At 32.7% G+C, this 124,496-nt stretch overlaps 3 protein-coding genes and 2 long non-coding RNA genes across 7 annotated transcripts; 4 read left to right on the plus strand and 1 right to left on the minus strand.

The window, feature by feature from the left end:
- Window positions 1-464: 464 nt before the first annotated feature.
- Window positions 465-6,935, minus strand: LOC127737347 (uncharacterized). Its single transcript, XM_052247966.1, has 3 exons — window positions 6,601-6,935; window positions 4,807-5,181; window positions 465-952 (listed from the first exon to the last, which is right to left on the minus strand). The coding sequence occupies exons 1-3, from the start codon at window positions 6,926-6,928 to the stop codon at window positions 771-773; spliced, it is 885 nt and encodes a 294-aa protein (XP_052103926.1). The 5' UTR covers window positions 6,929-6,935; the 3' UTR covers window positions 465-770.
- A 1,854-nt stretch (window positions 6,936-8,789) lies between these two features.
- Window positions 8,790-43,904, plus strand: LOC127737349 (RNA transcription, translation and transport factor protein-like). The gene is made up of 7 exons (XM_052247968.1): window positions 8,790-8,941; window positions 17,201-17,425; window positions 21,862-21,951; window positions 28,459-28,547; window positions 29,029-29,097; window positions 36,976-37,030; window positions 38,518-43,904. Exons 1-7 carry the CDS (start codon window positions 8,881-8,883, stop codon window positions 38,673-38,675), a joined length of 747 nt encoding a protein of 248 aa, XP_052103928.1. The 5' UTR covers window positions 8,790-8,880; the 3' UTR covers window positions 38,676-43,904.
- Window positions 13,885-14,975, plus strand: LOC127737361 (uncharacterized). 3 transcript variants are annotated; one of them, XR_007999439.1, is made up of 4 exons: window positions 13,885-14,218; window positions 14,349-14,413; window positions 14,479-14,738; window positions 14,869-14,975. It is a non-coding gene; the product is annotated as an uncharacterized LOC127737361 (long non-coding RNA). The 3 variants fall into 3 exon arrangements; XR_007999440.1 differs by lacking the exon at window positions 14,869-14,975 and adding an exon at window positions 14,804-14,852; XR_007999438.1 differs by lacking the exon at window positions 14,869-14,975 and having other exon boundaries at window positions 14,479-14,779.
- Window positions 43,905-47,382: 3,478 nt separating the features above from the next.
- LOC127737333 (nidogen-2-like) lies at window positions 47,383-108,087 on the plus strand. Its single transcript, XM_052247935.1, has 26 exons — window positions 47,383-47,756; window positions 56,966-57,105; window positions 65,098-65,239; window positions 68,675-68,889; window positions 70,984-71,078; window positions 71,576-71,728; window positions 75,012-75,248; window positions 75,755-75,952; window positions 76,212-76,430; window positions 77,475-77,597; window positions 89,932-90,054; window positions 91,583-91,714; window positions 93,655-93,792; window positions 95,401-95,514; window positions 97,050-97,271; window positions 97,931-98,080; window positions 98,881-99,009; window positions 99,480-99,602; window positions 100,085-100,195; window positions 101,225-101,347; window positions 101,978-102,149; window positions 102,810-102,967; window positions 103,754-103,877; window positions 104,907-105,028; window positions 105,484-105,625; window positions 106,172-108,087. Exons 1-25 carry the CDS (start codon window positions 47,553-47,555, stop codon window positions 105,621-105,623), a joined length of 3,807 nt encoding a protein of 1,268 aa, XP_052103895.1. The 5' UTR covers window positions 47,383-47,552; the 3' UTR covers window positions 105,624-105,625; window positions 106,172-108,087.
- A 2,198-nt stretch (window positions 108,088-110,285) lies between these two features.
- Window positions 110,286-117,172, plus strand: LOC127737360 (uncharacterized). Its single transcript, XR_007999437.1, has 3 exons — window positions 110,286-110,577; window positions 114,041-114,199; window positions 116,577-117,172. It is a non-coding gene; the product is annotated as an uncharacterized LOC127737360 (long non-coding RNA).
- The last annotated feature ends 7,324 nt before the right edge of the window (window positions 117,173-124,496 follow it).

The raw sequence follows: 124,496 nt of genomic DNA on the forward strand, positions 1-124,496 counted from the left end.
AAAATATCGTGATATTGAACATAGAGATAACATTTATTCTGTGGAAAATAATTACAAAAATCAACATTCACTTTCGAAGATGAAATTTAGCATTTGACTATCGGAGAAAACTAAAGAAATATTAACCAAACCATGTTTAATTTTCAAGATCTAAGTTCAAATATTGGTTTTTAAAACTTTGAGCTAAAACCTTTTTTGAAATCAATTAGTTTCTGATAAAAATGCCGCATTGTTTTGACTGAAATTAACAGTTTTCTACTAGTACTCTGTAGACATTAGACTGATTGGCTACCCCCCTACCCCCCCCCCCCCCCCCCCCCCCCCCCATTAAGACTAGTATATATATATATACATTACAGATATATCACAACTATTTTAGTCATGTACTACGATAAGCATTTTTCACATTTAAGAAAAATCTTTAATCTTTAAAACTACAACGTTACTTGCTTTCCTGTCATATTCTTAAAACTCGTGTTCTTTTTATTAGCGCGTATGAGACAAATTTTAGTACGCATTGTCGCATGTTTTACCCTCGATCGAATATCTGGGATGCAGTATCGTTGACGAAGATCTTACATCTATTTTTGTTCCTAATCAATAGAAACGAAGGGAACCAATAGTTCTGGAAGTTAAATAGATATAACAATACCATTGTAAAATGAATAACGTGTAATAAAAACTGAACAAAGGTTTTCTACAGAGAAACAAACAGGTGAGTAGAAAAGGTGCGAGAGACATAGAATATACCAAAATCTTGAAATCCAACATTAAAAATCCCAAAATGCATCCCTTTCTATTTGTGTAATGATTGACTCATCATAAGATCTAGGAGAATCTGGAGGAGCCTCGATATCAATGACTAGTTCTATAGTATCATCATCATCATCAGTGTCTGTAAATATCCGAGTATTAGGTATCCATCCCCAAGTAGGCTTCTGTTGACGTGGTGCTGAAAAAAAAATAGGGTATTTAAGAGTTTCTGATTTATTATAACACCTGTGGTGTAAAAATCTCTAAGACCCAAATTTATTTCAGAAACAGTGATAGCAATTCAAATACTGGCGTTCTTATAAAAAAAGAAGATGTGGTATGATTGCCAATGAGACAACTCTTCACAAGAGACCAAATGACACAGAAATTAACAACTATAGGTCACCGTACGGCCTTCAACAATGAGCAAAGCCCATACCGCACAGTCAGCTATAAAAGGCCCCGAAATGACAATGTAAAACAATTCAAACGAGAAAACTAACGGCCTAATCTATGTACAAAAAATGAACGAAAAACAAATATGTAACACATAAACAAACGACAACCACTGAATTACAGGCTCCTGACTTGGGACAGGCACATACATACAGAATGTGGCGGGGTTAAACATGTTAGCGGGATCCCAACCCTCCCCCTAACCTGGGACAGTGGTGTAACAGTACAACATAAGAACGAACTATAAAAATCAGTTGAAAGAGGCTTAACTCATCAGATGGATAAAAATACAAATACTACAAATACAAGTGGAGGTGGCCGGATACTTGTACATCCAAACAACAAAAAGACACTAAGTACAGATCTGAGAGTACTCGCAGATACTGACAGCTAGTTCAAAGCCACTTACAACTAATAAAAAAAAATCATGCATCTAAGACTAAATTATCAATCCGTACACATCCAACATCCAATGGATTTAGTGTAAAGACGTCATAAACAGTCAGAGAAAAACATGACCTTGTGCAATGCCAAGATACGGGTATCGACAGATTGTAGATCCATGAATGTGTATATGTATATAACAATAATATTTAGTTTGCTTTTAATTTACTGATAACAAAATCAATATTAGTACCAATAAAAACAATATTTAATGATCTAATTACAGTGTTGAATTGGTAACCTTCAAAAACCATCCAAAAAGGGAAAATTAACAATAGGGAACGAAAAATCGTCTTGATGAATTAATACATATGCCAATTAATTTCTTATTCATCGGAAAATATCGATGAGGCCGTATTACCGTTTTCTAACCTTTGCATGACGTCATAGGCGAATGTTGTGCAAAGTACACCTAACTCGTCGTTAGATCCAAAAATTGCATACACGTTACAACTTAACTGATCCAACAATATCCTATGGTATTTATTGTTAATGGATGCAGGTATACAAGCCTTATTCTTGATAGTAGGACCAACAGAAACAGAAAGTGTGTCTCGTTATCTCTGTAATCAAATACAAAATACGTTTATACATTGCAATTGATGCATACACTGCAATGGATGTCACCAAACTAAAGATCTGCCAGCCATCAGTACCTTATTTCCTATTATGAAATTTGATGTAAATTGAATAAATGTCGTCAGCAGAAAAAGAAGATACATGGAAACATTTAAAACTCATAAGACGAATAGAAATTGACAACACTGTGCAAAAAAGAAGAAGAAAAACGAAAAACGACAAAAAGATAAAGATGTCCACAAAACACTACATAGAAAACAAAAGGCTGAACAACAATAACTCCACCAAAAACCGGGGTCAACTCAGGTGCTCTGGAAGGAAGGTCATGAGCAAAACAAAATTATATGGCTGTGTTTCATTCAGTACCTCGGAGCTGAATGGAGGCATAGGATACAACAACAATGTTGTATCCTTACAATCATTTAACTTTGTTGGTGTGAACTAAAATGATAAAAAGGAAAGAAAAGAAGAAAGAACATACGCTTGAGTCTAGTATCAAATATACTGTTTGTATGATCCTAATAATTTTTTTTTATATAATTCCAGTCAACAATTGCTTTATCCCTTATATCCACAGATGGATCGAGCTTAGAATGTGCGTTTTGTCTGGGACTCTAGGACTATTATCTAACATAATAGTCAGTCAAAGTATTTGTCAACACAAAAACGACTGAATTATTTAAAACTTGTGTCGATGATTGACTCGATATGTCGATATCTGCACACATTTGTATTGGTTCCATTTGTCGTTAACTGCTTAGATTTTGCAATATTATCATTAGGCAAAATCGCGAATCATTCCATTAAACAAGATTATCCATATATGCGGGGGATGTTATTACAGATGTCGGTCGTTTCTTTATTTTGTATTTATAAAAAAACTGTCGGTAATTAACGACATAAAACGTATTTTAAAATTGTTTCCATCAATATATATATATGTGTTAGATGTCCTTGTTTAATACCTACGAGAAGGTAACACCTCTCGAAACGAAAGCTGATTTTTATCAGCTATAGTTAGAGGAGGGAATAGCCTATGAGTCTGCGCAATGCTGAGGCGGTGTTGTCGTAGAAGTGAAAAGTACAGGTTCCAGCCCCGCGAGTCGGGGAGGAAGTAAAGAATCAGATCTACTCTAACATTGTTAGGTCGATTTTTTAGGTACTTTATATACATATATGTATATAATTATATATATTGTTTGTGCTGTATTTATACCCCTCTACCAAAAAAAAAATGTTTTGCATGCACACGTATAAAAATTGCGGTTTTTATCCAACGCAATCATAGGTTTGAACGTTGTTTTCAATTCAGAATTGTATATATATAGGTTTGAACGTTGTTTTCAATTTAGACTTGTATATATATAGGTTTGAACGTTGTTTTCAATTTAGACTTGTATATATACAGGTCTAAATTGAAAACAACGTTCAAACCTATGATTGCGTTGGATAAAAACCGCAATTTTTATACGTGTGCATGTAAAACAAATTTCTTGGTAGAGGGGTCTAAATACAGCACAAACAACATTTTCCAAAAGACTAAAAAAGTGGAAAGTATATTTTAACAAATCGCATTTGACTAACAGGTCGAACAACTGATGTTCTTAAACCTTGCTGACTGCCATTGACGATTGCCAAATAAATTGATCACGAGATGTAACATGGATCTTAATTATTAATTTAATACCAAACAGAAAACAATAAACTTGCGGAAAAGATGGTATACCGCAAACATGAGGTGCAAAAATTTGTACACCATATCCGGATTTCGACAATTAATGTCTCTTCAGTGATGTTAGGGATCGAAACGGTATTTGGAAGGCCATATAATTTACCTCAATTTAGGATAGACTCTTGAATTTTGAAAGAGTCAAAATAGGATGAACGGATCATATAAACCCGAAGGCAAATATAATACAAGCCCAAACGAAAAAATATAAACAAGTCTAAATTGAAAACAACGTTCAAACCTACGATTGCGTTGGATAAAAACCGCAATTTTTATACGTGTGCATGCAAAACAAATTTCTTGGTAGAGGGGTCTAAATACAGCACAAACAACATTTTCCAAAAGACCAAAAAAGTGAAAAAGTATATTTTCACAAAACGCATTTGAAATAATGTAAATAAAATATAATGCATAACAAGAGAAAATTAATGATCTGCTGTATATACTACAAGTCTATTTTTTTAGTACTTCCATAACTTATTGTAGACCAACTGATATACATATATATATTGTGTCTATGTGTATTGTCCATGTCAAACTCTTTCAAGGCAGTAAATGTAAGATGAAAACAAACCCAGCATTGTCAGAAGCTCTGTCGTCTTAATTATAGTTATCACAGAAAACTGGTTTAAAGTAAGGGTTGATTGTATACATATATAGATAATGTTCATTACTATCTAAATTATTAACAAAAACAAGAAAGGACAATGGCCAACAACAACAAATCGAGATCAACAAGCCCAGCATAGCAATTTACGACTATATGTAACAATTAACTATACCTAAAAAAATTATCAACTAAGTTCAAGCATAATATAGCGATTATAATAGTTTAATGTCCTTACTTTTAACCGGAGATGTACAACGTTCTTCTTGGAAGAGATCCATTGGTGTGTTTGGTCTGGATTCCTCGGGTGATATGTTACTCTGGTCGTTGTCTTCAGGGATTAATATCTCTTTTGAATGACACCAAGTCGCTTCCTTCTTGTTCTTGTTTTCATTTTTCTTTTCTTCGGACCTTTCACCGTTTCGACGAGTGGCAGTTGGAAGAACTAATTTCATAAACGACATTTCTCTTGGAACAAGTTGTAGAGGCCTATTTGACTTTTTTTTCCTTTTATGAGTTGGTTTGTCTTTCTTTTTTTGTTTTTCTGTTGTCATTGTTTGCAGCAAGTGTTCCCATTCATCGTTATTTCCTGTCAAATCTTCGTCTGACTCTTCTGTAATGTATAGTACTAAAGTATTGGCGGATGTGTAGATTGGTAAATAGTACAAAAGAGCGTCTTTTCCCCCTGGGAATAAGTTTCAGAGACAAGTTTTGATAAAACTGTCAGAAATTCGTCCCCCTTTCCCCTTTCCATCTTCTCTCTCTCTATTCGAACAGAACAAAGGAAATTTTAAAGGTAATGTGTTTCTTTTATTCCAAGTAGTTTCCTGAGCAAAATCTCATTAAATATTACTGTATATTATCAAAACTCAACAGATCACAAAACAAATTTCTGTTGAGATCTGTATATATATTGTTCGCAATGACAATCACAACATAAGCTCTGAAAAGCTCCTTAAAACGACTATCATATAAAATTCATGCTGTTTCATGCATTACAAAAAATAAATGAAAGGGAATGAAAATATAATGAAAGCATAGCGTATTCGTTTTCGTAAGTAGTTTTTTTGTTTTGTGCTTTTTTATACCAATCTGATGAGTTAAGCCATTTTCAACTGGTTTTTATATAGTTTTTTTCTTATGTTGTGCTATTACACCAATGTCCCAGGTTAGGTGGGGGTTGGGCACCCGTAAACAAGTTTAACCTCGCTATATTATGTGCCTGTCCCAAGTCGGGAGCCTGTAATTCAGTGGTTGTCGTTTGTTGCTGTTTATCATATTTGATTTGTGTTTATTGTTTTGTACACTTTGTTCTTATGTTGTGCTGTTGCAACACTGTCCAAGGTTAGGGAAGGTTGGGCACCCGCAAACAAGTTTAAGCCCGCTTCGTTATGTAGGAGCCTGTAATTCAGCAATTGTCGTTTGTTGCTGCATATCATATTTGTTTTTCGTTTAATGTTTTGTGCAAAAATCAGGCCTTTAGTTTTCTCTTTTGAATTGTTTTACATTTGTCTTTTTGGGACCTTTTTAATATAGCTCGCTATGCGGATAGGTTTTGCTTATTGTTGAAGACCGTACGGTGACCTATAGTTGTTAACCTCTACGTCATTTTGGACTCTGGTAAAGAGTCATCTCATTGGCAATCGTATCACATCTTCTTGATTTTATACTGATTTCTGATCACCCATCGTCTAGCAATCACTGAAAAAATGCTTACAAAACTAAAACGCATATAAATAAGTTTTAAAGTAATGAAGCGCTTGAATTTAAAATCATCTATAAATAATAATGTAAAAAAATACAGTGCAAAAGGCCCGGAAGAAATTTATATGAGTTAATGTACTGTATATTTCCAAAATAAGGGGACGAAAAGTAACTGATGAATAAGCGTTAACTTGATAAAGAATTATGTGCACTTAGCAACTATCTCATGTATATGTCTCCTGATTTTATATTTTTTTATTGATGAAGAAAAGGGAAGAGATATAAGTTAGACTATACAAAGGGTAGATAGGTCATAGGAAATGCTCACCCTCTAAGTTTTCTTTGTCGAATGTTATTATACTTCCACCTGCAATGCTTAGGTTGACATCCTTTTGTTTTTCACAACCTCCTATTTTTCCTCCCAGAAAGTTATCTACTTTTTTCAAATTATCTTCCGTACGTTTTTGGAATCTTTCTGAACAAGCCCGACATTGAAAGTCTTTTCTCTGAAATTTCGGCGAGAAATCATTACACGTTCTGCAGTAAAAATGTCTTTTGCAATTCAAAGGTTTAACTTTAACATTCCTTTGTTTGCAGAAATCGCAGTTGCCACTTTCATAGGACGTCTGCATAATTGGAATACTGTGTGCAGCCATCTTGACAGTTGAAGGTTCTGTTAAATATCCATGGACACATGCTTTGTGACGTGATGCTGGAACGTCAAAGGCATTACACCGTGATAATCTTCACACAATTCTGTAAATTTTGATTACTATTCCTAATGACGATTAAAAAAATACTGCAAAGCCATTCACACTGAAGCTTCTGTGTCATATTTTTTTGTAGTATTGTCACTGACATACTATAACATATTGTACATGTATCAACAGAGACACGAAAACAGGTTACAGAGGGTTAGTTATAAGTGGTGAGTAGAGGAGCTCGCGGATTGAAATATAATTTGCGTCGGCATAGATAAGACTAAGAACACCGAGGCGGTTGCTTCATGGTAGAAACATACTAATTAATTTACTGATTAACTTCATGACATAAACTCATTACACTCAGATAAACTCCAGGACAGACACATACTAAATGATTTAATCTGGTAGTTGGCGAATCGGCACACAAGATAAGGTCTTCTCATTTGGTATTATAGATATAGCAGTATGACCCAGCGTCAAGTCGATCCTTTGCATGTAGAAAATGTATTATTGGGATAAAAATATTGATTGAATGTGAGACTTGCCAAAAATCTCGCAGAAAACCTTGATTAATACCATATATTCAGTATATTTTTTGGGGCTTCATACTAGTCCACTTATTTGCACCGCAGTTACAAATCAAGATCCGACAAGAGGTTGTCCTGACACACTTGGATTTTATTGTTAGAGTGAAGAAGAATTTTTCTACATACATTTGCATGATAGACTCTCGTTGGTTGCTATATTGGTTGTTTGGTCAACACTAAAATAACAGCCCCGTTACATACCACAGACAAACATTTCTGTGAAATTTGGTGGAGCGGTTCTTTAAAAGATTATTGAAATTAGCTATAAGAAAAACCTGATTTTCAAAATCTTGGTTATGTTTCCTATCCCGCGGCGATCTGACCCAGAGAATGGACTAGCTATCATTAATTGCGAGAACTCTTTCGAAAGGTACCTATTGACATTTTTTTGTTTTGATTTTTTAGGTTTTTTTTATTATGTTACACCTCTATCCTATGTTAAGGGAGGGTTGAGCTCTCATGCACAAACATGTCTAAACCCGTCACATTATTCATGTCCCTGTCCCAAGCCATGAGCCTTGGTTGTGGTTGTGTATTGTCTTGCTTTCGATTTTCTTATTTTAGCATAAATCTTGCTGCTTTCTGTTTTGAATTGTTTCACATGGTGCCATGCTCAGTCCTTTTAAAGCCTACCCTACTATACGGGATGGGTTTTGCATTTTCATTTTTGATGAATTTCGTATAATGTAGTTTACAGCCTCGTCCATTGGTCTCTTGTGGGTAGTTCATGCCACATCTCTTTATTTCTACATTTATTAACTACATATATGCACATGCTCCATTATCTGAGGTTCATGCTGGGACTATTAATTATACTATGTTAGAATACTAGTCCAAGGTTGATGCTAAGTGAAAATACAAGAACATTTTTTTACCTAGATTTTTTATATATTTGATGGGAATAATCGTCCAGTTAGACAGATTGGTTGTAATTTATTTTGGCCTCCTGTGAGACTCATGAAGCTTTCAGTGCTGTAACATAGCTGTCAAAATCAACCATTCTTAGCCCACCTTTATGATATTCGTCGATAAGTGTATCCTTTTTACTTTATAATTTTACCTTCCCAAATATATTTAAACAACATATTATTTTTTTTTTTATGTAATTGTCTGAAACAATTTTACAACCACTAATTGTGGTAATTAGGGTATGCTAACGGAACATCGATATCTTCCCATTAGGTTTGTCTTTAAGGGAAATAACTCATGCGCTTAACTGACTGGTTTACGATGAAAACTGACACCAGGCCATAAAGTGTGGAAACGTTGTCGCTGAAACTTTTCCTTTATTTTTTTTGATACCTGTTAGTTGAAATTATGTTCAAAAGAAAACTCTTAGCTTTAGATTACCCTCAACCAGAAACATTTAATACCGAAGGTAAGATTTTGCCCAGGGCTTAAGACAGTTTCTTTTTATGACTATGAGATGCTGCACCGAGGTGCCCGGTACGGCGGTAGTTTTCTTCGACTACTTCGGCTTCCTCCACCATAAATTTATTATTATAACAGACGTCGCGGTGTCCTTACACTCCCATGGTGTTGGGTTGGGGATTGTCCGTGGTGGTGGGCTGTATGAGTTCTAGGAAGGATTCGTATAGTAATTCTTACTATACAAATCCTTGGTCCTAGTCACTTCAGCACCTTGTCAAATCAGCACCCGGTAAGGCGGTATAGTCAATTCAGCACCTAGTCAAATATATGTTGAATATATATTGCAGTATTTTAGGCAAAAAGATTAAAAAAAAAGAAGGGGATGGCCAGAATTATTGTTTATTATCAAGTTCTTTTTGTTTCTTTGTGAATTTTCTTCAAGTTCAGGCAACTTTAATTTGATACACATGTCAACATTGGAAGTGAGACAAGGGTAAACCATTTGGTTGACTGATTCCATCTACAAAAGCTCATTGTTATACAGGAAAAAACGATTATTAACATATTTTTTATACCTTTAAGTATAATATGAAATCAAACAGAACTAGAAAAATCCAATTGCACGAGTTCGCTATCTATTTATATCTATATTTATGTTTATATCAGGTTGTATGACCGTCGGCAGTCTTTGGAGGTCACCTCAATGGTTAATTAGATGGCGTCTAGACTAAAATACACATGAAATGCTGATACATATTATCGAGTTCTTGCATCATAAATTGTTTATTTTAGACTTTTTATTATTTGGATATACGTTTTAATATGTTATAAATCAAATATGAAAATTTGAGTCAAATCCATAAACATGAATTTGAGAGCTAATGCCCCTTTAATTAATTAATTGAAAAGAAACCATTGAAATGAAAACATCAGTCATAGAAGTTTAAAAAAACTACAAACTGCTTAATAACATAAGATTATTTTTAACAATGTACTGAACAAAATAAAATCAAACCCCCAAATTTTTTAAAAATAATTAAAAAGGTGAAAAATACTATTTGGTGCTGAACTGACCAACTAAATGCTGAAATGACTTTAAATAGGTGCCGAAATAACCAGGTGCCGATTTAACTTGTACTCTGGGTTTAGAAGTAAGTGATAAATCTTCATTAATCCTTATAGAGTGTACATGTGTATACAGATTTCACTGTACCCTTGCAGCTCTCAAGGGGTGCTTCGAATCACGTAGGAATTTACTTACATACATACAAATGTACAATCTGTCTTGTGCAGTCAAAGATTTATATCTCACAGGATTCTGTGACTAGATCTAATATTCCAAATTTGGCTGAGAGGGCAGCCAAATCAGAAAATCACTTCAGATACTGAATACCAGCAGTCCAGCCCATGTCCATAGCAGGAACAAATACAGTTAACACAAAGAGTAATTTCTCCCTTGGTCATTTTGCTCTGATTTTATAACTTACCGTTTTTTTTTTTCAAGAATGAAAAATGTTCAGTTTTTGTGTGCATTTGGCATGGAATGAAGTCGGAAAAACAAACTTGCCATGCCATGTAAAAAAATATAAAACTGCCAAAAGACAAAGTTTGAAACATCAGTCTACAAAATACAACATAGATAACTAAAGACTGAGCAACAGGAACCCAACCAAATACCGGGGTAGATCTCGGGTGCTCCTGATGTTAATTTGGAGCATATCCGTCATCATCTGTGAAGCAAATCGTAATTATAGTTATCATTGTTGAAAAGGATATATTTAACGCCAATTGGTATATTTCTTCTGTAGGTTCTCTCTTGCAGACATTTTCCAATATGATAAGTTTTTAAATAAAGGTGGTATGGGAGTGTAAACGAAAAAAATAATAGAATTTGTTCATATTTTGCCAAAATGTAGTATATATTGTAATATGTTCTAAAATATATAAAAACTGAGCTTGTTTTCAAACTATAGGTTGTGAAAAAATGACGCATTTTGTATGGTTTAAACAGAGAAATAGCATTTTTATGTTAATAGAATAAAGTAAATGAAATGAAATGAAATGCAAGAAGATGGCTCTTATAAAATGCTTTCAGAAAATCTAAAAAAAATGTGGTCACCTTGCGTTTTGTCCTGCTATTTATTACATGAAATAGAAAAATTTTCTGTAGTTTTCTTTATAAATTATAATTTTTCTGAGTTTTCTCTCCTCAATAAGCTAAGTTAAATAAAAATGAAATCAAGCAAAAATAATCTACTTTTGTAAAAGTACAATGTATTAGTAATTATAGGATAAAATCACATAAATTTGTTCATTTAAATGAAGGTCCTCATTGGTCAATTTCATTCTGCATCCAATTTTTCTGACTTGATTGAAAATCTAGACCTATTGTGTTCTGCCAGAGGAGGGGCGACAGCCTTAGGTGCTGTGTGCAAAGATTTTTAGGTCACGTGGTATGATTTTAGCGTCCCTTGGCAATTTTGAATCGGGTAAAAGATCGATTTGTTCATGTTTTTATATCAAATATACTCTCTTGCACTCGAAGAAAATATAGAAAGTTTTGAAATAAAAAGATAAATCAATGATAGATTAGAAGAACACTTTATATGAAATATTTTCTTTATTTTTTTACCTTTTAAAGTAAATTTTATCAATAAAAAAATGCACTGTAATGGCCGGAAATTTTATTCGATCTCTGTGAAATCCTGAGGCACATAATTTTGTTGATTTTACAAATGTCAGCATGTGAAAATTATTCAAATTTATGTCAATCAAAGAACACTATTCGAACATTCTAAATCTTTTTAAGTCTCCTTAAGTCTCCAGTGGTTGCTTCGTAATAAGTCGCTAAAATATGATTTCCGGTAAGTAATATATCAAAAATATTTGTCAAATCCGAGAGTACATATGTTATTTTAGGCATATAAACTCTTATTTATTTTAATTATTTTGAAAACAAAATGAAAATTTTGTCTTACAAATAACCATGATGAAAAAATATAGTTTTTTTCATTATTCGATCGTGCATTATTAGGTCTTTCCACTTTTCCATGGAAAGACCTTTTGGTTTTGTTCTGAGATTTTATTTTTTTCTTCCGCCACATTTTGTTCTTGCGTAGTATTGTGGTTTTGCAAGATGTCGCTTAGATTTTTCGCATATGATATCGAACAGTTATTGCGCTTTTGGAACTGACCCTGTAAAACTGTACACTTTACGTTGTAAGAGTTATCTCCCCGAATACTGTTTTTCTTGTGTCCACTACTCCTTCGCAACTGTAAAAGATTACGACAAATTTATTTTACCAAAATGCTTCCTATATCTTCAAGATGATGAGTCGGTTTGCACCAAAGTTCTCCAGAGTCTCCATATGAGAGTTATTTCCCCTTATGCATTTGATATAAGTGATATGCATATAAACTCATAAACCGTAAGCCGTATAAACCTAGAGTCGCTTTATTGAAGGTCCTTGGGTCCCAACTTAGAAGATAAGGTCAAGGTCAAAGGTCAAGGTCATGTTCTTAATTTTGACATTCACTTCAAACTGCTTTTACTCAGAAAAAAGTTAGGGGTAAAATTGAAAAAAATGTGAGCAAAATGTTAGTCGCGACATTATTTATGTCGTGAATATTTGTCGAAATAATACGCGTAGTATTTTGGGGGTTTTCATGCCACTGAAATGGAAAAATCAACAAATTGACTAATTATAGCTTCAAACTTTACAGCTCTCATGATGCGTACATGCAATTTATCTTTGTAAATCATCCAATGCCCACAACTACCCATCTAGCCCCCCCCCCCCCCCCTTTTTTTTTAGGAATCCCATTTCTATTTTATTATAAAAATGCTAATCCTTCTTTTTTTATGAATAAATTTCTTTCTGAAATACAAATCTATTCCTGCAAAATAAAATATCTGCTCCAAATCATGTACATGTATTTCTGAAAATTAATCGATAAACGTTTTTTAAAGTACTATAACACCAGCATTATTTTTGTGTGCATGCAATGAATGAGTCGACCAGTGGTCAGCGATTGGACAATAGTTTACCTGTAAAAAAAATCGAAAAAATATATTTTCCGTTAGCAGTATAAATCATGTGCAGTCCGCTTAACGTTCCAATCTGGATTGCGAAATTAAAATCAATTACGTAGAATTCTCTCCAAAGTTCATAAATAGTAGTAAAATCCTAGAATCAAATGTCTAAACATGCATTAAAATGAAATCTGTGTTCCCGTAAATATGTGTACGAAAAAAGCATGCATGATCAGACTTCAATGACCTGTAAATGAAAGAAAATTAAATCCGTTTGCACATTCTTTATACATAGGTGTCAGTGTGGTCAGAACGACGTCTCTCTCTGCAACTGAATTAAATAAACTATCTTTCTGTGTATATCAATCAGCTTGGTGACGTCACAATCATGTCAACCATCCGGTGCAACGCCTGCTACCTAAAATAAAATAGGGGTTTCCCCCTTTTCAGAAAGAATTAATCACATAGGTTAAATACAAAAGATCCATGCAGGTCAGGTCGGGCCATTTTAAATACAAAATTGAATACAATGCACACACAATAAGATCAATAAGTAAAAAATAAGTCACAAATTCCGGGAAGCACTATAAAAAAAAAAGAACATTTATAAAGGAAGATGCAAGGATATTTTTGAAGGCCTGTTTAAATCCTTGCATGTTCCTACAAATATCATAACTTGAATATAGCTAAAATGTTGCACGGACCCGTTTTCGTGTGCTCCTAGAGCCTAGGTCTCAAGTGTTTGAACACGGGCACTAGGCTCTCAATGCCTTTTTCACATGTTCCTAGAGGCTAGGTCTCAAGTGTTTAAACACAAGCACTAGGCTCTCAATGCCTTTTTCACATGTTCCTAAAGGCTAGGTCTCGAGTGTTTAAACACGGGCACTAGGCTCTAAATGCCTTTTTCACGGGTTCCTAGAGGCTAGGTCTCAAGTGTTTAAACACGAGCACTAGGCTCTAAATGCCTTTTTCACGTGTTCCTAGAGGCTAGGTCTCAAGTGTTTAAACACGGGCACTAGGCTCTCAATGCCTTTTTCACGTGTTCCTAGAGGCTAGGTCTCGAGTGTTTAAACACGAGCACTAGGCTCTCAATGCCTTTTTCACGTGTTCCTAGAGGCTAGGTCTCGAGTGTTTAAACACGGGCACTAGGCTCTCAATGCCTTTTTCACGTGTTCCTAGAGGCTATGTCTCAAGTGTTTAAACACGAGCACTAGGCTCTAAATGCCTTTTTCACGTGTTCCTAGAGGCTAGGTCTCGAGTGTTTAAACACGGGCACTAGGCTCTCAATGCCTTTTTCAAGTGTTCCTAGAGGCTAGGTCTCAAGTGTTTAAACACGAGCACTAGGCTCTAAATGCCTTTTTCACGTGTTCCTACAGGCTAGGTCTCAAGTGTTTAAACACGAGCACTAGGCTCTAAATGCCTTTTTCACGTGTTCCTAGAGGCTAGGTCTCAAGTGTTTAAACACGAGCACTAGGCTCTAAATGTCTTGTTCACGTGTTCCTAGAGGCTAGGTCTCGAGTGTTTAAACACGGGCACTAGGCTCTCAATGCCTTTTTCACGTGTTCCTAGAGGCTAGGTCTCGAGTGTTTAAACACGAGCACTAGGCTCTCAATGCCTTTTTCACGTGTTCCTAGAGGCTAGGTCTCGAGTGTTTAAACACGGGCACTAGGCTCTCAATGCCTTTTTCACGTGTTCCTAGAGGCTATGTCTCAAGTGTTTAAACACGAGCACTAGGCTCTAAATGCCTTTTTCACGTGTTCCTAGAGGCTAGGTCTCGAGTGTTTAAACACGGGCACTAGGCTCTCAATGCCTTTTTCAAGTGTTCCTAGAGGCTAGGTCTCAAGTGTTTAAACACGAGCACTAGGCTCTAAATGCCTTTTTCACGTGTTCCTACAGGCTAGGTCTCAAGTGTTTAAACACGAGCACTAGGCTCTAAATGCCTTTTTCACGTGTTCCTAGAGGCTAGGTCTCAAGTGTTTAAACACGAGCACTAGGCTCTAAATGTCTTGTTCACGTGTTCCTAGAGGCTAGGTCTCAAGTGTTTAAACATGAGCACTAGGCTCTAAATGCCTTTTTCACGTGTTCCTAGAGACTAGGTCTCAAGTGTTTAAACATGGGCACTAGGCTCTCAATGCCTTTTTCACGTGTTCCTAGTGGCTAGGTCTCGAGTGTTTAAACACCGGCACTAGGCTCTCAATGCCTTTTTCACGTGTTCCGTGTTTAAACACGGGCACTAGACTCTCAATTCCCTTTTTGCGTTGTCCTAGTGGATCGGCCCCATGTGTTTAACCAACCAACCAAACCACCTACCTACCAACCAACCAACCATTACATGCTTGTTGTGGTTCCTTGTGTTTAATACAGGTCCAAGATCTCATTTGTTTCGTGTTTGCTTGTTTCAAGCGACCCTATCTCACGGGTGTAATAAGTCAATCAATCAATCAATCAATCAATCAATCAATCAATCCATCAATTAATCAATCAATCAATCATGTTTCGGAGGGGAAAGACCGTTAACAATTGTTTTTAAAACAATTGATTTATATTTTGTGTATTGGATTGCTCAATTGCCTTCACTCTAGTGTTATCTCTGTTTTTTTTACTGACACGTGACGAAATAATGCAATATTTAAAATTAGTATTTTACAAAACTTTGTCCGGATTAAAAACTTAAAACCGACTGAATAAATTAAAATATGAGAATTCAGTGATTATCAATGTCGAAATTAGCCTTTGGTAATAAACATTCAGTTTGGGTATAATTTGTTTAGTATGTATGTACAAAGTATATGTATATTGTATAATCAGCCCTTCTGTATATTACTTGATTTTTTAAATGATTCAACAAATTTTGCTTGTCCAGGTGTCAATAACGGTAATGTCCACACCAAGAGTAGTTTGATATAAATGACACAATACCACCGCGACCGATTGATAATATAAGACAAATCTGTGTGCCGTGTGCAGAGTGTCGTCCCTCCTCTAGTGTTCTGCTATTTTACAATCCAAGATGGCAAAAGACACCCATATTACCTAAATAAGTTTTAGAATTTCACTTATGATAACTGAAATGCCTTAGCTTAAATTTCTACTTTTCACTTGAAAATATCATGGGGTACATTAAGACATAAGTTGTTAGGTCCCAATACTGGAAGTAACGTTGATGATATGTAGTATAATATACAATTATGGCCCGTTGAAAAGGTGAACATCCAAAATTGTCAACTCTAAAAGGATATTTCCCTGAGGGCACAGCCAGAAGTGAAATAACTTTTTAGGGTTGATAATTTGGATATTCATCGATTCTTAGGGGCCACAATTGTTTTATTATACCGAACTAACATTGGAAGGGTATTTTGAACCATTTAAAAAATATTGCCTCACGGTAGTAAAAGATTATCAAAAAACTTACGTTAGAAAATTATTTTGTGTCTAAGAATTTCTGGTAGGTACAACAAAGGTAGACTCTTTCTGTAGAATGTTGATGGCCCTGAAAAGGACCGTTTACGAGAGATATCCTCGGCACTTAGATAAATTTCCAAGCCTTGTTTGATCTTGTTCCCTCATTACTTGATGGCCTTCTTTACCTGGCCGTTGCCATTTTATTTACAGGCGTCAATGACGTCATTTTTTATGGGAGGTAACAACTGCAAAAACCAAGGTGCTGAAAAGGTTATTCACTGGTGAATAATATGGTTATACACCGCTGAGTGTTAATTATGGCACCCTCAATGGAGTTGGGGTGACGTATTGTTATTCTACGTTTCTTTTTATCTTATTTTTTTCTTCCACTTTTTTTGTCCAGCTTATATCTCAGAATTTTATGAACCAATGTTAATGGAACTATACAATATTGTTAACCAGCATTTGCAGATTTGCAATCGGTGTATGGCATTTTCAAGATGCCGCCATTACCATAGAAACAGCAAAAATTTCTAAATGCTCCAAACTCAATAAAACTTTACAAAAATGATAATTAGCATGTGTAGATGTGCTCTTTGACTTTGGAATTTTCAAAATGGCTGCCGTTACCCTGGCAATTTGGGGAAGGGTGCCATCTGTTATTGCTAGCAATTACAAATCTAGTTTTTAATGTTATTCATTCTTCCTTGCATTTAAATAAAAATTAACTGAATTATTCCATGTCACGTGATAATGTATTAACCAATAGGATTGTTTATAATATATGTAAGGTATAATAAAAATATATCACTTATAAGTTCTTTTTTTCAGATGAGAATTACTTTAGAAATTTTATTGTTTGGTTGGAAGACCAGAAAATCCGACATTATAAAATTGAGGAAAGGACGGGGCTACGTAACATGCCCAGTAGTGATTGGACAAAACATTTTCAGAAGTATTTAGAGGATTTAGGATGTCCTTATCAACAGTCCCAAAGATCTTTATTAATTGATTGGATATTAGGATATTCAGTCAGATTAGAATATGGGGATAATGGTAAGATATTTGGATATTCAGTCAGATTAGAATATGGGGATAATAATAAGATATTTGGATATTCATTGAGATTAGAATATTGGGATAATGGTACATGTAAGTTATTGGGATGTTAAGTGGATTAGAATATGGGGATAATAGTAAGATATTTGGATATTCATTGAGATGAGAATATTGGGATAATGGGATAATGGTATGATATAATATTAGGATATTCATTGAGATTAGAATAGTGGGATAATGGTAAGATATGAGAATATTCATTGAGATGAGAATATTGGGATTATGGTAAGATAATAGGATATTCAGTGAGATTAGAATATTAGAATATTAGAATATTGGGATAATGGTACAAAAATGTTTGATAATAAGATATTCAGTCAGATTAGAATATTAAGATTATGGTAAGATATTAGGATATTCAGTGAGATAAGATTATTAAGGTAATGGTAATATTTGAATAATGGTAAAATATAAGAATATTAAGTGAGATTAGAATATTTGAATAATGGTAAAATATAAGCATATTAAGTGAGATTAGAATATTTGAATAATGGTAAAATATACGAATATTCAGTGAGATTAAAATATTGGAATAATAGTAAGATATTTAGATATTCAGTCAGATTAGAATATGGGGATAATGGTAACTTATAAGAATATTCAGTCAGATTAGAATATTAAGATAATGGTAAGATATAAGGATATTCAGTCAGATTAGAATATTAGAATATGGTAAGATGTTAAGTCAGATTAGAATATTGGGATAATGGTAAGATATGAGGATATTCAATCAGATTAGAATATGGGGTAATGGTAAGATATAAGGATATTCAGTCTGATTAGAATATTTGGATAATGGTAAGATATTAGGATATTCATATGAATCTTATTAACCACGTACCCCTGGCATTGACCTAAAATCACCATTTTTTGTTCCCTGCGGGACATGTTGAGGGGGACAAAGAAATACCAGGAGTCTTCTTAGCACTCTCATGTGTACAATTCTTGCCTGATTTTCATAAAACGTATGTCATAGGTTTATATCAGTAATGTCTTGGACAAGTTTGAAAATCAGTGCTAATCAATTATTTTTAAAAGAGTTACGCCCCTAGGAAATATTAATTATTTTGAAAATTTCATTGTTAGTGCTGTCAATTGTACAATTTTTGCCAGAGTTTTATTAAATTTATATCAAAGGTTAATATCAGGAATGTCTTGGACAAGTTCGAAAATCAGTGCTGATCAAATATTCATAAAAGAGATATATGCCCCTTGGAAATATTAATTATGTGGAAAATTCCATTGTAAGAGCTCTCATGTGTACAATTTTTGCCAGATTTTTATCAAATTTATATCAAAGGTTTATATAAGCAATGGCTCTGACAAGTTTGAAAATCTGTGCTGGTCAAATATTTTTAAAAGAGTTATGCCTCTTGGAAATATTATTAATATTGGAAATTGCATTGTATTTGCTTTCAAGCCTTCATTTCTTTTAAGATATTTTTTAAAGAACAAAAAATTAAAAGTTGTTTTTATACGACCACAAAAAAATTTTTGTGGTCGTATATTGGTATGACGTTGGCGTCGTCTTTGTCGTCGTCCGAAGACACATTGGTTTTCGCACTCTAACTTTAGTTTAAGTGAATGGATCTCTATGAAATTTTACCACAAGGTTCAATACCACAAATGGAAGGTTGGGATTGATTTTGGGGGTTATGGTACCAACCGTAAAGGAATTAGGGGCCAAAAATAAGCATTTTTGTAACTTCCAGACATAACTTGTGTGTTAGTGTATGGATCTCTCTGACATTGTACCACAAGGTTCCATATCACAAAAGGAATGCTGGGATTGATTTTGGGGGTAATTGCCTCAAAATTTTAGGAATTAGGGGCCAAAAAAGGGGCAAAAAACAAGCATTTTTCTAGTTTCATGACAATAACTTGTGTGTAAGTGTATGGATCTTTCTGAAATTGTACTACAAGGTTCCATATCACAAAGGGAAAGCTGGAATTGAGTTTGGGGGTAATTGCCGAAACGTTTAGGAATTGGGGGCCAAAAAGGGGCCAAAAATAAGTATTTTTCTAGTGTCCAGACAATAACTTGTGTTCAAGTGTATGGATCTTTCTGAAATTGTACTGCAAGGTACCATACCACAAAGGGAAGGCTGGGACTGATGATGGGGGTAATTGCCTCAATATTTTAGGAATTAAGGGCCAAAAAGGGGCAAAAAACAAGCATTTTTCTAGTTTCAGGACAATAACTTGTGTGTAAGTGTATGGACCTTTCTGAAATTGTACTACAAGGTTCCATATCACAAAGGGAAAGCTGGGTTTGAGTTTAGGGGTAATTGCCCTAAACGTTTAGGAATTTGGGGCCAAAAAGGGGCCAAAAAACACATTTTTCTAGTTTCCAGACAATAACTTGTGTTCAAGTGTATGGATCTCTCTGAAATTGTACTGCAAGGTACCATACCACAAAGGGAAGGCTGGGATTGAGTTTGGGGGTGATGAATCATAAGGGGGTTCAAAAAATTTGGGGGGGGGGATTTTTTTTTTTTCCTTTTTTTTCTTTTTTTCCTTTTTTTTTTCTTTTAAAATTTTCCATTTTAAGTTGGTTATTTCTGATTTATATTTAAAAGCAAATAATAATGATATGGTAGGAGATACACACCAAACAGGATGTGTAAATTATTATATAATAAGTATTGTGCAATAGCAAGAAATTTTCAATTGCACAGTATTGCACAATAGCAAGAAATCTTCAATTGCACAGTATTGCGCAATAGCAAGAAATCTTCAATTGCACAGTATTGCGCAATAGCAAGAAATATCCAATAGCACAATATTGCGCAATAGCAAGAAATTGTCAATTGTACAGTATTGCGCAATAGCAAGAAATATTTAATTGCACAGTATTGTGCAAAAGAAGATACTTCGTATAAATTGCTTATTTCTTGACCAATTTCAATGGGGTTTTATTCTTGAATTCTTGGGGTTCTTTAATATGCTGAATCTAACCGTGTATTTAGTTTTTGGATTTTGGGCCCCGTTTTTAAATTGGTCCACATTGAGGTCCAAAGGGTCCAAAATTAAACTTTGTTTGATTTCATCAAAAATTGAATTATTGGGGTTCTTTGATATGCCGAATCTAACCGTGTATTTAGATTCTTAATTTTTGGTTCCGTTTTCAAATTGGTCTACATTAAGGTCCAAAGGGTCCAAAATTAAACTTAGTTTGATTTTAACAAAAATTGAATTCTTAGGGTTCTTTGATATGCTGAATCTAAACATGTATTTAGATTTTTGATTATGGGCCCAGTTTTCAAGTTGGTCCAAATCGGGGTCCAAAATTAAACTTTGTTTGATTTCAACAAAAATTGAATATATGGGGTTCTTTGATATGCTGAATCTAACCATGTATTTAGATTTTTGATTTTTGGGCCCCGTTATCGACTTTGTCCACATTGAGGTCAAAAGGGTCCAAAATTAAACTTTGTTTGATTTCATCAAAAATTGAATTCTAGGGGTTCTTTGATATGCTGAATCTAACCATGTATTTAGATTTTGGATATTGGACCATAATAGGTGAATGTCCAATTTAAAATTTTTAAGTTCTTAGACCACATTCATTCTGTGTCAGAAACCTATGCTGTGTCAAATATTTAATCACAATCCAAATGCAAAGCTGTATCAGGCTTGAATGTTGTGTCCATACTTGCCCCAACTGTTCAGGGTTCGACCTATGCGGTCGTATCAAGCTGCGCCCTGCGGAGCATTTATTAGTTATTGCTCTTGGATATATAAATATGTGATATGTGCAATGCTGGGGACATTGGAACTCTGTTCTTTTATACTCATTATATACATAGTTTTTGGACAAATTAGATATGAGCAACATTGCTCAAATTTAAATATTAATGACAAGATCTCAAAATGAGGCTATTTTGACAGCTATGTGATTGATTGATTGATTTGTGGTTGCTTGACAGTTTTTCACTAATTTCAAGAAGTTTGAAGCCCTTATGCAAACATGCAAGACAAAATTAAAAAATATAAATACTGATGTCTGACAGATTAATGTCATATGATCATCTGAAGTATGTTATTTGGTAGATTTATGAAACTTTTTTATTTTCAAACTCAAGGGGCCAAAAAAGTGACCTTATCATACCTTCTCCTTTGCCCATCATAATGTCTATATAAGGTAAATAGGAATCGGATTTTAGAAAATTGTCATTTCATGAAACTGCTTCTTATTATTCAGTCAGAATTTCTTTATTTTTTTCAACTACAACATGCATTCATTTAAAAAAATAGATACAAGTATTAAAGCTAATCTTACCTGAAGTATTTTAAAGAGAAAAGAACTTCATTATATCTTGATGAAAAATGTAATTTCTGGAACACCAAAATGTGTGTCATATTTTTTTTAGTTGACCAGTATAAAACAGTTACACCAGAGAAAGTTACACAGAGTAAAGCACCCCCTGGTGTCTCTTCAAATCCATTAGATAATTTAGATTGTAAGTATTATTGTGTTTTATAGGAATTATTATTTATTATTGAAGACTGATTGACAAACCTCTTCATAAGATCATTTTGAAGACAGTGTTGAACAACAGTTAACATGGTCAATAGTACATGACTACATATATTATAGTCTTGTTTTACAGGGGTTCCATAAACAACAAGTATAGGGTTCTTTGACATCACTTTATTACATATACAAGTAAACGTAGGAAAATAACCCTGCAATAATAATAGCATATAATTATAACATTTATCAGTATCACAGTCTTATACTAGAAAATATATATAAATATGTAAATACACATGTACTGGTGTAATTAACAATGTTACAAGATCGTATGTAATGTTCTATTCCATATACAATAAACTATACTCAGTATCAAGAATGCAGTGACATTCATGATATGCAATAATCTTGCAATTATATATTACTAAATACAAATACATGGATTCGGTAAGTCGTATCAAATAGTATACCATTATAATCAACCAAGCATATTATAAACAAGTTGAATGTATCGTACTTCATTAACGAGTGTCATTCCTAAAACTTTTACCATACAAAGGTTACTATTTATTCACTACAATTATTCTTAAGATCGTATGCACTACTGCAGTATTCAATGTCTATGATCTAACTAAAATTAACAGATGTATAATAACATTATAATATGACCCTTACCAATCTGTGGAACCAGGTAATATATCTAACATCTACAGTACAAACAGTATCATTATGGTAGTAAAAGGAACATCATAATCTATGTGTCCTGAAAATAATACACAACCATAAATACTAGGATCCAGGAAAATAATGAATCCGTAATTCAAAATACAATATATTAAAGACTGTTATAATAAAATCAAGCTATTACAAAAAATAACCATATATGGCAATATTAACGCATTTGTCAATGTGATGTCATAGATCCATAACTGCAAGGTCAAGGTCACTTTCAAAATCATTCGTAAATCTCCTTTTCTACATTCATTCTTCTGATTCAAATCATATATTCTCAGATTAATACAAAAAACTATCTTACTACTGTCATATCTAAGGTCTATGGGCATACTTACCTATAAACGGGCAGAATTGTATAGCATGCACTGCATACGCCTTTCATACACCACAAAGAACATAAAATCTACTAACCAGATATAAAGAATGTAATTTCCAATAACCACAGAGATTCTAAAGTATAGAAACATTAGTGAGTACTAACGTGCACTAAATATAATGTCTCTATATATAAGTTTCATCACTATGTAAAGTTTAACTAAGAAGTATATATTAAATATATATGTCTCCAAATTTTAAGAATGGACCACCATTACTAATTTTCCAAAATCTGAGGTGTGTCCAGAATGACCAATAAGAACTGACGATAAAGGTAAACAAGGTGTGACAATTAATTTACTAATGAGTTGGACAGGTAGATACAATTACAACTTTGCTCAATGAATTATGACTGACTAGAACTTTCATACAATTTAAAGTGTGAAGAGATAATAGACTATAAATCAAAAGATCAAATATTCAAAGAGAAGTAATAAAGTATAATATCTGGCATGTAATAAAATGTAAAATACTAATAAATGAAATATGTAAAAATATACTCTGTCACAATAGTTCTGTTCTGTTCTGTTCTGTTCAGGTATGTACCTCCGTTTATATTCGGAGCACTCCACTTATCTGATGAGCAATTTTTAAAAATATTTACTTAACTGAAAAAGCGGATATCTTTATATTTACAGTATGATAAAATATAATTCAAAAATAAAATTAGTTAAGGTGAATTGAATAAGGGTTTAAAATGTCTTTGGTGCGTTAAATAATGATAAAATGAAATTAAAAACCAATTGTTCAGAGAACAATTGAAGGGGTTTCCACTTCTTACGATTCATTTTGATATGAAAATATTAAAATACGGTTTAAAATGTCATATAAATTGTCAAATGATACCTAAATGAACGCTGATTCCCAAAATATATGGTTTCTAAACAATTTTGTTGAAATAAGGGAGATAATTTGTTACTTCCGGTCTGAAAAATGTCACTTCCGGTATTATTTGATATTTTACTTGGCACTGATTCCAAAAATATATGGTTCTATATACTTTTACATCATATAAGTACTAAACAAAGCTACTTCTGGTTTACACAAAGTCATTTCCGGTTGGATTTTCAAGGTCATGTAAATTGCAACCTAATGAAAAAAGTCCCATGGCTTTATCGTGTTTAAATATGAAGTTAAAGCAAAGGTCAAAATCTAGAATGTCAAATTCAACTTTGACCTTGAGCTCAATTTCAAGGTCATAAACCAAGGACCTTTAATCAAATTACCCTAGGTATTATACTTGGTAAATGAGTTATACCACCGTACATGTAATTTTAATATAAAAAGGGAGAAAACTCCTCTTTACAGTCAACATACTCTTGCAATTAAAATCTACGTGTTACGACATGTCGCAACTAACAATTTAGTAAAAATAATTTGTCTATATCTTATACAGTTTTTGAAAATAAGTGAAAATAAGCCAAAATCAAAATTTAGAATATGACCTTGACCTTTGATCTTGACTTAATTTTCTTTTTGGACCAAGGACCTCAAATCCAAAGACCCTAGGTCTCTATCACTTATGGTTTACCAGTTAGAAATGCATATCACTTATATCAAATGCAAAAGTGGGAATAACTCTCATATTGAGTCTCCGGATAGCTTTGGTTCAAATGGTCATACTAATCCTGAAGACGTAACGAGCAATTTGGTAAAATAAATTTGTCGTAAACTTTTACGGTTGTGAAGAAGTAGTGGCCACAAGAAAAACAGTGTTTGGGGAGATAACTCTTACAATGTAAAGTGTTCGGTTAAGCAGTGTTAGTTTCAAAAACGTATAAACTGTAAGATATCGTATTCCAAATATATAAGCGACATCTTATAAAACAAAAACACAACGCAAGAAAAAAATTAGGTGGAAGAAGAAAAAAAAAATAATAATCAGAACAAAATCAATAGGTCTTTCCACGGAAAAGTGGAAAGACCTAATAAAATAGATTGGCAATTGACGCTAGACCAAAATTGTAAACTCAAACACCTAATGGGGACCCACGCTACTTTTAGCGGGAAACAATCCTACCAGGTCATGTTAATTTATATCATTAAAAAAACGAATAAATCAAATAAAATTTGAGTTCAACATGAGTTTTTTGTAGTGCTCAATAAAAAATACAAATGTTTTTGGTGTAAGTGGAGTGCGACACTTTGAAAAATCAAAATATTGTTCTCTTCTGTGCAGTGAAGTCAGTCCGCCATTGCCTCGTTTTATTTTAACAATTATTTTTTTACATGCAAATAACAGACCTATTTGAGCTGTTGTCTTCATTTTGCTTCTATTCTCTGTTGTCTTGTCATCAGCTGTCAATTGTTAGCTAACTCATAACTTATAACACTGATTCGTTTATTTATATATGTTAACTCATACAAATACAAATACAAAATCTTTTATTGCCAATACTGATGCCCAATATTAAGCAGAACAATTAAGTTAAATTTCATACAACTGATTACATATTGATTACATTGATTATTATAACAATTATTTTTATACGCCCGTTTACGGGACGTATTATGGTATACTGTTGACCGTCCGTCCGTCCGTCTGTCCATCGTCAACATTAACTCAAAAAAGCTTTAACCAATATGCATGAAACTTTGGTGAATTGTTTATATCTACTGACGTGAGCTCCATTTCGTTTTTTATAAATTTCAGATTTACCATTTTCGAGTTTTGGGGTTTTATTCATTAAAAAAGGGGGGATTTTCCAGTTTTCCGACAATAACGCTTTCACCAACTTGCAAGAAATTTTGGTGAACTGTTTATATCTATTGACATGAGCTCCCTTTTGGATTTTTATAAATTTTAGATTTAACATTTCCGAGTTACTGGATTTTATTCATAAAAAAAGGGGGATTTTCCAGCTTTCGGACAATAATTAAAAAATGCTTTCAGCAGTTCTCATGAAACTTTGGTGAATTGTTTATATCTGTTGATGTAAGCTCCCTTTAGAATTTTATAAATTTTAGATTTTACATTTCTGAGTTATGGGGTTTTATTCATTAAAAAAAGGGGGGATTTTCCAGTTTTTGGACAATAACTCAAAAATGCTTTCAGCACTTCTCATGAAACTTTGGTGAATTATTTATAGCTATTGATGTAATCTCCCTATTGATTTTCATAAATTTCAAATATGACATTGAGAAGAAATTGAACTTTATTTGTTTATAGTCGGACAACAGATTTACTAAGTATTGCGCAACAGCACAGTGTATTGCACAACAGCAAGAAATCTTTAATTGAATATAAATTCAATTCATATAACCAATTTCAAGTTCTTTGACTACATTTATTCAGCCGTTGTCGTCATTTTGCTTCTATTCTCTATTGTCTTGTCATCAGCTGTCAATTGTTAGCTAACTCATAACTTATAACACTGATTCGTTTGTTTAAATATGTCAACTCATTCAAATACAAATACAAAATCTTTTATTGTCAATTATGACGCCCAATATTGAGCAGAACAATTAAGTTAAATTTCATACAAGTAATTACATATTGATTACATTGATTATTATAACAATTAAACAAAATCAAATCTTTCCGTACAGAACAATTTCTGCAGATATAATATAAAGTTGTTATATAATATCGTAATGATGGACAAACTACCGGTGACTAAACTGTATCTATATCTTACAGAGAATTAAATTTCTCTATATTAGTACACAATAATAAACTTACTTTTTTAATGATAATATTATCTTCAGATGACATTAACCATATTAATTTTGATTTATTTGGGAGGCTTTCAAAGTTTTTGTTAACCTTATTTAAGTAATTTATATAATCAGATCTTTTATTTTCTAAAACAGGACACTGAAGAAGAAAGTGAATTTCATCTTCAACTTCAGTGTTGAATAATTTACATATTCTATCCTCAACTCGAATCCCTGCATATCTGCCTCTTTCTATTTCCAATTTATGTGCACTGGCTCTAAACTTAGTGTGCAGTAGGTAGTCTTTCATCCTCATTTAAAATTAAGTATTTTTCAATACTCATAAGTATATATAGTACTTAAAACAAATCTTTTCCTTTGAACCATCAAGCCAAATAGGTGTGAAGTTTCAAACTTTATTCTAAAGTCCCTGTAGAATAACTATCATGGTTACTGTTGCCTTACATTTTGTAAATAAAATATCATTTTTGGTCATTTACTCTGCGATTATTTACAGTTTTGGGACCAAATGTTGGTGATTTGGTCCTACTATCTTTAAACCTCATTTCATGTATCAAGAACTATTTTAAAATTATAAAACCTTACAATATTTTAGCTTGGTTATTAATACATCAAATTTAACCCTAACTCTCAGAGTGGAAGGTATAATGGAATGACCACCTGTCCTTTCAAATGACCATAACTCTCCTAGTATTATTTAGCTTTTTTATAGAAGAATGATTTAAATATTTGGTCTGGAATTTTTTTTATGTTTATTTTTATGAATATCTTTTCAATATTTATTTCATCCAAGAAAAATATACCGGTAGTACAATGGTGAACAAGATAGAACAAAACACTTTATTCTGTACAATGGTGAACAAGATAGAACAAAACACCTTATTCAGTAAAATGGTGAACAAGATAGAACAAAACACCTTATTCAGTAAAATGGTGAACAAGATAGAACAAAACACCTTATTCAGTACAATGGTGAACAAGATAGAACAAAACACCTTATTCAGTACAATGGTGAACAAGATAGAATAATATAGTACAAAGGCGAACAAGATAGAACAATATAAAACAATGGTGAACAAGAGAGAACAATACATGTATAAAACAATGGTGAACAAGATAGAATAATATAGTACAATGGCGAACAAGATAGAACAATATAAAACAATGGTGAACAAGATAGAACAATATAAAACAATGGTAAACAAGATAGAACAATAAAGTACAATGGTGAACAAGATAGAATAATATAGTACAATGGCGAACAAGATAGAACAATATAGTACAATGGCAAACAAGATAGAAGAATATAGTACAATGGCAAACAAGATAGAACAAATCTCATTATTCAGTCAATTGTTGTGTTGAATACATAAGGAGATGTGGTATGATTGTCAATGAAACAAAGAGTCCAAATGAAGCAGATTTAAGCAATTATAGATCACTGTATGGCCTTCAACAATGAGTTAAATCCCATATTCTATAGTCAGCATTTAGTATATATATATTTGACATAATTCTTTATATACATTGTACATCTCTATCATCTGACAATCAGTAGAATATCACAAAGTTTATCCAAAGTTCAGGTTATTTTCAGGATTAAATACAGATAAAAATTCAGGTGAATTCGCGCAAACGTAATACCTGTCAAATTTTAAATTCGCACAAATTTAGGTCGACCTATACATGAATATTTTTTCTTCAGTTGATGATCCAGACTTCAAGGCCGGTATACAGTCACTATCTATGATTTTAAAAGTACCTCCGTATCAAGATCATTTAGAACAACTTAAGGTTGGTATGTTTGGTTTCGCATCAAAAAAGTTTTAACATTATACATTGCTATTTTGTTTACTTGCAAGTCTTATTATTTAATGGCAGACACTACACAATAGTATGATATTGTTGATATAAGTACAGATAGTAAGGTCTTCTGTCTGTGAGCTCCTTAAAGATGCTCAGAAACTTGTGTTGAGATATCTTTGATTCATTTTACTTTGAATATCTCGAAAAAAAAATTGTGGAATGTGTTTCTGTTTAAAATAATCAATGATTGTGATAAAGATGGAATTGATTAAGATAGAACCAGACATATTTGATGTTACAAAACCATAATATTGGGTTTTGTGAAGAATTGAGTACAATATTATACATAGAAAAGATTAGCTGCTTTTTGTTCCATGTTTGATTTAAAAAAAAATCCATTTTGTTTTAAAACAAATGGACAAAATTGTACTATATCAAAACTGCCATGATATTATTGATTTAATTTCAGGCTATTTGCTTAGTAGTCAAAGACCGGTTATCAAAAGAAGCATTAGAAAAAGCAGAAAAATATAAAGAGGTAATATTTTTTTTACAAAAATACGGCCAAATCCTCAATTTGTCCTGAAAAGTACCAGCATATGAATGTCCATTTCCAAACAGACTTGTTATCTAATACTGTGTAATATTTTTAGCAATTCCTGTTTTCCTTTTTAGCTCACCTGGTTTTAAAAGCAATGTGAGCTATTGCCATTACTGGCATCTGTCGTCATCCATTGTTTCAAACTTAAAAAAAATCTTCATCTCTGAAACCAAAATATCAATTTTAGCCAAACTTGAAAGGAATGATCCTTAGGGGATCTAGTAGAAAGTTTGTATCTTTAATTCTTGTGAGTCATCTAACAATTCCACCGTCTCTAAAACTGGAACAGAATGGTCAAATGCATTAATTGTCTTTATGTTTTAAAACATTGCACCAAAACTATCAGACTTAAACTGTAAAGAGCAAAAATTATCATCAATACAAGAGTTACAAAAATGTTCATATGATAAAAATAGATGGATGACCTTAAGAAGTTTTTGCTTATAAATGACAACTTTTGTCAATATTTTTCATGATTTTGGCAATTATCTTGAAAATTATAATAGATAGATGTATGAGGGGGGTAAAAGGTAGATAGTTTGGGGGCGGGATCAATGTACCATTATTTACACATCAGACCGTATTGGTTAACAGAAATTTGGATACGCAAAACCAGTTACTTCATATCTGAAAAAACAGGCAATATACGCCCTCAATCTTAGAATTCATTCATACATTTTTGTATTATTCAAAATTATTTGTCAATATGTGTTCTAAAAGGATCACCAGTCCTTCACCTTTCATTTGATACCTTAATTACTAAAATATATTACATAGTTTGATATTTACACCTATACGTAGGATGTACTACTTTCCAGTATGTTTTTTTTTGACCGGGCCTGATTTGGTGGTGTTACATCTTACAAAGTCTATCCAAATCATTTTTCAAAGAATTCCGCTCAAACTCGCGCTAGGGGCTGACTAAAACTTGCAGTGAGGTGAGAGTTTTTTTTATTAGCAATGTGTTGAAGGCCTCACTTTGACTTCAAAATGAAGAACAGCAATAAAAGGGCTTTCCTTTGCTTTGGATGTACTGATTTTGTGTCATGGATGGATACCCCATATCCTTTGTTTTTCTATAATAGAAGTTGTTGATCTTAAATTTAGATTTTGACAAGTTTTCTTCTTTTTATACGACCGCAAAATTTTTGCAGTCGTATATTGGTATCTCATCGTCGTCGTCGTCATCCAAAGACATTTGGTTTTCGGGATAATATCTTTAGTATTAGTAAATAGAAATCTATGAAATTTAAACATAAGGTTTATAACCACAAAAGGAAGCTTGGGATTGATTTTGGGGGTTATGGTCCCAACAGTTTAGGAATTAGAGGCCAAAAAAGGGGCCCAAATAAGCATTTTTCTTGTTTCATGACAATAACTTGTGGAACAGTGTATGGATCTTTCTGAAATTATACCACAAGTTTCCATATCACAGAGGGATGGTTAAGATTGGCTTTGGGGGGTTATGGCTCAAACTGTTTAGGAATTAGGGGCAAAAAAGTGAGAAAAAACAATGGTGTCCTGGTTAATGGACAATTACTTAAGTACAAGTTACAGTGTGAGGGAGGTAATTCAAACACAACTTTGAATTACCTCCCTTATACTGCTTTTAAATTATGTATTTAAAGAAATGTTGTATTGTCTTGAGGTGATTAGCTGTCAATTCATTTTTAGAAGTTACTATTTTAATAATTTTAAAAATGCTGATTAAGGTAAATTGATTTTAGCTATGATTATGTATTTCATTTTCTATTTTAAGACTTTTATTATGGTTGCAAACTCCATTGGAAATTTGAATTGAGATTATGTCCATGTGTCCATGTCTTGAGGGAAATTTTTTTTTTTGGGGGGTGGGGGGGAGGTCAATTCACAAAAGCAAAAAATTGAATATAAATTCAAATCATATAACCAATTCTAAGTTCTTTGAATACAATTATTCTGTGTCAGAAACCTATTATGTGTCAAATTCAGACCTATATCAAGCGCGAATATTGTGTCCATTTTTGCCCCAACTGTTCAGGGTTGGACTTCTGCGGTCGTATCCAGCTGCACTCAGTGAAGCAATTTATTCCCAACTATCTCAAAAACTATTATAATAGGTAGATTCGATTCGCTCCTGTATGTAACAAGGTATTTGATTTTAACGAAAGAAACCTCTGTATTACTGAAAAATTATTACACCAGGGTTTTCGATATCACAAACTAGTCAAAACATTTACTAAATTTTATCATCAGTACAAGGATATCATTCGTAAATATAAATCAACATGCAGACATCTTATACGTTCAAGTATTTCACATCCAATATTTTATGGTAATATTCTTTACAAAGCACAAAAATGTCAACATTCACCTCAAAAGCTCTCTTGTTGTGCATTGTTATAAAATGATCTTGAATTCAATATGAAATAAATGCTATAGCTTTACTTGTCCTTTCACACGCCCCACATTATTAGACCACTTGGCAGAAGCCAATTGAAGGAACATATATTCTATTATGAAATTATGCATCTTCTTATTTTATTTTTAATCACAGATACTTCCCATGGCATAAAGTTTCTTTTTAAATGTAATTAAGAGCATGCCATACATATTACTGTAATACAAAATTCTTCCTAGCTAAACCAAATAAAAACCAAACAACCTATCATAGGCACTGCAAGACAACAAATTACTTATACATATATTAATTATACCCCATGCAACAACGTTGCATAGGGTATAATGTTTTCCACCCATCTGTCCCTCCATAAGTCCTTCTGTCAGTCTTTCAGTCCTGTTCTTGTCATCACAACTCCTCTGAAACCACACAACAAAATTTCATGAAACTTTGTAGATAATAAGGACATACTATGTAGATGTGAATATCGACAGGAAATAATGATTCAATTTTTATACGCCCGTTTACGGGACGTATAATGGTATACCTCTGTCCGTCCGTCCGTCTGTCCGTCGTCAACATGTCGGACATTAACTCAAAAACACTTTAACCAATTTGCATAAAACTTTGGTGAATTGTTTATATCTATTGACGTGAGCTCCCTTTCGTTTTTTATAAATTTTAGATTTTACGTTTCCGAGTTATGGGGTTTTAATCATTAAACTAGAGGCTCTCAAGAGCCTGTGTCGCTCACCTGATTCTACTTTGGTTTTGGAAATCATGTTAAAATAGATTAAAATCATAACAGATACCCTAATAATGAGTGAGGCCAAATTTAATTTAATATTGGCTCTGTAATTTAATAAAAAATCCTGGTGGCCATCTTGAACAGTAAATCAGCAACAAAGTAGCAACACTTCATCAGCACCTCATAAGAAACATTTATGCCATGTTTGGTTTCATTCCATTCAGTGCACCTCTAGAAAAAGCATTTTGATGTATTTCCAATAGGGTCTTGTGTTAAAGGAAGTCCTCCCGCTGGCGGCCATCGTGGATGATGGATCAGCTTCAAAGTAACAACACTTAGTCAGCACCTCATAAGAAACATTCATGCTATGTTTGGTTTCAATCCATTTAGTTGTTCTCTAAAAGAAGACATTTATATGTATTGTCCATAGGGTCCTTTGTTAAACACTGTCCCCAGCTGGTGGCCATCTTGGATGATGGATGGGCTTCAAAGTAACAACACTTGGTCAGCACTTCATAAGGAACATTCATGCCATGTTTGGTTTCATTCCATTCAGTGGTTCTCTAAAAGAAGACATTCTTATGTATTTCCCATGGGGTCCTATGTTAAACTAAGTCCCCTGCTGGCGGCCATCTTGGATGATGGATCGGCTTCAAAGTAACAACACTTGGTCAGCACGTCATAAGGAACATTCATGCCATGTTTGGTTTCATTCCATTCAGTGGTTCTCTAAAAGAAGACATTTGTATGTATTTCCCATAGGGTCCTATGTTGAACTAAGTCCCCCGCTGGCGTCCATCTTGGATGATGGATCGGCTTCAAAGTAACAACACTTGGTCAGCACCTCATAAGGAACATTCATCCCATGTTTGGTTTCGTTCCATTCAGTGGTTCTCAAAAAGAAGACATTTGTAAATATTTCCCATAGGGTCCTATGTTAAACTAAGTCCCAAGCTGGCGGCCATCTTGGATGATGGATTGGCTTCAAAGTAATAACACTTGGTCAGCACCTCATAAGGAACATTCATGCCATGTTTGGTTTCATTCCATTCAGTGGTTCTCTAAAAGAAGACATTTGTATGTATTTCCCATAGGGTCCTATGTTAAACTAAGTCCCCCACTGGCGGCCATCTTGGATGATGGATCGGCTTCAAAGTAACAACACTTGGTCAGCACCTCATAAGGAACATTCATGCCATGTTTGGTTTCATTCCATTCAGTGGTTTCCTAAAAGAAGACATTTGTATGTATTTTCCATAGGGTCCTATGTTAAACTAAGTCCCCCGCTGGCAGCCATCTTGGATGATGGATCGGCTTCAAAGTAACAACACTTGGTCAGCACCTCATAAGGAACATTCATCCCATGTTTGGTTTCATTCCATTCAGTGGTTCTCTAAAAGAGGACATTTGTATGTATTTCCCATAGGGTCCTATGTTAAACTAAGTCCCCAGCAGGCAGCCATCTTGGATGATGGATCGGCTTCAAAGTAACAACACTTGGTCAGCACCTCATAAGGAACATTAAGGAACATTCATGCCATGTTTGGTTTCATTCCATTCGGTTGTTCTCTAAAAGAAGACATTTGTATGTATTTCCCATAGGATCTTATGTTTAACTAAGTCCCCCCTGGCGGCCATCTTGGATGATGGATTGGCTTCAAAGTAACAACACTTGGTAAACACCTCATAAGGAACATTCATGCCATGTTTGGTTTCATTCCATTCAGTGGTTTCCTAAAAGAAGACATTTGTATGTATTTTCCATAAGGTCCTATGTTAAACTAAGTCCCCCGCTGGCGGCAATCTTGGATGATGGATCGGCTTCAAAGTAACAACACTTGGTCAGCACCTCATAAGGAACACTCATGCCATGTTTGGTTTCATTCCATTCAGTGGTTCTCTAAAAGAAGACATTTGTATGTATTTCCCATAGGGTCCTATGTTAAACTAAGTCCCCCACTGGCGGCCATCTTGGATGATGGATCGGTTTCAAAGTAACAACACTTGGTCAGCACCTCATAAGGAACATTCATGCCATGTTTGGTTTCATTCCATTCAGTGGTTTTCTAAAAGAAGACATTTGTATGTATTTCCCATAGGGTCCAATGTTAAAATAAGTCCCCCGCTGGCAGCCATCTTGGATGATGGATCGGCTTCAAAGTAACAACATTTGGTCAGCACCTCATAAGGAACATTCATGCCATGTTTGGTTTCATTCCATTCAGTGGTTCTCTAAAAGAAGACATTTGTATGTATTTCCCATAGGATCTTATGTTTAACTAAGTCCCCCCTGGCAGCCATCTTGGATGATGGATCGGCTTCAAAGTAACAACACTTGGTTAGCACCTCATAAGGAACATTCATGCCATGTTTGGTTTCATTCCATTCATTCCATTCAGTGGTTCTCTAAAAGAAGACATTTGTATGTATTTCCCATAGGGTCCTATGTTAAACTAAGTCACCCGCTGGCGGCCATCTTGGATGATGGATCGGCTTCAAAGTAACAACACTTGGTCAGCCTCATAAGGAACATTCATGCTATGTTTGGTTCCATTCCATTCAGTGGTTCTCTAGAAGAAGTTCAAAATGTAAAAAGTTAACGAAGACGACGACGGACAACGACGGAAGAATGACGCCAAGTGATGAGAAAAGCTCACTTGGCCCTTCGGGCCAGGTGAGCTAAAAAGGGGGGATTTTCCAGTTTTCGGACAATAACTCAAGAATGCTTTCAGCAGTTTTTTTATGAAACTTTGGTGAATTGTTAATATCTATTGATGTAACCTCCTTTTAGAATTTTATAAATTTTACATTTTAAATTTCTGAGTTATTGGGTTTTATTCATTAAAAAAGGGGGGATTTTCCAGTTTTCGGACAATAACTCAAAAATGCTGTCAGCAATTCTCATGAAACTTTGGTGAATTGTTTATTTCTATTGATGTAAGCTCCCTTTTGATTTTCATAAATTTCTAATATGACATTTAGAATTAATTGAACTTATTTGTTTATAGTCTGACAACAGATTTACTAAGTATTGCGCAACAGCACAGTGTTTTGCACAACAGCAAGAAATCTTTAATTGAATATAAATTCAATTCATATAACCAATTTCAAATTCTTTGACCTCATTTATTCAGAAACCTATAATACATGTATGTCAAATATTTAATTACAATCCAAATTCAGACCTGTATCAAACTTGAATATTGTGTCCATTTTTGCCCCAACTGTTCAGGGTTGGACCTCTGCGGGCGTATCCAGCTGCGCTCAGCGAAGCAGTTTATTTTTCTTGGAGTTATCAGCCTTTTGAATTTAGAATTTTTCCTATAATATACTACTGCAAAAGTTTGTCATCATAAATCCTCTGAAACCAAACAACAGAATTTCATGAAACTTTGTAAATAATAAGTACATACTATGTAGATGTGCATATTGACAGGAAATTATGATTCATTGTTTTTTCTAGGAGTTATGCCTATTGAATTATAATTTTGCCCTAGATATTCTATTGCAACAATTTGTCAGTGCAACTCCTCTGAAACCATACAACAGATATTCTATTGCAACAGTTTGTCAGTGCAACTTCTCTGAAACCATACAACAGAATTTCATGAAACTTTGTAGTTAATAATGACATAATATGTAGATCTGTATATCCACAAGAAATTTTAATCAGTTGACTTTTGTAAGAGTTATGATTCCTTGAACTAAGGAATCTGGTGAGACTTTGTTTGCCCAGTGACAATGTGGGGGCATGGGGTATTTGAGCATGCTCAAACAAGTTTCTTTCGTTTATTTCTAAAAATATTTTTGAGGTTTGATTCCCAATGTCAAACAGAGCTTTCTTCTCTAGAAATTAAGTTTTTAACATAGGCATTATTAGTTACATAATTTGATTAACTTCTGTTTGTATACAACAATTACTATGGTTTAAATGATGTTAATTGCTTTGATGATCTACTGCTCCTAAAAGATCCCCTCCATGAGTTAATAATTTGCTTTGAGGATCTACTGCTCCTTAAAGATCCCCTCCATGAGTTAATAATTTGCTTTGAGGATCTACTGCTCCTTAAAGATCCCCTCCATGAGTTAATAATTTGCTTTGATGATCTACTGCTCCTAAAAGATCCCCTCCATGAGTTAATAATTTGCTTTGAGGATCTACTGCTCCTTAAAGATCCCCTCCATGAGCTAATAATTTGCTTTGAGGATCTACTGCTCCTTAAAGATCCCCTCCATGAGTTAATAATTTGCTTTGAGGATCTACTGCTCCTTAAAGATCCCCTCCATGAGTTAATAATTTGTAATTTGCTTTGAGGATCTACTGCTCCTTAAAGATCCCCTCCATGAGTTAATAATTTGCTTTGAGGATCTACTGCTCCTTAAAGATCCCCTCCATGAGTTAATAATTTGCTTTGAGGATCTACTGCTCCTTAAAGATCCCCTCCATGAGTTAATAATTTGTAATTTGCTTTGAGGATCTACTGCTCCTTAAAGATCCCCTCCATGAGTTAATAATTTGCTTTGAGGATCTACTGCTCCTTAAAGATCCCCTCCATGAGTTAATAATTTGCTTTGAGGATCTACTGCTCCTTAAAGATCCCCTTGATGGATTATTAATGTCCAATATAATTCATAAAGTCACAAAAAACCTTGAATTAATATATATATATATATAAATTTATTGCAGGATAATATAGAACATCTTGAATTAGAAAAAACATCATTAGGTTTTGATACAGGAGGTATGTATTACACAAATATTAAATCTACAGATAGTAACATTGTTTGATTTTAAACATATTTTATTCATTAAGATATGAAAAGGATTGAGCAACAGGCACAGCCTATAAAAGCTCTCTCCATATTATATGTACAAGGTATAATTCAATTATAACAACTGTATTTAAAATAATGTAATATAGTGGAACATGCATGCTACTTATGAGCACACACGAGCAAATATATGTTTACAGTGTTACTAATTGTAAAGTATATTTAAGTATATAGGCAATTACTCATCATTTATTCAAGTACCTTGAAACATGCAAATATCCTTAATAAGTCATTAGAAATATATATGTATGGCTTGAAAGAGACACTAAGCTTACTTAGTGGAATAAATGAATTAATGTTGAAGTGGAGGAGAAAAAAAATAAACAATAAAACTAAATAAAACAAAAATTTAGTAAATTTCAAACAAAACATTGAGTGTCACTGATATATTTCTGAACAGATTTAAAAATAGCAATATTCATATCATATGAAAATAATCTGTTTCCAAAAAGTAATAACTCAATATTTATGTCAACATTATCATCAATGGAGTAAATGGAATCAAGTAGGATCTGTCTTACATCATTGTACTTAGGGCAAATAAAAAAGAAATGTTGGTTATCCTCAACAGGGTGATTACAGTTTGCACAAAAAGTGTTCTCGATTAAGAACTGATTAAACAAATGAGATTTTAGGTTGCTAGCATTATTTCTGAGTTGACAATGACTTATATTAAGTTTCCTTATCCCATAGTTGAAAGGTTTAAATATATCATCAGTCCTATAAAACTTGTCCAGTCCACTTCTAAATATACTCAAACTTGGGGATTTTTGTAAACTCAAGTTATTTATGTTCTAAAGTTAGAGTACAATTTTGTCAATACTTCATGTAGCACTGGAGTGTTGACATAGAATATATATGAAAAGAAAAAAAATATATGAATACTGGTTGTTGATTGATAAAAAAGAAAGATTTGAAAAATTTTATTAACTTTTCATCAAGTTAAAACTTATATTGGGGTCATATTGAACCATATTCATAAAGCAAGTTGACTTGCAGAAAGATAGATCTCATAGATAAAATGAGACATTATTAGGGAAGCTAGACTACTGAATCTAAAAATATTTCTAATGCCTCAAATATTGAATTATAATATTAATCTTATACACAAGTTAACCTATACTAAAGTTAACCTAAGAAAGGCGAACAACAAGTGAGAAAAACTTATAATGTTTGAAATGCAATATGTTATGTGTAAACAAAAATGTCAGAAAAGTCACATTAAAGGATCACCGCAGTAACTAGAAGCAACAAAATTTCTTTAAAACCAGATATAAGTTTCTGACAACCTACAATTCTGTTAGTTTTTTGTTGGTATAAAAATTTAACAATATAAAAATTAACTTAAAATTGTTAATTGTGTATGCTTGGTTTTTAATTTATTTTATTTTTTCAGATTATATAATCAATGAAGCTGCAAAGATTTTACGTTTAATTCATATAAGAGATTTACGAGATCTACAGAACCAAATAAACCAGGCTATTGTAGCTGTGCAAGCTTTGATAGCTAATCCTAAAACAGACAGTAGACTTGGCAAAGTTGGCAGAATGTAAATTCCATCCAAGTATTGATAATGACACAAATAAATAAGTGCTATTTAACTTGTACTTCAGTTAGAAGAACAAGAACATTGATTTTTTTGCTTTAATGAAATGTTACAGACACAAAAAACTGTATTGAATATAGATTACTCAACATTAACACTGTTCAGTTGTATGGGCATAAATAACTTTATGATGACTTTTTATGTCTACAACCAAAAGTTTAAAGTGATAGAGTAAATTGAGGGGTATCAAATTCATCTGCTGAATAGATGTTTCCTAAATAAGCTCCGAGATCATTATTTTTGCTATCCATTAGTTATACTACATGTACACAACAAATGTTTAGGTCCCATACAGGACACTGTCCACTTCAAATTGATTAACTGGTCATGGCAATGTGAACCCCTCCAAAAAGACAAACAAGTAGGTACACTAAACATCAGAGGTAGATTTAGGTGTAGAAACATGAAACACATTTTTTCTAGAGGTTATTGATGTGTAAACTGGCCCATTAACTTACAAACTGAATGGAAGTCCAAAGGACTTTTATGTAAAGTTTGTTAGTCAGTGACCCAGTTATGGATAAACCAATAACCTCTAGAAAATTTGTGTTAATGTTGATCGGGTGTCTTTTTCTGAGCATCCCTTCTGGGCATCTTGCAAAAACACTTTTTGGGTTTAAAAATATTTTACCAAGTATCATTCAACATACAACAGAAAAATCTTAAACTTGAAATTTTAGGATTAAACTATCAAAAAATTAAGTGTCGTTAAGTGTATTTCAGAAAAATCCTTTTAAATCAAGGGCAGATAATTATATTGAATTTGATAGGACAATTTGTTTTTTTGTGACCCTCTATTTTAATTTAATATTTCGGAGGTATTTATGAAAAGCAATTCTTTAATTGAATTTTAACCAATTGTATCATTTAATGTTTCCTCAATAAGGAAAATTAAAATAAGTTTCCCCTATATAACCCATATAAAATAAATGGAATATTGTTAATTTCAATGGATTTTAGCAAAAAAACAAGGTCCTTGACTCCCAGGTTTATTTTGAAATGTGAAAGTACACTGACCTAGAAGTCTTTTACAAAATTTAAGAAAAATCTATTGTCGAACATTTAGACACCCCAGCTACATTAAATACTTATAATTCTCAAAACACTTCCGACAAAACTATGCAAGGTGAACACCTCCAAAAAACACATGAATAGGATTTTTCAAAACCATGGGCATTATTCCTGCTAAATTGGCCTTCTTTTACTTTAGTGTACTATGTACTTTTGGTTAGGTTTTGTTTTATTTTAGGGTTCAGGATAATGTAATGGCTATAAATGGAGTCTGGGTTAGTTTAGTATAGCTCTATATTGGTATAGACCCCTTAAGTAAAAGAAGGCCACTAAATGGACACTACTAGTTTCCCCAAAGACTTAGTATAACATGTTGATATTTATGGGGTTTTAAGAAAACAGTATAGTTTAGGTTTAATTTTTTACAACATGTATTTGTTTTTGTTGTTACACATGTACTTAAATTTAAATGTCTAAACATGTCCATAGTAGTGCCAAATAAAACTTGTCTGATAATTATCTGGTACATATTTATTTCACAAGAGTATATGCAGAATCTACTTAGTAGTATTGATGTACTTCCTGACAGAAATCATTTATTTTAAGGTCCTGTTCAGATTGTCATAGTAATTTTATATGTTTGGTTGTGTTAGTCGTTTTCAAGTCAGGAATATGACAGTTGTTTTTTGTTTGTTTGATGTGTTTGAGCTTTTGATTTTGCCATTTGATAAGGGACTTTCTGTTTTGAATTTTCTTTGGAGTTTGGTATTTTTGTTATTTTACTTTTTTCATTATAAAATTAAAGGGGCATTAGCTCAATTCATGTTCACTGATATGACCAAAATTCTCATATTTCATTTATAACATACTAAAACTGTGATTCAAATGAGTTGAGTTATTGACTTGCAAGCCATTAATACATCAGTGATGTTTTTGAGGTTATTTTGATGAAATTGACTTTTATCATGTCAAAGAAGCAGACTATTGAATGGTTATGTTATATTAGTAACAGTTTTTTTCTAGAGGTGTCAGCTGGTCAATTAACTCACAAACTGGATTTGGACTATTTTAGTAAAGTTTGTGAGTCAGCAGCCCAGTTTATAAACCAAAACCTCTTGAAAAATGTGTTAAATCCTTACAATTCTCAACCTGAACATTTGTTCTTTTTATACGCCCGTTTACGGGACGCATTATGGTATACCGTTGACCGTCTGTCCGTCTGTCTGTCTGTCTGTCCGTCCGTCCGTCGTCAACATGTCGGACATTAACTCAAAAACGCTTTAACCAATATGCATGAAACTTTGGTGAATTGTTTATATCTATTGACACGAGCTCCCTTTCGTTTTTTATAAGTTTCAGATTTACCGTTTCCGAGTTTTGGGGTTTTATTCATTAAATTTGGATTTTCCAGTTTGTGGACAATAACTCAAAAACAATTTCACCAATTTGCAAGAAACTTTGGTGAATTGTTTATTTCTATCGACATGAGCTCCCTTTTGATTTTTATAAATTTTAGACCATACGTTTCCGATTTATGGGGTTTTATTCATTACAAAAAGGAGGATTTTCCAGTTTTCGGCCAATAACTCAAAAATGCTTTCAGCATTTTTTCTGAAACTTTGGTGAATTGTTTATATCTATTCAGTATTGATTGATGTAAGCTCCCTTTAGAATTTTATAAATTTTACATTTTACATTTCCGAGTTATGGGGTTTTATTCATTAAAATAGAGGGGATTTTCCAGTTTTAGGACAATAACTCAAAAACAATTTCACCAATTTGCAAGAAACTTTGGTGAATTGTTTATTTCTATCGACATGAGCTCCCTTTAGATTTTTTTTAAATTTTAGACTATACGTTTTCGATTTATGGGCTTTTATTCATTACAAAAAGGGGGATTTTCCAGTTTTCAGACAAAAACTCAAAAATGCTTTCAACATTTTTTATGAAACTTTGGTAAATTATTTATATCTATTGTTGTAAGCTCCCTTTTGATTTTTATAAATTTAAGATTTTACGTTTCTGAGTTATAAGATTTTATTCATAAAAAAAGGGTTGTTTTTCAAGTTTTTGGACAATATCCTTAAAGTGCTTGGAGCAGTTTTCATTAAACTTTGATGACTGGTTTATATCTATTAAGATAACCTCCCTTTAATTTTTTATAAATTTCTGATATAACATTGTTTCTTTCAATTTTGACTTTCTTAGAACCCCAGGATTCAATTCTCACATGAATATATCACAGTGAAATCCACATAGTGTTTACATATATAGGTTACAAAAACAGTTTCTTCAACATGGTCTATTGAAGTGAAATCCAAGGGGAAAAATCATAATGGACCAATCACATTCCAGAGTTCTTGAAAAGTGGTGGTCCGAAGGCAAAGGCAAAATATGGCAAAGGAACAACACAATTTTGGTATTTTGGAGTAGAAATAATTGTGAGGACCATCAGATTTTCTTCAAGGACCACTAGGGAAAAAAAGATTTCAAGTTTTTGAAGATATGCAAACCATATAAGAATTATTGTATGCAAACCATATAAGAATTATTGTAGGTATTCTACTCGATCTTAAAATAAAATCATTACCTTTTGTATTTCGATTATTTCATTTAAAAATATCAGAATGTATGGTAACAGAATTTTTCATTTCAATCAGGTACCGGGGTAAATAAAATGTAAGAAATATTTATGGAAAGCTTTTTTTTACCAATTTTACCATATACAAAATGTATATAAAGTTTCATGTACATGTATGCATATGATTTTAAAAGTAAATTTAACTAAATTAGGATAGGATAAAATTTATATATGGTAAAATATAAACAGAGAGAGCCCTGGGAATACACCTATGTTTTAATTACAGAATCACAACCAGTACATTAAATATGTTGCAGTGATGGCACAATGTTAATGTTGTTGACCTAAAATCTGTAAATGTAAAAAAAAAATTCAAATTCAAATATAAAATGGTGGAGGGTGAACAATTATTGTTTTGCACTAGAAACAGTGGTTGAATTATTATTTTTTTTTCTCTCATCAGTTTTATGCTAACATAACTTTTCTTTCTTGATGATTTGCTATAATAAATTGTGTTCTTTCTATGAGAGGCATGGTTGCCTTTTTAAATGCCTGTCTAAGATGGGAAGTATTATGGTATATTGTGTCTGTCTGTCCGTGGTCAACACTATGGACAATAACTCAAAAACACTCACCAATTTTCATGAAACTTTGGTGAATTGTTTATATCTATTGACGTAAGCTCCCTTTCGATTTTTTTAAATTTTACATTTTACCTTTCCAAGTTATGGGATTTTAATCATAAAAAATTAGGGATTTCAGTTTTCTGACTAAATGCTTTGAGCAATTTTCATGGAACTTTGGTGAATTGTCTATTTATATTGACATAAGTTCCCTTTTGATTATTTTTTAAATTTCTGATTTTACGTTTTGGAGTAATGGGACTTTATTCATAAAAAAGGGGTGATTTTCCAGTTTTCAGACAATAACTCAAAAACCCTATAAGCATTTTTCATGAAACTCTGGTGAGTTGTTCAAAATGTATATCTATTGAAATAAGCTCCCTTTTGTTTTTTATAAATTTCTATAGCGGAGTTATGGAACTTTATTCATTGAAAAAATCGATGAAATTCACAGTATTTCTAGTTGATCATATAAATTCATTAGTGATGTCACAATAACAAAAACAGAAGAATTGAATTTGATCAATGAAAGTCTGACAACAATCAAACCAAAAGTGATTTTCAAAAAAATTAACTTCCATAGTTGGAGAAAATATAAATAGGCCTAGAAATAGAGAATGACTATTATAACATCTCCTACTTTATACAGATTCTAATAGTTCACTATAGGTTATGAGTATTGATTATTACCTGTTATTTTACACATCTTTTTCCTTTGGTATTTATGTTTAGGATAGTTGTCTTATTTTACAATTGTTCCTTTATTTTATACAAATGTACTCATTATGGTCAACTGTTAATGTAAACTACGTACTCATTATGGTCAACTGTTAATGTAAACTACGTACTCATTATGGTCAACTGTTAATGTAAACTACGTACTCATTATGGTCAACTGTTAATGTAAACTATTTGTCATAGGTTGAATCCGTTTATGCAATAAATGGTTCAAAAAGGGAAATATTTGATTTTAATTTCTTCCTATTAAAACCTGAATGATATCAAAATTGTATAAAGTTGAACCTGAAACGTTGAAAACTTTATATATTATTGTCTATATCTTTGTCGCCTAACCTAGCCCCTGACCTCTTTCCCATGCTTCAATTATCACATTTATTAGGTAGATCTATTCCCCAGTAATTATGTTCAATAGGTCAATTTGGTATATTGATTAACTGTAACAAGTATGTGTCTATCTGACATATTCATATACAAATGAAAATTGTATGTCATCTGTTGCAAAAAGGGTTAGTACAACCTGACAGATCTGGTATGTCCCATGCCTGTGGACTGTCAGCATCAGAAGGTTCCATCAACTACCTGACACATCTCGTATGTCCCATACCTGTGGACTGTCAGCATCAGATGGTTCCATCCACAACCTGAAAGATCTCGTATGTCCCATGCCTGTGGACTGTCAGCATCAGATGGTTCCATCCACTACCTGACACATCTCGTATGTCCCATGCTTGTGGACTGTCAGCATTAAATGGTTCCATCCACTACCTGATACATCTCGTATGTCCCATGCTTGTGGACTGTCAGCATCAGATGGTTCCATCCACTACCTGACACATCTCGTATGTCCCATGATTGTGGACTGTCAGCATCAGATGGTTCCATCCACAACCTGACACATCTCGTATGTCCAATGCTTGTGGACTGTCAGCATCAGATGGTTCCATCCACAACCTGACACATCTCGTATGTCCCATGCTTGTGGACTGTCAGCATCAGATGGTTCCATCCACTACTTGACACATCTCATATGTCCCATGCCTGTAGACTGTTAGCATCAGATGGTTCCATCCACTACCTGACACATCTTATATGTCCAATACTTGTGGACTCTCAATATCAGATGATTCCATCCACAAAGTAGCCAGTGTATTGGTACTGGTATGATATAAATGATAAATTATTAGTGTAAGTTTTCAGTTCTTCACATATTATATAATTCTACTATTACTTATTTGTAGATATCGTATTGCCTGGGAACAGTATATCTAATCAATATATATGTTCCTGGTATTGCTTATCGTTTTTGCTATAAACAGTTTCTGTCTATCCGTTTCAGTTTTCGATCAAAAACAAGAAATACTTTAAACTAAATCGTCATTAAAGGGCAATAACTCCTATGAGGAATCGTCCAATGCTTTCTTGTATTGCTGATCATTTTGCTTTTTTTCAATTTCTCCCTTAAAAATTATAGTTTATGAGATAATAAGCAAAACAACGAAAATTACTTTAAAATGGCATTTAAGGGCAATGAATCTTGTAGGGAATTATCTGATAATTTTGATCAAAATAGGAAGTATGTACGTCCTGAGCATTTTTGGCTCTGTCAGATTTTCTCTATCTATTATTAGATATAAGACAATAAATTCATTTTACCCTTGTTCTATTTTTAGCTATGGAGGTCATGTTTGTTGATGGACAGGAATCAAAATAAAAAACACAAATTTTAAACTAGATACCATAAGTTTGGTGTCAGACCACCAATTCAAAATCTCTTATCTATTCAACCAAATTTTGCAATTTTCACAGCTTTCTAAATACTTTACCTTAACTTTGACTTCACATGAACCAGGTATATCCTGAATTGTACATGTATCACCTTTCTACGTGCCAATTTTCGACCAATGTTTAAAGTCTTGTAGCGAAATACTACAGCTCGGAAGCAAAATACTACTAAAATTAACCCCTGGTTTTCTGTAAATCTTAAATAAGTATACTATAGAGCACATTAATCCTCAATTTTTAATGCAAACTCAAAGACAAGTAAATTTTGGCTCAAAATGGTCTAAATATATTTCTCTTTCACCAAAAGGTTCATTTTTGCAAATTTGTTTGTTAGTTTAAGTAAACAATGACATCAACAGCACTATTTTTTGTCAGGGAAGGGCTACTTTTAAATACATTCTAAATTGAAGTGGGTGAATTGGTGGTCTGACACCTAAGGATCGTTTACTTACAATTTGGTGGAACTTGGTCTGGAAGATCCAAAGGGAACGTTATGTCGACGACGGACACTCTTTTTGCAATTTTCGCGTTATGTATCAACAACGACGAACTGACGCGAAATGGTCGCAATTAGCCACCATATAATACAATGTTCTTCAAAGATCTGACCCATTGTTATATTAGGCCCAAGTCTAAAGAATCCGACTTTTTTTCGTTATATTCACAGAACCGAGAGAATTATACGCCTATATATATATCTGGGTTATGTATGGTAGGTAAAATAATGACCAACAATGCTATATTCATATATTCGTCTGTTCGCCCTTCCGTTTCCTAAAATGTTTCGCACTTTCCTCCTGAACTACAAATCAGAATTTTCTGATATTTGCCATCAAGCTTCATGTGAACATGCTATACTGTGTGAAGCATTTTCTGATTTCAGATTCTTCGCTCATCCGCTTCCTGTATGCCAAATACAGTTTTACCTATATATTAGCGTCCTAGGGTAGTATATGTATGTGGTATCAAGCTTCATTCAAGTAAGCATGCTTATTCTGTATGATGAATTTTCCGCTTCACCGATTATGAACTCCTTGTTAGCCATGTACTTCTATTTCTTTATACACATGATGGCCATTTATAAAATGTAGGCAACGTTATTCTCCAGAACTTTCTTTAAAGTCTCATTTAACACCGGTATACTACTGTTGCCTTTATTTAACGACATTCATGTTAGCACCGTGTGATGCATTTTCAGATTCGTTGCTCATTCACAACCTGTCAGTTACCGAATACTATACATATTTTTTACACATTATGGCCATATAGTCTTATATTCCTGATGTTATTCAGTGTTATTTAGTGTTTCATGTTTTCATTTCAATAATAAAATATTTTTATTCTTTTTATTATGATTTTGAAAAGTCCCATGGCATGATATGAAATGCATTTTTAGAGAATAAAACATTAGAAAAAATCACAATTACATTACTAAATTATTTCAAGCTAAACAAGAAAATAAACATAATGGACAACCCAGCCCCACCCCCTTTACAAAAAAAAAGCATAGAAACGCCTCAATTGTAGAAGTTGTTTTATTTCATACGCCTTCTGTTCTGTGGATTGACAAAACGTCGGGTCGTTTTTGTAGCCTTGAATTCTTGCTCACTCGCGAAGAAACAGTGATCCAAGGCTATCGTTTTTGTAGTAACCAAAATGGCCTCACTCTTTCACCAGAGGGGAGAATGGCCGAACATCAGTATATCGACGAAAAACACATCTGTCGAAAGTATCAATTTCTTTTCAATTGTAACTTCTTGACAATCAGCTTTAAGAAATCATTTAAAACTGTCCCAAAAAACTGACTGACAGTTTCCGATTAATAGGAAGATAGCTTTAATGATCACTGTTCATCACATCTGGTTTTACGCACGCGGTCGTTCGCACATTTATTATCTTCAACCAATCAGATTCGAGATCTTGTCAAAATTACTTACTGATAAGTTATTTTCTAGTGGAGAAGATCTTGAATGTGTGTCAGATTAAGATAATGTCTATGTAGTTATTTAACACCGGATTAACTTAATTCTAGTGCCTCTCTTTTTAAAGGATTATAAAACACTTCACACAAAATTCATCGTAGACAATGTATATAGGAAACTTTGTGTTTGGATTTTTTTTAGTTTCATGTATTTTTGGATGTTCATTAGCTGTGCCCTTTAGTCTCTTCTTCCCATCGGGGGGCGACAGGGGAGACAAAGTTTTGCAGTCTGGAGACGATGTCAGTTCTGATGAGATTGCTTTACAAACGCCAATTGCTTACTATGACGACAGATATTCCAGTATTTTTGTAAGTTCATGTTTAATGTCTCTTACTTATATGATATGTAGAAAAATCTGTTTATTAGCAACTTCAGTTAACATAAAAAAAAATATTGATAATTATAATGAGAGAAAGAAGAAAAATGGTAATAACAGCTTTATTTAAAGTAAAGATGTCTAACTGATTGAAAACTGAAAGCGAAGACCTCAATTTAAGAAAAACAATGGCACATTTTGCAAAAGCTTTTTTATTTAGCTAATCTGGTTGAAAAATATTCGTGAAAGCATAAAGGCGTTTTCAGTAAACAATATTTTTCAATTTCAAACAATGTCATAAATGATTTTTTTTTAAATCTGTAAGAGTAATTATGTTTCAAACGAGGATATGAGCTTTAATTTAAAGTATGAGAAATATTTAAATAATGTTTAACACAAAATAATAAGCACAAGTGTCTTGTAACAGAAGTTGATTTTTCATTAAATGATTAATTCGTGTATTGTGGTTCAGAGAAATATGATAAGTGGTTATTATAACACAATGAATAGTAGTCATTCGTGAATTAATAGGAAAGTGATTGTAAATAGTTGGTGTGAGTTTTAACTATGGTGACAATTGTAAAAAAAAGGCAATCAAGTTCAATAAAAATCCCTCAGAAAAATACACATTTGGTAAATAGTATCAGTTAAATCCCGCTCCATGGTGTTAACATTACATCATACAGAATGTCAGAAGCCATAGTCTACTACTTAATACACTTAGAGCGGTTTTCATAGAGTACGTTCAATATAAGAACATTTTCTTATTTCACAGACACATAATACAACATTATATTATACGTCTCTGCCTGTACCTAACAGCGTATTTATATGGTAAATTAAAATGAAGTGTACTTACTATAAATTTGAAGATTTTGTAAAATTTTATGTTTACACGTTAAGATTGTGTATAAACTGTAAATGAATTTTGTTTACTTTCGAAGTAAGACGTATATTACATAAACTGGTAAGTTGTAAACCATATGGCATTTGATAACGTGTCGAAAATTGAAATAGTTTTGACATTTATCGTGCTGGAATGCAACCTTGGTTTTCGATGGTAACAAGTTTCCAGTCATAGCAGTGTCCAAAAATAAAATAAACAGCTGCGCCATGACCGCATGATACGCCCGTCGTCTTGTGTTTGAATTTTTATGCAATAATCATAAATAGTTTCTGGCATACGGCCTGACATGCGAAAAACCCCTTTTTAAAAAAAAAAAAAAAATCAATATCTCAAAAATAAAATTTTGAATCAAAACCTTAAAGTATACAGATCTTTAGATTAATATAGCTAAAAAGTGTGTAAAGTTTTAAGCAATAATCATAAACTGTTTTTGAGATACGGCGCGACATGTGAACCCCCCCCCCTTTTTAACAAAATACTCGATATCTCTAAAATAAAATTTTGAATCATCACCAAAAAGTATACATCACCAAAAAGGATACAGATCTTAAGATTAATATAACTAAGAAGTGTGTAAAGTTTTAAGCAATAATCATAAATTGTTTTTGAGATACGGTGCGACATGTGAAAAAAAACACACACCTGTTTTAGTTACTAAGTCCCGTATCTCAAAAAGTTTTAATCTTATTTTCACCAAAAAGTATACAGATCGTTTGACCATCATAAGAAACAACTATGTTAAGTTTCATGAAATTTGGATAAGTCGTTCTCAAGTTACGGTGCGACATGTTTACGCCGGACAGACAGACGGACAGACGACATTTGTATACCATAATACGTCCCGTCAAAATTTTGACGGGCGTATAAAAATGTGGATTTTTTTTTAATGTATAAATATGTCAACTGTGGAAAATGGGATATAGATATAGATACACGATCATAAAACCTTTAACCAGATGATCTCAAAAATGAGTACTGGGAAGATGAAGCTTGCGTCTCAAATATGCACACACAATGACCGTCACTAAAACTGATTAAGACGTTAACTATATTTTATTGAACCCTCACTATTTTAATGATTATGATTAACAGCATTCAGACCTGAAACTACTATAATACATGTGTCTCAGTTTAGACACCATTACTACACCTTTTGACCATGCTTGTCTTCTAATGCATATAGTCAGCTTCAAAGGGATTCAATTATTTCTGTAACAACGGGGTAACAACACCTTAACCAGTTGTCGCTTTAATTTCACCTCTATGTAAAAAAATGTGTAATAATTTTTAACGGCTAGCAAAACTGAAAAGATTTTCAGAAAAGAATTGGCGCGCTGTGACCCGTAATTATGCTTGACTTGGAATTTTGTAACGTTAAAGGCCTGTTGTTTATCTGATAGAAGAGCTGTTTCTTGTGTTTGCTACACCTGTTTTTCCTGTAGTACACATGTTTCCGACCATTAACGTCTCTCTCTATAAATCTAACTGTGAAAGTTATAGGAGGACTCAGCTACTACATACGCAACGCTAATACTATATCATACGGATACTGAGAAAAATAACACCTTTTTGCCCCCTTCCAACCTCCAAAGCAAACAAAATAACGACTAACAATTACGATGCATGCTTTGAATGGATAGTTTATATAACATCTTTCAGAAATTAAGAGAAGGCTGGGGTTCACAGCCCTCGTTTTCTTGATACATAACAAATAAAAAATTAACGTTTCAATCAATATTAAAACTGATAAAATATTGTCTTTATTCTTTTAAATTCATTGTTTTATTTAATATTTTAGTAAAAGCATAAGCTAATCATTTGATTCACAAGTTAAAACCCCTAAACTACCCTTGCACTATATTAGGAATGCATTATCCATGTAGACAATTAAATATGATAACGTAGTGCTCACACAAATAAACAGGAAAATGCTAAGCTATATCATAGATATAATAGCCATTATCATATCTATGACTATATACAGATTATCAGATTTTCTCCGTATCTACATGAGTATGTAAAATATCGGTTGATACTTATCTAAGGATTTACTTTAGTACGATCCTGCTATATATAAGATTCTTGATTAATGTAATTGTATATTTAGGGGATCGAAGCAATTGTTTATTTCAGAAACATATATACATGTCTCTGTTTACTTAGAAGGTCGATGTTTCTCTCCGGATACTCATACTTTCTCCACCATACGCCCCCTTTGATTGCCAAAATATAAAAATCTCATGCTACTCACGATTTACATGTGTATATGTTTTTTTAAAAATAGTCTCGCTACTCTCAGTGGTTTTTATTCAATTTCTGAAACTGCGCACACCCTTTCGAAAATCCTGATTCCGCCCCTGATCTTTGCAATTCAAGCTAACTGACTAGACTCAACCAAGAGTTATTAATTACAATAGGACTGTCATAAAAATCCTTAACTTAAATTCAGTCTTTTGCAGTATTCGGTACCAAGTTTAATTTTTCCTGGCTACAGTGAACGTCTCTCTGACCTGGGACTTATAATATATATCATGACCCAGGTCTGACTGAACCCTGAATTTAAGTTAAGGGTTTTTATACAGTTCATTATTTCATAGGGTGGTTTGCCATATGGAACTCTTACCTTCTACAAGGCTGTCAAGTTTTCATGAAGCAAATGCATGAGATTTGTAAAGATCAAAGAGAAAAAAACAATAAATCAAAGGAAAATGCCGCCAAATAAGCATGAAAATGCATGCGTCTCATGCAAATAGTTCTGCGTCTACCTCTTTCTGTAATTTTACGAGTCTAGTACAAGAAACGTCGGGTTCAGTCACCTTCCTTATCAAATAATTTGCATAAAATGGCTATGTATTTTCTCTTCACTGATTATCGTACAACGCGGTATTTTGAAACGTAAGAAGAAAGAATGGTAGGCTTTGGTACAGAGTATAATAGTCCCATGTTTAAACAATCATTTGAATTAATAGGACCACACTCTTAAAATATTTTTTTTTTAAAGATTATTTAATTGTACAGGCAGAGACATATACACGTATAATAAAAATAATTGTTTTTTATATGTATGTCTCTGATACACATTAGGGAGCTACCATCATTGACCATAGGATGAAAAATTTTGTCCTGCATTTTTTTTTAATTGTAATCTCTGTCCTGCCTTATTTTTCACTCTATTCGGTCATGCCTTTTTTTATGCCCACGTCGTAGCGGTGGGGGCATTAAGTTTTTCCCTTGTCCGTCTGTACATACGTACGTACGAACGTACGTCCCGAAATTGGTTTCCGTTCTCTAACTTGAGTTTGCCTCAACCAAATGTTATGAAACTTATACACAATGCTTATTACCACAAAACACAGATCAAGTTTGAATTTTGGTCGCGACACTTTTACCGTTCTAGAGTTATGCCCCTTTATAAATGGAAAAATTGCTAATTTTTTATTTTCTATTAAATATCAAGTAATTTTCAAAATTGGAGTGTATCTTCCTTTGTCCATGATTATAGTTGAATCAACTACAATCAATGCTCTATACAATGCAATGTTTGATTTTGACTTCCACTGATAAAACACAGACCAAGTTGAATTTGGGTAGTGTCACTTTAATCATTATTGAGTTATGCCCCTTTATAAATCGAAAGATTGCAAAATTTTTAGTTTCCATTCTGTAACTTAACTTTGCCCCAACCAAACATTATGAAACCTATACACAATATTCATTACCACAAAACTAAGATCAAGTACAAATTTTTTGTTTCCGTTTTCTAACTTTAGTTTGCCTCAACCAAATGTTATGAAACTTATACACAATGCTAATTACTACATAATACAGATTAAGTACGAAGTTTGGTGGTGACACTTTCACCATTCTAGAGTTATGCGTGTTTACAAATGGAAAAATTGCTGAATTTTTAGTTTCTGTTCTCTACTTAAGTTAGCCTCAACCAAATGTTATGAGACTTACACACAATGCTTATTACCACAAAACTCAGATCAAGTTCAAATTTGGGTAGCGTCACTTTTACCGTGTCTTCAGTTATGTCCCTTTATAACTATATGGTATGCAAGCGGGGGCATCATCTGTGTCCACATGTGTCCACTATCCTCATTTATTTAAAGTTTATCCTGACTTTACCTAAATTGTCATCCTGACTTTTTTTTGCAAGTGTCTCATCCTGCCTTTTTTTTTTACTCAAAACTCCTGTCCTGCCTATTTTTTTCAAATTTCATCCTAGCCCCCCTCCCCCCATAAAAATCAAATGGTAGCTCCCTTAGGACATTGTTCATTGGAATTGTTCAATGAAGATTATCGCTTTTAGGCATGTATTTCTTGGCATCAGCCAATTAAAAAGACACTTTCTTGATCGTTACTTTCTTGATCGTTATTAGATTTTAATAACATCATTTTCACATTCTGGTGATCTGGGTAAATTTTCAGTACTCATTAGATCTGTTCATCAACAGCTATGTATAGGTCATTTGGTCTTTGGTGGATAGTTCATACCACATCTTCTTATCTTTATATGAAAGGGCATCAGTATGTGGTATGTGGATTAATTGCCTGTTTAACAAGTCATTTGCATTGACACCATTGCTATGCTCAGATGACAGTTAGGTTAAATTTTTATAGTTCCTGATCAGTAACTTTAGAAGATGAAGAGGCTCCTAACAACAGATAAAGTATTTTAAAGAAAATAGTAACCAGATTTGTACAAAGAACCAAACAAATTAGTACATGCATATAAAATATAAATATATGAATAACTCTCCCTCCAACAAAAGAAGTCGCTGTAATTAATTTTAGTACTGTGAATATTTTACATTTCATACTGTGTTGTTTTTACCATATTTATTTGTTCTATCTTTTATTTGTTTGGAGACTTATCGTTTTTGTTCAGTTATTAGTCCCCTACCGACGAAGTCGAAGGGGACTTTAGGTTTGCACTCTGTCCGTCTCTCTGTCCGTACGTCTGTCCATCTGTCAGTCCGGCAACTCAGTTTTCCACACTTTTTTTCTTCGTTCTTAAAGGTATTGATTGGATACTTGGTATATAGTTTTGCCATGACAAGTTATAGATCAAGTTCGAATTTTGTTCTGTTCTGATGATTTAGTCCAGAGTTATGGACCATAACTCTAGACCATATATAATGTTAGAGTACTATTTATGTTAAACCATATTCCTGTACAAAGAGAGATAACTCATTTTTTAAAAGACATTCTTTGGTAAATTATTTGAAGAATTTTTTGGCAGGTTTGTTTGTTATTTTGTATAAACTAATTTTCTGAATGCTATATATATATAAAAAAAATTATGAAGTGAAATCCTTTAATTAGATAATAATCTATTTTTATTAATGTATATATTACATTACATTGTGTAGATAAAAATTGTTGACATTTTATAGATAAGTTACAAATCTAATTAGTTTGTGACAAATAAAAGAAAAAATATTTGGAACTATTAATTATATTAGATTATAATTTGAAAATAGATATACACTGTATTACATCATATCTAATTTTAGAGAACTATTAATCCTATCTAATGTTAAAGTGTTTTTCACACTTTTTTTCATCATGCTTAAAGATATTGATTGATAATTGGTATATAGTTTTATCATGACAAGTTATACAGATAAAGTTTCGGTCTGATAATTTTGTGCAAAGTTATGGTCCTTGGACTTAAAAAATTCACTCATTTAATCAGTTTTCCACACTGTTTTGAGTCATGCTTGAAGATATTGACTTGATATTTTCTTTATGTTTACACCATGACAAGTTATAGAACAAGTTAGCTTTTTGTTCCAGTATAATGAATTTTTACCGGGTAGGGGACTATGTATTGCCATGCAATACTCTCAGAATGCTTGTTATTTTTATTATTATTATTATTCCTCTTCCTCTGTGGTTTTGTTTGTGCATTGGGGTCTATTAGGGGTTCTTTGAGTGACCAAAAGAAAGGAGGGCTTTACTTTAGTACCCAATGGGATTTTTTGAAATTTTATTTTCAAATGATTATAACTTGAGAACAGTTAGTGATAGACACATGAGGTCTTCAGTAATGATCATGGACCATATGGCCTACTCCCAAGGTTTAAAGGTCAATGGTCACTTATGACCTTGATTTTTGACCTTAAACCTTATATTTCAAATTTTGTCGAGCTTGTGACAGCGAGACATAGGGATAGTGATCTGGCAACGGAGATGACGGTGGCGTTAACTCACTACTTAAAAGCTTGATATTTCAGAAGGTAGAAGACCTGGATGCTTTAAACTTTGTATATAGATGCCTTATGTTATGAAGTTTCCGTCTGTCAGAAGTCCATTGTCCTTGACCTCATTTTCATGGTTCAGTAACTACTTGAAAAAAAAGTTAAGATTTTTTGTAATCTTAATTTCTCTCTTATTATGAGTGAAAGGATAACTATATTTGGTATGTACGTACCTTGCAAGGTTCTCATGCCTGTCATACAGTTTTCACTTGACCTCAGCCTCATTTCATGGATCAGTGAACATGGTTAAGTTTTCGTGGTCAAGTCCATATCTCAGATACTATAAGTAATAGGTCTACTTTATTTGTTGTATGGAATGATTGTTAGTTGAACATGTCCAACTGGCAGGTGACATGTGACCTTGACCTCATTTTCATGGTTCAGTGGTTAAAGTTAAGTTTTTGTGTTTTTGTCTGTTTTTTCTAATACTGTATGCAGTAGGTAAACTATATTTGGTGTATGGAAATATTTTACAATGTACATGTCAGTCTGGCAGGTTTTATTTGACCTAGACCTCATTTTCACGGTCCATTGCTCAATATTAAGTTTTTGTGCTTTGGTCTGTTTTTCTTAAACTTTAAGTAATGGGTCAACTATATTTTGTGTATGGAATGATTGTAAAGTGTATATATCTGTCCGGCAGTTATCATCTGACTTAGACCTCATTTTCATGGTTCATTGGTCAATGTTAAGTTTTCCTGGTTAAGTTTGTTTCTTAGATACTATATTCAATAGGTCAACTATATTTAAAGCATGGAATGATCATAAGGTTCATAGTTCATTGGTCAATATAAAATTTCATGGTTTGGTTTCTTGTATACTTTACCATAAGCAATAGGTCAACCAAATTTGGTGTATGGAATGATTGTAAGGTGTACATGTATTTCTGGCTTAGTTTATCTGACTTTGACCTCATTTTCTTTGATCATGTTAAGTTTATGTGATACTTGTAGTAAACATTTATATTTAGGACTATCAACATAAAATCAATGGTTAGTAAAGCAGGCGAGATATTTTAGCTTGTGCACTCTTGTTACAAAAGTGTTTTAAAAAAGAATTGCAGAATCTAAAGAATTGAAAATGTTCTACATGATAAAACAAATCAAATGAAATATAAGGTTAGTCTCCAAAGGTCACCCCACCCCCTGCCATTTGAGAATGTTCTAATATCTTTTAAATGGTCGAGATCCCCACCCCTAAACCATATATATTCTGGTTTTTTATGTCAAGATGATTTGAATGATATACAAGGCTAGTCAGGACTTAGTCCACAGGGGTCATCCCACCCCCTGTCATTTGAAAATGTTCAAATATCTTGTAAGTGGTCGAGATCCCCACCCTAAACCGTATATATATTCTGGTTTGTAATGCCAAGATGATTTGAAAGATTTACAGGGTTAGTCCCAAGGGGTCATTCCCATCCACTGTTATTTGAGTATGTTCAAATATCTTGTAAGTGGTCGACATCTCCACCCCCAAACCATATATATTCTGGTTTGTTATGCCAAGAAGATTTGAATGATATAACAGGGTTAGTTCCAAGGGGGTAATTCCCACCCCAGATCATTTGAATAGGTTTAAATATCTTGTAATCCCTATACTATATATTTTCTGGTTTGACATGAAAAGATACATTAAATGAAATATAAAAGAAGTCCCCAGGGGTCATCCCCACCCCAATAATATGAGAATGTTCTTATTATCTTGTAAATGGTTAAAATCCCCACCCTAAACCATATAATTTCTGGAAGATGAATTGAATGAATAAAAGGGGGAGTCATTTGGGGTTTTCTCCTTATGGTGACTTTGTTTGGGAGACTTCAATATCCTGTTACAATCATTTCTTGTTGCTGACTGTTTCTAAACCATGGTAGATTTGCTGTCACTTTGACATTATATTGTATAGTTCCCAATTGAATTATATTTGTAAATTAAAAAAGATAAGAAATGGAAATTATTGACAATGAAAATATTGAAGTAGATTATCAGCACAAGGTTAATTTAAATTGTGATTTATATTTACAGGTTAATAATAATGGACATTTATCATTTGAATCAGAGCTTCCAGCTTATCAATCAACATTAATATTACCAATAGGATTTAAAGTATTAGCAGCATTCTTATCTGACATAGACACAACTTATGCAGGGACACTTTATTACAGGTAATAGAGTAAACTTAAAGGGGGTTGGGATATCTTGTCTACTATTTCACTTAAAGATAGCATACTCTGTATCCATTAGAACTCAAGAAATATGTAGATAATCAGGAAATGGGCTGATATTTTTTCACTTGGAAATACCATAATGATCATGATGGAGGATCTGAAAGGGGGGGGGGGGGGGGGGTCCTTGATTTCTGTATTCTTTATTTTTTTTAGGTCATTTTTTTCTATTCTTTATATTTTTTGCCCATTTTTCTCTGTTCTTTTTATTTTATCACCCCATTATTCTCTATTCTTTATATTTTGGCTTATTTTTCTCTATTCTGTATTTTTTTTGCCCTTTATTCTGCTCTTTTGTTCATTATTCTCATTTGGTAAACCCCATCCAGACCTTTATGTACATGTAATTTCTAATTATCCAATAGAAATATGGTTTGCCTTGCTCTCTGCACGTTAAGAACACTTGCAACAACTCTTTGAGGGGTCTTCTGAAAGGCAAAACGTCTGTCCCTATCCAATAATTCAAGTTTTCAGACCTTCATCCAGGACGACCCCTATTACAGGACCTAGTGGCTAACTGTTGTATTTATTGTAAATTTGTTTTTGTGTCCTGAACATGCATAACTATTTGCCACTAGACATTTAGCAATCAATCAATCAATTAGCTTTCAGTAACTTCGAGTACTCTAAGATATATGTGTAATGACCATAATTATTCAAAGTCCTAAGCAGGTAGGGCTTTTACAGTAGAGGATATTAGAAAATATGAATTTCTTGAATTAGTATGAACAGAACAGAAGTTCTGCATAAATTAGGCATCGACTGTGTGTGTGTATGTGTTTTTTTGTGGCTGGGGTGAAGGTTTAAGAATCAAAAGATGGATGGTCGATGTCTAGCCCAAAAGATAGTATTATTATATAGTAGTCTCAGTGTTTACGTGCCAATTTTTATGCCCCCTCCGCTACAGAGGGGGCATTAAGTTTTACCCTTGTCCGTCTGTACGTCTGTCCTCAACCAAATGTTATGAAACTTATACACAATGCTTATTACCACAAAACACAGATCGAGTTTGAATTTTGGTGGCGTCACTATAACCGTTCTAAAGTTATGCCCCTTTACAAATGGAAAAATTGATGAATTTTTCGTTTCTTTTTTCTAATTTTAGTTTGCCTCAACCAAATGTTATGAAACGTATACACAATGCTTATTACCACATACTTCAGTTCAAGTTCGAAATTGGGTGGCGTCACTTGTACCGTTCTTGAGTTATGCCCCTTTATAAACATAAAAACTGCTGAATTTTTCGTTTCCGTTCTCTAACTTAAGTTAGCCTCAACCAAATGTTATGAGACTTATACACAATACTTATTACCACAAAACTCAGATCAAGTACAAATTTGGGTAGCGTCACTTTTACTGTACTTCAGTTATGACCCTTTATAACTTTATATGATATGCAAGTGGGGGCATCATCTGTGTCCCATGGACACATTCCCCATTTATTTTAATGAAGGATCGTCAATATGTACTATCAATTAACGTATATATCAACTCAATCAGAAAGGAATATATAAGAAAATACCAAACAGGGTGTACTGCTTAATTAAAGGGCTAGGCTGATCTACGCTGGGCAATGCATATTGTAAATATTTTTTTTTTTAGATTTCTGATTGTATCACCAGTCATATGTAATTGTAAAATTATTCATATTTCGAACTTTTCTTCATGTATATTATCATGATAAAATAACCAGTAAATTTAATATTTATGTACACAAAATTTTGCAACTAAAATGCTGAAATCTGTTTTCCATCGGGGGGGGGGGGGGGGTCGTCCCCCAGACAGTTGATTGAATACCTAGCTACGCCCCTGTCTAGACGCATTCTCCGTTTCCATTCTCTATTCTTATTATGTCCAAGAATTAATGAAGTTGTAAAAGAGGGACGAAAGATACCAGAGGGACAGTCAAACTCATAGATCGAAAACAAACTGACAACGCCAGTAACTAATACTTTTGAAGATTTTCATTTGTAGTTGCCATTATTGACATCTGTCCATTGATGTTAACAGTTGTTAACTCTATGATTTATTGACAGAAAATACAGATAAGATAATGTAGCAATATTTTTCTGGAATCAATTATACGTTTGTTTTGAAAACAAAAATTTTTCCATTAAGACCCTCATTACATGATGATACCAGTATCTTTCTGAAGCATCACTTCTCTTGCATAATTGTGGTAATTATCATGTATATGAATACTCCCTCTAGTGATTATATAGCAGATACACGGTGTTGAAGAATACTATTCCTTTGATAATATACATGTACAAGTGCAATGTGTTGAAGGAAAAATAAAGTCTGCTAACACCTTGATTGTCTTGTGTAGGATGGTTACATAAGAAGCTTGTATAAAGCTTAAAGGAGCACTAGCTACGAGAAAAATAAAAAATATAAAATACGATTTTTTTTATTCAATCATTAATGAAAGTGAGATAGTGAAATAATATATCGCTTTTAGCAGCTAGTATGGTTCAATTTTGTCAAAATAAGCTAAGAAACTTTGAGGATGAATTATTCACTTGCAAGTGAATAATTCGACCTCATTGAATCAGTATTCTTGTGAACTTCAATTTAACCCCTTGGCTAGAGATGGATACCGCATGCATTGTGCGTTTTAAATTATTTAAAGGAAAAGAATGTCAACATTGAAAGTGAAACAAAGGTAAATAATTTGATTGACTGATTCGATCCACAAAAAATCATTCTTATACAGGTAAAAACGATGATAAACATATATTTTTATACGACCGCAAAAAATTTTGCGGTCGTATATTGGTATGACGTTGGCGGCGTCGTCGTTGTCGTCGTCGACGTCCGGCATCATCCGAAGACACATTGGTTTTCGCACTCTAACTTTAGTTTAAGTGAATGGATCTCTTTGAAATTTTACCATAAGGTTCAATACCACAAAAGGAAGGTTCCAACAGTTAAGGAATTAGGGGCCAAAAAGGGGCCAAAAATAAGCTTTATTGTAACTTCCAGACATAACTTGTGTGTTAGTATATGGATCTCTCTGACATTGTACCACAAGGTTCCATATCACACAGGGAATGCTGGGATTGATTTTGGGGGTAATTGCCTCAAAATATTAGGAATTAGGGGCCAAAAAAGGGGCACAAAACAATAATTTTTCTAGTTTCCAGACAATAACTTGTGTTCAAGTGTGTGGATCTCTCTGAAATTGTACTGCAAGGTACCATACCACAAAGTGAAGGCTGGGATTGAGTTTGGGGGTGATGAATCATAAGGGGGTTCAAAAAATTAGGGGGGGGAATTTTTTTTTTTTTTTTCCTTTTTTCTTTCTTGAAAAAATTTTCCATTTTAAGTTGGTTATTTCTGATTTATATTTAAAAGCAAATAATAATGATATGGTAGGAGATACACACCAAACAGGATGTGTAAATTATTATATAATAAGTATTGTGCAATAGCAAGAAATTTTCAATTGCACAGTATTGTACAATAGCAAGAAATCTTCAATTGCACAGAATTGCGCAATAGCAAGAAATCCTCAATTGCACAGTATTGCGCAATAGCAAGAAATATCCAATAGCACAATATTGCGCAATAGCAAGAAATTGTCAATTGTACAGTATTGCGCAATAGCAAGAAATATTCAATTGCACAGTATTGTGCAAAAGAAGATACTTCCTATAAATTGCTTATTTCTTGACCAATTTCAATGGGGTTTTATTCTTGAATTCTTGGGGTTCTTTAATATGCTGAATCTAACCGTGTATTAAGTTTTTGGATTTTGGAACCCGTTTTTAAATTGGTCCACATTGAGGTCCAAAGGGTCCAAAATTAAACTTTGTTTGATTTCATCTAAAATTGAATTATTGGGGTTCATTGATATGCCGAATCTAACCGTGTATTTAGATTCTTAATTTTTGGTTCCGTTTTCAAATTGGGTCTACATTAAGGTCCAAAGGGTCCAAAATTAAACTTAGTTTGATTTTAACAAAAAATGAATTCTTAGGGTTCTTTGATTTGCCGAATCTAAACATGTATTTAGATTTTTGATTATGGGCCCAGTTTTCAAGTTGGTCCAAATCAGGGTCCAAAATTAAACTTTGTTTGATTTCAACAAAAATTGAATATATGGGGTTCTTTGATATGCTGAATCTAACCATGTATTTAGATTTTTGATTTTTGGGCCCCATTATCAACTTTGTCCACATTGAGGTCAAAAGGGTCCAAATTAAACTTTGTTTGATTTCATCAAAAATTGAATTCTTGGGGTTCTTTGATATGCTGAATCTAACCATGTATTTAGATTTTGGATATTGGACCATAATAGGTGAATGTCCAATTTAAAATTTTTAAGTTCTTAGACCACATTCATTCTGTGTCAGAAACCTATGCTGTGTCAAATATTTATTCACAATCCAAATTCAGAGCTGTATCAAGCTTGAATGTTGTGTCCATACTTGCCCCAACTGTTCAGGGTTCGACCTCTGCGGTCGTATCAAGCTGCGCCCTGCGGAGCATTTTATTAATCTATAATATGAAATTAAACAGACCTAGAAAAATCCAAATGCACGAGTCTGCTATCTATTTATATCTTTATTATGTTTATATCGCTTATATGGCAATTGGAGGTCTTCGGGGGGTCAACTCGACAGTTATTTAGATGGCGTCTAGACTAAAATATACACGAAACGAAGCTACATATTATCGAGCCCATGCCCAGAATATTGTTTATTTTAGACTTTTTATATGACCGCAAAAAAATTTTGCGGTCGTATATTGGTATGACGTTGGCGTCGTCGTCGTCGTCGTCGGCGTCGTCCAAAGACACATTGGTTTTCGCACTCTCACTTTAGTTTAAGTGAATGGATCTCTTTGAAATTTTACCATAAGGTTCAATACCACAAAAGGAAGGTTGGGATTGATTTTGGGGGTTATGGTACCAACAGTTAAGGAATTAGGGGCCAAAAATAAGCATTTTTGTAACTTCCAGACATAACTTGTGTGTTAGTGTATGGATCTCTCTGACATTGTATCACAAGGTTCCATATCACACAGGGAATGCTGGGATTGATTTTGGGGGTAATTGCCTCAAAATATTAGGAATTAGGGGCCAAAAAAGGGGCAAAAAACAAGCATTTTTCTAGTTTCATGATAATAACTTGTGTGTAAGTGTATGGATCTTTCTGAAATTGTACTACAAGGTTCCATATCACAAAGGGAAAGCTGGAATTGAGTTTGGGGGTAATTGCTCAAAACATTTAGGAATAAGGGGCCAAAAAGGGGCCAAAAATAAGCATTTTTCTAGTTTCCAGACAATAACTTGTGTTCAAGTGTATGGATCTCTCTGAAATTGTTCTGCAAGGTACCATACCACAAAGGGAAGGCTGGGATTGAGTTTGGGGGTGATGAATCATAAGGGGGTTCAAAAAATTTGGGGGGTGGGGTTTCCTTTTTTATCTTTTTTTCCTTTTTTTTTCTTTTAAAATTTTCCATTTTAAGTTGGTTATTTCTGTTTTATATTTAAAAGCAAATAATAATGATATGGTAGGAGATACACACCAAACAGGATGTGTAAATTATTATATAATAAGTATTGTGCAATAGCAAGAAATTTTCAATTGCACAGTATTGCACAATAGCAAGAAATCTTCAATTGCACAGTATTGCACAATAGCAAGAAATCTTCAATTGCACAGTATTGTGCAATAGCAAGAAATATCCAATAGCACAATATTGCGCAATAGCAAGAAATTGTCAATTGTACAGTATTGCGCAATAGCAAGAAATATTCAATTGCACAGTATTGTGCAAAAGAATATACTTCGTTTAAAATGATTATTTCTTGACCAATTTCAATGGGGTTTTTTTCTTGAATTCTTGGGGTTCTTTAATATGCTGATTCGAACCGTGTATTAAGTTTTTGGATTTTGGGCCCCGTTTTTAAATTGGTCCACATTGAGGTCCAAAGGGTCCAAAATTAAACTTTGTTTGATTTCATCAAAAATTGAATTATTGGGGTTCTTTGATATGCCGAATCTAACCGTGTATTTAGATTTTTAATTTTTGGTTCCGTTTTCAAATTGGTCTACATTAAGGTCCAAAGGGTCCAAAATTAAACTTAGTTTGATTTTAACAAAAATTGAATTCTTAGGGTTCTTTGATATGCTGAATCTAAACATGTATTTAGATTTTTGATTATGGGCCCAGTTTTCAAGTTGGTCCAAATCGGGGTCCAAAATTAAACTTTGTTTGATTTCAACAAAAATTGAATATATGGGGTTCTTTGATATGCTGAATCTAACCATGTATTTAGATTTTTGATTTTTGGGCCCCATTATCAACTTTGTCCACATTGAGGTCAAAAGGGTCGAAAATTAAACTTTGTTTGATTTCATCAAAAATTGAATTCTTGGGGTTCTTTGATATGCTGAATCTAACCATGTATTTAGATTTTGGATATTGGACCATAATAGGTGAATGTCCAATTTAAAATTTTTAAGTTCTTAGACCACATTCATTCTGTGTCAGAAACCTATGCTGTGTCAAATATTTAATCACAATCCAAATTCAGAGCTGTATCAAGCTTGAATGTTGTGTCCATACTTGCCCCAACTGTTCAGGGTTCGACCTCTGCGGTCGTATCAAGCTGCGCCCTGCGGAGCATTTTATTATAATTTGGATAAATGTTTTACATTGTTATAAATCAAATATGAGAATTTGAGTCAAATGGGTGAACATGAATTTGACAGCTAGTGCCCCTTTAATATCTATATTTTTAACACCATTGGTCATGTTGACCTGAGTCTTCATTTAAATGGTGCTGCCAATTCATGAACTTAATGTTCAATAAGAGAATATGGTATTTATGACAGATTTTTTTTATAGTTTCATAAACTTTGGTCAATTCAGAGTTGAAAATATTGTAGAGATACTTTAATATGGGGTTTTAAGTTTTAACCAGTATTTTACATGCACACAAACTTCCCCTTTGCCTAAACCATATTAAAAGTAAACCTTTAAAAAAAACCTGCTTAGCCCCCACAGGATGACCACTTACTTTAACAAGGTAGTAAAAGAAAGCACATAACTTAAAAAAGCTAGGTCAAAACAGCTCAGGAATCTTAGGTAGCTATTATTATTTTCAGCCTTGAGATCCTCATTTGAATGTTTGGGTTATTTAAACCATGTATTAGTTAATTGGGTTAGAAGAGTTTTTTTCTTTATGTGCTGTCTCAAGCCTGTCTCAAGCCTGTCCCAAGCCTTCTGAAATCCAGTGGTTATCGTTGGTTGCTGTCTGCTATATATGTTTTTATGTCCCCACCACTATGCTGGGGGGGCCTTAAGTTTTACCCTCATCTGTCTGTACGCCCCGAAATTGGTTTCCTTTCTTTAACTTTAGTTTGCCTCAACCAAATGTTATGATACTTATGCACAATGCCTATTACCATCAAACACAGATCAAGGTTGAATTTGGATGGCGTTACTTTCACTTTTCATTTGTTATGCCCCTTTATAAATTGGGAAATTGACAAATTTGCTGTTTTGCATTTTCTATGACTTTTACTGTTCTTGAGTTATGTCTCTTTATAACTGGAAAAAATTATTTTGTTCAAACTCTAATTGTTTTATGTACTGAGAAAATGTTACATTGCATATTTACAAGTGGAGGCATCTGTGTCCAATGGACTGATTCTTATGTTTGTTCATAATTGTAGCATAAACCAGGCCTTTTGCTATTTTGAAATGCTTTACATTTTGTCACACTGAGGCCTTTTATAACTCACTATACGGTACAGGTTGTGCTCATTTGCTCATTGTTGAAGGCTGTAATAGTTCACATTTTAGTCCCTTGGTCTACTGTTAGTTTTCTTATTAGCAATCTCCTTATTTTTGTATTCATTTTGGAAAAGGTGTATTGATAAAATATGTTTATGAAAATACTTTTGACCATTTCAGGGAAACAGATGAGGCAGATTTGTTACAGAGAGCAGCTTTAGATGTTCATGCACATTTCGCTGATTTTGATAATTACATGCCAACTAGTCTGTTTATTGCAACCTGGGATCATGTTGGATTCTACAAAGAAAATGACACATTGGTAATGTTACATGTTCTTTTTCTCTTTGTTTATTTATCAGATGAATATTATGTTTTATAGGCAGATACCCTGTTTAAATTGGAACTCTGTTTAATCAAAATTGTAAACAATCAAAATATGATGTATTTGACATGTTCACAGCTGTTTCTAAAGTCATTAAAAGTTTATTGCATCTCAGCTGTATTATCTGAGATATTGTAGGTTATATATTTGTTTACATACAAATTATAGACTGGAACTATTGATATGTCATCTTTTTGTTAAAAACAAGTAGTCATGACAACGGATAATAATAAGCTAGATACATAATTTTGAAATGATCTTGAAGATGCATTCACATAAATTCCATTGAAAGAAAATTCAATAGAAAAATCATGTATTGATGTGATGCTTCAGTCTGTATCTCTACCCACGGCAAAAGTACCTTTCTCAGGAAAAACTTACACAACAAAAATCCTGAAAACTGTTAACATAATGAGCCTATTGTGAAGGAGTTTGGTTAGCCTTTTGCATTCAGAGGTGTATAAGTTTACCGGTATAGCCTAAAAACTTCAAAGGTTCCAATATTTGTTTATATTTTCAAAATCAATTTCTATTATGAAAAGTACTAGATTTATGAGCCAAGGGAAATAATTTCTTCATGGGGTTGTACATTAAAAGTGAAGTTTGAACATCATTTAATGATATCAACTTTCTAATTTCTCTTAATTGTTCCCATACACAAAAGACTAAACATTTTGGACCTTGAAAATGCATCAATTTAAAGAAAATCAAACTGTTAGTACACTTTTCTTTGTCTTATATGTTTCTATACTTTTATTATAGTCTGTTCAGAACTTTGTTTCTGAATTTACTTTAGTGTTTTCTTGAACATTTAGAAAATCACCCCGTGAACCAATATTATCAGACAATATTTATAAAGAAATTTAAGTGCTGCTATAATATATATATTGTTAAACGATTTTACTATGTAAATGAATAATTTGCAGACTGCAGTCCTTTTGCAACAATTGCTATTTTTTAGATGTTTATTATTTGCGCCAAATATTATTTTTGAAAGGTATCTATTATATTGACTTTCTGAATAAATGTGACTATGAATGTCAATGTTGCAAGATATGCCAAAATGATAAGAAAGCATTCAATTCTTATAATTACATTTTAATGCTACAACCATGAAATTAAGAGTTAATATCAACTTTTTCGTTTGTTTTTCAAGGCATTATTAAAACATTGTAATGGATAGCACGTGATATTGGAGTGCCTCCATTGTAACGGATAGCACGTGATATTGGAGTGCCTCCATTGTGACGGATAGCACATGATATTGGAGTGCCTCCATTGTAACGGATAGCACGTAATATTGGAGTGCCTCCATTGTAACGGATAGCACATGATATTGGAGTGCCTCCATTGTAACGGATAGCACATGATATTGGAGTGCCTCCATTGTAACGGATAGCACCTGATATTGGAGTGCCTCCATTGTAACGGATAGCACGTGATATTGGAGTGCCTCCATTGTAACGGATAGCACGTGATATTGGAATGCCTCCATTGTAACGGATAGCACGTGATATTAGAGTGCCTCACGATTGTTGTCAGCCAATCAAACTTACCGATTCTAATGAAACATGCATGTAATGTAATTATTTGCCTTTAAAAATACCAAAATTATACAAGAAAAGAACTTAGTAGTAGAGATTATGTTTTTTTCTTAAATTACAAATTGCAGCCTTTAATATAATTATTATGTTGTCTGACTGTTATTAATAGATGTTGTCTGACTACATCTGATTTACATAGATGTAATAAATAAATATTTCATCTTTTCACTTGTTCTAAAAAATTAGTTTTGATAAATCAGGTCAGATGATGTTTTGTTGTTATGGATTTGGAATGGAATCTTAATTGGTCTATTTTCTGTCATCAAATTGATACCTTATCACTGCTTTTGTATGGCAATATAAATTGCTGTACTATCTTGTCTTTTCTGATTTAATTGCCACAATCTGAACTTTTGGCTGATAAATGATAACACTTCTATGTAAGTATTAGATACACTTTGAGGGTGTTAGCCCGAATGGTTGTATCTAATTTACACCCAAGATATTATTGTCAGTGCAGAATGATAGTTTTCAATAATTAAGAAGGGGGTCTTTCAGTGATTTGACCATATGTTATTGAAAAGCCTGATAAATGCAGGGTATTCAATTTCATTTAACGACATCTTGGTGTAAATAGTATAATTAAATCAATTTAGATATTTTATAACTATTATGTCAATGTGAAATGTTGGTCTAAAAGTCTGTTGTCACTATGACAGTTTTCCGGTACAAGTTTTATTGGTCAAAGTTTTTGATGGATTTTTTTATAGTGATAACCGTCAAAGAAAACTTTGAAGGACTTGGATGGAATAGAATCTCATCCTATTTATCTTGAATGGACTTGGACAGGCATTATCCAATCACAAGTCACTATCAAAGTTTTTCATTAAAATCTTGGTCAAAGAAAAAACTGCACTGTGATTGGATAATTTCTGTCCAAGTCCATCCTAGTTTCAAGAAAAATAGGATGAGATTCTATTCCATCCAAGTCTGTCAAAGTTTTCTGACAGTTGAAAACTTTGACGGTTGTCACTATAAATAAATCCATCAAAAACTTTGATCAAGAAAACTTGTACAATAAAACTTTGATTGTGACAGCGGGCCTTAAAGGAGGATTTTTTGTAAAATAAATTGGTGCATATTTTGATTTTGGCACAAATGATACTTTGGTAACTAATATTTTGAAAACTAGTCGTGCTATTGGGGCAAATAAGTTAATTGTGCACGAAAGGACACATTTTATGTGCAAACGGATTTCTCCCTATTTGCATACATACGGTAGTAACTTATATTATCATGACCTGAAAATTGATAGATGAACTATGACATTCTATAACATAATGTATAACATGCTTTAATTTACACATGTTTCACAGACATTAACATTGTGTCATATCTTGTGGTTATTTTTAAATTTCAAGAATTTTAAGACTTTTGACATTGATATAATAGACTACAATACACATTTGAATATAATATGAAATATACTATTGGAGAGATAAGTTCTTTATATTATGAAAAAAAACCAGTCAACTTTGAGATTACTTGTATAGGGGTCTTAGTTATAGGGCATTAGAATATTTGTTTTCCAGGGATCATCTGACTTCAGTTTAGATATTTCCATTTACACTGATCATCATAGTTAGCTGCTATTGTTTTTTTCATTGTTTAAACAATTATGCATTTGAAATGAATTGATAAATCCTCAAAGTTGCATTTCAAAAGAGTAATACAAATTTATAAATAAACTTTATTTTCACAATGTAAGACATAATGAAGAATAAGATATAAATATAGCTGAAAAATAGTTGTAATTTGTTTTTTTCAGTTAAACACTTTCCAGATAGTGATTGCTTCTGATGGTCAGGATTCCTTTATTTGTTACCATTATCTTGATGATGGAATTAACTGGATCACTAGTTCAGGGAAGGAAAGCCCATATTATCCAGATCCTCCAGCTCAGGCAGGATTTGATTCTGGGGAGGGACGACGGTATTACAGATTACCAAACTCTGGAACAAAACAAGTTAAGGACCTTGCTACGTAAGTAATTTAGATAAATAAAATATCCTTGAAAATTTGTATTTACAAAGGGCCAAGTGAGCTTTTCTCATGACTTGGCGTCCGTCGTCCGTTGTTGTCCGTTAGAGTATACAAAAATCTTTTCCTCTGAAACTGTCAGGCCAAATTTAACCAAACTTGGTCAAATCATTATTGGGGTATCTAGTTTGAAAAATATGTCTTATGACCCCCCCTGACAACCAACATAGCGGACCCAGGTTAGGGGAGGGTTGTCGCCTTCAAACTAGTTTAACCCCACCACATTCTGTATGTGCCTGTCTCAAGTCAGAAGCCTGTAATTCAGTGGTTGTCGTTTGTTGCTGTGTAACATATTTGTTTTTCGTTCATTATTTTGTACATAAATTAGTTCGTCAGTTCTTTTGTTGAATTTTTTTTACATTTGTCATTTCGGGGCCTTTTATAGCTAACTATGCGGTATGGGCTTTGCTCATTGTTGAAGGCCGTATGGTAACTTATATTTGTTAATTTCTGTGTCATTTGGTCTCTTGTGGAGAGTTGTCTCATTGGCAATCATACCACATTTTTATATTATGTGGCTAAAATTAGAACATAAGGGTAAAATGCAAGTTTTGTCTATTGTCTTGAAAACTACTACATGTATGAATAAAGGAAATCTGAAAGGAACAGAAATGTTCTAAATGTTGAGATCTATACCTACTGTCCGTTTACATCGAAACTATCAGATGGCTTCTTACAGGAGTTATTGCCCTTAAATGACAAATTTTACCAATTTTTTTTTATATTTGCCTATTATATTGATTATATATCAATAGATAGAGGGAAACTTGATAAGCAATACAAGTTCAACACAAAAGAGATTTTAGTCACAAATTATATTCGAGTCAGCAACGTTGGAGAGTGTCATTTGTTGAAGATGCACATAGACCTAGGAAAGCCTCGTATCTATATTCTAAATTAGTGTGTTGCATCTAGGAAAATGTTAAAATGCCTTTCACCAACATATTTTAACATTATTAACTTAAGATTGAGAGCCTGAAAACAGAGTCAGTTTAAAGTATGTGGAAAGGAAAAATTCTTCTGTTGTATTCATCGTCTAGCCCTGATGTCACATATTTATAAAGACAAAATGAAATGAACTTTACCCCAAATCAGTGCTTTATACATCTTCCTGTAGATCATCCACCTCCCTGTATAATGTTAAAACCAGATGTCCATCAAACTGCAGTCTGTAATGAATATATATGTTGTTTATAATTGATCCATGTCAATAGGCCAGCCAGGTTGTAGACTGCAAATTACAAAGTGCTTAAGTTAATTATGTGGTGAGGTAAAAGTAATTGGTTTCCCTGATTGACTTCTGATGTTTAGAGTGATTTGCAGTATGGCCATATACAAACTGTCAATTTAATTACACATATAAAAACATAAATTCATGTATGATATGATTTGGCAACTTAACCTCATTTCAAATTCCATTTTTAAATTTATACATATAACCAGTTATTTCCTAACAGATCAATGGAGATATACTTAAACACAAGGATGTAAAAAAGTCACTGTAGGAAATTCAAATGATCAAGTAACCCATAACACAAAGCTATACGAAAGATAATTGATTGTTGCTGTTTAATTCCACTCTCAGCACTCTTTGCTATATCAGTTTTTATGGAAGCTGGAATTTCCAGTGAGAACCACTACCTTCAGCAGGAAAACTGACGATCCTAGCCATTTTAGATTGGAGTCAAACACACCTTGCCACGAGAGGTTTTGAACTCACATCTTCAGTGATGACAGGCTAATGAACACTGTAGATGAACTTCTTATTCTACTTATGTACAAAATTCCTGGAAGATATAAAAAGCCCAGGGATAACAAAATGTGAAACTATTCGAAAGTTTGAATGAATTTACATATTTTATCTTATAAAATACAGATGTTAGTATTGATAGCACTCCATTTGGACACTTTACTCTGATGTCAGTTGTATGTTGAGATGATGTATCAATCAGGAGATTTCCCTCTAATGTAATTAACATTTTTTTTCTGATAATATAATGATTGAACTATCCTTGATAGCTAATGTTTATTTTACAGGTCCTCCAATATAAATGTGCCTGGAGCCTGGATTTATAGGATTGGTAGAACTAATGGAGGCAACATATTATCTCCTGATCTAAACACTGGGGATGGTAAATGCTCCTAAGAATATTTATTAATAAAAGGAGAGAGGTGGATATACATCAATGAGAGCAAGCCATCCACACTAAAAATACCAAAAAGATATCTATAAGTCAACATACAATTTAAACAATATACAATAGCTTATAATGATAGTCTTATAACATACATCTTATAAGTTCCACAATTTAATTTTTGACTGGTTAGGAGATTACCTTTAAATATTTGTTTTCCCTTGGTAAATAAATCAGTTATTCTAAGATGAACTTGAATCATGAAAAAAAAATGTAATTCAGACATTGTTATTGAACAATGTTTATATCCAATCATAATATGAATGAGTCTCTAGTCACATGAATGTTCTGAGCTTTGTCTGGTCTAGTTGTTTGAGCTTTTGCTACAATATTGATAAAATGTAACATGTAGGACAGTGAAAACATTGCTGAGTGTCCACACTTCTTGCATAGTTTCAAGGCAACAATAAATGTATAATGTCATGTTGTTTCAGTGACTATCTTTGAACCTGACATGGGATCAGATACATGTTTAGAAGGAGCCAAAACTTGTCATATCAATGCACAATGTGTAGATTTTGAGAAAGGTTTCTGTTGTGAATGTATGACACCATTCTATGGAAACGGATTAAGCTGTTTGAAACCAGGTATGTTTATGTCTATGCTCTTTGTTCTGTTGTGAATGTATGACACCGTTCTATGGAAACGGATTAAGCTGTTTGAAACCAGGTATGTTTTATATGTCTATACTCTTTGTTCTGTTGTGAATGTATGACACCGTTCTATGGAAACTGATTAAGCTGTTTGAAACCAGGTATGTTTATGTCTATACTCTTTGTTCTGTTGTGAATGTATGACACCGTTCTATGGAAACGGATTAAGCTGTTTGAAACCAGGTATGTTTATGTCTATGCTCTTTGTTCTTTTGTGAATGTATGTCACCGTTCTATGGAAACGAATTAAGCTGTTTAAACCAGGTATGTTTATGTCTATGCTCTTTGCTCTGTTGTGAATGTATGACACCATTCTATGGAAACGGATTAAGCTGTTTGAAACCAGGTATGTTTATGTCTATGCTCTTTGTTCTGTTGTGAATGTATGACACCGTTCTATGGAAACGGATTAAGCTGTTGGAAACCAGGTATGTTTATGTCTATACTCTTTGTTCTGTTGTGAATGTATGACACCGTTCTATGGAAACGGATTAAGCTGTTTGAAACCAGGTATGTTTATGTCTATGCTCTTTGTTATGCTGTGAATGTATGACACCATTCTATTGTAATTCCACTTTGACATATACAGGTATAACAATCGCCTAAGAGCTGAAGGTTTTTTGTTACATGAAATTGTATGATTAAGAGATATTTTCATCTAAATCCAAGAAAAAAACAATGTACAATAAGAGATAGCTTTCTAAGCAGCTTTACATAACTAAAGATATTCACAACAACACAAAAAGAAATATCTTAAATGTGGATCTCACACTCAATAATGGGATCCTTTAATTAATTTTACCAACCAGTAATAAATAAGTTTTTTTTTTAATCAGAGCAAATAATAAAACAATGACATTAAGTATTGGTATACTGGAAGCAGTGAATTTTTTCTCAGACATGAAAGTTGTACTATCACTATTATACTGAATCCAATGTATATTTTGCTAAGTTTATTTTAAGGTTTGAGAAAAATGCCTTCTTGTCCATGTTAAATTTCATCTTAACTTGTGTGTTTCAGTTTGAGATAAATAAAAAACTAAAATAAAAATTTAATTATCAATGAATCATTGTTGCACAGATTCCAGACAGGTATAAATGTAATTACAGAAAAATAAAGACATATGCTTAGCAACCGGTTACTCAAAAAACCAAATCAAATCCTTAAACATTTGATACTTTTATTTTTTAGCAAGAGGTAAATACACTGTGTGTAAACAGAATACAATTGTGTGTAAACAGAATACAATAACAATTAATGTATATGGTATTAATTTATATCTGCAACAAACTTTTCTGAATTTCAAATTCTTGATATATATATTCAACTTATCTCTTTCTCTGAAAAGTTGCATATAGTATACATATACATATATATATATATATATATATATATTGGTAAATTAAAACTTTATATGGGTCACCATTGTATAGTTATATCCTTTACAAGAGAGTAAAAATGATTTATTTTCATGTTATATCATAGATATGTTTGATCTTGAATCAATTTCTTACTCTTAAGTGTGTACAATGGGAGGTAACTCTCATTGTACCTAATTGATGCCTTGTACTAGATTTGCCCGTCTTGTTACTTCATCCAGGTTTTAGTTAACATATGGTTTTAAGCAAGAGAGCATGTTCCAGTCACATTTTATTATGTATTTGATATATTTTTTTTCTTATAATTTTATTCTTACAGGGTTCAGATGCTTCATATTGACACTTTGTTCATTGTAGCTTATTGATACCATGTTTGGTATAACTAATTATTTGATTGCATTTTTATAATAAAGCACCTTTCACAAAACACTTTTAGTTGTCAATTGACAAAAGGGTAAGTTGACATGGGTCCTACTACCATCAATATTTTATATTTTCATATTCTTTCTTTGAAAAGGATTGGCAGGAAAAAATCAAACTTGGCAGAGAGGTTCCTTGCATGGTTCTTTCCTTTTGTTCCAATTTATTGATAAACATTGCCACAATAATATTCCAAATTCTGATTAGTTGAATTTTGAAAAACTTCTCAAGAACATTGTATAAATCAAAAATTGTTTTCTTATCACTGAAATTTGTGGAGTACCATGATTTTTTGTTTTTTGACCAGGCATTGATTTTGAAGAATCAGTATTTTTTTGTAATCCTGCAGGATGATTTCAGAGAGGCTGGCATGAATGAAAATCTATTAATTTTTGATTGGTTTTAGTTGCAAGAACAAATGAAGTTAATTTAATACTAACAATTCAGGATCATTTTAAAAAAAAAAAACTTTGTGAAAAAAGGTCTAATACAGCTTCAATGAGCCCCCAAAAAGACAGTTTGGTCTGAATTACAAAGAATATTTCTTTCAGTGACTGAATTGTATAAATTATTCCAATGATTTGTTTTATTTCGGTGCCAAACAGGCTCAAGGGACCAAAAAAGTTTCTTGAAAAAAAACCTTTGATGCAGAAATGTTTTTCAAAATGAGTTTAAGGTAGATCAGGAGTTTAAATTGATTTTTTTATTGCAAATAGCTGCAAATGATCAGGCTATTAACATTTGATTGAGAATTGGAATTTATATATGGGACTTTTCATTTAAATGATTTTATCTTATGGTAACATCTGTTTTTAGAAAAAAAGAAAATGATTTCATGGATTTAAAAAAATAGATCTATGTTAAACCAAGGGAGATAACTTTGAAGATAATTTATTTTCATAAAGAAATGTACAATTAATTTACTTATGTTACATGAAAAAAAGTATGGTGACCTCAATTTTTATTGTTGTTTTCTTAAAGCACATTACAAGAGCTATCTTCTCATATTTTAATTTTCCATGTACAAATAATGTATAATCCTTACAAAATCTGTATCCTGAAACTCAGTGACCCATACTTTTTATAATATTTGTGAAAATGGCATGATATAGACTATATTTTATCATTTTTAATTTTATCTATTTATAAACTGAAGCACTTTTCTGGATTTACCTCCAACACCAAGAACATCAAGAAATCTCAAACCCAAAAATTGGAAAGCCAGGGATCTATAACAATTTAAAAGCTTTATGACCAGAAGGAGCTGAAAAACTGATAGTGAAAGAATATATCTTAAAATACATGTGTATAAAAACAAAATCTCTAAAAAAAAATAAATAAGAAAGAAGTATTATTAAGCAAGAAGAAGAAACTGTATTAATCTTAGTTGATCAAAGATATGTTATTATATTAACAGGAGTAGCTCAGAGACTGAACGGCAAGCTTAATGGGGTATTGAACAGCCTGTCTCTAACGAACCTAGACATGCATGCTTATGTAGTTACCGCTGATGGAAGAGCCTACACAGCTATAAGTCGTATCCCCAGAGCCATCGGAGCACAGATGTTGACACTGAACACTATTGGTGGTATCGTTGGATGGATGTTTGCTGCCACACAATCAGATAGAGCTAAAAATGGGTATATGTTGACAGGTAGGACTGTTAGAATAGCAAACGCTTTAAATCTGAAATATGAAGGCTTTAAAAAAACAAGAAGAAGGAGGAGACATAGGAAGAAATAAAGAAAAGTTGTCAAATTAAAAGATGTTAGAAAACAAAATTGGAAGTAAATCTTAAATAGATGCTGCAAATATCTTATTTCCTTAGGATTAAAACACATCAATACTTCTGATTAAACATACAAAGTTGAAAGATACAAAAAGCTAACAATTATAAATATTCTATCCATGTTTTAGTCTATATTAAATAATATTTTTATTTCACTGCATTTTCTTCATATCAACAACCTGTCACTAGCAATGAGCTAAAATATTTACAAATTATTCATTTTGAGGATAAATTCAAACTTCATCCTTGGAAACAAATTTGGCCGGTTAGTATTGTAAAAGAACAAATCCTATTGAAGTAGCACAATGATATATAGATTTGTAAGTAAACCTCACAAGGACCTTTTTAGTCACAGTATGATTTAATTTTAGGTGGTGAATTTAACAGAACAGCAGTAATTAAGTATCAGAGTGGGCAAACTGCATATGTTAGACAACAGTTCTTTGGCCATGATGCTCTAGATAGCATTGCCCTACAGACCACGATAGAAGGAACTGTCCCCGATATAATTAATGGAGTAAAGATCACAATAGATGATTATAAGGAAGAGTATAGGAGGGTTTCTCCAGGTATTAAAATTTGACAACTGTTATAAGAATCAGGCAATAGGAATTTAATTATATTTGAATAAAGTGTAATTTTTCGAGCTTACTAGTAGTTCTGATTATAAACCTCCTATTATCTAATAATGAAGATTTTTGGACAATTGTCAATGAAAACAGCAAACTTTGTCATGTATACATAGATTATTTTGATTTTGATATGTCTGTGAGAAGGCTTGTTTTCTTCATTAATTAGGTGTACTCATTTTGTTTTCTCATTAATAAGGTGTTATAAAATCATTTTCCACAAGAACATACAGAATGAACGAAGTAGCATACAAGTATACCTGGGATCAAACCATTACATTCAAGGAATGTCAACACGACCCATCCAGACTGATTTCTGATAGTATGAGATTAGGTGTAACTAGAAACTTTGTTGTCTATGATGACCAGAATGATGTTGTCAGATACGCTATGTCTAATAAAATTGGAATTATGACTGGTAAGTACGATGGAAGTTCACAATTCAGAATATATTGACTGTGAAATTTATAGTCTTCTTTGCATGAAAGATATAGAAGGTAAGACACATGTATTAAGGTTCGTTCATCAGATACTATAAGCAAAAGATCCACTATATTTGCTCTATGGAGTAGTTGTTAGATGTACATGTCAATTGAGCAGGATTCACCTGACTTCTGCCTCATTTGGATGGTTCAAAGAATCATGTAATAAACATTAATTATAAACAGTAAAAGTACAACTACATTTGGTTGAAAGAACTCTAGTTATATATAAATGCACCTCTTGTGAGGAATAATTGATCTCTACTTCACAAAGTTTAATGATTATCATGTTGAATAAGATTCCTACACAAGTTAATACTGTATGAAGTAAAAGATCAACTATGCATGTTAATAGATTTTTAAGGGTACCATCACTGTACATATAAATAAAAGGAGATAAGGGATATACACCAATGAGATGGTAATCCAATGACACAAATGACCACCAGATATTTTGAAAAAGAGGGCAATATACAGTTTTCAGTAATAGACAGGTGTCTGTCTGATGGGTTCATCCGATATTGACCTCATTTTCATTTTTCAGTTTTCCTCAATGAAATATTTGCCACTGGATGTTCAACAAATAATCAATCATTTTTGATATTCAAAGATCCATTTGAAGTTGATACCATCATTTTAACAGTTGATATATTGAATGCTGTATATTGATACCTGCCTAATTGACAGGCCTCACCTGTATGACATTGTCCTCAATATCATTGGTTAGTCAAATTGTAAAAACCTGACTATGTCTAGACTTATGAATTAATAACAAAATGCAAGATTTTGAACCTGTTGAGTTCAATTCTGTATGTACCTAAACCTAAGAATTTCCAGAATTTTGACAGTTTATTAGATTATTGTGCTATTTTTATCAGTATGTACAATTATAAAATCACAGATGTTTTTCAGGGTTAGTTAAGTTATAAATGTATATAGAAATATACAATTAAACATATAATAGAGAAATGTGTTTGTAGGAATGGATCCCTGTCTTGAAGGAGTACAGAATTGTGATTCTAATTCTAATTGTATACCTCGTGGTGACCAGTATGATTGTGTATGTAAGACAGGATTCTCTGGTGATGGACGTGCTTGTACAGGTATGTTATATTGATATTGTTTTTAACCCTTACAAGACTACAAGATAAAATTGAGAATGGAAATGGGGAATATGTCAAAGAGACAACAATCCGACCAAAGAGTAGATACCAGCCGAAGGCCACCAATGGGTCTTCAACACAGCCAGAAAATTCTGCACCTGGAGGAGGTCCTCAGCTGGCCCCTAAATAAAATTGTGTACTGGTTCAGTGAAAATGGACGTCACACTAAACTCCAAAACATATAAAGGAACTAAAATTAAAAAAACATACAAGACTAACAAAGGCCAGAGGCTCCTGACTTGGGGCAAAAATGCGGCGGGGTTAAACATGTTTTGTGAGATCTCAACCCTTCCCCTATACCTCTAGCCAATGTAGAATAAAGAAACACATAGCAATACGCACAGTAAAACTCAGTTTAAAAGAAGTCTGAGTCCGGTGTCAGAATAGGTAACAAAAAAACTTAAGCAAAATGACAATGATACATAAATTAACAAAGGACTACCAGCAATTACTGACATGCCAGCTCCAGACCTCAATTAAACTTATTGAAAGATTATGTCTTCATCATATGAAAATCAGGTACAATCCCTCCCGTTAGGGGTTTAGTATCATACCATCATAAAATATATGAGAAGAACATAACCCGTATCATGCCAACAACTGGTTTTAGAATAAATGTGTTTATTTCCGACACAAAGACCCTATGAGTGAATCAATATTAATACCAAAATATGCAATCCTTAATGATCTGACAAAGTATCGTAACTATATCCCTTCCGAATAAGTCTGTTTAAAGGTTTGGTTAGCTTTTAAGGTGAATGCCGACATTTTTGTGCTTTGTAAAGAATATTACCATAAAATATTGAGTCTGGCCTTTTTGAAATCTTACACAACATAGATATGAAAAAGATTGTTATGATTTTTTTCATAATAAAAGTCAAAGTGAAAATTAAGAATATAACCACCAATGTTGAAAGGTCAAACAACCAAAGTTAAAACACTTCAATAAAATATCATTGACAATAAATACAAGTATGAAAATATCATCAACAGTAATATTTGCTGCTTGTGTTGACAGAATTTCTTTTTAGATGTGTTTAGTTTAATTATTTTAGTCTCCAGGAGTTATTAGCAATTGTACTTTTCAAGTTGTTAGAAATAGTATGTTATTTGCATGGTAGAAGGAAACAACTCATTAGATATGCTCAGAACCAAATATTAGATATTTATTGGTGCCAATTTACCTCATAAATTAGTCTGAATAATTATGACGTCCAGAAAGGCTATTTTAATTTTTTGCTATGATGCCTGCATTGCACAGCAAAAAATGAAAATAGCCTTTCTACACGCCTTAATTATTTGGACTACCTCTTGCAAGTAAAACTGATTGCTATATATGCATAAAAATCTTTACTTGTAAGTTTTTATCTTGTCTGCAATGAAAGTCATGGTATGCATAATGTAGGTGTTATGTTTCAGCAACTGTAGAATAGAAAATTTATAAAAACTTAAATATCTTATTTCCATTTTTACCCAGATATATTTGTGTATGGAGGTTATTCCTAATAAGACATTTTCACCTGTCAATTCCATCTGGCCATGACCTCATTTTCACACTTAAGTTATTTTAGATAGGAAAATTTTTCCTGATTAAGTCTGCACAGTAACTATACATTATAGGTCAACAACTTTGATTTATGGATTGGTTGTAAGGAGTATATATCTCTCTGACTTATAAAACATGGCCTTGACTCAGGGCCTAATCTAGGATTTTGGAGAGGGAGAAGTGACTTCTTCCATGAGAGAGAATGGAGAAGTGGTCAATTTCTTGGAGAAGAGAGATTCCATTACCGTTCCGGGTGCATTGTTTTCGTGCTTATCACTAAGGAAATTGTTTACTATGCAATAAAAAATATACTTGCAGTTTTTATACGACCGCAAAAATTAAAAATGTTTTGGTCGTATATTGGTATGACGTTGGCGTCGTCGTCGTCGTCTGGCGTCGTCCAGCGTCGTCCGAAGACACATTGGTTTTCGCACTCTAACTTTAGTTTAAGTAAATGGATCTCCATGAAATTTTACCATAAGGTTCAATACCACAAAAGGAAGGTTGGGATTGATTTTGGGGGTTATGGTACCAACAGTTAAGGAATTAGGGGCCAAAAATAAGCATTTTTGTAACTTCCAGACAATAACTTGTGTGTAAGTGTATGGATCTCTCTGACATTGTACCACAAGGTTCCATATCACAAAGGGAAGGCTGTAATTGATTTTGGGGGTATTTGCCTCAAAATTTTAGGAATTAGGGGCCAAAAAAGGGGCAAAAAACAAGCATTTTTCTAGTTTCATGACAATAACTTGTGTGTAAGTGTTTGGATATTTATGAAATTGTACTACAAGGTTCCATATCACAAAGGGAAAGCTGGAATTGAGTTTGGGGGTAATTGCCCGAAACGTTTAGGAATTGGGGGCCAAAAAGGGGCCAAAAATAAGCATTTTTCTAGTTTCCAGACAAGAACTTGTGTTCAAGTGTATGGATCTCTCTGAAATTGTACTGCAAGGTACCATACCACAAAGGGAAGGCTGGGATTGAGTTTGGGGGTGATGAATCATAATGGGGTTAAAAAATTTGGGGGGGGGGGGATTTTTTTTTTTTCTTTTTTTTTCTTTTTTTCCTTTTTTTTTTCTTTTAAAATTTTCCATTTTAAGTTGGTTATTTCTGATTTATATTTAAAAGCAAATAGTAATGATATGGTAGGAGATACACACCAAACAGGATGTGTAAATTATTATATAATAAGTATTGTGCAATAGCAAGAAATTTTCAATTGCACACTATTGCACAATAGCAAGAAATCTTCAATTGCACAGTATTGCGCAATAGCAAGAAATCTTCAATTGCACAGTATTGCGCAATAGCAAGAAATATCCAATAGCACAATATTGAGCAATAGCAAGAAATTGTCAATTGTACAGTATTGCGCAATAGCAAGAAATATTCAATTGCACAGTATTGTGCAAAAGAAGATACTTCGTATAAATTGCTTATTTCTTGATCAATTTCAATGGGGTTTTATTCTTGAATTCTTGGGGTTCTTTAATATGCTGAATCTAACCGTGTATTAAGTTTTTGGATTTTGGGCCCCGTTTTTAAATTGGTCCACATTGAGGTCCAAAGGGTCCAAAATTAAACTTTGTTTGATTTCATCAAAAATTGAATTATTGGGGTTCTTTGATATGCTGAATCTAACCGTGTATTTAGATTCTTAATTTTTGGTTCCGTTTTCAAATTGGTCTACATTAAGGTCCAAAGGGTCCAAAATTAAACTAAGTTTGATTTTAACAAAAATTGAATTTTTAGGGTTCTTTGATATGCTGAATCTAAACATGTATTTAGATTTTTGATTATGGGCCCAGTTTTCAAGTTGGTCCAAATCGGGGTCCAAAATTAAACTTTGTTTGATTTCAACAAAAATTGAATATATGGGGTTCTTTGATATGCTGAATCTAACCATGTATTTAGATTTTTGAGTTTTTGGCCCCGTTATCAACTTTGTCCACATTGAGGTCAAAAGGGTCCAAAATTAATCTTTGTTTGATTTCATCAAAAATTGAATTCTTGGGGTTCTTTGATATGCTGAATCTAACCATGTATTTAGATTTTGGATATTGGACCATAATAGGTGAATGTCCAATTTAAAATTTTTAAGTTCTTAGACCACATTCATTCTGTGTCAGAAACCTATGCTGTGTCAAATATTTAATCACAATCCAAATTCAGAGCTGTATCAAGCTTGAATGTTGTGTCCATACTTGTCCCAACTGTTCAGGGTTCGACCTCTGTGGTCGTATCAAGCTGCGCCCTGCGGAGCATTTTATTTCATATGTTATTGTACAAAAAGTGTACATAGAAAGTTCTTAATAAAAAGGTTTAGACAATATAGTTATTATTTATTTATTGATACCATTTGTACTGTCAACTTGAATTTAAGTCGAAATAAAATTTGTTGCTTGGGACATTAGGGAGTAGCCTAGTAATATTATGATGCATTAAATTCATATGCATCTGCCTCAATTTATTTTTAAAAGTCCAGAAAAATATGACTCCCAGTTTACCTGATGAATTTCACATGTCATTGACTGGGAATTTAATTTATGATCACCACTTGTCATTATTTTGTAAAATAATTATTGAATGTCCAGGACATCATGTTAATTTCTCGTTAAAGTTTGTAAGCCTATTAATGAAAATATCTGTCAATCACATATTAATTAATCGATATAGAGCTAATTTCTATCATTTTTATTAAGGATATCTTCTATATCAACGAAATTTGTGGTAAAAAAAAAATCCACTGCTGATCACAAGCTGGTCGAGTGTCATTCGTTTGTAATCACATTATCCATCAGCTGTCTTTCTACCTTTTATATTTCAATTTTATTTAATGAATATATAAATTTTTTGTTAATTCCCGAATAGTGCCATTGATCGACTCGTTAAAAAATAAAAAAATAAAACAAATCAGATGAGTGATTACGCAACATCCTCCGTACAATGATAACTTAAACAGACGGTCAGTTTTCCGTTTGAATAGTTTTGAATGTTATATCCGAGGATGTTCAAAGTCGCCGTTGAATTTATTTTATTTGGTCGTCGATAGTATTAGTCCTGGGTCGTTTCGAAAATCTCGACTTTCCTTGTCAGTCGCCATTTTTTTTTACCTGTGAGACTTGTAAATCACAAGTTATCTCCCTTTTACTGATTTTGATCGCGATTTGACTTCGCCATGAAGTCAATCAGCCGGCGAGATTTAGCGATTTTTAAAATTCGTTGGCGACTTAAATTGTCATTTCGCCGGCAAGATTATGGCCTGCCTTGACTTCATTTTCAAGTTCAATTAGTTGAAATGGTACAGGACTAGTTCTATTCCTCAATATTTATACATTGTAGGTCAACAATAATGAGTTCTTTTGAGGACCATCTGACGTGTTGCAATGCCTATACCACACTATTATATAAGATTATGTCAGATAGGTCAATAAAACTAAGTATGGGAGTAGGTTGTGATGAATATTATGATGTCTGCCTTGTTTGTCATACAGCCATACCACATTTTTATGCTGCAGTCCCTCCAGTTAGGTGAGGTTTATATATGATGGGTCATCAATATTTGGTATATGGTTTGGTTGTAAGGAGTATTCATCCAACTGACATATGTCAAATGACTTTCTGACTCATATCTCTCATATGGCCTCAATTATAGAACAAGAATACTTCCTGTATGGCTTTGTTTGAGATGTATATATGTCCCATCTGGAATATGACATATGTATAGCCTTCACCTCTTCTTACCTGTGTTACCAGTTAGAAAGACCTTGGGTAAAAAACTTTTGACAAAGCTTTTTATACGACCGCAAAAATTTTTGCGGTCGTATATTGGTATGACGTTGGCGTCGTCGTCGTCGTCGTCGTCCGAAGACACATTGGTTTTCGCACTCTAACTTTAGTTTAAGTGAATGGATCTCTATGAAATTTTACCATAAGGTTCAATACCACAAAAGCAAGGTTGGGATTGATTTTTGGGGTTATGGTACCAACAGTTAAGGAATTAGGGGCCAAAAATAAGCATTTTTGTAATTTCCAGACATAACTTGTGTGTTAGTGTATGGATCTCTCTGACATTGTACTACAAGGTTCCATATCACAAAGGGAATGCTGGGATTGATTTTGGGGGTAATTGCCTCAAAATATAAGGAATTAGGGGCCAAAAAAGGGGCAAAAAACAAGCATTTTTCTAGTTTCATGACAATAACTTGTGTGAAAGTGTATGGATCTTTCTGAAGTTGTACAACAAGGTTCCATATCACAAAGGGAAAGCTGGAATTGAGTTTGGGGGTAATTGCCGAAACGTTTAGGAATTGGGGGCCAAAAAGGGGCCAAAAAACACCTTTTTCTAGTTTCCAGACAATAACTTGTGTTCAAGTGTATGGATCTCTCTGAAATTGTACTGCAAGGTACCATACCACAAGGGGAAGGCTGGGATTGATGATGGGGGTAATTGCCTCAATTTTTTAGGAATTAGGGGCCAACAAGGGGCAAAAAACAAGCATTTTTCTAGTTTCAGGACAATAACTTGTGTGTAAGTGTATGGATCTTTCTGAAATTGTACTACAAGGTTCCATATCACAAAGGGAAAGCTGGGTTTGAGTTTGGGGGTAATTGCCCTAAATGTTTAGGAATTTATGGCCAAAAAGGGGCCAAAAAACACATTTTTCTAGTTTCCAGACAATAACTTGTGTTCAAGTGTATGGATCTCTCTGAAATTGTACTGCAAGGTACCATACCACAAAGGGAAGGCTGGGATTGAGTTTGGAGGTGATGAATCATAAGGGGGTTCAAAAAATTTGGGAGGGGGATTTTTTTTTTTTCCTTTTTTTTTTCTTTTAAAATTTTCCATTTTAAGTTGGTTATTTCTGATTTATATTTAAAAGCAAATAATAATGATATGGTAGGAGATACACACCAAACAGGATGTGTAAATTATTATATAATAAGTATTGTGCAATAGCAAGAAATTTTCAATTGCACAGTATTGCACAATAGCAAGAAATCTTCAATTGCACAGTATTGCGCAATAGCAAGAAATCTTCAATTGCACAGTATTGCGCAATAGCAAGAAATATCCAATAGCACAATATTGCGCAATAGCAAGAAATTGTCAATTGTACAGTATTGCGCAATAGCAAGAAATATTTAATTGCACAGTATTGTGCAAAAGAAGATACTTCGTATAAATTGCTTATTTCTTGACCAATTTCAATGGGGTTATATTCTTGAATTCTTGGGGTTCTTTAATATGCTAAATCTAACCGTGTATTTAGTTTTTGGATTTTGGGCCCCGTTTTTAAATTGGTCCACATTGAGGTCCAAAGGGTCCAAAATTAAACTTTGTTTGATTTCATCAAAAATTGAATTATTGGGGTTCTTTGATATGCCGAATCTAACCGTGTATTTAGATTCTTAATTTTTGGTTCTGTTTTCAAATTGGTCTACATTAAGGTCCAAAGGGTCCAAAATTAAACTTAGTTTGATTTTAACAAAAATTGAATTCTTAGGGTTCTTTGATATGCTGAATCTAAACATGTATTTAGATTTTTGTCGAGCCTGCGACTTTTGTCGCAGAAAGCTCGACATAGGGATAGTGATCCGGCGGCGGCTACGGCGGCGGCGGCGGCGGCGGCGTTAGCTTACTTCTTAAAAGCTTTATATTTTAGAAGGTGGAAGGTCTGGATGCTTCATACTTTGTATATGGATGCCTCATGTCACAAAGTTTCCGTCAGTCACATGTCCAATGTCCTTGACCTCATTTTCATGGTTCAGTGACTACTTGAAAAAAAAGTTAAGATTTTTTGTAATGTTAGATTCTCTCTTATTATAAGTAATAGGATAACTATATTTGGTATGTGCGTACCTTGCAAGGTCCTCATGCCCGTCAGACAGTTTTCACTTGACCTCAACCTCATTTCATGGATCAGTGAACAAGGTTAAGTTTTGGTGGTCAAGTCCATATCTCAGATACTATAAGCAATAGGTCTAGTATATTCGGTGTATGGAAGGACTGTAAGGTGTACATGTCCAACTGGCAGGTGTCATCTGACCTTGATCTCATTTTCATGGTTCAGTGGTTATAGTTAAGTTTTTGTGTTTTAGTCTGTTTTTCTTATACTGTATGCCATAGGTCTACTATATTTGGTGTATGGAATGATTGTAAGGTGTACATGTCTAGCGGGCAAGTGTCATCTGACCTTGACCTCATTTTCATGGTTCAGTGGTCAAAGTTAAGTTTTTGAGTTTTGGTCTTTTTTTCTAATACTATATGCAATAGTTCAACTATATTTGGTATGTGCGTACCTTGCAAGGTCCTCATGCCCGTCACACAGTTTTCACTTGACCTCGACCTCATTTCATGGATCAATGAACAAGGTTAAGTTTTGGTGGTCAAGTCCATATCTCAGATACTATAAGCAATAGGTCTAGTATATTCGGTGTATGGAAGGACTGTAAGGTGTACATGTCCAACTGGCAGGTGTCATCTGACCTTGACCTCATTTTCATGGTTCAGTGGTTATAGTTAAGTTTTTGTGTTTTGGTCTGTTTTTCTTATACTGTATGCCATAGGTCTAGTATATTTGGTGTATGGAATGATTGTAAGGTGTACATGTCTAGCTGGCAGGTGTCTTCTGACCTTGACCTCATTTTCATGGTTCAGTGGTCAAAGTTAAGTTTTTGAGTTTTGGTCTTTTTTTCTAATACTATATGCAATAGGTCATCTATATTTGGTGTATGGAAATATTTTATGATGTACCTGTCAGTCTTGCAGGTTTTATTTGACCTTGACCTCATTTTCACGGTTCATTGCTCAGTGTTAAGTTTTTGTGTTTTGGTCTGTTTTTCTAATACTATAAGCAATAGGTCAACTATATTTGTTGTATGGAAGGATTGCAAGCTTTATTACATGTCTGCCTGGCATTGTTCATCTGACCTTGACCTCATTTTCTTGGTTCATTGGTCAATGTTTAGTTTTCTTGGTTAAGTCTGTATCTTAGAAACTATAAACAATAGGTCAACTATATTTAGTGTATTGAATGAATGTAAGGTGTACATGTATTTCTTGTTTGGTTTATATGACCTTGACCTCATTTTCTTGGATCATGTTAAGTGTATGTGATAGTTGTAGTAAAGCTTTATATTTAGGACTATCAACATAATATCAATGATTAGTAAAGAAGGCGAGACATTTCAGCGTGTGCACTCTTGTTGATTATGGGCCCAGTTTTCAAGTTGGTCCAAATCGGGGTCCAAAATTAAACTTTGCTTGATTTCAACAAAAATTGAATTTATGGGGTTCTTTGATATGCTGAATCTAACCATGTATTTAGATTTTTGATTTTTGGGCCCCGTTATCAACTTTGTCCACATTGAGGTCAAAAGGGTCCAAAATTAAACTTTGTTTGATTTCATCAAAAATTGAATTTATGGGGTTCTTTGATATGCTGAATCTAACCATGTATTTAGATTTTTGATTTTTGGGCCCCGTTATCAACTTTGTCCACAATGAGGTCAAAAGGGTCCAAAATTAAACTTTGTTTGATTTCATCAAAAATTGAATTCTTGGGGTTCTTTGATATGCTGAATCTAACCATGTATTTAGATTTTGGATATAGGACCATAATAGGTGAATGTCCAATTTAAAATTTTTAAGTTCTTAGACCACATTCATTCTGTGTCAGAAACCTATGCTGTGTCAAATATTTAATCACAAATCCAAATGCAAAGCTGTATCAAGCTTGAATGTTGTGTCCATACTTGCCCCAACTGTTCAGGGTTCAACCTCTGCGGTCGTATCAAGCTGCACCCTGCGGAGCATTTTATTGGCTTCTATAAAAGGGAATGATTTTATATTTGGTCTGCAGCTTGATAATGTTGAGTTGTAGCATGTAAGCATTTTTTAGGTCTATTTTACTGCTACTTCCTGTTAAGTGATAGTGTGAAATTTCAATCGATTCTACACAGCGACGCAGGTCCAGACCAGGTATTGGACTTGTTAATACTTTTGTAGCATCAGGTTTATTTTTTTTAGATAGTTTTGAATCTCATGAATTATACATTATAGATTTGGAATATTTTGTATACAGAGAATTGAAATAATGTACTTGAACCTGTGCACCTGACAGGTTTTATTTGACCTTGACCTTGGTGACCTGGACCTTGATTTGAGAGTTCATTGAAATTAAGAAAAATCAAGTATTGCACCAGGGAAACATTTATGGTTTATATTTTAGAAGGTGGAAGACCTGGATGCTTCATACTTTGTATATGGATGCCTCATGTTACGAAGTTTCCGTCAGTCACATGTCCAATGTCCTTGACCTCATTTTCATGGTTCAGTGACTACTTGAAAAAAAGATAACATTTTTTGTAATGTTAAATTCTCTCTTATTATAAGTAGTAGGATAACTATATTTGGTATGTGCATACCTTGCAAGGTCCTCATGCCTGTCAGACAGTTTTCACTTGACCTCGACCTCATTTCATGGATCAGTGAACAAGGTTAAGTTTTGGTGGTCAAGTCCATATTTCAGATACTATAAGCAATAGGTCAAGTATATACAGTATATGGAAGGACTGTAAGGTGTACATGTCCAATTGGCAGGTGTCATCTGACCTTGACCTCATTTTCATGGTTCAGTGGTTATAGTTAAGTTTTTGTGTTTTGGTCTGTTTTTCTAATACTATATGCAATAGGTCAACTATATTTGGTGTATGGAAATATTTTATGATCTATATGTCAGTTGCGCAGGTTTTATTTGACCTTGACCTCATTTTTACAGTTCATTGCTCAGTGTTAAGTTTTTGTGTTTTGGTCTGTTTTTCTTAAACTATAAGCAATAGGTCAACTATATTTGTTGTATGGAAGAATTGTTAGCTGTACATGCCTGCCTGGCATGGTTCATCTGACCTTGACCTTATTTTCATGGTTCATTGGTGAATGTTTAGTTTTCTTGGTTAATGTTAAGTTTATGTGACAGTTGTAATAAAGCTTTATATTTAGGACTATCAACATAATATCAGTGATTAGTAAAGAAGACGAGACATTTCAGCGTGTGCACTCTTGTTTAAGCTTTAGCAATACATTATTTGACTCAACAGACAATTTTCATATTACTGACTTTCGACTCTGGAGTGCAAAAAATTTCAACATGTTTCCTACTCTGTGGTAGCTAGAGGACTTTCTGGTAAAATCAAGCTTACAATCAGTGCAATTTGGGGAAACAACTAACTGTTTTCCAATGATATTGTCATGTATCATGTGTATAGAAAACATAAAACAATTAATTTTTTCCCTAAATTGCACTGATTGTAAGGTTGATTTTACTTCTTTTAGTTGCTCATACTTGACCAAGTACCAGAAAATTATATACTCCAGATGCTAAAGTCAGTAGTATAAAAAATAGTCTATTGAAAGTATTCTGTACTCTTTGTAATGACAAGTATTTTTATGATAAGACTATTGTATAGGTTGTTTGGTAGTACCAGTGTTTTATATATGTCCTTGTTGTCTTCTATTGTCAGGTAGTATAACAAATAATATACATGTTAGATGGGATCAAATATATATATATATATACCAAGATTAACAAATCATTATTTAATTTAAACTGTTATAAATAGTCTGTGCAAAAGTATAGAAAAAATTCTTCCCAAGAAAAAAGATGTATCAATAGTTTCACTGTGTTTTCATTTGGAGTATTTTTTTACATAAGAAAAAGCACCAAGGTACAAATGAACAGATTAAGAACATTTCTGTAAGAAAATGATTAATTATCAACATTTGTTTCAGTGAAATTGTCTTTTTATCAGACAAATGATGCAGCTTAGTTTCTAAAATCTCTAAATTGGTGTACTCATTTGAAATTTGAACAAACAAATACAGAAATTAAGATTCTTTAACTTTACTTACAGTTAATTCAACTCACCTTGAAATGGCAATGTTATACCTTTATGTATATTAAAACCTAATAGTCTAACACATAATAATCCTTTGAATATTTTTATAACTCTGTAGAAAGGATGGAAAAGGTCAGCTGAGTTTGATTTGATATGAATGAGGATGATGTATATATTTATGAAACATAATTCTTACATGTAACTTCTACATTATTTAACTCTGATGAAGAGTGGTCTCATTGGCAATCATATCAATCTTCTATTTTTATATTGGCAAAGGAACAGCATTTATACTTTATTATCTGCTTGCCTAACAAATTAATTATAGTGTTTCAATTGTTTCTTTGTTTGTTCATACATCTACACCTGATAAGTTCTCCATTGAAGCCAGGATCCTAGCACCTACATTCATGTAATATTTACATGAAAATAATAATTGCTTTGTTTTTCACAGGCAATTTTTTTTCTATCTTTATTTTCTCAACAAACCAAATTACATTAGTATAGAGATACACACAATGAATATTACATAATGTATATGTACAGACATACAAAATTTATACGAAATTTTTCAAAATTGTTATATGAAATAGTGATTTACTTTAATGCTTAAAGTCTTTTATTACGTAAACAGATAATTGTTAATGAATTAGTGACTGAGAAATAATTTTTGTATTTTACTTCAGGAACTTATGCATTTACTAAAACATAAATTTGTGCATTATAACAGCAGCAATTTTTTATCTTTTTATTTCCTGTAATATGTGAACTTGTACCATTTATTAGATATGCGTTAAACAGAAATGATTCATTATTTTGTTTCAGATGTTGATGAATGTGTAGCAGATTTGAATATATGTGATGTTAATGCCAGATGTTACAATGTTCCCGGTAGTTTTCAGTGTCAGTGTAATTCTGGTTATCGTGGTGATGGTAGATCTTGTGTCAGTAAGTATACCTATTTAAACTAGTGTTATTTTATTGGTAGCTGATACAATGTGCTAGGCAGATTTCAAGTGTTATTCTACTTACCATGGCAACGGAAGAACTGTCAGTCTTACAATGTAAGACAGTGTGATGTTAATAGACCTAATCTAATTCTTTGATTTATCTCCCTTTCTCTATAACAGGTGTATGCATAATAGTGCACAGAACATTATACCATATTTGTTTTCAGTTTATAGTTTTTAGTCCCCTACCGACGAAGTCCAAGGGGACTTTAGGTTTGCACTCCGTCTGTCTGTCCGTCTGTCCATCTATCCATCTGTCCATCTGTTCATCCGTCAGTCCGGCAAATCAGCTTTCCACACTTTTTTTCTTCGTTCTTGAAGATATTGATTTGATATTTGGTATATAGTTTTATCATGAAAAGTTATAGATCAAGTTCAAATTTTGTTCCGGTTTGATGATTTAGTCCAGAGTTATGGACCATAACTCTGGACCATATCTAATGTTAGAGTACTTTGTTAAACCATATTTCTGTACAAAGGGAGATAACTCATTTTTTAAAAGACATTCTTTGTTAAATTATTTGAAGAATGTTTTGGCTGATTTGTTTGTTATTTAGTATTAACTAATTTTCTGAATGCTATATATATAAAAAAAAATTATGAAGAGAAATCCTTTAATTAGATAATAATCTATTTTTATTAATGTATATATTTCAATACATTACATTGTGTAGATAAAAGTTGTTGACATTTTATAGATAAGTTACAAATCTATATTAGTTTGTGACAAATGAAAGAAAAAATATTTGGAACTATTAATTATATTTGATTATATAATTTATAATTTGAAAATAGATATACACTGTATTACATCATATCTAATTTTAGAGAACTATTAATCATATCTAATGTTTTTTTTCATCATGCTTATAAGATATTGATTGATAATTGGTATATAGTTTTATCATGACAAATTACAGATCAAGTTCAAATTTTTGTTTCGGTCTAATAATTTTGTGCAGAGTTATGGTCCTTGGACTTGAAAAATTCACTCTTTCAATCAGTTTTCAACACTGTTTTCAGTCATGCTTGAAGATATTGACATGATATTTACTTTTTGTTTACACCATGACAAGTTATAGAACAAGTAAGCATTTTGTTCCAGTATAATGAATTTTTACCCGGTAGGGGACTATGTATTGCCATGCAATACTCTCAGAATGCTTGTTAGCATTTATCATGCCATTGGTTTTCTCTTTTGAATTGTTTCACATTTGTCATGCCTGGGCCTTTTTATACCACTTATTATACAATATGGGTTTTGTTCATTTTTGAAGGCAATGCATTGACTAATAGTTGTATGATATATTTGTATCAAACATGTTATTGCAGACATTAAGTTCTTATCTGGTTAATTTCAATAATTATGAACCTACACAAGCCTACCAACATTGAGTCTGTTGCTAAGAAAAAAGATTTCGCCATTACAAACATGATTTGTTGATTAATTTATCTTGTACTTTTAGAGGAAGTTGTACTGTGTGGTGATAATACCTGTCATGATAGAGCTAGATGTGTATACAACAGTGACTTACAGAGACCTATGTGTGAATGTAATACAGGATTTACTGGGGATGGAACAAGATGTGAACCTATACGTAAGTAACCATGGTGATGAACCATCTACATAAGTTTTTTGTCGAGCCTGCGACAAAGCAACTTTTGTTGCAAAAGCGAGAGATAGCGATCCTACATTCCGTAATCGGCGGCATCCACAAATATTCACTCTGTGGTTAAAGTTTTTGAAATTTTAATAACTTTCTTAAACTATCCTTGATTTCTACCAAACTTGGACAGAAGCTTGTTTATGATCATAAGATAGTATCCAGAAGTAAATTTTGTAAAAAAAAAAACCTGTTTATCCGTATTTTACTTATAAATGGATTTAGTTTTTCTGCCAGTTAACATTACATTCACTCTGTGGTTAAAGTTTTTTAAATTTTAATAACTTTCTTAATAAAATATCCTGGATTTCTACCACACTTGGACAGAAGCTTGTTTGTGATCATAAGATAGTATCCAGAAGTAAATTTTGTAAAAAAAAAAATCCTGTTTATTCATATTTCACTTACAAATGGACTTAGTTTTTCTGCCAGTTAACATTACATTCACTCTGTTTAAAGTTTTAAAAATTTTAATAACTTTCTTAAACTATCCTGGATTTGTACCAAACTTGGACAGAAGCTTGTTTATGATCAAAAGTTAGTATCTAGAATGAAATTTTGTAAAAATTTATTTCCTGTTTTTCCGTATATTACTTATAAATGGACTTAGTTTTTCTTCCAGTTAACATTACATACAGTCTGCAGTTAAAGTTTTTGAAACATTTATTAGATTCATAAACCATCCTGGATTTTTACCAAACTTGGACAGAACTTCTTACAATCAAAAGATAGTATCTACAGGAAAACTTTTAATGATTTTTTCCCCATTTTTGTTGAGCCTGCGACTTTTGAATTAAGGGATAAATCATCAAGCAATGTAAAAATTATCTTCTTTATCATTTGTTCATTCAATAAATTTATGTTTCAACTCTTTTATAAATCTATAGATTTGATTGCATACTGTTTTCATTTTTTTACAAGCATAACTTTTTTCATACATTTCAAACGTTTTATTTAATTAATTGTAAATCTATTATGTGCATTCCCCTATCACACTGAAGACATAGACAACAGCAAAAGTAGGGGAGATACTGGGTTCCGTGGAACCCTTACAAATTTTTCAGTTGTTTAATCTTTTATTTTGCAATACCATTTTAACCATAAGTGATTGTGTATTCATTGCATTTATAAAGTCCAAATTATTGTGAAATCCAGCATAATACACCATTATCCTTCAATGGTTTAAATTTCAAAATTTATTTGTAAGGGGAAACAACTCATAGACAGGACAATCTAGGTTCCTTCCTATTCAAATCAAATGGCACAAGCATGGTGTATTGTGTAGAATCTGACACCATTCTACCCCTGCTCGAAAAATTAGGGATATATTGGCTCACCTTTTTATATCCTCCTGTAAAACTTTCCTGTCATATTTTCTCAGCAACCACAAATCAGAGCTCCTTGATAATTGGCACCAAGTTTAATATTTGTAAGCTAAGTTGTGTGCTTATCTACTTCCTGTTGTCTACTTGTACATAAAATCTTTATATTACATAGGATACATTGGTTAATAGGAGATGTTTGGTAAATATTAAAATATTAATGAAACAATATACTGTAAACACAAGTTTAACTCAAATAGAAAAATTAGTCACAATATGGCCATCAACAATCGACTCAGCACCCATTTAAGTTATTTAAGAATAGTAGAAGAGAATTACTGGATATGAATTTTTGTTAATTCCAATTGTAAATTGTTATGAAGTATTTTTAAGTAAAACTTATATGTTAAACATGTACTGTTTAAATGCAAGTTGAGAATATAGATAAACATTTAAAGTAATTTCTGTCCTCATAAAAGTAATAATTTTGTTCAAGACAGTTCACAAATTTTATATATATGATATAATATAGATAGTTTATTTTCTTTATAGAATTTGGATGCAATGAAGTAGCTGGAGTTTGTCATGAGGATGCTGAATGTGTGTATGATGTTGATGATGAAAAGTACAAATGTCAGTGCAACGAAGGCTTTAGTGGTGATGGTGTAAGCTGTGAACGTTCCGAAATAGGTAGGTCATCTGAGGTCAATAGTTACATTATGTATTCTTATTTCATTACTGCATCTTGTATTGTAAAGGTGGAAGACATGTTTTATATTCCAATCAATCTGCATCAATGTGTATGTTTGCCTGGGTTAACTTGCCTTTATATACTTTGCTTATCATTTCAGCTGACTGTAATTGTGATCGTAACACTGAATGCCTATGGGATATTGTGATGTTTGCCTACAGATGTGTATGTTTGCCTGGGTTTACTTGCCTTTATATACTTTGCTTATCATTTCAGATGTGTATGTTTGCCTGGGTTTACTTGCCTTTATATACTTTGCTTATCATTTCAGCTGACTGTAATTGTGACCGTAATGCTGAATGCCTATGGGATATTGTGATGTTTGCCTACAGATGTGTATGTTTACCTGGGTTTACTTGCCTTTATATACTTTGCTTATCATTTCAGCTGACTGTAATTGTGATCGTAATGCTGAATGCCTATGGGATATTGTGATGTTCGCCTACAGATGTGTATGTTTGCCTGGGTTTACTTGCCTTTATATACTTTGCTTATCATTTCAGCTGACTGTAATTGTGATCGTAACGCTGAATGCCTATGGGATATTGTGATGTTTGCCTACAGATGTGTATGTTTGCCTGGGTTTACTTGCCTTTATATACTTTGCTTATCATTTCAGCTGACTGTAATTGTGACCGTAATGCTGAATGCCTATGGGATATTGTGATGTTTGCCTACAGATGTGTATGTTTGCCTGGGTTTACTTGCCTTTATATACTTTGCTTATCATTTCAGCTGACTGTAATTGTGATCGTAACGCTGAATGCCTATGGGATATTGTGATGTTTACCTACAGATGTGTATGTTTGCCTGGGTTTACTTGCCTTTATATACTTTGCTTATCATTTCAGCTGACTGTAATTGTGACCGTAACGCTGAATGCCTATGGGATATTGTGATGTTTGCCTACAGATGTGTATGTTTGCCTGGGTTTACTTGCCTTTATATACTTTGCTTATCATTTCAGCTGACTGTAATTGTGATCGTAACGCTGAATGCCTATGGGATATTGTGATGTTTGCCTACAGATGTGTATGTCTGCCTGGGTTAACCTGCCTTTATATACTTTGCTTATCATTTCAGCTGACTGTAATTGTGATCGTAATGCTGAATGCCTATGGGATATTGTGATGTTTGCCTACAGATGTGTATGTTTGCCTGGGTTAACCTGCCTTTATATACTTTGCTTATCATTTCAGCTGACTGTAATTGTGATCGTAACGCTGAATGCCTATGGGATATTGTGATGTTTGCCTACAGATGTGTATGTTTGCCTGGGTTTACTTGCCTTTATATACTTTGCTTATCATTTCAGCTGACTGTAATTGTGATCGTAACGCTGAATGCCTATGGGATATTGTGATGTTTGCCTACAGATGTGTATGTCTGCCTGGGTTAACCTGCCTTTATATACTTTGCTTATCATTTCAGCTGACTGTAATTGTGATCGTAATGCTGAATGCCTATGGGATATTGTGATGTTTGCCTACAGATGTGTATGTTTGCCTGGGTTAACCTGCCTTTATATACTTTGCTTATCATTTCAGCTGACTGTAATTGTGATCGTAATGCTGAATGCCTATGGGATATTGTGATGTTTGCCTACAGATGTGTATGTTTGCCTGGGTTTACTGGTGATGGAAGAACATGCTCTCGTATAGGTAAGTTTTATTTATTGCTGTAAATTCTGTTATAATGCTCAGCTGAGCTGAATAACATTAAATATTTATATGTTTCATATGAAATTGAAAATAATGTTCTTATAAAACATGTAGTAAGAAAAGTGAACCATATGAGATCATACATAAACATCTGTGTGAACAAAAGAATGATAGACGGTTGCTTTAAACGTCCAGCGGCTGATTTAATGCTTATTCGGAGCAAGAACATGTTAATCTGATATGAATATTAACCCTGCTTTGTTGTAGACAGACAGGTTGAGGCTAATTTTTATGCCCCTGCCGTAGCGGAGTATAAGGATTACACTTGTCCGTCTGTACGTCCGAAATTGGATTCCGTTCTCTAACTTTAGTTTCCCTTGACCAAATGTAATGAAACTTATACACAAAGTGTATTACCACAAAATACAGATCAAGTTTGAATTTGTGTGGCGTCACTTTTACCTTTCCTGAGTTATGCCCCTTTATAAATAGAAAAATTGCTGAATTTTTCGTTTCTGTTCTCTAACTTTAGTTAGCCTCAACCAAATGTTATGAAACTTATACACAATGCTTATTACCATAAAACACAGATCAAGTTTGAATTTGGGTGGCGTCACTTTTATAGTTCTCTAGTTATGTCCCTTTATAATGTTTTATTCAAGCGGGGGCATCATCTGTGTCCCATGGACACATTCTCCATTTATTTATGTGCTAGTTTACAAGGTAACATTCCATAGGAAGACATGTCACCCTACTTGGACACATTATTCAAACCTACCACTCTTTGCTCTTACTTATTAATGCAATGTGCTTAGGAGAAGGAGCAAATACTTTGGTTTAATAGGAATGGCATTCAAACCCACAACCTTCCACACTCAAGGAGAACACGAGTTCAACGAGAAGGTAACAAAAAGAAGAGAAAAATCAAGGAAGATTCTGTTGATGATACCTTAACTTGAATTTCTATTGTTCTTGTGTCATAAGAAGGGAATTTTTGATGCTTTAAACATATCATTATTTGGGATTTACTGAATGTCAATTTCAGTTCAGATGTGTTTGCTAAATGGATAAATTTTCTTACGAGAGGATGTGTGTGAAAATCCACTGGCTGGGTCAAACCAAAGACTTGGAAAATTGGTATTTGCTGCTTTTCTGCCAAGCTATCGGCATTTAACAGTATTAGCAAAGAATTTTCCCCTTGTAGTCAGAATAATGTTTCTGGGTAGGGTTACATATCTTCATGAGGACTATTACCTAGACTAGCCTGAACAAAATTGGCTCAGCTCTATTGAGTACAAAGCAGGGTTCTATTCCTATCACATTAACATGTTCTCATCCTGACTTGCATGTAATATTTGCCACTGGACATTATGTAAGAATCCATCATCATATAATTTTGGAACTTGCTTTTTAGGCAAAGCTTATTCTATATTATTCTTTCTATGATATATATATATATGGACAAGCACAAAATGGCTTCCTGGATTTCTAACTGATTTAGCAGATTTTGACTGCTGGTATATATTTTATTACAGAAGTGCCCTCTGTATGTAGCAACTGCCATGTAAATGCTCGCTGTGTTTACGATGAGATAACACGACAACATGAATGTGTATGTTCTAAAGGTTGGACTGGGGATGGCACAGATTGTCAGATGGAAGACTGTCGTGTCACACAGAACTGTGATCGAAATGCTGATTGTGTCAATGATGTTATTGTTGGTAAATTCCGATGCCTGTGCAAAAATGGGTTTATGGGTAAGACAATTAAAATGAAATCTAATCATGATAAAATTGATAAAAAGATCTTTATTTTAGATTTTTTGCAAACACATAGAGATATTAACACTTGAGGACAATTTCCTCCTTAGCTGCGTGAGAATCTGATTGAACTATGTCTCAAATGAAGTAACCTTAATTCAAGCATTATGTTCCAGATTGTCAAATTTTTCAAAAGATTTAGTTGGTAAAATGTTTTATATGATACTTCTTTCTTTCCATACAATCAAATTAACTTTCACATGTTGCATTTTTACAGAACATTGACAATGTAATTCATTGTGAACCAGAGGGTTGTAACATGTACAATGACTGTTTAATATATCAGGTGATGGGTATCGTTGTGAACCAGAATGTTGTAACATGTACAATGACTGTTTAATATTTCAGGTGATCGGTATCGTTGTGAGCCAGAGGGTTGTAACATGTACAGTGACTGTTTAATATTTCAGGTGATGGGTATCGTTGTGAGCCAGAATGTTGTAACATGTACAGTGACTGTTTAATATTTCAGGTGATGGGTATCGTTGTGAGCCAGAGGGTTGTAACATGTACAATGACTTTTTAATATTTCAGGTGATGGGTATCGTTGTGAGCCAGAGGGTTCTAACATGTACAATGACTTTTTAATATTTCAGGTGATGGGTATCGTTGTGAACCAGAGGGTTGTAACATGTACAATGACTGTGATATTAATGCCCAATGTGTTGTGGATGATAGAGTAAATAGGTACAGATGTGTATGTAATACTGGATATGACGGGGATGGTAAAGTTTGTATATCAAGAGGTAAATAAGACAGATTTAAACTGATTTTTAAATTGTTGATTTATTTATAATTTTTATGGTCATAAGACATACAATCTTTTTTCAGTTCAATTTTAGAAGTTTTATATTTTTTTAATTTCTTCAAAATATACCAGTTCCCTACCAATATTCACAATTATAAAGTATTTTCTGTAGATAATTTGATATGAGTTGCTGTTCCTTAATATATAATTCTAATTGATATATAAATTAAATCAAGTAATTTTATATGAACTTTATTACTTGCCCAGAAACACAGCCATTCAGACTTTAATGATACTTTTCTCAACTTCATTGATTCGCTGTATTTCACTCACTAGCATATTCTAACATCAACCCCCCATATAGGGGTATGAGTCCAGCTAGTTTCTAGTTCTATTCAATGTTCTGTTAAAAGCATTTTAATATTTCAGCACAAACAAATAGAATTTAAATATCTATACATGGATTTAATTAGTTTAAGCAAGAATGTCTTTTTACTATGAAATTAACATTCTTTTTGCGATGCAGTAAAAATTATGCACAGAAATTACTTTCAAAATAACTCAAAGGATGGAAATAGGGTGATTTTCGTCAAAAGGAAGATTTTTACACCCTGGGGAGATGAAAGGTCCAGAAAGGGTAGACTTAAAATTTTAAAAGTTAAAAGAGTCTCACTCCTACAACTGGTGCATTGGCAGGTACACGTGATGTAATCTTGCTTATGGCAATGACATTTTTATAGAAAGTTAAATAATACCCTGATAACATGTGTAATAAATGATATTTAAATATGTTTACAGTGGTGCCATGTAACCAAGTAAACAATTGTGGTCCTAATGCTCAATGTTTGTATGATCCTGATTCCTCGTCATACAGATGTCGATGTTCCGCAGGGTATCAAGGAGATGGGTACAGATGTGAACCAAGAGGTAAACAACATACTTTACACTTACAATATTCACTGGTAATATACTCATTTTTAGAAAAACATGATAAATGGTGTTCAGACTAATAATTGATATTGAAATATTACACATTATTTACTGGAAGTATTTGTCAGCTTGCAGTTTAAATTATGTAAATAAAATACTTGACATGACATCTTTTGGAGAAATGCAGTTTTTAATTGAACTAGTTTTATCAACATAAAAACTCCCATGCTCAGCCTTATAAGCTTTATTGCAAACATGACGAATTTGAGATCATAAATTTCTGTTTAAGTCAAAAGATCAACGATTTTCTTATAAAACAAATAAAAAACTCAACTTTATGGACCTGTGTGTTCATTATGTAAACTTTGAATTCAACTACATTGTGCATGGACATGAAGCAGCTTAGATGTATTAAAAATCTTCGTCTTAATGTTGTATATTGAAATGAATGTAATATTGTTATTTAGGTTTGGATTCCTGTAGACGAGATCCCAGAGTGTGTGACAGACATGCCAGTTGTATATTGAATGTAGATATTTATGCTTGTGTATGTAATGATAATTACAGAGGTGATGGAAGAAGATGTGAACGTAAGTTTACTGAAAAAATGCAGAGATGTGGTATGATTGCCAATGAGACAACTATCCACCAGTGTTCAAATGAAGTGGTAGTAAGCAATTATAGGCCACCATACGGCTTTCAACTTTGAGAAAACCCCATACTGTATAGTCGACTTTTAAAGGCCCCAACAACTGTTTTGTAACCAACAAACTTTGATTGTCAATCAGAACAGGCCAGTTATTACAAAGGGAGATAATTTCTCTTTTTTACTCAGTTATACATGAATAATTCTTATATATATATATATATATATATATATATATATATATATATATATATATATAGTAAATATATAGTAAAACCTGTTAAAAAAAACCAAATCCTCTGTTTTTTTAAAGCAGTAATAGATTAGAAAGAGTGATATTTTTATTTTTTCTTTCATAATAGATATATATATCATTAGAAAGAGAATTTATTGTATTTTGTTAACTCTGTATGTTTATCTTTTTAGCTATAAGTAATAGAGATAACTATTTACTGTTTAGTAGAGGTTACACTATACACAAAGTACCTTACATACAAACTCAGGATGATATGGGGCAGAGAGTACTTTATAAACCAGGTAAATAGAGAATTTTATAAACTTTGTAATTTTAATAATAAAAATTGATGTATACATCAATGAGACTACCACACATTTTGTTGTTGAAAGACGTAAAGAATTTAATTCACCCTGGAAACATCCAATTTTTTTACTTTCACAAAAGAGATTTTGACCTGCCAAAGCTGATCAGGATCTCCCGTTATTAAACAAAAACTCAAAAGGTGCTTAACATGTAGTAGAGCTAATTACCTATCTCTTTAAAACTTTATTACTTTGTGGCTTGAATAATGTCCTCATTTTTTCAGGAAATTCAACAGAGCCAAACTGTTATTGTCCCCCATGCAATGCATTGTGGGGAACATAGAAATACTGGGCGTCCATCTGTGCGGTCTTGTTATCGCTCTCATGTGTACGATTCTTGCCAGTTTTTTATTAAACTTATATCATAGGTTTATATCAGCACTGTCTTGGATAAGTTCTAAAATCAGTGCAGATCAAATATTTTAAAAAAGAGTTATGCCCCTTGGAAATATTAGTTATATGGAAAATTTTATTGTTAGCGCTCTCATGTGTACAGTTCTTGCCAGATTTTTTATCAAATTTATATCAAAAGTTTATATAAGCAATGTCTTGGACAAGTTCAAAAATCAGTGCCGATCAACTATTTTTAAAAGAGTTATGCCCCTTGAAAATATTAATTATATTGGAATTTGCATTGTATTTGCTCTCAAAGCCTTCATTTCTCTAAGATATTTGTTAATTGGAGCTCTGTTCTTTTATTGTGCAAAGATTTGGACCTATTTCCTTTCACTAATTTAACAGATCCTTCAGGAAAAATGCAGACACTAAGCCTATATTTCTTAATAGAAATAATGCAGCTATGCATAAAATTACATGTATCAATTCTGAAATTTCAAAATGGAGATGATCCATGCAGATAATAGTAAAAATTAAACTTTCAGAAAACTTATTAATTAAAAAGATTTTGAGCATTCTTGCTTTCAAAAGGAGTTGTTAATTGATTAACAGTATTCTTGTGTTTATCAGATCAGTTAATTATTGATGTGGATACAGACTGTGTGGATGGAGATATTTACTGGACAGATGTTTCTGGTGGTCAAATAAGCAGAGCAAAACTGGATGGTTCTAATGAAACAGTCATTATTAGTGGTTAGTCATTAAAATTATAACTTTATTTTAAAACAGGTTTCAATTTTTCATTCTCAATTTTATTCCCCAACTTACTTCTCTCCCTATTTGTGTATTTTTTAGGCAGTATACTGTAAATTCTGAAAATTTTTGTGATGTTTTTGTTATTGTGAAAATTGCATCAGGATAGGTTTTTCAAAAATGAAAACTTGCATTTCAAATTTTATAACATTATTTGTTTGCAGCATTTACAGAAATTAAAATAATTGATATTGGATTTCTGTCTTCTGTTCAATCACAATAATTAATGCAAGCAAATATTTCTGAATGTAGTTTCTAAATTTACCAAAATGACAAACCAATGATCAGAACAACAGATTGGAAACTAACAACAACAATGACAACTATAGCTAGAAAAGTTTTATAATAAATATTTTTCTATTTTTAAGAATAATGTTTGTGTGTTAGGTAGCCACTGCATATGATTTTGTAAGATACATAAGAAGTGTACACTAACAAGCCCACACTGCATAAAAGACAATCATGGTTAATACTCGAGCACTATATTTTAGGAGTGGCGATAGCATTTATTTTTAAAAAGGCATTGCCTTTAACTGTCTATATATTCAAGACTAGATTTGTATTTTACAGGTCAGAGTTCACCTGAAGGTATTGCCATTGACTGGTTATCTAGAAACTTGTTCTGGACAGATTCAGGACTAGATATTATTCAAGTATCAATGCTAAATGGAACATACAGGAAAACTCTAGTTTCAGAAGATTTAGTGAATCCTAGAGCCATTGTTGCTGATCCTAACCAGGGGTATGTTCCTCATAGAAATAATGATGAAAGCTAAGACTTGTAGTTATTATGGGCATTATAATTACACCCAATGTAATATGGAAACAACTGATATATAGTTTTACTTTATTTCAAGTTAAAATGCCAAAATTTGATTGATCAATACGAGGGAGATATTCTACTCTATTTCATAGCTTATATTCTTTTACCCTTCACAGAGATCCTTGATCAATGGTACACTTTATGAATTCAGAGGTTAATATTTTCAAATAAAATTTAAAGGACAATTATAATAGAACATTCAGTATAATAACACATATCTGAGAGTTGACAATGTTTTCTCAGGGTAACAATTTGCTGTATCACCCCCTCAGCTATGTGATATTTATATAATGTACAAAATTTTGATCTGACATAGAAATTTTGAAAAATCCAGTCTTACAAAAATTTTTTAAATAGCTAGTAGCATGGTAGGCTAGTCCCTTCTTAACTGGCAAAACGTTGCATAGAGCTGGTGCTGTAATCTAGTCACTTTTACACTGTTAGTTTATGAAACTGGTTGATATATTTTCTCATAAAGATCATAAAGTCCGGAAAATTCTAAAGTTAGTCATCTAGTTCGTGATTTTCCTTTTCATAGACATTTGCTTTCAAAAAAGAAATACTGTTTGATTTTTTCAGAATGATATATTGGACAGATTGGAACAGAGGAGCACCAAAGATAGAGAAGGCTTACATGGATGGAACACATAGAGAAGTCCTTGTAGATACAGACCTAGGACTACCTAATGGACTCGCCCTTGACCTTTATACCAATCAACTTTGCTGGGGTGATGCTGGTCAGTTTTCATCTCTTTAAATTTATCTTCTGTAAAAAAATTTATGTTTACCAATGATTCAGGTTTTATTAGTCCCCTACCGACGAAGTCTAAGGGGACTTTAGGTTTGCGCTCTGTCAGTCTGTCTATCTGTCCATCCGTCAGTCCAGCAAATCAGTTTTCCACACTTTTTTCCTTCGTGCTTGAAGATATTGATTTGAAATTTGGTATATACTTTTATCATGACAAGTTACAGATCAAGTTCGAATTATGTTCCGGTCTGATGATTTTGTGCAGAGTTATGGTCCTTGGACTTAGAAAATTCACTCAAATAATCAGTTTTCCACACTTTTTTTTCGTCATGCTTGAAGATATTGACTTGATATTTGTTATACAGTTTACACCATGCAAAGTTATAGATCAAGTAAGCATTTTGCTCCAGTACAATGAATTCTTAACCGGTAGGGGACTATGTATTCCCATGCAATACTCTCAGAATGCTTGTTGAAATAAAGTTTTATATGACCATCAAAAATCTTTTCAATTTTGTTTAATAAATATGAATTTGATTTCCAATAATCAAATTTATATTTTGGCTGTAGAAAAACTCAGAAATTCCTTGTTTCATTTTGTAACATTGATGTACAAACATGGGGCATATTTTGAAAGAAAAAAAAAAAAAAACATTTACATACTTCAAAATTTTACGTTAATAATGTAGCATGGAATCTCTACCTATACAAGTAATGCTTTTTATTTCCAACACACAAAATGCTATGAATTTTTAAGAATAAAAAATGATTGTAGGTACAAGTACAATAGAATGTATAAGAACAGATGGTGTAGGGAGAGCAACACTGACAGATGAAGCACCATATCCCTTTGGTTTGACATTTTCTGGCAGCAGCATATATTGGTCAGATTGGATTATGTGAGTTTTATATTAGATGTTGGCTAACAAATCTTGTAACCTTGTTTGTTTTCTTACAAGAATCTTTTCTAACTGTACGTTTTCCTCAACCAGTCCTTTATATTTCAACTTCAAAGCAAAACCATGTAAGAATATTGTAGGCTAATACTTCTTGCTTAAAACAGAAAAGCCTTCAAAGTTCAAAGTTCCTTTTGGGTTAAATTGAAAGGGTTTTTGTTCACCCCTCAATGAAAGTTGCATAATGAGAGACACATATATGCCATTAACTATTGAATGAAGCTTATAAATTCAGAGGGTAGTTGAGCTAGACATTTAACATTTTGTGTATATATATATGACCTATGGTCTGATGTCTCCATCTGGCATACATCAGCTGTCCTTGACCTCCTTTCATGGTTCAGTAACTTACTTTATTCACCATAAAGTTTATATGACTAGGTCAGTTTTTCATGAACTTGAAAAATAGGTTGATAAAATCATTTATATGTGTAATGCCCATATAACATAGATTCCCCCGACTTTGGCCACATTTGTATTGCATAGTTCATTGATGATTTAACCGTATGTGGTCAATAGAATCATTATAAGGGGTACACATCAATATGACAGAGGTCACTTGACCTTTACCTTATGTTCATGATTCAATGATCAACATTTACTTTACTTGCTAAGGTCAGTTACTTGCAGAGAGTGATAGATCATCTTCATGTTTAGAATCATAGTTAATTTGACTTTGACCTCTTTTTCAAAGTTAAGTTTTCATGATTAGGTCCACAGGCACTTGTCTCTGAAAAAACCCTATATACTTTGTTATAGTAAAGTATATACATGTAGGTTATTTTTTTTCAGAGACAAGTGCCAGTGATTAGGTCAGTTTCTCAGCTGCTATAAGTAATTGATCAACTATATTGGGTCTAAACAATGAAAGTTAGGTGTACATATATATATTTATAATTATATCTTCATTGTTGTAACATTTTCAGTTTAATAGGGATAACTTGTCACTAAAAGAATGTCTTATCATTTCAGACTAAATGGTGTATCAAGTGTAAATCGTAATGGCCAAGTATCAGATGAATCTTTAAGTTTACCTATTGGAGGAAATGGTAAACTATATGGTATAACAGCAGTCAGAGCTCAATGTCCTAGAAGTAAGTTAGATATTTTAACGGATCCATTAAACCATCATAGTCAGATTTGAAATAAATATATCTTAGTCTAAATGTTGATTCTTCTCAATGTCCTAGAAGTAAGTTAGATATTTTAACTGATCCATTAAACCACCATAGTCAGATTTGAAATAAATATATCTTAGTCTAAATGTTGATTCTTAAGCCAAAGAACAGACAAAATATTACAACCTATTTGTTAATCAGCTAATATTAGACTCGAAAAACAAGTTAATAGTGTCCACTGTAAATAAAGGGCTTCTTTAAGTTATTTAAATTCTTAATTAATGCAAACTGAATAAATGTAGTGTGGTCAGTGTGTTTTTCTTTTCATTTGTAACTAATACTTAAACATATGTAAGAAAATTTATTTTTCAACATTGTTGTATTTACTACACATGGTTGAGGTCTGATGATGTGACTATTTGTTTTAACAGTAAACAATGCCTGTGCCAGGAATAATGGAGGCTGTACATTCCTTTGTTTACCCACCCCCAATGGTGGCAGAACCTGTACATGTCCTGATGATATAGATCCTGAGAGATGTAATCAAGTAGCTCTACTAAGAAAAAGATGAACGTGAGTTTAGGGTTTTTAAAGGCTCATATTCATATTGTTTTAATTTTCGAGGGGTTAGATTTGAAGAATCTAGAAAAACAACATATACAAAATTCTGAATCAATAAAAAGAATTTGAAGCTCAAAGGCACTGGCAATAACTAGAAAATAATAATAATTGATACTTTTTGAATTTTTTTTTTTTAATATAACCTAAATACTAATTGAAATTAGGTGCAAATTTCAAATCCTTAGGCTTGATGGTAAAGGAGTAATTTTAAGACTCTTTTGTACTTTATTCAAGTATATAAATAACTGCTGAATCAATGCCTCCTAAATTTTGTGCTGATAGAGTTCCCTTAAGTGGATACCAGATGGTATGCAGGGTTGTCAGATTAAAAAAAAAAACTAAATACTGCTAAATTGACAACAACACTTAAGTAAACTGCGACTTTTATTGCTGTATTTTATTCAAGTATATAGAGGACTTGTTATAGCATATAATTTCAGACATTATAAAACATAATTATAACTGTTGCCAAATATTGATCACCTTTGTTCTTTACAGGTAAATCATCCGACTGCATAGAGACCATGATAAAAAATCAATAGAAGACAAAATTGTGAAACCAAAGATGTGTATTGCTAGCAATAGTAGTTATATGCAAAACAAATCATTTTCATAAAGAGTTTCTAGGTATTATCTACATATTAAATAATATTATATTGAGTTTAATCTTTTGTCATTCTCATAGCTTTTGAGTGAAAAACTGTTTACATTTTCAGACTTTTGGCAAACCAATACCCATTCCTTTGTTTACAGTTTAAATGAAACAAAGAGAACAAAACATACCAAATGAAAATTTTAACATCATGGAAAATTTCAATTGATTTGAGATTAAGATATTTTATAAATCAAGTCTATATATAAAGTTCAGAAAAAGTTGTTGGTGTGTTTCTTTTTTTAATTTCATTTATACTTTTTTGTAGATAATATGTTCTAAGGTTGTACAATATGATGTTTTTAACAAGATCTGATGTACATATTGTATAATTTGTATTAAAATACTCCATATATATATGTATGTATGTATGTATGTATAAATTTAGTGCCAAAATATAGTCCCTATCAAGAATTATGACTGTGAACAAATTTTAGATCTCGTTGAAGAAGTTACTTTTTATTTTATTTGTTTTCTTTTACATGTAACTATATAAAACAGATATTATTATCACCTATATACAAATCCATCTATTTTTAGTCTGTAAAGAAGGACTGGTATCTGCTTGCTATTTAATTTGATATTCTAAGTTTTTTATATACAATGTTAAATGTGTGCTATGTATGAATATTTGTTAATCTTTAAATATGTTACTCCTGTTTCTTTCACAACAAAACATTGTCCTGCAACACTAAAGTAAACATATACAATTAACAAATAAAAGGTTTAGCATCATCAGCTAGACTTTTCACACTAAAAAAATACTTATACATCTGCAGTGTAAATATAATCAGCCAATCTCATACAATTTATTATTGATATTTTATACTCAGATATTCAGGTTACAAAATGATGTCTATTAGAATAGCCATATTCATCAAGAAAACAATTTTACCAATTGCGTTATACAAGTACTGGTGGTATTTTATAAATGATGAATTCCACATAGTTCTTTACTCTGATTTGCTCAGTAGCACCCAGGAAAAGTTTTATCATGATGTAAAGAATTTACAAAATCTCTTTTCTTGAGATACTGATAGTCGAATTCAAAATTTGTATTTGAATACAGAAAAGATGCAAGCCAGAAAGAAAATAAATAACAAGGAAATCATATAGGATTGAATTCCTTTACAAAATCTCAGTTACTCAATAAATATTCAAAATGTCAGATTTAATTGTAGGTATTCATTTTTTGGTGAAATCCAAGTTGGAAATGTTCTCTTGTCACTGAAACTCAACATTTTTAAATGTCCAAATCCGGTTTCTATGTTAGTGTCAGTATGATTTTATATAAATTTTGTAATTTTTTACATTGTATTTGCCAAAGAATACTCAAAACATGGTGTTCAGCATGTTTTATACTGCTCAAACAGACTCATTTTATACATATAACAAGCACACCTCCAGGATTTAAGGCTTAGGAGGGGGAATCTTAAAAATTATGCTTAGCCTAGTAAGGCAACATTTTTAAAAACAAATCCATGCAAATCAAACAATATTTTTCTGATTTTAAAGAGGTTTGCATCAGATGTGCAATGAATCCGCCCTAGTATAATTAGTATTTTGACCTTGTAATGGGAGAGTAGTAGTATTTGTATTTAATAGGTAGAATTCTGTAGTTATAATCCATGTTCTCAAAAACATTTCAATAGTACCAATTAGGTATTATAAGTAATACTATGAAGTTTAGGCTGTTATTAAAATATTGTACTGCATCCTGATAAAATTGTAATGCTCAATAAAAATGTTACATCTCTTTCAATATTTGTTTTTCATTATCCATTACTTTTTGGTCAATACCATCTAGATCAAAGATAGATACTGAACTGGTACTTGTCTTGATGTTTGAAGATTTGACCATGTAGGTGGTAGTGTTGTTCAGAGCACTGAGTGACTTATTAACATGTTTATGATCTACACAACTGAAGAAAATAGATTTATTGTTGTCAGTCTGTACTTTCATCTTTTTGTCTTACCTAGTTTCAGTTTTGCAGTTAAAAATTTGCTAAAATAGCAATAATTCACAAATGCATTCATTGTGTATATAGTAAAACACTGTTCAACAGTAACTATATTGCATGGTTGAACGGCATTGTATATAGTAAATTACTGTTCAACAGTAACTATATTGCATGGTTGAGTGACATTGTATATAGTACAACACTATACTGTGAATTTCTCACTGAGTATGCCAAATAGAACAAGAGGTTTTAAGGTATAAGGCCTAGATTAAGTCAAAATTATAGTACTAAAGGAGCTCCACCATTCAAATTCAGGATATCCGTATTGAGGACCTCCTGAAATATTTTATAATTTCTATTTCAGGTCCTCAAAAATACGAGTTCAGAAATCTTTAAATATTTATTGAGGTCCATAGTCATTTCAGGACCACCACAATTCGATTCAGGATATCCTACAATTGATTTCATGAAAACCATAATTCGATTTCTGACTATCCTAATCAATTTAAGATTGGAGTCTAATCAAGGAGATCCAAATATAGCCACATTCATCCAATGAATGATTTGTTAGTTTAACTATTTGATGTAACATGTTCCTTTCACAATCCCTTATTCGTTTCCCTAACTGGTAGCTGAGACATAGTTGTATTAAATGTCTCTTCTGGTAGTAACGTATGTATTGAATGTGTTTTAAACGCATTTCAGCAGTGTTGTGGGTATGTTTTCCCTCAACAATATATGGTGTTTTCTGTGTGTATTGAAATAATCAATCCCTGGTTGGAAAAATTAATATGCATATAATGACGTCTCAGCTGTAATACCAGTGCTATGAATTCTGCATTTTTCCACCTGCCTACTGTGGGTATGGCCCAAGTGGAGGGTGTTGTTTTTGTTGCCAGTATATTTTTTTCATTGTTTATTTCATATGAAACTTCAAACTAAAATGGTTTCCCCTTTTATCACATTTTCTACTGTCAAAACAAATCCAAATTACTTTGCAATTAATTTTAGTTTCCATTTTTAATAATCAAGACAAATCTTGGGTTAATCTGTATCATGGTTCACTATCATTCAAAATTGTCAATTAGTTAGCGTTTGAACGACGTTGATACCACGATACACTTTGCTTAAATAATGCTGGTCCTAAATGTTATTGACAGTCATGTACGATTTGGTAGCTTTTAATTGCATTATTGGTCATAAAACCTTTAGGACCAATCTTTGATACGTATTTTTTAAACCCGAAAATCAACGTAGGATAGAGAAACTTAAAGCGAGTTTACCCCTTCCCCCCAAAAAAACCCAACATACTACATGAATAAAGTTGGTTTTTTTTATCTTACACCGATCTGTTTGTGTTGTTCCTTAGTCAATCTGACATCCAGTGAAGCATCTGTAGACTAAAATGGTAGTAATATTAGTAATCCACTTAGATGCGGGTCCAGGATTTTGAAAAAGAGGGGGGCCAAAACTAGGCAAGACGAAATTGATAAAGAAATATAGATTGTATAGGAGGCCTTCTATGTAGTATTCTTTAAGTTTAGGAAAAAGGATAAGGTGTTTCAATTAATGACACAAAATCACTTCATGCATGCACATGAAACTGAGAAAAAGGCAAAGGAACAGCGCTACCAAAATATGTGCGGCAATATTGTGTTCTTGATACAAAGGAATTAGTTCTATTTATTCAAAGCATTTAAAATGATGTACACATGGATAAGTCTAATGCCGTACGCACTGAAGATTCTTACAATTTTTCTCCTATCCATATTATAGTTGCTACTAACTGGCCGAGAAAATTGTAGTTTCCATAATTTGCAGCTGACAACACTAACTTGTCTGCATGTCTGAAATCTAATTTACCAAAAATCTATACACATGATACCACATGATCTATATTATATTGCTTGTCCTAAATGGATAGATGTAATTTCCACATAATTGTTAATAGCAAAATTTCCAATATCTATACATAAAACGACCGTTTTACAAATCAGAAGCTTGAAAGACAGTGAATTATAATTCATTGATTTTCACTGGTAAATGCGTTCTTTTTACAAAGGAATTCTAAGTCAAAGTGTGACACCTGTATAAATTGAGTTGATAAAACATAAGGACGTGACAAGGATTTGAGATCTACATACGAAAGTTATTATTATTCTCCCACAAGAGCCCCTTTTAAGTGTAATGTGCGCACGTACATTATCGCATGCACAATATAAAAATGGATGGATTTCTTCTTTGTGTGTTTGTCTACCTGTGTGCAATTGGAATAGTTTTATGTAAAACAGGTAAATACAAATTTACATTTGTTCCAATAATGACTTAATTAACTGTTCTGATTATGAATAAATTGTCTTTTCTGTTATGTCTTTGAGATCGATTAAAACAAAACAATGAAGGTCAATTACAATTAAGTTATATTTGTAAATGATACACACTCGGAGGATACACAGAAGACATAGTAAACAGCTATTAAACACAATAAGGGAAAGAAAAATAATATTTCGCAGCATGATATGTACATACGGTTTTAATAAATCTAAGCGGTTTAAAGCTTAGATTGATCAGAGACATATATATACACTGGATTTCAAAATTGGTCTGGATTGATTTGTTTTTTCTGTTTAGATCCTTTGGGTATGTGGGTATGATAATCCTAGTTTCTGTTTATGCATTACTAGTTTCGAGTAAATTTAATGTAGTTTCCCCGAAAAGCATGCATTGTTCACATTAAAATCGGCATAATCTAGACGATTATTACACATGTAAATTCCACTAATACAGATTTTAACTGGGAATGTTTACAGTAAATCTCATCTTGGCTTAAACTGGTGAAATTTCATGTTGGCAGCATATATACGTCACACCAAACTTTGACATGTCTGAATAAAAATCTCTGAACCATAGAATGAGGTTTTTGTTATAAAGGTTTTTTTAAACATGCAGAGAGCGTGGAACTATTACTACATGTAGGTTCGGAGTTTATAACCCCATTACAACTGGACGGGGTGCGCACAGCCAAACACACGACCCTCCTTATCATGGAATTTACTCCAGAAAGTAGAAATCCATGGATATCGATATTTCTATACCCTTTATCATGTTTGGAATTTACATGTATTTATGATGGATAAATTATGAAGTTTCACGTTAGTATTAGCACATGTACATCATACAAACTACTTTAAGTCGCTGTTTTTATTAAAAATGTGTTATGTTAAACATATAGAAATAAGGAGATGTGGTACGATTGCCAATGAGATTATCCACCAAAGTTCAAACGAAGTGGATGTAAGCAATTATAGAATATTAGCGACGGTAATTTTTTGTTGATTCGCGACAAAATTGTATATAAATCTAAAACTAAACATCTTTATAAGAATGATGTGGTCAAGTTTGGCTGTGGGTTTTTGACAGTGATTTTTAAACCTGAAAATAAGCTAACGAAAAAGCTACCCCGAAAAGAAAGTGCAGGTCGCCATACGACCTTCAGCAAAGTTCAATTACAGATTCGGAGAAAAGGCGCGTATACTATTTTCTTAATTTGAATCTCATAAACGACTAAGAGATACATATGCATACTACACCGTTGTAATCCTTAAAACTTTATACAAAACAGATACACATATGAAGGTGTGCAGATATTCGAACATCGTCGTATGTGAAATGTTATGATATCCACGATCAACAAATCCCAAATGTCCTACGTTTAGTCATCCCATTCATTATTTATAAACAAAACACCAAGTTTAATGATTCATCTACTAGTATATCAAATGGGAACAAAATTTGATCAGTTGATTTTGTATATCTTTTACTATTAAATTGACATTACAATCAATAGAAATATTCACCATCGTGTTTTCATCTATAACCTGTTGTCGGAAGGTGCCTATATAAACCAATGAAAACCCATGTATCATGTTCCATGAGCAATGCCGGCCCTGGCATGGAAATGAGGAATACAGCTTGACATCCATCCATAACAGAAAAACATATACTTGAAACACAATAAAAGAAATAAAAATAAAAATAGAAATAACGATGATTTTTTCCTATAAACACCATTACCTGTTGCCTGGAAATAGATATTATAACAACTAACACACACAATAATAATATATGTGTGCTAAATCTTGGTTTACACTATTACATGCTGCCTGGCAACATATATTATAACAACTAACACACACAATAATAATATATGTGTGCTACATCTTGGTTTACACTATTACATGCTGCCTTGCAATAGATATTATAACAACTAAAAAACACCATAATAATATATGTGTGCTAAATCTTGGTTTACACTATTACATGCTGCCTTGCAATAGATATTATAACAACTAAAAAACACCATAATAATATATGTGTGCTACATCTTGGTTCACACTATTACATGCTGCCTTGCAATAGATATTATAACAACTAAAAAACACCATAATAATATATGTGTGCTAAATCTTGGTTTACACTATTACATGCTGCCTTGCAATAGATATTATAACAACTAAAAAACACCATAATAATATATGTGTGCTAAATCTTGGTTCACACTAGTACATGCTGCCTTGCAATAGATATTATAACAACTAAAAAACACCATAATAATATATGTGTGCTAAATCTTGGTTCACACTATTACATGCTGCCTTGCAATAGATATTATAACAACTAAAAAACACCATAATAATATATGTGTGCTAAATCTTGGTTTACACTATTACATGCTGCCTTGCAATAGATATTATAACAACTAAAAAACACCATAATAATATATGTGTGCTAAATCTTGGTTTACACTATTACATGCTGCCTTGCAATAGATATTATAACAACTAAAAAACACCATAATAATATATGTGTGCTAAATCTTGGTTCACAATATTACCTGTTGCCTGGCAATTGATATTATAACAACTAACAAACTAAATCTTGGTTCACACTATTACCTGTTGTCTGGCAATAAACATTATAACAACTAACACACACAATAATAATATATGTGTGCTAAATCTTGGTTTACACTATTACATGCTGCCTTGCAATAGATATTATAACAACTAAAAAACACCATAATAATATATGTGTGCTAAATCTTGGTTCACAATATTACCTGTTGCCTGGCAATTGATATTATAACAACTAACAAACTAAATCTTGGTTCACACTATTACCTGTTGTCTGGCAATAAACATTATAACAACTAACACACACAATAATAATATATGTGTGCTAAATCTTGGTTTACACTATTACCTGTTGCCTGGAAATAGACATTATAACAACTAAAAAACACCATAATATTATATGTGTGCTAAATCTTGGTTCACACTATTACATGCTGCCTGGCAACATATATTGTAACAACTAACACACACACTAATTATATATTTGTGCTAAATCTTGGTTCACACTATTACATGCTGCCTGGAAATAGATATGATAACAACTAAAAAACACCATAATAATATATGTGTGCTAAATCTTGGTTCACAATATTACCTGTTGCCTGGCAATTGATATTATAACAACTAAAAAACACCATAATCATATATATGTGCTAAATCTTGGTTTACACTATTATATGTTGCCTAGCAATAAACATTGTAACAACTTACACACACACTAATTATATATTTGTGCTAAATCTTGATTCACACTATTACATGTTGTCTGGCAATAGATATTATATCGACTACAAACACCATACATAGATTAGTGCTAACATTTGATGCTCTTTGCTCTTAGAAAAGTTTAGTTGCCATGAATGTCGATCAGATAAGCAGCCATTGTGTGCAGATGAATTTGGAGGAAGGGATAACAAATTCCTGAAACCTTGTAACATGTCGGACGAAAATATGACTGTTTCCTGCAGAAAAGAGGTTAACAAGGTTCAACCGTATAAGGGTATGATTCTTTAGTTTCAACAGAAAAGAGGTTAACAAGGTTCAACCGTATAAGGGTATGATTCTTTAGAGGTTAACAAGGTTCAACCGTATAAGGGTATGATTCTTTAGAGGTTAACAAGGTTCGACCGTATAAGGGTATGATTCTTTAGAGGTTAACAAGGTTCAACCGTATAAGGGTATGATTCTTTAGTTAACAACCGTATAAGGGTATGATTGTTTAGAGGTTAACAAGGTTCAACCGTATAAGGGTATGATTCTTTAGAGGTTAACAAGGTTCAACCGTATAAGGGTATGATTCTTTAGTTAACAACCGTATAAGGGTATGATTCTTTAGAGGTTAACAAGGTTCAACCGTATAAGGGTATGATTCTTTAGTTAACAAACGTATAAGGGTAAGATTCTTTAGTTAACAACCGTATAAGGGTATGATTCTTTAGTTAACAACCGTATAAGGGTATGATTCTTTAGTTAACAACCGTATAAGGGTATGATTCTTTAGTTAACAACCGTATAAGGGTATGATTCTTTAGTTTCAACAATATTAATAAAGACAAATAAAAAGAAAAAACAAAACAAAGAAAAAAACAATAAGAAGAAAATAGTTTTACTTGAATTAGGATGCAGTCTTATGCCTAGCAGTGACAATGTCAAAAGAATAATCAATGTTTGAGACATAGCTGACGACTCGAAGAAACCACAGTGACAATAAAAACAAAAACTCCTTCATTTCATTCCTACTCAGTATTGTTGAAATAAGTCAAATTACATTTAATTGTTACCACAGAAATAATGTGTATCAAGCCTGTAATAACTCAGTCTTCATCTTCAATGACTGTCAATCAATATTATGATTCAGCATCCGCATAACAATTAAGATAACTTAATCAAGATTGGAGAGAACAAATGACATTTAATTAACAATGGCAACAGCATTTTGTTTTAATAGGCTGAAAAAATAGGACTATATCAATAGTGTTTTCATAAACCGTGTTTATTCAGTCAATCATAAGAAAATTGAGAATGGAAACGAGGAATGTGTCAAGGAGACAACAACCCAACCAAAGAGCAGAAAACAGCCCAAGGCCAACGGTGGGTCTTCAACGCAGCGAGAAAATCCCGCACCTGGAGGTGGGCTTCAGCCGGTCCCTAAACAATAATGTATACTAGTTCAGCGAAAATGGACATCACACCAAACTGCGAAACTTATACAAATGAACCAAAATTAAAAAAACACATAAGACTAACAAAGGCCAGAGGTCTCCACTTGCACTATGTATTACATTGTTTACAAGTAATCTTATCGAAGCCAATTGAAGACCAATAAAAATAACATTTGAATCGTTATTACGGATTCAGTTCGTTTTTACGATTTTTTTGTCCCACGCGCAACGCGTTGCGGGGGACATAGAAATACCGGGCGTCTGTCCGTCCATCCTGGTCTTGTTAGCGCTCTCGCATGTACAATTCTTGCCAGATTTTTATGAAACTTATATCATAAGTTTGTATCAGCAATGTCTTGTACTAATTCGAAAATCAGTGCCGATCAATTATTTTTAAAAGAGTCATGCCCCTTGGAAATATTAATTATATGGAAATGTGCTTCGTTAGCGCTCTCGTTTGTACAATTTTTGCCACATTTTTATGAAACTTATATCATAGGTTTATATCAGCAATGTCTTAAACGAGTTCGAAAATTAGAGCCGATCAATTATTTTTAAAAGAGTTTTACCCCTTGGAAACATTAATTTTATTGAAAATTGCATCGTTAGCGGTCTCATGTGTACCATTCTTTCAAGCATTTTATGAAACATATATAATAGGTTTATATCAGCAATGTCTTAGACGAGTTTGAAAATCAGTGCTGATCAATTATTAAGTGTCATGCACCTTGGAAACATTAATTATATGGAAAATTGCATTGTTAGTGCTCTCATGTGTACAATTCTTGCCATAATTTTATAAAACTTATTATAGGTTTATATCAGCAATGTCTTTTGACGAGTTAGAAAATCAGTGCCGATCAATTATTAGCGCTCTCATGTGTACAATTCTTGCCAGAGACACTTTCGAAAATAAGTAATAAGTGCTGATCAAATATTTTTAACGAGTTATGCTTCTTGAAATATTAATTATAACGGAAATGACATTGCATTTGCTCTGACGCGTTCATTTCTCTAAGATATTTATAAAAAGATTTAAAGAACAAAAAAAAAGTGTTTTTTAGTTATTGCCCTTGTATCTTGGATAGATAAAATATGTGCAACGCGGGGGACATTGGAACTTTGTTCTTAAATTTAATCTGTAATTACGATTTTACTTCGTAGTTACCTTTTTTTTTTATTTGCAATGAAGATTTTTAATTTGTACTTTTTCAGGGACAATTATTATCCGAAGCTGTTACTATACTGAAGGATTCAGACCGAAAGAAGAATTAGATGTTTATGGTGCAACTTACTGGAATTGTTTTGATTACGGGTGTAATGGACAGCAATCAGTGAAATCTACATTTAGTTTGATAGGATTCATAATAACAATTTATAATATTTTGTGTTGAATTGCGATACCAACATATTTCATTGATGCAATGTTTTATTTTATGTTCAGTGGAGAGTATTACGCGAAAGCTTATTTTTTAAAGTTCATCGGGGAGTATAACGTGAAAGCTTGCTTATGATTATTTTCGTATATGTTGCTGCTATCAACTTTTATGTGCTGCTGCAAACTATAATGTGCTGCTGTAGACTATAATGTGCTACTGTAAACTATAGATGGTTTATGATATTTTGTTGCTGTCGCCAGGCCGAGTAAAGCTTGTTCAATATTATAGAGTTAGGAAAGTTGTTTATCATTCCAATGTTTTTTATACATTCAACATGTAGCATGAGGTGGCAATATTAAAAAAAATGTAAAAAATATAAGTTAATTTTATTAGTTCTATACATATACAACTGTCTACCTTATTATGATTAAATCAAAGAAAGTAATGTCTCTATCTTGCCATAGCTAGTATAGCTGTTAACACAACGTTTCTACTACATCCTTATTTAAGATAAAAAAAAAAAAAGATTTCAGAATCTTAAGTCCATCCTAAGAAGGACTGATTTTGTGTAAGATGCGGTCTTCATTTGAGTATATATCTTTCTGAAATTTTTACGGACGCCATTATGACGATTCACCGTTGAATATCTGTGTCACAGAAGACTACGGGTATGTTCCATTTATCTACAAGTGTTTACACCTGTGTAGGACCCCGACCAGTGCAGCAGGAACTGTTTACTCCTGTGTAGGACCCCGACCAGTGCAGCAGGAACTGTTTACACCTGTGTAGGACCCCGACCAGTGCAGCAGGAACTGTTTACATCTGTGGTGGACACAGGTTTAAGTTGGGTTCGTATTGCTTAATTTTCAGGTTTCTGTTATTTTTTTGTTTCGTCGTTTTCTTTTATCCATGGTATTGTCTGTCTTTTTCACGGATTTTGCCATACTTTTTTATATGCAAAAAAATGGATTTTTATAGCAAACGTTCTTTCTTTATATGCCTGTCCCAAGTCAGTAGCCTGTAATTCAGTGGTTGTCGTTGGTTCATATTTGTCATATTTGTTTTTCGTAAATTGCTTTGTTATAAATTAGGCCGTTAGTTTTTCTCGTTTGAATTTTTTCACAATTTTCATGTCGGGGCCTTTTATAGCCAACTATACAATATGGGGTTTTCTCATTGTTGAGAGCCGTACGGTTGCATATAATTGATACTATCCACTTTATTTGAACTTTGGTGGATAGTTGTTTCATTGGCAAGCATACCACATCTCCTTATTTTTATACTAAGTAATACTGAATGCTGATAAATCGAGCGCAGCTAGGTTGTATTTTTACTTTACTATTCATTTATGAACAACACTGTTTCCCTCATTTATTCCTATCAAGCATTATAACTTTCTATATTGAAGTTGCAAACATTAAGATCTTTTATACGACCGGAACATGTTTGCGTTCGTATTGTGTTATGGCGATGTCTGCGTCATCGACGGTAGACATTTTGGTTTCCAGACAATAACTTGAGTATAAAGGTATGGATCTCAATGAAATTGTAACACACGGTTCCATACCATAATAGGAAGGTTTGGATTGACTTTGGGGGTTAATCTTTCAGCTGTTTAGGAATTAGGGGTAAAAAATGGACCAAAAAATTTGTTGTCTGAAGACATTTTGGTTCCAGACAATAACTTGAGAATAAGTGTATGGATCTCTATGAAATTATAGCACAAGGTTCCATACCACAATAGGAAGGTTTGGATTGATTTTGGAGGTAAATGTCGGAGCTGTTTATGAATTAGGGGCCAAAAACAAGCATTTTACTTGTTTCAGGACAAAATCTTGAGAATAAGTTTATGGATCTCTATGAAATTGTAGCACAAGAATCTCCACCTCAAAAGGAATGTTGGGGTTGATTTTGGGGGTCATGGCCCAAACTGTTTAGGCATTAAGGGCCGAAAAGGGGGAAAAAAATCGAATTTTCTGGTTCGTGAACAATAACTTGAGTATAAGTCTATTGATCGCCATGAAATTGTACCACAAGGTTCCATACCGTATAAGGAAGGTTGGGATTGATTTTTGGGGTTATGACCCTAGCGGTTTAGGAAATGGGACCAAAAACAATACTTTTGTAATACTTTTTATAAATTGATTATTTCTTGACCAATTTTGTCTTGAATTCTTGGGGTTCTTGAATCTAACCGTGTATTTAGAATTTGGATTTTGGGCCCTGTTTTTGAATTGTCCCATATTAAGGTCTAAAGGGTCCAAAATTAAACCTTATTTGATGTCATAAAAAATTGAATTATTGGTGTTCTTTGATATGCCGAATCTAACCGTGTATTAAGATTTTTAATTTTAGGGCCTGTCTTCAAATTGGTCCACATTAAGATCCAAAGGGTCTAAAATTAAACTTTGTTTGATTTAAAAAAAAAAATTTTGGAGTTCTTTGATATGCTGAATCTAACCGTGTATTTAGATTTTTTGATTTCCGGACCGGTTTTCAAATTGGTCTACATTAAAGTCCAAAGGGTCCAAAATTAAACTTTGTTTGATTTTAACAAAAAATGAATTCAAGGGGTTCTTTGGTATGCCGAATATAAACATGAATTGAGATTTTTTATTTGGGCCCAGTTTTCAAGTTGGTCCAAATTGGGGTCCAAAATTAAAATTTGTTTGATTTCAACAAAATTTGAAAATATGGGGTTCTTGGCTATGCTGGAAATAACCTTGTATTTAGATTTTCGATTTTGGCACCTGTTATCAAATTGGTCCACATTGTGGTCCAAATGGTCCAAAATTAAATTTTGTTTGATTTCATCAGAAATAAAATTATTGGGTTTCTTTGATATGCTGATTCTAACCATGTATTTAGATTTTGGATATAGGACCATAATAGGTAAATGTTCAATTTCAAATTTTTAAGTTCTTAGACCACATTCATTCTGTGTCAGAAACTATGCTATGTCAAATATATAATCACAATCCAAATTCAGAGCTGTATTACACAATAAAAAAAAATTATAAGTAGAGTCATAGTTAAAAATAGATATAGCATAAAATCTAATTTCAGAGAAGAAATTATGTAATTTTGAAATATACTCTTTATTATTAGATATTTTTAATATAATTAAAGGTAAGTTTTATAGATTTTTTAAAGACTTTGTATTCAGTCTTACATCTAAAACCTTCAAAATAAAAGTTTCATATCTTCTCTCAATTACAAAATGGTTAAGTAGAGCTGTAAATATGTCATCTCATCCTGATAAAAGGGACAAATATTATTACTTAACAAACAGATGTTTAAAACACAAAACTGAGTTTGTTAACATGTAGAGATGAATGTGTCCACTTTTTGGTATTACCACCCCAGTACAGGAATAATGTAGTTAATTGAAATTTTGTTTATTTAAACATTTTTATACGCCCGTTTACGGGACGTATTATGGTATACCGTTGTCCGTCTGTCCGTCCGTCGTCAACATGTCGGACATTAACTAAAAAACGCTTTAACCAGTTTGCATGAAACTATGGTGAATTGTTTGTATCTATTGACCTGAGCTCCCTTTCGTTTTTTATAAATTTTAAATTTGACGTTTCTGAGTTTTGGGGTTTTATTCATTACAGTAAGGGGGATTTTCCAGTTTTCGGACAATAACTCAAAAATGCTTTCACCAATTTGCAAGAAACTTTGGTGAATTGCTTATATATATGGACATATGCTCCCTTTTGATTTTTATAAATTTTAGACATTACGTTTCTGAGTTATTCGGTTTTATTCATTAAAAAAGGGAGATTTCCCAGTTTTTGGACAACAACTAAAAAAAGCTTTGAGCAGTTTTCATGAAACTTTGGTGAATTGTTTATATCTATTGACGTAAGCTCATTTTCGATTATTATAAATTTTAGATTTGATGTTTCAGATTTATGTAATTTTATTCATAAAAAAGGGGGGGTCCAGTTTTCAGACAATGCTTTGAGCAGTTATCATGAGACTTTGGTGACTGGTTCATATCTATTAAGATAACCTCCCTTTAGTTTTGCATGAATTTCTGATATGACATTGAGAAGTTATTGAACTTTATTCTTTGAAAAAGCGACGGGCGTATCATGCGCTCATGGCGCAGCTTTTTATTATAATTACATTTAATCATGAAAATTAAATAATAATAAAAACGAAGGAAAGTTTCTGATGTATTAATTCCTTACACACTAGCTAATGTGTGCATTTATTTGATTATTTTGTAATTATTTCTTTGTTATATTTCAATGTATTTCACGAGGGCCTCAGGGAAGATTAGTTTTACAGCTAACTGTGTAACCCTCTTCATATAAAATATTATTATTATTATTATTATTATTTAAAAAAATGAAATTTTTATTTTTCTTCCTATAAAAACTACACAAAATTTGTATTACATATTTACATTTGTAATTAACTAAATATTCCCATTTATGAATAAGTGTTGACAATGTATTTCCTATTAATTCATTCATGCAGCAATTACCACTTATTATCAAGAAAACAAAACCTGTGGTATTCATCAACGCACTTATAATTGGAGTGACAAATTTATTTGAAAATTTTGTGTTTTTCAATTCATCATTATTTTGATGCGATTTCTTGTGGATAAATGTAGGACTGTATTCATGAGGAATGATATTTTGGAAATTGTTTTTTTCATTTTTTTTGGTAATTTTTTTGAAGAACTTCGTGGTATGTTTGTTTGGTATTCTGTATAAATTAATTTTCTTTTCAGAATGCTATATATATTTTTTTTTATGAAGCGAACCCCTTTAAAAACTTAGCTCATATTGTCCATAAATAAATAAATCAATTAAATTTTTCGTGTACTTGGGGTCCAAATCGGGGTCCAAAATTAAACTTTGTTTGATTTCAACAAAACAATCAATATATAAGGTTCTTTGATATGCTGAATCTAACCTTGTATTTAGATTTTTGATTTGGGGTCCTGTTATCAAATTTGTCCATATTGTGGTCCAAAGAGTCCCAAAGTAAACTTTGTTTGATTTCATCAAAAATTAAAATTTTTGGGGTTCTATATATGATATGCTGAATCTAACCGTGTATTTAGATTTTGGATATTGGACTATATTAGGTAAAAGTCCAATTTCAAAATTTTAAGTTCTTTGACCATATTTATTCTGTGTCATAAACCTATGTTTAAAATATTTAATCACAATCCAAATTCAGATGCTGTATCAAGTTTGAATGTAGTGTCCATACTTGTCCCAACTGTTCAGGGTTTGATCTCTGCGTTCGTATCAAGTTGCGCCCCGCGGGGCATTTTATTGGCTTTATTTTTCTGTTTGATTGCAGACTTGTTGACAGTTATCTCGCATTTTGTAGTATCTAATTCCTATTCCGAAAGCCACCACTAAAAGGTTACTTTCTCAATTGACATTTAAGTATTACACTTCCAACACGAACAATAAAAGGTTACTCTTCCGAATGTCTTGAAAGTTTCTCTTCGAATAAAACAGGCATTGCAAAAATGCTGTGGCAATTAACAAGCGCCATAAAAAGGAAACAATAACAAGCACAGTATAAAATAGTAATAACAAGCGCCGTTAAAAGGTAGCAATAACAAGCGCCGTCAAAAAATAGCAACACCACGGACAAGAAAAAACAATAGGTCGTGCAAATATCAAACTGAATCCATCCAACTGGATTGATGTCAGGCTTCACTTGAGGAAACTCATAGTCTTAAAAAAAATAATATTAAATTGAAAGGTAAAAAAACAAAACTATTTCAGTTGATCTACATTGATGTTTACAGATAATTTTATAAAAGATTGTTAGTAATGCAATATTACGTTCATTGAAATCAGAGATGTCACATATAGAACCAAGAACTGTACAATCAATAAGATGGATTCAAAGGAACATCATCACCAAAGAATTAACAAAAGGAAAAGAAAATTCGCCCCGTTAATGAAGATTATCATGGGAAATTTTAATATCTAAAATGATATTGGTCTTTATAAACTTTTGATATAGTGAATTGAGGTGGATAAATTTCATTTTCATTTAGAAACAAAATAAGGATTGAGATAATTTATCCTCTAAACGTCTGTAGGTATTGGTAAAAAATTCATCAAGTGGCGTTTCATTGTGTCTTTATAAATTTTGCCATGCACATAATTGATTCGATACGATACAATACGAGGGGCACAGTAAGTCATTCGGCGTTATACTTAATCTTAAAAAAAAAAGAATTATCAAGCCGTAAAACAAAAATAACGGCTTAAATCATGTTGAATGTCTAAATAGCGGATTTTTTTGTAAGCAACGTAGTATAACGAAATCCGAGATCTATATTTTAATTAGATTGTTTGTAAGCTTTATTACTGAAAATGGAATTGTGATTACTTCAACAAATAAAGTCACACCCAGATTTATCGAAAGAACATTTTATTAAACGAAGAAATTTCTATGTGATGAGATTGGATGGTAGTGTACTAAACAAAAATAGAGAAATCACAACTGTCAACGGAGACAAACTGACCTTCAATGGAGAGTAGCTTCTCTAAGACATAGAAAGAGTTATTTGAGAATAAAGTTATCACACTATGTTACAACGAGTATCTTAACGATTGTAAGAAAACTAAGTCAGAACATGGAAGTATCAAATCAATATATAATACTCCCATGGTCAGACGAACCGAAACACGTGTAGTATAACATTTACTGATATAACGAAATAGCGAAATGAGACGGCCCATACTTGGTACAAGAAAATGAAGTTCTTTAGAACAACTTTAAACATGTTCATATTAGCTAAAAGGATATACCGAAATTTAAAAACAAACCCAATAAATTAGGACGCATTTTGAAATATAGATACATCAGTGCATCTTTCACGAAAATGAAGAAACATGTTGATTTTATGTTGTCTTCCATCCATATTTCAGAGGTGGAAACATTAGCGGCAGCAAAATAAAAACACGTTTTTAAGCTTTCGTATAGCTATTTACACAATCCAACCAAATATGAAATTCCTATGTTGGTGCATCTATACTTTTTCAATCCAAAATATATTCAAAAGTTGATATCACTGCCAACAAAAATAGAGACATTTACAAAATATGCTTAGTTAGTTTGTTGTCACGGCAATTCATCAAAAGTGAAATTTGAAAATAAGATGTTTTGTTTTTATTTCCTGAACACCTGTAATCTAGGTCGTGTTCGTGAAAATTAAAGATCATGTGTTGCGAGTGTTCGACCCTGCTCCTTCGTGAATTTAGAAAGTCAATGCTGGCGACCACCTTGTCGTGTTCAGTAGCAGTTTTCAGTTCAATGCAGATGTTGAAAACGTCGCCTTTTTTTGCAGTTAACATTTTATACATACAGTCTGGGTTACATGTTTTATACACCAATAACTTTGTTGCGAAACTTGGACGGTAGCTTTTTCGTGATCAAGAAATAGCATCAGTTGAATTTTTTTTGTTTTTAATTTTTTTAATTTTTCAGTATTTTACTGAAAATGGACTTGCCATTAGTTAATGGCAGTGACTATCACACTTTTACACTGACATCAGTAATTGCAGGCTAGAAACAGGTTTCGATATTGACTGTTATGGCAAGCCGTTCTCGCCAAAACGATGTTTAAGCCATTTTTCGAAAAATGTACACACTGAGATTTAAAAGAAAAAGTACACTGATACTGTTCATAGTTTTGACGAGAACGGCTTGCCATAGACTATCACCAGTAGTCAGTGCGGACATGATTTATAACATT

Source organism: Mytilus californianus, unplaced genomic scaffold (genome assembly GCF_021869535.1).
Source record: "Mytilus californianus isolate M0D057914Y unplaced genomic scaffold, xbMytCali1.0.p SCAF_4, whole genome shotgun sequence".
Taxonomy (NCBI): domain Eukaryota; kingdom Metazoa; phylum Mollusca; class Bivalvia; order Mytilida; family Mytilidae; genus Mytilus; species Mytilus californianus.

Excerpts from the sequence above, each read along its gene's own strand:
- LOC127737347 (XM_052247966.1), bottom strand. The coding sequence starts at position 6,928 with ATGGCTGCACACAGTATTCCAATTATGCAGACGTCCTATGAAAGTGGC. Across the intron at positions 5,182-6,600 it reads CGACAAAGAAAACTTAGAGG|AAGAGTCAGACGAAGATTTG; the intron begins GTGAGCATTTCC and ends TATACATTACAG. Across the intron at positions 953-4,806 it reads TTGTACATCTCCGGTTAAAA|CACCACGTCAACAGAAGCCT; the intron begins GTAAGGACATTA and ends TTTTTTTTTCAG.
- LOC127737349 (XM_052247968.1), top strand. The coding sequence starts at position 8,881 with ATGTTCAAAAGAAAACTCTTAGCTTTAGATTACCCTCAACCAGAAACA. Across the intron at positions 8,942-17,200 it reads AGAAACATTTAATACCGAAG|ATGAGAATTACTTTAGAAAT; the intron begins GTAAGATTTTGC and ends TCTTTTTTTCAG. Across the intron at positions 17,426-21,861 it reads ATTAGAATATGGGGATAATG|TTGACCAGTATAAAACAGTT; the intron begins GTAAGATATTTG and ends TATTTTTTTTAG.
- LOC127737333 (XM_052247935.1), top strand. The coding sequence starts at position 47,553 with ATGTATATAGGAAACTTTGTGTTTGGATTTTTTTTAGTTTCATGTATT. Across the intron at positions 71,729-75,011 it reads ATTAAGCTGTTTGAAACCAG|GAGTAGCTCAGAGACTGAAC; the intron begins GTATGTTTATGT and ends TTATATTAACAG. Across the intron at positions 105,029-105,483 it reads CAGAGCTCAATGTCCTAGAA|TAAACAATGCCTGTGCCAGG; the intron begins GTAAGTTAGATA and ends TTGTTTTAACAG.